Genomic DNA, 121,896 nt, shown 5'->3' with positions numbered 1-121,896 from the left:
GGACTCTGCACTTTCATTGCCGAAGATGTGGGTTCAATCCCTGGTCAGGGAACTGAGGTCCCACAAACCTTGCAAAGTGGTAAAAAAAAAAAAAAGACTGAGAAAGAATATATATATACTCTTCGTTGTGGTGCGTGTGGGTTTCTTATTTCGGTGGCTTGGCTTCTCTTGTTGCGGAGCACCGGCTCTAGGTGCCTGGGCTTCAGTAGTTGTGGCTCGCTGTCTCTAGAGAGCAGGCTCAGTAGTTGTGGCGCTCAGGCTTAGTTCTCCGCGGCATGTGGGATCTTCTAGGACCAGGGGTCGAACCCGTGTCCCCTGCACTGGCAGGCAGATTCTTAACTACTGCTCCATCAGGGAAGTCCCAAGAATATATATATATCTGAATCACTGTGCTGTCCACCAGAAGCTAACACAATATTGTAAATCAACTATGCTTCAATCAAAAAAAAAAAGAAAAAAGAAAAAAGAAAAAAAGAACCAGCCTAATTTATCACTTTCAGAGGATTATGGGGAATTAATTCACTATTTAGGGAAGTGGTCTCTAAAGGGAAAGAATCAAGCACTCCTACATGAACGTGCCACTAGGTAACCAAATGGAACATAAGGGGAAACATCTGCAAGGGAAGAATTTTAGCTAATAAACAAGGAAGAAATTCGAGGAGGAGGACATCGCTATTTTGCATTCACCACCAAGTTAGTTCTCAATGGCTGCTGGCCTCATGCAAGGAGAGACAAAGAGTGTGATCCTGATGGTGAAGGGACGAACAGCACCCAAAATCGGGCCAAAGGCATCAAACCCTAGTCTAATCCCAGTTCTGGAAACAACTGCAAATTTGCCTGGAAGATGAAGGACAGAGAACCATGCCAGCGTGCACCACGAGGATGGGATCAGCACCACCCAGACCGTGGGAAACAGCCTGAGTTGTGCAATCGATTTATTGCAAGGCAGGGAAGGGATAGAGGGGAACCCATGAATTAAGAGACTTAAAAGATATATTATTTTTTTTTGCATGTGCAAGACTAAACCACAGTGTCTAGAGATTCAAACTTCCATGATAAACTATTCAGAAATGCCAGGCAGTGATTATCACACAAGTCACAACAGTGGTTACTTTGCGGAGCGAGGAGGCACTGTGATTGGGATGCAGCCTGTTGGAGGGGCTTCTGGGGTCGCTGGTGACATGCTCCCCTCCCGCCAACATCATGACTTAGTCAAAGTTCACCATATCTTCCTTTGCATGTGCATTTTCTCCTGTCTGGAGTACCTTTCCTTAAGTGTCATCCCTACAGGCTGTCTCCCCAGATCCTCTACGACAATGATGTGTCCCCTTTTCTCTTCCCATAGACTCCAGCTCCCATCCCTGTTACCCCCTTACCATAAACCATAGCTTGAAAATCTGTCTCCTCCTCTCAGCTTTGAGGCCCAGGATAGCAGGGATTATGTTCCCCTCAAGGACCTGCACAGTGCCTGGAACACCGTAGGTGCTCAATAAATGCTAAATTAATAGGGGAAAAATCTGTAGATTCACTTTTGATCATATTTTCCAAATGGGTTAAAGAGTTCAATGTAATTCAAATCATCCTTTAAACAAATATTTTTAAAAAATTTTATTGAGGTAGTACTTCCCTGGTAGCACAGTGGTTAAGAATCCGCCTGCCAATGCAGGGGACACGGGTTCGAGCCCTGGTTCCGGAAGATCCCACATGCCATGGAGCAACAAAGCCCGTGCGCCACAACTACTGAGCCTGCGCTCTAGAGCCCGCGTGCCGCAACGACTAAAGCCCGCACGCCTAGAGCTTGTGCTCCTCAACAAAAGAAGCCACCGCAGTGAGAAGCCGGCACACCGCAATGAAGAGTAGCCCCCACTCGCCGCAACTAGAGAAAGCTCGCGTGCAGCAACAAAGACCCAACACAGCCAAAAATAAATACTAAATTTATAAAAAACAAAACAACTTATTGAGGTATAGTTGATTTACAATGCTGTTAATTTCTGCTGCACGGCAAAGTGATTCAGATATATATATATATATATATATATATATATATATATATATATATATATTCTTTTTCAGATTCTTTTCCATTATGGTTTATCACAGGATATTGAAATAGTTCCCTGTGCTATATAGTACGACCTTGTTGTTTATCCATTCTATATATAATAGTTTGCATCTGCTAATCCCAAACTCCCAATCCTTCCCTCCCCCACCCCTCCTCCCCCTTGGCAACCACAAGTCTATTCTCTATGTCTGTGAGTCTGTTTCTTCAACAAACATTTATTAAGTATCTACTGTGTGCTTGGGGCACTGGATGAAACAGTGGCCCAAATCAATCAGTTCCCTGTCCTTATGGGGAGACAGATGGCAAACAAAGAAACAAATAAATAATAGATTTTTTTCAGATATTGAAAGTATGTAGATATCAGATTCATAAAACAGAGTGACTGGAAAGATAGTGACTGGAGAAGGTCCACATTAGGCCTTTAGGGGACTGGAACACACAGGTTGAGCCCCCAAAGGTAGGAGAAGGTGGCCAAGTGAACAGGTGTAGGGAAGAACAGTTCAGGAAGATTGAGCAGCATGCGCAAAGGCGCTGCGGTGGGAAAGATCCAGGGTCCAGGTCCCTCACCCAGACACTGGAACAGGAGCGTCAGTCTTTCCAGCTTCCACCCAAGGTATCTTCCAAATACACAAATCCCACCGGGTAACTGTCCTGCTTAGAGTGTTCCCGAGGCTCCCTGTCCCCTGTGGATCATATCCAAGCCCTTTAGCGCTGAGCTGGGCACCACTCGGACAGCTCTCCCCACTACGGACCCGAACGCCCTCAAGGGCAGTCATTCCAGGCCCCACCCTAAGCCACTCCCCACACTCTCAGCGCCGGGACAGTGCGGTCCACCCCGCCTCACCATTGGACAGTTTCGGAGAGCATGGAACGCTGGTTGGCTGACTTGGCCGTCAGTTAGGGTCAAGGCCTTGATAACCGGTCCCCGAGCTTCGAGGGGGCGGGCTCGGGTGCGGCTGCGGCTGCGGCTTCAGGTAAAGCGCCAGCTTTCGGGGCACCGATGGGGTCCTGGGGGGATCAGGGTACGCAGCGGGACGGGGCGCTGCGCTTCTGGCCCCTTTGAGGGCTCAGCGCGCTGCGACGGGGCGGGCGCTGTGTCCTCTGGCTGGGACCCCTCCCACACTGGGAGTCCCGGGTGGGCGGCGAGCAGAGTCGGGGGGCTCTGGATTCTTGAGGTCTCCTACTTCCCGTCCTTCAGGAGCGAAGTGTGGGGGGGTTGTTCGCCCCCTGGCGCCGCAACCGACTTCGGGATGCTTTCACAGAGTCGCTCCTGGACAGCTTGGGGACCCGGGTCCATCCCCTCGCGCTGGACCTGAGTGCGTGTGTGTGTGTGTGTGTGTGTGTGTGTGGCGGGGGGTGATTCGGAAACGGTGTTTGGGGGAGGGACGGATGGCCCCCGGGCCGGCAGACAATGGACAACGGATGGAACCGCCCGGCAGCGTTTCCTGTAGGAAACTGCTCTGTCTCCGTGAGGCCGTCCTGAGGGGACAGGGGGGTGGGGGGTGCTGACCTCAGTACCTCCCTCTCCCCCCATCATCAGCCTCCACTCCCACTTCAGGGGTCTGAGAGTCCCGCCCCAAAGTTAGGGCGTGCCACCACCCAGAGCCTCAGTCCGGGAAGACGCCCCCTCCCCAAGACCGGGATCTGCACTGCCCGCCTCGTACCCCACCCCTCAGGTTTTGTGAGCACAACTCTGAGTCCCAAAATAGTCCCTGGGGCGGGAGTGGGGGCGTGTGGCGTCGGCTCTGACGGCCTAATAAGGGGGTCTCAGGCAGAGGATCCGGATCTAAGCTTGCCAGCCCGGGCAGGGAGCGGAGGAGAGGGGAGGGCAGTTGCACGCCTCCCCTCCGGTGAGGCTGCAGCCCCTGGAGCCGCCACGGTTTGGGCCTGCTCTTCCCATCGGGGACACACGCAGGGGACAGGCAGGAGTGCAGGCTGGGAGGGCCGACCACCTCTGCCTCTTTGCCCCTCCTGGGGAGGGGAGGGCTGTTTATAGAAAGCCGTCTAGTGGAGGGGTCAATGCAGAAACACTGGCAAAGCTTCTGGATTCAAATCCTGTTTCTGCCCATGTCCGACTTTGGCTGGGTCACTTAATCACTGTGTCTCAGTTTCTCCATCTGCACAATGGGGGAAAGAATAACCTACCTCAAAGGGTTTACCTAGGATTTTTTTTTAGGTTAACTCCCATAAATTGCTTAGAATAGAGGCTAGCCCATCGTAAATGGCAAAAGTCATTGGCATATTTTTATTTACCATTCTTGGGGCATCCACCCATTTTTCAGGTCAGTCTCTGGGTCTGGCTGCTCCAGCTGGTTTGGGTCTTAGGAATGACTCACAGCTGTTTTTTTGAATTCCAGGGTCTCAGATTTGGGTGTAACCAGGTCCCTGGAGGGGGGGGCGCTGACCCCACGGAGTCACACAGCCAGCTGTGTGTGAGGCAAGGCCAGACCCCTAAGCCCCAGCCCAGGTTTTTTCCATGACCCAGCTCTTCTCTGGCAGTTTCCTGAAAACAAGTCCTGAGAGGTACTGGCTGTCCTCCGTGTTGCCCTGCTGGCCGGCCCCTTACAGCCAGTGTGAGGGGACGGGAAACAGCTGCTTCAGGACTGGAAGTTCCCCGTCACTCTCCCTCCTTGCGGTGGGTTGGGGGAGGTGTCAGGGACCCAGACTAGACAGAGTGGTGAGTGGGAGGGTTCTTCCAGCTGTGGAGCAGAATGAGTCAGGTAGACCAATGGGTGCTCAGTTGCTGGTGGGTATTAGGCACGCAGGTGGTCATCCGGAGTGCAAGAGACCAGAAGGGGTGACTGGGAAGGTTTTAGCACAGATGGGCAGTAGGTCAGGAAGAGTACAGATCGGGTCTGGCAGGCACCTGCTGGTGGAGGGCTGGGCAGACAAGAGGTCCCCCCCAGAAGATGAAAGCCCAGTCTGAGGGCATTTCCCATAGGCAATTGACTTAACTGCTTTATGCCTTCATTTCCCCCATCTGGAAAACGGGGAAACATCCTACCTTGCAGGGTTATACTTGTGGGGGTGAGGGTTACATTTAGTCAGGCCAGGCATAGAGTAGGCACTCGATACAAGCTGCTTTCCCTTCCCTGAGGGTTTTTCACGTGAGCTCTTCAAAGCCCCATCTTTCCTGCCCTAGGCTCTCTGAATCAAATTTCTGGACTCAATATTTGTCCTTGTTAAATATCACATTATTAGATGTGGCCCAATCTCCCCAGTTTCTTAGAGCCTCCATCACATCACCTGAAGTGTCTCTATCCCTTTAGCCCTAAGCATAGCCACAGCTCTGGGTTTTTTGTTTGTTTGTTTGTTTTTGTAGTTTTGTTTTGTTTTCTTGTTTTTGGCCTCAACACATGGCACGGCTTGTGGGATCTTAGTTCCCTGACCAGGGATTGAACCCGAGCCCTCAGCGGTGAAAGCACCGAATCCTAACCACTGGACGACCAGGGAATTCCCTAGCCACAGCTCTGACAACCTGGGTGCCTGTGGTTCCACTACAATCTCTTACAAGCCAAGGGCAGAGCCCTGTGGCACTCCAGTAGAGACATCCCAGGAAGACTGGTATCCATTGATTTGCATCCTTGGTGCATCTGGCCCACAACTCTCCGTCATTCCTAAAGGATCTCACAAGTGACCCTGGTATAAATTCAGATGTACATGAGCCCTCGAAGGGCTTCCAACCCTCACCTTCAGCAGGTCTGGAATGCACCTCACCCTGTCCCCGCCCCAGCTGCTCTTGTTCTCTCTCTTTTTTTTTTTTTTGCAGTACTCGGGCCTCTCACTGTTGTGGCCTAGCCCGTTGCGGAGCACAGGCTCCGGACGCACAGGCTCAGCAGCCATGGCTCACGGGCCCAGCTGCTTCACGGCATGTGGGACCCTCCCGGCCCGTGGCACGAACCCGTGTCCCCTGCATCGGCAGGCGGACTCTCAACCACTGAGCCACCAGGGAAGCCCTGCTCTTGTTCTCTTGATCATCATCCTCTTTTTTTTTTTTCTGCCACACCATGTGGCATGCAGGATCCTAGTTCTCCAACCAGGGATCGAACCCTTGCCCTTGCCGTGGAAGCATGGATTCCTAACCACTGGACCACCAGGGAGTTCCTCTCTCTTCTCCTTTTGATGCCCTTCCTGCCTCCTCTTACCCAGTAGGCTGAGGCCTGGCACGTGAGGGTCCCCACAGTCATTCATTCCAAACATTTTTTAAATATAAATTCATTTATTTAATTTTTTTATCTTTGGCTGCGTTGGGTCTTCATTGCTGCACGCGGGCTCTCTCTAGTTGCGGTGAGCGGGGGCTACTCTTCGTTGCGGTGCGCGGGCTTCTCATTGCGTTGGCTTCTCTTGTTTCAGAGCACGGGCTCTAGGTGCACAGGCTTCAGCAGTTGTGGCACGAGGGCTCAGTAGTTGTGGCTCATGGGCTCTAGAGCACAGGCTCAGTAGCTGTGGTGCATGGGCTTAATTGCTTCGCGGCATGTGGGATCTTCCTGGACCAGGGCTCGAACCTGTGTCCCCTGCATTGGCAGGCGGATTCTTAACCACTGCGCCACCAGGGAAGTCCCCATTCCAAACTTTCAAGGCCACTTGAGGGAGGAGGGAGGAGAGGGCCTGTGGGGGGGGGGTGTTGGGGTGGTGGTGGAGAGGACCTCTTGGGTCTGTTTACTCACTCAGAGTCCGGACTGACCCCAGAGGCACAGCCAGAGGGACAGGGCCCAGTCCCACTCTCACCCCCTCTGGGGGCTACTCCAGGAAACATGGCCAAGTTTGCCCTGAATCAGAACCTGCCTGGTAAGTGTGCAAAATGGGATTTGCATGTGTACAGATCCACACTTGGCACCCAGAGGCAGACACAGCCCTGCAGCTCCCTCCTTTGCAGAGTGGCCAGAGGGCCCTTTATAAAGGTGGATAATATCAGGGCTTAAAATCTGCCTCTGGTGCCCTGTCACAGGTGGAATAAAACTCCATCTCCTCATGGTGGCCCAGAAGGTTCCCCACGTCTTCTACGCCTCTCCCCACACTCCCTTCCTTCACTCTGCTCTGCATATCCTCGCCTCCACCTGGCTCTTACTCAGGCCCACCGTGGTCATTCCACCCCAGGGCCTCTGCATGGGCTGTTTTCTTTTAGGAACCTCCTGTCTCAGCTGCTTCCTCCCCCTCATTCAGGGCTCAGCTTGTAAGTCCCCTCCTCAGGAAATCTGCCCTGACAGTCAGAGCCCAAGTCTGTCAGTTATTCTCTATTTCATCTTGGAATTATTATTATTGCCCTAAGCACCATTTGGTACGATTGTGTTTATCTGTCTCCTACAAGAGGGCAGGGATGCTTGTCTTGTTCACTGCTATGTCTGCAGCACCTAGAAAAGTGCTTGGTACATAGTAGGTGCTCAATTAACGCGTGAACCCTCGACTTTTGGGGAGCAGAGAGGCGTTTAAGACTTGGGTGTGCAATCCAGGTGTGCAGGGTTTGGTGCAGGTGGAGTCGTGCAGGCGTGTCCTGGGGCAGTGGGGACGCCCTCTCCGGGTCTCTCCAGCTTGACGCCCCTCCACGCCCCTGTCATGCCCACAGACCTGGGCGGCCCTCGCCTGTACCCCAGCGTGACTGGGGGAGCTCGCAGCCCGAGTTCGCCCTACTCGGTGGAGACGCCCTATGGCTTCCACCTGGACCTGGACTTCCTCAAGTACGTGGAGGAGCTGGAGCGCGGCCCCGCCGCCCGCCGCGCCCCGGGCCCCCAGCCCGCGCGCCGCCCCCGCGCGCCACGGGCCGGCCTCGCAGGCGCGCGCAGCCCAGGCGCCTGGACATCCTGCGAGTCCCTGGCCAGTGACGATGGCGGAGCACCGGGCGCTCTCTCCCCGGGCGCGCCGTCGGGGTTGATGCTGCCGCCGCTGTCGCCGCGCGCACCCGTGCGCAATCCGCGCGTCGAGCACACGCTCCTGGAGACCAGCCGGCGGTTGGAGCTAGCGCAGGCGCACGAGTGCGTGCCCAGCCCCGGCCGCGCGATCCCGCGCAGCCCGCGCGGGTCCGGCCGCAGCAGTCCCGCCCCCAACCCGGCCCTGGCCTCGCCCGGCCCCGCGCAACTGCAGCTGGTGCGCGAGCAGATGGCAGCGGCGCTGCGGCGCCTGCGCGAGCTTGAGGAGCAGGCGCGCGCGCTGCCCGAGCTGCAGGAGCAGGTGCGCGCGCTGCGCGCCGAGAAGGCGCGGTTGCTTGCTGGGCGCCGGCAGCCCGAGCCCGACGGGGAGGCCGAGGCGCGCCCGGACAAGCTTGCTCAGCTGCGGCGGCTCACCGAGCGCCTGGCCACCTCTGAGCGCGGCGTTCGCGCCAGGGCCAGCCCCGGGGCTGACGGCCCTGACGGGTCGGCTTCTAGCCTCAGCGAGGGTGCGCTGCAGGTCCTCGACGGGGCGCCCCAGACGCGGGGTACAGGCACCCAGACCGTGCTGGAGACTCAAGAGGCGGGAGCCCAGGCGGTGCCGGAGACCCAGGAGGCCGGCGTGGGGGCAGCCCCCGAGACCCTCGAGGAGGAAGCGTGGGTGACGGAGGCTCTGCTGGGGCTGCCCGCGGCCGCCGAGCGCGAGCTGGAGCTGCTTCGCGCCAGCCTGGAGCATCAGCGCGGGGTGAACGAGCTCCTGCGGGGTCGCCTGTGCGAGCTGGAGGAGGCCCGCGAGGCTGCCGAGGAGGCACAGGCAGCCGAGAAGGCACAGGCAGCGGTGGCGGCCCAGCCCCAGCCGTGCGAGGCTGCCACCCAGACCCCGTGGGGTTGTGCCGAGAGGGCCACGCAGACCGAGCCCGCTGTGGAGGCCCCTGCCCCGACGCAGGAGAACCTGTCCAGACCCACGGATGGGGACAGGGCAGTGGCACCCGCGGGTGAGTCCCCCTCCCCGTCCCTCGCTGAGCCCTGGTTTGCTGGCCACCGAATTCGAACTCAGTGTCTTCATCTTATCTCCGCCAGGCACCCTCAAATCCATTATGAAGAGGAGAGACGGTACACCTGGCGCCCAACCCAGCCCCGGAACCAAGAGCCTGCAGTTTGTTGGGGTCCTCAACGGAGAGTGAGCACTTTCCCCCTCCCCATGGCAGCGTCTTCTGGGACTGGAATGGGGTTTGAATCCCAGCTCTGCCCCTCGCTCGCGGCGTGGTCTTGGCAAGCCTCAGCGTCCTCATCTGTAAGATGGGAACAGCCACTCCCACCTCGCAGGACTCCAGAATGAGCCCCCAGGGGAGGCTCAGCAGATGCCTCCCACCCTGCCCCCAGGTACGAGAGCTCATCCAGCGAGGGCGACAGCGACAGCGAGGATGGCGCTGCCGAGCTCCCGAGGAGCAGTTCGTCGGGCTCAGGAGACGACAGCGGCGGGGGATCCGACTCCGGGACCCATGGCTCTCCCAGCGGCGGGGAAGCCCGGGACCCCGAGCCGGAGGCAGAGCCTCAGCTGGGTGCGCAGGGGAGGTGAGCAGCGCCGCGGACACGGAATAGGAACGGCTGCTCTCTTTCCGGTCTCCCCACTCCCCATCCCAACCCCTCCTTAGCCTCTCCCTGTCTCCGTCTCCCTGGCAGTAGGTGCGAGCTGAGCCCGCGTTTGAGGGAGGCGTGTGCAGCGCTGCAACGGCAGCTGAGCCGACCCCGCGGAGTCGCCCGCGACAGTGTGAGTGCAGGGAGAGGCCTTCGCAGGAGTCATAGGCCCGGCAGGGACCTCCTCTGACGCCTACCTAGAGAAGAGCATCGGGTTCTTTAGAGTTAGGAGGGTTCCAAGTTCCATCACCTCGCGCCAGGGCCCTCCACAGATCCCAAGCTCTCCAAAGGGCTCTTCGCCCCAGGACAGGGCTGATCTTTCCCTGATTTCCCAAAAGGGGTCCGACCCAAGCCCCAGCCCCACTCTCGGACTCCCCAAAGACAAGCGCTCACCGCCTTCCGCCACTTCAGCTTCTTCCACAGGCTCTTCCTCAGAAGGGGAGCATCCCTGCCCCCTCGAGCCGGATACCCACACTAACTGTACTCCCTCCTCGAAAGGGTTGTGGCCCTAGGAGCGACCATCCTCCCCTGCCTGGGTTCCCAGTCCCGCCCCCACACCCTCCCTGCCACCCCGTCCTGGACCCTCGCCGATGTCTTTCCCCCATCCTGGCAGGGCGCGGCGCGCCTAGTGGCCCAGGAGTGGTTTCGAGTGTCGAGCCAGCGGCGCTCTCAAGCGGAGCCCGTGGCCGGGGTGCTGGGCGCGGTGGTGCGCCTGGGACGTGAGCTGCTGGAACACGTGGTGAACCTGACAGATGGCAACGGGAACACAGCCCTGCACTACAGCGTGTCCCATGGGAACCTGGCCATCGCGAGCTTGCTGCTGGATACAGGTCAGCATTGAGGAGGGGTGGGGAGGGCACCAGGGAATAGGGAGCCAGGGAAGGGAGAATCTGGGCAGGTCCTGGCTGGGAGGACCTGGAGAAGGATGCAGAGAAGGGCTGGCCAGGCAGAGGGCACCACTGGCCCTTCTCTGGAGGTTACATGACCCGTTATGGATAGATTGACCGCTCTGAGCTGTGAGCTCCGCCCTGACCTGCCTCTCACTTTGCAGGGGGAGGGTAATCTGGGCTTTGGGATTGGGTAGACCTAAATGTAGAGGAATTACTTCATTTCACCAGCTTTAGCTTCCTCCTTTGTGAAACGGGGGATGCAGTGCCTCCCTCCCTGGGCAATTGTGATAACACACACGTATAACAGCGCCAGGCACGCACGTCAGTCACTGGTCCCCATGCCTTCTGTCCCTGAATCTCCAGCCTTGGCGTTCACCTTGTTTCTGAGCCCCAATATCCATCCACTGCGTCTTCAGCCTCCAGGGGAGGTACTGACTGGTCAGGGCTGTGACTGCCTCCCGGGCTGGGACACTGGGCCTGCAGTCCTCCACCACCAGGTCCTGCATTGGCCCCATCTCACACACATTTCTATCATCTGTCTCAACGTTTCCCCCTCTGGAGCAGAGATACACACATCCAGGTGTTGCTGAGCCCACAGACATATATTGAGAGCCTTCCAGGTACCAGTGCAGTGCCAGGATGGGGGTGGGTCACCCCCATGGGACTCACAGCACAGGGGACAGTGGACAGTAGACAAACTGTCCACCAAGAGCTCTCCTGGGTGTCCTCCTTCCGGTCCAGTATCCTCTGGGGCCTGCCCTGCCTCTCATTCTCGCTGCAGGCTGAGGCACGTCCTGCTGTCCCATCCTGCATGCCACCCCCCTACACACACAGATCCATCCCACTTCTGCAGGTCTTGGTGACTGGGGGGAAGGGCACAGCTGCTCTGGGCTGGACAGGGAGCTGGGGCTTGGGAGGAGGGGACAATGCATGAATTCAAAAGGTATTTCCTGGGACTTCCCCGGCGGCCCAGTGGTTAAGACTCCACACTTCCAATGCAGGGGATGCGGGTTCGATCCCTGGTCAGGGAACTAAGATCCCACATGCTGCGTGGCGCGGCCAAAAAAAAAAAAAAAACAAAGGTATTTCCTGGGCAGCTCCTGTCTTAAAGGGGGCTGAGGACTGGGGTTGTGGAGGGTGGCAAAGCAGTCATCTTGGTTGCAAGGCCCGAGGCTCCTTGGATCCTCTTATTCCCTGCATTTGAACCTCCCCCACCTTCAGCTCCAACTTTCCAGACCTTGCCGTGGGCCTTCTGGTTCTCACATGGGTCAGCCCCTCTGGCCCTCCCTTCCCCCAGGACCCAGAGCCCTCAGTGCACCCTTCATGCAGGGGCTGTTTCCTCTCAGCTCCCTGGAATGAAGGGCCTGGACATGGCCGTGTCCTCCTTGTTCTTCATCTCCACTTCCAGACAGTTTCCCCTTCCTCCTTTAGTCCCATCTTGGAGCCTCTAATTGATCAGACCACTACTCCCTCCGCCCCTTCTGACTTCTCCCTCTCACCTCGTCACTCTTCATTTCTTGAATCTTAGCTCCTGGCTGGTTCTCCTCCTCTCCAGCCTAATCCTCACCAATATCAGTTTCCTGATGGATGATCCCTCCCACTTCCTGGCTTCTCAGTTCCTTTTTTTTTTTTTTCTGGCTATGCCACAAGGCATGTGGGATCTTAGTTCCCTGACCAGGGATCGAACCTGCACCCCCTGCAGTGGAAGCGTGGAGTTTTAACCCCTGGACCACCAGGGAAGTCCCTTCTCAGTTCCTTGACCTACTCCTCTCCCTTCACCCTGACATCAGCCTTACACTTGTAAGGTCACCACAACACCTTGATGTCATCAGTAACTATGCCCCCTCCATAATCTCACTTCCTAGCATTCTCTCCTGAACTCTCACCTTCCAACATCTCAGCTGTCTCCTGTTGCCCAACTCCCACAATCCTTGAACCTCGTGGGACCAGTATCCATTGCTCCCACCACATTTCACTGTTCTGTCCCCTTGCCTCCTGGCCTATCATTAACTACTCCTTTATGTACCCTTTCAAACCCATCCCCATACCCCTCCTTCACCTCACCCTACTTGCCTGGCAGACCCCAGTGGGGCACACAGTAGACCCTCAAGTGTTTGTTGAATGAATGAATAAGCTTTCATGAGCAGGGCCTCTGGGTGTGTGTTGGGGGAGCGGAGATAATTATCAAGTAAACATAATTTCCAATAGGGGTAAGGGCCATGACAAAATAAAACCAGGGGAGGGAATCAAGAAACAAGGTGATCCTTTAGCTTAGCAAGGCCTCAGGGAAGGGAAAGGGAAAATAGGTGGGTCCCCTGGCTAGCTGCAGAGACCCCACTGTGGTTATTTCTCTGAGCCCCCTTCTGCACCCAACACCCTCCACCAGGGTCACAGAAGCTTGTGGATGGAATGGACACCTAGAGAGTATGCCACACAACTAGGGAACGCCCTTAATCCTGACTTAACCCTTTTACTCGCCAGCCGGTTGTCTCAGATCCCCTCTCACTAGGGCACCCTCTCCATGACCCTGATCCACTCCTTTCCCCAAACCTCTCCCACCCATTCATCTCTGCAGACTGTCCCTAGACTTGTGGAGCTTTCAGAATGGTGGGGTACAGGAGCGTTAAACATTCTGGGGAATGAGGTCCAGAAGTAGGTGCGGTGCTGTGAGGAAGAGGGCCAGGATGGTAACAGAACTGACCCCAGAGAAAATGGAGCTGATGTCTGTGTTCAGTTCGGAAGGATGGGCAGCAGTAACCAGGCTGTCAGTTTCCTAGGGCTGCTGTAAAAAAGTGCCACAAAGTACCACAACGTGGGTGGTTGAAAAGAGAAATTCATTTTCTTGCAGTTCTTGCAGTTCAGAAGTCCAAAATCAAGGTGTTGGCAGGGCTGTTTCCTTCTTAAGGGCTCAGAGGGAGAATCTGTTCTGTGCCTTTCTCCAAGCTTCTGGTGGTTGCCAGCAACCTGCAGCTTATGGCAGCTTGTCTTCTCTGCCTTCTGCATCATATAGCTCTTTACCTTTGCTTCTTCCGAGGATACCAGTCATATGGAATTAGGGCCTATCATGATAACCTCATCTTAACTTGATTATGGTTTGCAAAGATCTTACTTCCAATTAAGGCCACATTCATACGTACTGGGTGTTAGGAGTTCAACATATCTTTTGGCAGGGCGATGGTGGGGGGGACACAACTCAATCTGTAACATAGGCTTGGGGGAGAAAGGACAACTCCAGAGGAAGGAACAGAAGTTGATAATAGAGCCTCAGAGGCGGTGGTGAACAACGGCCTGTATTCCAGGTGCAGTGGGGAGACACAGGAGGGCTCTAAATAGATGACGGGGCCAAATTTCTTTTGATCTCTTTCTGGATGCTGCATGGAAACTGGAGCAGACTTGGACACCAGGGGGGCCCGGCTGGCATTTCTCTGGGGGAGCAACAGTGGTGGCTTGATGGGTAGTAAACGTGAAAATAGAAATGTCCATTTATCTCATTCATCGAGCAGCTACTAGGTGGCAGGTATTACTCTAGGTACTGGGGGATACAGCAGCAGACAGAACGAAGCCCCCAACACAGTTTGAAATAGGAAGGTGAGGAAACTCTTCACTGAGATGAGATGCGAGCAGAACCCTGAAGATAAGGGAGGAGCCATGTAGATCTTGGGGGGAGAGCCTTGTAGGCAGAAGGAACAGTAAAATCACACATGACCCTCAGTGACCAACCTGACTGAACAAATGAACCTGAGGCTTGGAGGGAGGCGAGTGGACTAGGGGGTGTTGGCTTCTTGGTGGACTGACCCCTCTTCTCTCTCCCAGGGGTCTGCAAGATTGACCACCAGAATCGAGCTGGCTATTCCGCCCTCATGCTGGCCGCACTCACCTCCGTGGGGCGAGAGGAGGACATGGCCATGGTCCAGAGACTCTTCCGCATGGGCAGTGTTAACGCCAAGGCCAGCCAGGTGCGTAGATATCTCCTCCCTGGCTCGGAGTCCAGGGGTCTTTTCCACTTCCGGAGCCAAATGTCTGTGACCCACCTCTTTCCCCCGGAGCCGACACCAGCCCTGTCCCCTTTCTTTCCCATTCCCCAGACAGGACAGACAGCCCTCATGCTGGCCATCAGCCACGGCCGCCAGGACACAGTAGCGGCCCTGCTGGCATGTGGGGCAGATGTGAACGTGCAGGATGCAGATGGGGCCACAGCGCTGATGTGCGCCAGCGAGTATGGGCGCCTGGACACTGTCCGGTTGCTCCTGGCCCAGCCAGGCTGCGACCCCGCCCTCCTGGACAACGTGAGCCACCATGGGACCGGTGGGGTAGTCACACCTTGGTTCAGGGACCTGACTGTCCCTATCATCCCTCAGGAGGGCACCAGTGCCCTGGCCATTGCCCTGGAGGCTGAGCAGGATGAGGTGGCCGCCCTGCTGCACGCCCACCTGAGCTCAGGCCAGCCCGGTCCCCCGGTGAGTGCAGCCCTAGCCCCAGCCCCAAGAGACAGTTTCCCAGCTGCACAGCTCAAGAATCCCAAGTGAGCCCCAGGAAGGTGGCTTCTCTTCATGCACCCCGGGGGAGTACCAGGGGTGGGGAACCTGCGTCTGAATTCTATATGGCTGGGATTTGATGTTCAACCTGCAGAACACCCAAGGGCTAGACACACCTTCACTTTACAGGTCATGAACCTGAGGCCTCCAGAGGGGACATGCCATAAGGTCAGAGTAGAGCTGTCAGACCTAGGTCAGACCATGTCGTGTCAGTGGACTCCTGTTACTGCCCCCCAGGGAGGCTCACAGCAAAGGAATAAGGGGCCCTTTAGGTCGAGGGGGCAGGGGAGGCGGGTGCAGGCTCCCCACAAGTCAGAGCTTCAGGGTTGGAGACGATGAGTTTGCCCGCAGCAGGCAGGAAGGGCTGGTCTGGGGGCAGAGCACCGAGGGGGAGAGGCTTACGTTCAAAAGGCAAGTGCCGGGCTGTTCTCAGCACTTTCATAATTAAAAATCATCCTGGGAATTCCCTGGCAGACCAGTGGTTAGAACTCCACACTTCCACTGCAGGGGGCACGGGTTCAGTCCCTGGTCAGGGAACTAAGACCCCGCATGCCTCATGGCGCGGCCAAAGAACACAAAACGAAGCAAAACACCAACTCATGCTGTGAGCCTAGCCATCCCACACTCTCCTGTAGAGATGGGGGAAAGGAGCCAGGGAGGCCAAGTGCCTCTTCCAGGTCACATGGGACAGAGGCGGGATTCAAACCCAGGTGCTCTGGCTCTGCTGTAAAAGGTGGGGTTCCTGCTTAGGCAAGGTCAGTGGACAAAGGCAAGAACTCCACTAGGCTAAGCAGCCCTGAGTCTAAGGGGGCTGAAAGCCAGTGTCCTGCCTACAGGAGACTGACAGGAGCCCCCCTCAACCTCTCTCACCAGCTGCCCTCTGACCACCTCACGGCCAAGCCAGGTGAAGGAGGCTGCAGTGATGGTGGAGAGGAGCCCCCACCTCAGTGACTGGCCTGACACACTGGACCTGGATTGGGGGAGAGCTTTCCCTCGCCCACCTCAACCTCGGGGCACAGCAAGGGTCAGGGTCCACAGGGAGGGGCTCTGCTTCAACTCTGCAGGGTGAGGTGGGACCTGAGGCACTCTGGTCCACTCACTCCTCCAACCTTCTTCCTTAATAAAACATTCCTAACTCAGCTTATTTTGTTTTGGAGATACACACAGACACGTGCTTCTCCCTCCTCAAAAAGAAAACGCGTTGTTGGGAAAGACAACCCCTCCGCCCCCCTTCCAGAGTGCAGTGGGTCAGTGCAGACCATCTGGGGGTCCCATGGGAGGGTTTTATAAGATTAGTGGCAACCGAGACAAAACCCCAAGTTTACACAGAATATAAACGCTTTATTAACAGCAGATCATCCTCGTGGGCCAGGTAGTCGACCCAGACACCCAGGACCCTGTAAACAAACCCAAGTATGAGATGCTGACAGGTCCCCCTCAGCAAGTGGCAAACTCCCTCCCCCGTCTTGCCAATCTCAGCAAACCCTTTCTTCACACCCCGCCACCAAGAGGCCCTCATCCGTACGCTTGGCGAAACCTCCCTACCACCAGCCAAAGGTCTAACAGGGACCTACCTACTCTGTTTCCCACTCCAGTTGTGCACTCACCAGTCCCAAGTTCAGCGCAGCCTCCGAGCCTCTCGCTCTGACTCCAATAGGGTGAGCACGTCGCCCTCGCGCACGGGGCCTTTCACGTTTCGGATGATGGAGCGGCTCGTGTCGTCCATGAATTCTACGCGCACCTATGGGGTTGACGGGGGTGGGGGGGTACCGGGAAGAAGTCAAGGTCGGCCACAAACTCGCACCGTGGGATAGACAGCTGATTTGGATTCAGAGCACGTGTCTGCTTAGACACACTTAAAAAGGGGACTGAGCCTAGGAAGTAGGTCTAGGCCGGGAGACGAGCCGGAGAGGGGCCGAAGCGTGGAGAACAAAGCTCTTGAGCGCCAGAAAAAGCCACTGGTGGGGGACAGCTGCCGCTCTGCGCCCGTCGGGGACGGGAGCACAATCGTGAGGCCGTGGAGCTACACAGTTGTCGTTGGGATTGGCTGAGCCAAGAGAACGAGGTATGTCAGGGCTCGAGGAATGAGGTCGACCGAGCCCAGACCCGGTGGGCAAGGCCTCAGCAAAGACTCGGACCCTCCATGAGTTTTCCGAAAAAGGGTACGTATCGGTTCTCAGATACCAGGGCACAGAAGTCATCATCGGAGACTCAAGACCCCAGACCCCCCCCCCAGACCCCGCCTCCTCGTCTCTCCAGCTCACCTGCGTGCACTGTCCCTGCGAACCGGTCCTGCCCAGCACCTTGGTGACCTGCGGTAAAGAAGCTGGGATCAGATCTGGACCACCCGGTTCCCCTACTCCTTCCTCCCTCATCCGGGCCCTCAAACCCGGGCTTCCGCCTCACCCTGGCAAGCTTGATGGGCTGCACACGGCTCGTATCCATGATGGTGGCGCGGCGGCTGTCGGGCGGAGAGGAGTCACGTGTTTCGGAGAGAATATTTATAAGGCGTCCTAGCCCCGCCCACCCCCGCTCTCGCGAGACCATACTCCATGTTCCCAGCAGCCCTCGCGGTAGAGACGTCACCGGCGCCCTTCAGCGCAGGGGAAAGATGGCATCTGCTACTCGTTTCATCCAGCGGCTGCGGAACTGGGCATCCGGGGTGCGCGGGGCGGGAAGGGCTCCACTGGAGAGGGTGGGGCTGTGGGCTCCGTGCGCCCCGGACACGCTCCTGTTACTCACCCCCCTCCTGCACCTCTGGGGCTGAGGCCAGTGGTGCCGAGATTCCCCTAATAAGCCGGGACCCCGCGCTCAGCCCGGAACCTCCAACTCTTGACCCTTCCAGCCCAGGGCACGCCCACCTCCACCCCCAGCCCTTGGCCCTCTCTTGGCTGGGGTCCCACTCAGGCCTGGGATTTACCTAGTCCTTCTTAGCTTTGGATCTTGTGGCCCCGGCCTCCAGCTTTCCTGTTCACCTCCAGGGCCCATATCCTTGTCGCCAAATGCCCATCTCCCGCCTTCCCTTCATTTGTCCAGCCCCGGACTGCCCCACGTTCGCTGGCCTTCTCTTCTGGGGTGCCCTGCGGGCTGACCTCCTTCCTCTCTCTCCCACAGCAAGACTTGCAGGCGAAGCTGCAGCTGCGTTACCAGGAGATCTCCAAGCGGTGAGCAAGCCCCGCTCGCTGCCCGGACTGCAATCCTGTCCTTCCATCAAAAACAAAACCCCTGGTCTTTTAGACCCCTGAAACACTGGGCCGAAATCCTGCCTCTAGCCGCCTAGCTTGCTACGGAGGCAGAGGTTTGCCTTTAATCTTGCTGGACTATGTCGGAGAGTGGTGCTCGTGGAACAACCAGATGGGGCTTGAATTATGAGTGGGAATCCTCAGTGTGATTTGCAGTCCTAAGTGTGGCCCTGCTAGTTAGTGTTATCATCCCCAAGCTACACATGAAAATATTTGAGGCTCGGAGAGACTAAATCATTTGCTTAAAATCACTCAGAAGCCAGCAAGTAACAGCTGGGATTTGAACCCATAAGTGTATTGATTTCAAACTCATTTGAGTCCAAAAATTTCTTGACATTTACAAACCCCTGCTGTGTCCTCAACCCTCTGGGATACCAGTGCGAACAAGAAATATTCTTCTCATTGCTTTCATGGAGTTCATATCCTGGGGAGGAGGGAGAAACATAACATAGTAGGGAAATAAACACAGCAAGTAAAAAACATTGTTCTAGAATGCTCTGAAGACAAAGTGAATAAGCTGGAGGGTGCTTACCTCAGATCAGGTAATCAGGAAAAGGTCTCAGGGATTGACGTTTGAGTCACCTGAAATGCCAAAGGATAGTTATTAAAACATTCCGGGCAGAGGGAGCAGTAAGTGCCAAGGCCGTGTAGCCTGACAGAGCCAGAAGTAGGAAGGAGGCTAGTGTGGCTAAAACACTATGAGAAATGGGGAATAACGATATATGTATGAGTGGCAGGCAAAGGTAAGGCAGCCATGGAGGATTAGCATGAAAAGAAGAACAATAACATTAAAATAACCAAATCTGTGTGAATGCCTGCATGTTGTGACTGATTCCAAATATCAAAAGTTTTAAATTGCTTTTCCATCCAGGGTAGTTGATACAGTTGAGGAAACAGTTTTGTAAAATTTTCAACTTTTTTTTTAAAAGGATAATGGCGCCCCCTAGTGATTCATTTAGGCCTTTCCGTTGGGTGCTGGTTCTTTTTATACTTTGTGTGCTCGTTTTCTGTTGGTCCCTGCCCAACAGAGGGTCATCTCTGCACTCCAGGGGTTAAGCAGATTCTAACTTCAACACAGGATATTGCCTTTATTTATTTTATTTTATTTATTTATTTTTAATTTATTTATTTTTGGCTGCGTTGGGTCTTCATTGCTGTGCGTGGGCTTTCTCTAGTTGCAGCGAGCGGGGGCTACTCTTCGTTGCAGTGCGTGGGCTTCTCATTGCGGTGGCTTCTCTTGTTGCGGAGCATGGGCTCTAGGCGCGCGGGCTTCAGTAGCTGTGGCTCACGGGCTCTAGAGCTCAGGCTCATTAGTTGCAGCGCATGGGCTTCGTTGCTCCGTAGCATGTGGGATCTTCCTGGACCAGGGCTCGAACCCATGTCCCCTGCATTGGCAGGCAGATTCTTAACCACTGTGCCACCGGGAAGTCCTATTTTATTTTTTTTAATTTTTAAAAAATATATTTGTTTGTTTATTTTTGGCTGCATTGGGTCTTCGTTGCTGTGCGCGGGCTTTCTCTAGTTGCGGCGAGCAGGGGCTGCTCTTCATTGCGGTGTGCAGGCTTCTCATTGTGATGGCTTCTCTTGTTGCAGAGCATGGGCTCTAGGCGCTCGGGCTTCAGTAGTTGTGGCACTCAGGCTTCAGTAGTTGTGGCACTCAGGCTCAGTGGTTATGGCACACGGGCTTAGTTGCTCCGCAGCATGTGGGATCCTCCCAGACAAGGGCTCGAACCCGTGTCCCCTGCATGGGTAGGTGGATTCTTAACCATTGCGCTACCAGGGAAGTCCCTAATTTATTTTTTATTTATTAAAAAAAGGTTTTTTGGCCGTGCTGCATGGCTTGGGGGATCTTAGTTCCCTGACCAGGATCAAACCCGGGCCATAGCAGTGAAAGCACCGAATCCTAACCACTGGACTGCCAGGGAATTAGGATACTTACTGCTTTTAATATTAAGTTTTTAAACTTTGTTTTTATCTGTATTTCTTTTTTTCCCCTTGGTACAATGACTGTCACTTGTTTTAAGAAAAACTTGAGTCCTGGCAAAATGATTATCAGTAAAGTTGGTTAAAAAGCCAGATGAGGGACTTCCCTGGTGGTGCAGTAGTTAAGAATCCGCCTACCAATGCAGGGGACACGGGTTCGAGCTCTGTTCCGGGAAGATCCCACATGCCGTGGAGCAACTAAGCCCGTGAGCCACAACTACTGAGCCTGTGCTCTAGAGCCCGCGAGCCACACCTACTGAAGCCCATGCGCCTAGAGCCCGTGCTCCGCAACAAGAGAAGCCCCCGCTTGCCGCAACTAGAAAAAGCCCGTGCACAGCAAACAAGACCCAACGCAGACAAAAAAAAAAAAAAAAAGATGAATGAGAACCCGATCTGTTTATGAGTTTTCTATCTTTTCTGCCCTCCCTCTCTGCAGTGGTTTCCAGGGAAGCTCATCTTTTTTTTTTTTTTTTTTTTTGCGGTATGCGGGCCTCTCACTGTTGTGGCCTCTCCCGTTGCGGAGCACAGGCTCCGGATGCGCAGGCCCAGCGGCCATGGCTCACGGGCCCAGCCGCTCCGCGGCATATGGGATCCTCCCAGACCGGGGCACGAACCCGTATCCCCTGCATCGGCAGGCGGACTCTCAACCACTGCGCCACCAGGGAGGCCCGGGAAGCTCATCTTTTGTTAGCGATTTTGTTCGTTTGTTTTCTGTTAGCGTCTTTTGTTAGCAAGGTTAGTGATTACTTTTCAGGCCTCTAACTTTGTATATTGACCCCAGGGTTTAGTCAAGAGAGGACAGAGCTCTGTTCACTCCCCCTCTGGTGGCAGTGACCATGAGGTGGCAGCAGAGACCTCACAGGACAAAATGCTCTGAGTAATAAGGCTCCATCCCAGTAGAGTTCTTCAGAGAGTTCCTGAGAGAACTGGAAACTCAGAGGTTCTGCAGCCTGGCCTTTGGGGACAAAGCCCCTCAGAATGAGCCAAGTCTGGGGTTATTTCCCAAGTGTTTGCTGACCATCATTACTTGGTAGGTGATGGGCAGAGCCCCAGCCTCTTCATTTCTCGAGGACCTGCGGTGGAAATGAGGCCAGCTGCCAAGCTCTGGGCCATGGAGAGGTGGGAACAGGCCTCCCTCATGAAAGGGTCCTCCATACCCGCCACTTTTGGGGCAGGTCGGGGACCTGTGGTGGGGCAGACCCAGGCCTGGCCTTCCAGCACCTTCACATCCAATACAGGGGCTCCCACCTGCTTCTGGGCATTGGACCCTCCCCAGGCATATGGCCATGGCAGTGTATCAGGGGATACTCCTGGCCTGCAGCACATCCCAGGGGCTGCCGACCCCAAGCCTCGTGACTGAGATGGTGGGCCCATGTTGCAGCACAGCCACGCAGTGAGAACGACTTGTCATTTTTGTTTCAGTGCCCATGTTCTTTTTCCTCAGAACTCAGCCTCCTCCCAAGCTCCCCGTGGGCCCCAGCCACAAACTCTCCAACAATTACTACTGTACACGTGATGGCCGCCGGGAAGCCACGCCGCCCTCGATCGTCATGTCCTCGCAGAAGGTGCTGGTGTCAGGGAAGCCAGCAGAGAGGTGAGGATGCCTCAACACCCCTCCTGCGACCAGCCCTCTCTCCTGCTTGTGCTTTTCAAGGTCCCAAGTCTGTTGAGCATCAACTGTGGCAGGAAATGTACTGCCGGGGGCTTTTCATCTGAGAGCTCTGAATCCCCAGCTACCCTGGTTGGGTTTCCTGCAAAAAGCAGAGGAAGCTCCAAGGGCCCTTCAAGGGCCTTGGAAGAAGCCCAGGCATTGTTGTTTTTGTAATTTTATATTCTTCTTAAAGAGAGAATTGTATAAACCTCAGGCCCCTCAAAACCCACTTTGGTCCCTGGCCTCAGGCATTGTCTCTTAATTAAACAGGAACAATAATGTTATTTACTTTAGAGAGTTCTACTGGGACAGAATCCCACAGACTGGGTGGCTTATAAACAACAGAAAATTGTTTCTCGTGGTTCTGGAAGCTGGGAAGTCCAAGTTCAAGGTCCCTGCAGATTCAGTGTCTGGCACTTTCTTTGTTTATAGATGGTATCCTTTTTTTTGCCACACCATGCAGTATGTGGGGTCTTAGTTCCCCAACCAGGGATGGAACCCATGCCCCTTGCAGTGGCAGCGCTGAGTCCTAACACTGGACCGCCAGGGAAGTCCCCACAGGTGGTATCTTTTTGCCATGTCTTCACATGTTAGAAGGGGCAAAGGATCTCTAGGGTCTCTTATAAGGGCACTAACCCCATTCATGAGGGCTTTACCTTCATGATCTAGTCACCTCCCAAAGGCTCCACCCCATAACATCATCACGTTGGGGCGTAGGATTTCAACATATGGATTTTGTGGGGGGACATTCTGTCTATAGCAGAGTCATTATGAGGATTAATCCTCATAATTAAAAATCTGTAAGCTCAAGAATGGAGTCAGTGCCATATCTGCCTCCTGATAACTCCATGAGTTAGGCAGTGATGGCCCCTGCTGCAGAAGAAGAAATTGAGTGACAGAGAGGCCAAGTGCCCTGCCTGGGTCACACAGCTGGCAGGTAGTAGAAGCATGATTTCAGAGCAGTTTGCCCAGACCCCCAGTGGTGGTCCTTGGCCCTTCTGCCAGTGTCCTGTCCTGGGGCAGCGGGAGTGGGGTGCGAGTGGGAAGGGGTGCTGGAGGAGGAGCCCAGCTATTCATGCTGGTTCTGGGACCAGGAGCCGAGGTACGCCGACCAGGGGTTCATGCGGGGCTTGGGGCCGAAAAGGGGCTTGTCAGCTCACCCTTTGGGGGACCCCATTGGAGGGCTCTGGGCATTCTGAAACACTGCACTCTGGCCTCCAGATCCATGGTGTCAGCAGATGTGTTCCTGCCGGGGCAGGGGGGTCTCCCTCAGCTTCCTCCACACTGTTCTCTGGAAACCTGGGCCTAACTCAAGTCTGTTTTCATCTTCCAGCTCGGCTGTAGTAGCCACTGAGAAGAAGGCTGTGACGCCAGCTCCTCCCATAAAGAGGTGGGAGTTGTCCAAGGATCAGCCTTACCTGTGACACTGTGCCCCAGGATGCCTGGCTAAGCCCTCAGGGCCACTGGAGTGCTTCCTCTTCCTTGGACTTTGGATTCCCTCTGGGGAGAACGTGACCTAATTTATAAAAAATATATATTGAGCTCTCCAGAATGGCTTCTGTTTTTACTTTTGAAAGGACACACAGGCTTACTTGAACTTCAGGGTGAAGTTGGTGCCGAATCTCTTAATCCCATGAACGCTCCAGGAGCAGGGGAGGATAGTGGTTCTCGAGCTCCAGGGTGACGGTGCTGTCACTGGGTACAGAGATGTCACTGTCCCTTTCTCGAGGGCCTGGCTCTAACTCTGAGAGTGTCAGAGTGGGTTCCAGGACCTCTGGGTGTTTGGGGGCACTGACTATAAAGGACAGTGCGGCGGAACAAAAACGGCTCGCTTCCTCCTCTCCCGAGAGCTCTCCTAGCCATTGCTTGTGCGGACATTCACCAGCAGGCTCCCACTACGGCCCCTGCCTGACCTTGACCACCCTGCCGCTCAGCAGGGACGGCAGAGGACAGTGAGGTGGCTCACAGGGAAGGCTCACCTAGGCCAGTGGGGAAAGGCCTCCCTGAGCCAGAAACGTTTCTGTGTGGGCCTGGGGGACGTGAGGCAGAGTCAGCCCAGGAAAGGAAGGGGCTTCTTTCTGTGGAGGAATAAGCAGGGAGTGAAAGCTGAAAAGGAAATGGCCTTGATTTGGTTGTAGGAGCGAAGGGGAGCCATGCAGTGACCTCAGGTGGGGGAGTGTTGTGGCTGCCCTGTGGAAGAACCCCAAAACCCATCAGTAGGTGAAGATCAGCTGTATGCCAGGAGAGTGTTGAGGCTGGCCCGCCTTTGGAAGCTTGGAGCAAGGCAGGAAAAGAGTCCCAGGAGGAGGTATAAGTGCTCCAAGAGTGGGTGGTACAAATGCTAAATGCTTATGAGAAGAAAAGGCTGGGAAGTCTTCCTGGAGGAGGTGGGATTCTGGTTGGAACAAAGGATGAATTAGATACAGAAAGATCAGGAGAGCTGGGCAGGGTGTGCAGAGGCCACAAGGAGGATAACGCTGGAGGGCTTCTAAAGACCCCAGGCAAGATGTGCCATTGAAAGTTTCTGAATAAAGTTTTATGACCCAGCCCCCTTCTGCCAAGTGAGGTAGCAGTGAAAAGATGGCTGTCAGTGAGGATGCGGGCCCTCACTAGACCCCGAATCTGCTGGCACCAGGGTCTTGGACTTCCCAGTTTCCAGAACCGTGAGAAAATAAATTGTTGTTTACTGTATAAGCCAAAAAAAAGAAAAAAAGTTATGACCCAGACTTGAAGTTTGGCGAGGGAGTGCCGTAAGAAAGAGGTCTGACACCTCTTGAGCACTTCCTCTATGCCAGGTACCGTTCTAAATGCGTTATATCTGTGATCTTGGTTCCTTCCCAGAGCAAGCCTGTGAGGTTATAGCTGTTGTCAAACCCTTTTACCCTCAACAGAAGAACAGGCGTGGAGAGACAAAGAACTCTCAGGCTCATCGAGAGATGGCCCTGAACCTAGCCGCTGATGAGCCTGCACTCAGCCGCTACATATTGTCAGCTGGGTGAATCCACAACTTCTTCAGTTTTTCTCCCTGGACCCCAGATGCCAACCTCACCAAGAAGCCAAGCCTCACAGGTGGTGTGGGACGCTCCCCTCCCCTCCCTTCCCCTCCTGCAGGCAGTCCTATTTGCTGCCCTTTCCAACTGCCTCTGCACCAGTGCACCTTTGCCTCTTACCCCATGTCTCCTGAGCATTGGAGATTATTATGGAAAAAAAAAATGTATATATATACATACACTCCAAATGCAGCTATAATCTCTAACACTTCTGAATAAGCATGCCATCAACCTGCAAACAGAGGTCCTTCTGTGAAAATCTGGCCGCTTTAGTGTTGCTTCACGGGACATTTGCACAGCTGTTACAACGCTGAGGACAGTGACTTGTCTGGGGGGCCTGCTGGCAGTAGCGCTGCTTCTCCTAGGGGCAGAGCTGTAGATAAAACACAGCAGCCAATTGGATAGAAAACCTGCAGACGGTTTGTGTTTTATGTGCCTAGTGAGCGTGAGAAGAGAAAGCCCAGGCTGCTTTCGCCTGTCTTGTTCCCAGAGTAAAGTATAAGACCCGGCTGCCTCTGAGGAGCCTACACGGATTATGAGGTAGTGAGCGTCGGTGAGAACATCCAGGTGCAAGGGACAGAGGACCCAGGATGAAAACCAAGAACCAACATTTCCTTCATTTATTCACCAAATATTTAAAAGCCTGCTATGTGTCAGGCTCAGTTCCAGGCACAGGGGATACAATGAGCAACACAGCATTCCTGTCTTCCTGGGCCTGACATTCTAGTGGGGAATCAGACAATAAACCAAAGTAAGTAAGTCGGGCGCTCGAGAGAAGCAGGAGGAGGGCGTGCCTGAGGGAAGTGGCTGCCATATTAAATAGGATAATTAGGCAGGAGTATTTGGTGCATGTGGAATGTTAAATATTGTAAGTAGACAAGACTTGTCGGTACTAGTTCGTTTGCACCTCCAGAAGTTTCTAATTTCAAATAGGACCAATACCTTTCGATATATCTTGTCACAGGGAAAAGTGGGAAAGAGACTCAAATAGTGGGTCCCCTCGCATTCGGACATTTACGGTACCCATAACGCGGGGCCGCCGCGGGCCCCGCCCCGGGCGTGGGCCCCGCCCCCGGATCTTTGCGCACGCGCGTACGTGGATCAGAGCGAGGCAGGGACTGGTCTGTCTTGGCAGGAGCCGGCGCCAGGCGGGGTTGGCGCGATGAGCGGTTGGATGGCGCGGAGCCGAGCGCAGCGGGCTGCGGCCCTGGGCCTATCGCTGCGGGTCCTGCTCAGCTTCTGGCTGGGCCTGGAGGCCGCCCCGACCTCGATCCCGACCTGGTCCTTGACCCAGACCCCAGGTGAGTGTTCTCCGTGCAGCCCTGGCGCCCTCCAAGCCTGCAGCTTAGCTCCTCCCCTGCCCGCCAACAGCGCCTCACCGTTGGCTGCGCCGCACGTCCGTCCCGGACACTCCCCCCTGCACGTGGCTCTAGGGAACCCAGGCCCTTGAATGAGCCTTCCCCAGTGGGGGAACCCTCCGCCTGGGTTGCTCTGCCTGCCTTTAACTACCCTGCTTCGGCCCTGGTTACACTCTCTCTGCTTTGTCGTGCCCCGCTGTCACCTCTAAGCTGCCCTTCCTCCAACGTGGGGCAGGAAAGTTCTTTACAGGTTCTGCTTGTCCGACTTCCAACCTTACGGAGCTGGTCACCTGGCGCCTCCTGCAGCAGCTGCGGCTTCCATACCCTGGCGCCCGAGCCCGGGCCCATGTGGCCATGTGGTTGCTCGGCGACCGTTTCCCGCCCTCCCAATCTCTGCACCTTCCTTCTCCGGCCTTAGAGAAAAAAAGGTCTTCCCTGTGACCCCAAGCCCTTGGACACGTTTGCCTTGGCCTAAATGATGTTGGTGGCCCTCTCAGAGGTACCCAGAGGCAGCTGGGCAGGTTAGAGTGACCTCTTTGTGCTCACAGGTGCCCCTGACTTTCAGCTGTGACTCAGGTTCACACACCGTCTTATCTGGTTCCCCATCTCACCCCAAAGCCCCTGCCTTTTCAGGCTTAATGTTCCTGGTTCCTTCAAGGATCAGGACTCACATTAACCAAGTACCACACTCTACACACAAACAGTCTCTTCTCTTCAGCACACTGTGGTAGGGACTCCTAGCGTGCCCTTTTTACAGGTGGGGAAACTGAGACTGGGAGGTGCAATCACTGGTTGCTCCAAACCAAAGCCCTATGAAGCCAGGTCCGCTCTGCTCTGCTGCCCACCCATTTTACAGAAGGACACACACTCCAGCAGTCCGGGGAAGGAGGTCAGAGGTTGCTAGGGAGAGTGGCAAGTCCTGGGGAGGAAGTTTTATGCTGCCAGACCCCCATGGGGTCTGTGTGGCCCACAGGTACAGTTGGGCCTGGAGGCCAGCCTGCGGAGGGGCTGGCTGTGGGGAGTGGGGGCTTGGAGGCACAAGCCCTTGTGAGTAAAGGTGGAAGGGGCAAGAGGACCAGGATTGTATGGAGGGGGACTAGGCTGGGGCCAAGCCAGGTATCTGCCACCCTCCCTGCTGCACCCAGGAGGAAACCATAAAGTCTACTCCCTTCCTCTGTCCCTCGGACTCCCGCCTGATGGCCCAGCTTCCAGGCCCTTCTGTGTTCATCCTGCTCTGGGTCCAGGAAGGCTCACATCTCAGCTGGACTCAGCCCAGACCATTGTGTGACCTGTGTCCACTTACCACTAGGCGCTGCCCCGGGTTTACAGTCAAAAGGTCACTGCCCTGACCACCACTAAGTGTCCAGTCTACGCGGGTGCCAGTTCAAGGGCCATTGTTCTAAGTGGGAGGCTGAGCTTCAGGGGTCTCTGAGAGGGGCCTGAGACCCCTCCCAGGAAATAAGCTGAGACGTGAAGTCTGAGGAGGAAATCACGAGGTGCAGAGAGGAGGGAGGAGAGGGCAAACTAGGCCAAGGAACAGCATGGGCAAAAGCCCTGAGGGGGAAAACGGAGCCCAGGCCTCTTGCAGAAGCAGCAACGTGGCCGGGTCAGAGGGAGCTTGATGAAGAGGGGGAAAGTGGGAGGTCCAGGAAGGGTTCAGGGCTGGTCAGGACTTGCGGGCCAAATGGAGGTTGTAGAATTTGGTTGTGAGAGGGTCACGGGACCAAGGGCTGGGTTTCTGGGTTTTTTTGAATCTTTGAATTTTATTTTATTTTTTTATACAGCAGGTTTTTGTTAGTTATCTTTTATACATATTAGTGTATATATGTCAATCCCAATTCATCGCCCCCCCACCGCCACTTTCCCCCCTTGGTGTCCATACGTTTGTTCTCTACATCTGTGTCTCTATTTCTGACCAAGGGCTGGTTTTGAGCAAAGGGGGGCAAGGGTGGGTGACCAAACGGTGTGGCTCTGAGAGGTCTCTGATGTCTGAGTGGAGATGGGGGTGGGGAATCTGGAGAGGTGGTGGCACATTCAGGATGGGGAAAGTGGTCAGATCTGGGAGGAGTTTAGTGGGTGAGTCGACAAGCCACGGTGACTAAGCAGGTCCTCTACCCAAGGCCTCAGTTTCCCCTTTGCTGAGCAGCTGGGACATAATGGGCCCTGCTGACCCTGACAGGTGGGCCTGAGCCAGGTTCAGAGATGGCTCCTCCCCCAGTCTGTTTAACCACGGAACTTGGAGAGACTCCTGGGGAGACCATCTGGCCATTTGGAGCCGGGTAAAGACCCCGGGATCAGTAAGACCTGGGTTCGAACCCCGACTCTGACACTAGCTTGTAGCCTCAGGCCTTACCTCTCCTAAGTGTCTTGTGTAGAATGAGCATGGGAGTAGAATCGGCCCAGTAGGGCTCTTGGTGAGGCTGTGAATTGCTCAGCTCCAAGGCCCACATATAGTGCATCCTTAGCAAAGGGTGACCACCAATGTAGTTCCTGGGACCTGGTCTGTCTCCTGGTGGTCGCAGCCTGTGACACTGTGCTTCCAAAGGAGGGTCCAGACCTCCCAGGCCTCACTTGTGTGCATCTCTCAGGCCCCAGCGCAGCCTCGTGCCCGCCCACCAGCTTCCAGTGCAGGAGTGATGGCCGCTGCGTGCCCCTCACCTGGCGCTGCGACGTTGACCAGGACTGCCTTGATGGCAGTGACGAGGAGGAGTGCAGTGAGTGGCCATGCCCTGGGGGCGGGGCTTTCAAGGGGCGGGGCCACAGGGAAGAGGTGCTTGTGGAAGGGATGTGGCTTTCAGGCAGGGCACTCTGGGGTGGGCGGGGCCTGAAAGGAGGGAGGTCTGGGAGAGGTGGGTTTGCAGGGGGCGGAGTTAGTGGGGTCGGGAAGGAGGGCTTGCAGGGAGGCGAGTCCTTGGAAGGTGGAGCTAACAGAAGCAGGGGGAGGAGCCTTTGGGATGGGTGAAACATATAAGGTCGATTGTTCTCGGAAGGCGGGGCTTGCAGGAGGTTGGGCTGTGGGGAGTGCCTGGGCCCTCTTGGCTGGGTGTTTGGGACCTGACTCACCCTGTACCCCAGGTATTGAGCCGTGTGCCCAGGACGGGCAGTGCAAGCCACCCACTGGCAGCCCCTGCTCTTGTGACAGCATCGATGACTGCCCTGATGGCATCAACAAAAATGTTCTCAACTGCGGGCACCAGCCCTGCCCGGAGGGAGAGCTGCGCTGCCCGCTGGGTGGTTCCTGTATCCCACGCACGTGGCTCTGTGATGGCCACCCGGACTGTTCCGACTCCAGCGATGAGCTTGGCTGTGGTGTGTGCCTGTGGGGGCGGGGAGGGTGGGTCGGTAGACAAGGACGCCTGACACCTTCCAGTGTATGACAAGGCTGGGAGCGTGGACACGTGTGTCTGCCTGTGCCCGTATTCCCGTGGCGGATGCACGAGGGCACTCGGGCAGCAGGGCTCACCAACCTCACTGAATTTGGGGTGGAGGGTGAGCCCTAAGGTCCCCCCTGGGCACCAGAAACATCTGTTCATCCCCCCGTGCCCCAGGTGCCCCCTCCCCAGCTACTGAATTCCTGGACTTATTGCAGGAACCAAGACCCTCCAAGAAGGGAGTGCCACGTCCACGGGGACCCCTGTGACCCTGGAGAGTGTCACTTATCTCAGGAATGCCACAGTTACCTCTGTCGGGGACCGGGACTCAGTTCAGTCTGGAAACCGAAGTACCTATGGGATCATTGCAGCTGCTGGTAAGATAAACAGGTCCTCCCACCCCTGGGGCTTGGAGCAGCTGCTCCTGGGAGCCGGCAGGCTGCAGAACCCCCTTTCCAGTGTGTTAGGAGCTTGGTGGGTGTGAGCCTCCTGCCACCCCCTCCCCTCACCCACTCCTGTCTTTCTGTCCCCCACAGTGGTGCTAAGTGTAGGTCTGGCCGCCGCCATCCTCTTCATGTTGTCACGGCTCTGTGCTCAGGGACGCCTGTCCCCGCTGGGGCTGCTGCTGTCTGTGAAGGGGTCTCTGCAGTCAGAGAGGACGGCCTCAGTTCTCTGAGGATGATTTCTTGCTGCCACATCACATGGTCCCGAGTATGGCAGGTATGGGGACCCGCGCGTGGCTGTTGGCACAGCAGCCTCCAGACCTGGGTTCTTCTGGCCACGTGGCGCCAAGTACCTGAGCTCCTGCAGATGTGGTCGTGGAGGCTGGGAGTGTCCAGACCCTCCCCTGGACTCGAGGAGCCTGAATGGGGAACGTGCCACAGCCAGAACTGAGGGGCTGGCCCTAGGTCATTCCCGGGGTGGCCCCCCTGCTCAGATACTACTGTTGCCCCCTCCTGAGGGTGGTGATTAAAGTTACTTCACATCCTCTGCCTGCCTCTGGGCCTCTGTCTCCCTCTGCCTGGGCAGCCTGGGGGCTCTGCTGCAGCCCCTCCTCTGTGGTGGAGCACCCAAGCCCAGAGAGGGTGGGAGTTGGGGACCGTGCCTGTGGCTTCCTGGAATCCAGAGCAGGGGACAGTGGGGCTGGGGGCAGCAGGACAGTTTGCATTCCCCAAATGGAGCAGACCTTGGGCAGTGCCTCCCAGAGTCCTGGGCTGGGGGACCTCCATCCATGATGGCTTCTTCTCTTTGAGATGGAAGCTGGGTGTCCCCAGGTTGGTCTCCACGCTGTTTCCAAATGTAGGTCTTATTATTATGCAACTATGGCAAGGCCAACAGATCAGGAGACGACTGTCACTGAAAAGACGCTTTGTTACTCACCGATCCCAAGAGGAAGGGCATAACAGGCCAAGTGGAGCCACACGGGGAAGCACCAGGGTCCACCAGGAGGTAGAGGGAGAGGGAACAACATGGACAGGAGCTTTTGTTGTGGTTTCCACTGGAAGGAATGGGGGAGGCAGGGTAAACAGGCTTGGAACTGGCTAGATTGAGTAAGTTCCATGGGCTCTGGGGTGTCGGCACTGAGTATCGTGTACATCTCAGCCTATCAATAACAAGGCTTTCAGAGAGCAGCACCTGAGTACACCTGGGTCCCTACTACTTACAGCAAGGCCCTCACAGACATTACCCCAGCTAGAGGCAGCATTGTGGCTAGACCGGCCCTCGTGGCTCTTATCATGATCACAGGACGTACTTCAGGAAAAACCATCAGGGAACTTCGCAGAACAAGATTTGTTACTCCCAGGTTCTGGAGGGTACACAGCAGGCACCCCCTCTGAGGGCCACGCAGCAAGATCATGGGGAGAGAGAGAGGGAGGGAATGCTGACCTGGGTCTCTGCCTTTATTAGGGTCCGGGGATTGGAGTCTCGGATTCACTCTTTATTGAATATAAAGCATAAGAGCTGGAATTAGGGTGCCAAAAGGGAAAGCGGGGTCGTTCAAGGCGTCACTTGTCAAGGTTACCTAGGGTTTCTGAAAAGGGGACCTTCGTAGGCTGGGGTAGCTAATAACCAGGTAGGTTGTGTGGCTAGTAGCTGTGTCATGCAGCTATCTGTGTGTTTGTTCATGCTGGATGTTGACAATCAAAAGCTTAATGTCAGGGACTTCCCTGGCAGTCCAGTGGTTAGGACTCCATGCTTCCCTTGCAGGGGGCGCGGGTTCAATCCCTGGTCGGGGAACTAAGATCCTGCTTAACGTCAGGCACTCACACTACACTGGCCCTGGGGTGATCAGGGCAGGGGCACAGTGGCTCTGGATTGGCTGGTATGCGTAGGAGAGGTACACTCGCTGGAGACTTGTTTGTCATCTCCAGGAACTCGCTAACCCCTCAAGGGACAGTCCCTTCCTTGTCAGTGAGGCCTCAGCTGACAGGGTGTCAAGAATACAGAAACTGGGAATTCCCTGGTGGTCCAGTGGGTAGGACTCTGCGCTTTCACTGCCGAGGGCCTGGGTTCAATCCCTGGTTGGGGAACTAAGATCCTGCGAGCCATGTGGCGTGGCCACAAAAAAAGAATAAAGAAAGTGTAGTTAATGCACACCGTAACTGCTGGGTGATGAGGACAGGACTCTTCTTTGACCTTCATTTTCTTCATCTCCAAATGCGGTGGCCGGGGCCCTGGTAGCCCGGGGGAGCACCCAGGATCCCACACAGGGTCTTGTGGCTTTGACATCCAGCAAGCAGGGAGCTGGTCCCTGATGACAACATGCTGGGAGAAGATAGATCTTCCTGGGGGTGGGAAGGGTGGGAAAGTTCAGCATTGGGGCTCCGCCCCCCCATGGGAGGTTTGTTTGTTTGTTTGTTTGTTTGTTTTGGTTCATGCAGTGTGTCTTGTGGGATCTGGAATTCCCAATGGGGTTTGGAGTCTGGGCCTCAGGAAGCTTGTTAGGGGCCCGAGTTCTCTGTCGGGCAGCCGTGGGGGCTTGGGAGGTGGGCTGCAGCCGGGATTGGGGGACTTTGACGGTGGACCAGAGAGTGCCCAGCTGCCTAGGGTACAAGGCCTTCCCCTGGCGCCCGCTGGATACCTCCCAGCCCCCGAGCTGGGCCGAGGTTTCCTGCTGCAGAACTGGAACCCTGGTGGGCTTCTTCTAGTTGGCAGGAAGGAGTTATGCCAGAGAGTAGAATTTTCTTCTTTTTAGATTTTTTTCCCCCTTCATTTTTGTTCAGGTGTGGACAGCTGCAGTGGGCCAACAGGGCATGTTAGGGGGGTAAGGCCGGTGTCACACGCCACCTGAGCTGAGGTCTAGGGTCTGGATCTTCCTGGGTGTCAGCTGGATTCTCAGTGATCAGTGGCACAAACCACCCTGCACTGACGGGCTCCAAACAACCACCGGCATATTCTCTGTTGTGGTTCCAGGTTGACTGGCCTGGCTGGTGGCTCTTTGTTTCCCCGTGAATGGTGGCTGCTGGCATCTGGGGGCTGGAGTGGCTGGATGTTACCATGTCATTGGATGGTGCCAATGTCATGTCTGGTGCATGGGTGGATGGGGACGCCTCTCCCTCTCTACGTGGCCTCTCTGGATGGCCCTTCCATGTGGGCACCCAAGCAGGATGGCCACATCCCTTTCCTGGTGACTCGGGTTTCCCCAAAGCGCAGAGCCAAAACCCTTCTAATGCTTCTAATGCTCAGGTCCAGAACTGGGCCAGCATTGCTTCTGCTGCTTTCTGCTGATTCAGCAGGGTCTCAGGTCAGCCCAGATGTGTGTCGGGGGCACAGGTGGGGGCCACACAAGGGCACGAACACCAGGGAGGCCTAGTTCATTGGGGCCACCACGGGGGCAGAGGGCACGAGCTGGAAATGGGCAGGCTGGGGTGGGTGACTCCTGCTCACTGGAGCCAGCTGACTGGCTGTGGGCAGGTGGCTTTGCTTTCTCAGGGCCAGCTTTGTCATCTGCACATTGGGGCAGCCACAGGTGCAAACGCCCATCATGCATGAGCAGGCTGGGTTTCAGCTGCCTTTGTTCTCTCAAGCAGGGTCACCCTGTGCTGCCAGCTGCCCATCCCATCCTACAGGCAGCAAGCCCAGTGACTGGCTTCCAGGAAACTCCAGGGAGGGTCCAGGTTGAAAAGGGAGGGAAGTTTGGGGAGCCCACAAGGAGGGGGACATGGTCAAGTGGGCACGGGACTGGGGAAATTCTGATGGGCCTGAGAAGGGAGGAGATGGAGTGGCGGGGATGTGTGTGGGCTGCAGTGGTGAGGATGGGGAGGGGAGATCCAGTGTGTGTGTGTGTGTGTGTGTGTGTGTGTGTGTGTGTGTTTATCCAGCTCTCACCATTTCTCTTTTTTAATTGGAAAACTCACATAACATGAAATTAACCATTAACTGTTTTAAAGCCTACAATGCATTTAGTACACTTGCAGTGTTGTGTAACCCTCACCTCTATGTAGTTGCAAGACATTTTTATCCCCCCAAAAGGAAACCCCTTCCCCGTTAGCGGTCACTCCTCTCCCCTACACCCATCCCGGCAACCACAAAAACCACAGATCCACATTCTGTCTCTCTGGACTTCTGGACATTTTGTATAAATGGAATCATACCATAGGTGGCCTTTGGTGTCTGGCTTCTTTCACTGAGCATCATGTTTGCCAGGTTCTTCCCCCAAAAGTCTCCTTGTGCCCCTTTTTTTTTTACTGCTCCCACCCCTACCGCCACATTACCCAGGCAACCACCAACTGGCTCTGACACTATAGATTAGCTGCATTTCTAGAATCATAGAGTATATACCTTTTTTTTTTTTTTGGTCTGGCAGTTTTTACCTGACACAATTATTTTATGATCTAGACATACCATTGCATGTATGAAAAGTGAGCTCGCTTTTATGGTGGAGCTGTACTCGACTGTACGGCTGTTCCACATCCATTTACCTAATTCCTCTGTTGATGGATATCTAGGTGGTTTCCAGTTTTTTATGATTGCAAATAAAGCTGCTGAGAACATTTATGTGTAAGCGCGTTCATCTGCTTTTAGTTCTTTCGGGTAAAATACCCAGGAGTGGAGTGGTTGCATCATATGGTAGGTGTATATTTAAATTCTAAAGAAATCGTCAACATGTTTTCCGAAGTGGATGTACCCTTACTTTCCTTCCCCCACCCCCAGCAATGTATATATTTTCGTCTCCTTGCAGCCTTGGCATGACCTGATGTGGGCAGTCTTTTTGATTTTAGCCATTCTCACAGGTGTGCGATGGTATTACACTTACTTTATTATTATTATTGAAGTGAAATTCACATAACAGAAATGTAATCTTTTTTTTTAAACATCTTTATTGGAGTATAATTGCTTTACAATGGTGTGTTAGTTTCTGCTGTATAATAAAGTGAGTCAGCTATACGTATACATATATCCCTATATCCCCTCCCTCGTGCATCTCCCTCCCACCCTCCCTATCCCACCCCTCTAGGTGATCACAAGGCACCGAGCTGATCTCCGTGTGCTATGCGGCTGCTTCCCACTAGCTATCTGGTAGTGTTTATATGGCCATGCCAGTCTCTCACTTCGTCCCGGAAACGCAATCATTTTATTTATTTATTTTTATTTTATTTCTTTATTTTCTTGGCCGCACTGGGCGGCTTGTGGGATCTTAGTTCCCCAACCAGTGATTGAACCCGTGCCCCTGCAGTGGAAGGGCAGAGTCCTAACCACTAGACCACCAGGGAATTTCCCGAAATGTAATCATTTTAAAGTGAACAATCCAGCAGCATTTAGCACATTCATAATATAGTACATCACCTGTAGCTAGTAGTACATGAACCTTTTCCTGAGCTTGTTTGCACCTGGTAAAAGATCTAGTTGGGACTTTGGGATCGCATCGCATTTGTAGGTTAATTTTTGCAGGAGGACAAACATTCATTGAGCACCTACCGGGCGCCAGGCATTGTTACAGGTACCTGGAGACTTGGCCTTGAACAGAACAAAGCCCCATCCCCCATGACGTGGAGGTTGGGGGGAGGGGACAGAGGATCAACCAACAAACCCGTACATGATGTCAGACGGTTCTGTTCTGGGGACTAAATGCCAGAGTAGGAGGGATGGACATGCCAGGTTGGGGGAAAGAAGTGTCACTATTTTTATATTAGATGGTCAAGAGAGGCCTCTCGAATACGGAGACCCTTGAGTAGAGCCCTGAAGGAAGTAAGAGGATGGGTGAGTTGTGCAGGTGTATAGGTGAAGAACATTCTCGGAAGTGGGAACAGCCCGTACAAAGGCCCTGAGACAGCAATAGGTTCCAGAAACAGTAGGTCTGCAGGGAGTGAGGGTGGTGGTGGTCATAAGATTTGATGGCAGAGAATGTGGGGTGGGGGGTGGGAGGCACAGAGGGTATGTAGTGAGATGGGGAGCCTTTGGGAGGTTTTGAGCAGAGGTGACCATTCTCTGATTTAGTTTTTTTTTTTTTAATTGAAGTACAGTTGATTTATAATTGATTTAGATTTTAAAGGGTGTTTTGGCAATAAGACGATCCCTCTGTTTTTATTTTTTTTAATTGAAATATGGTTGGTTTACAGTGTTTCAGGTGTACAACAAAGTGATTTAGTAATATATATATATTTCTTCAGATTCTTTTTTAAAATATATTTATTTATTTATTTTGGGCTGCGTTGGGTCTTCGTTGCCTAGTTGCAGTGAGCGGGCGCTACTCTTTGTTGCAGTGTGCAGGCTTCTTATTGCAGTGGCTTGAGGAGCATGGGCTCTAGCCGCATGGACTTCAGTAGTTGTGGCACGCAGGCCCGGTAGTTGTGGCTCTTGGGCTTTAGAGCACAGGCTCAGTAGTTGTGGCACACGGACTTAGTTGCTCTGCGGCATGTGGGATCTTCCTGGACCAGGGATCGAACCTGTGTCCCCTGCATGACAGACAGATTCTTAACCACTGCGCCACCAGGGAAGTCCCCAGATTCTTTTCCATTATAGGTCAGTACAAGATATTGAATACATTTCCCTGTGCTCTACAGTAGGTCCTTGTTGTTTAAGAAGATCCCTCTTGGGAGTTCCCTGGTGGCCTAGTGGTTAGGATTTCAGGCTTTCACTGCTGGGCCCGAGTTCAATCTTGAAAGCTTCTGGCTTAAGTTAGACTATGCTTTTTGGTTTTGATTTTTACCAAAGTGGTTTAGTAACAACAACGTGTAGGTCCAGTTTGTTCTGAAACAACACTTATGTTAATTTGTATTATTACTGATTCATTCTCCCTCAAAAAAAAAAAAGCTAGGGAAAAAAAGGATCTTTCTGATACTTTCTTCTGTCTTGTCACAGTCTGAAGTTTCTACTTTTATGCAGTTCTTTGCGTTAGATTATGAAAGATTCTTCATTTATTCAGGAGATACTTGTTGTACATAGATGTTTGTAGTGGTCCAATCCTAACAGCCAAAAGGTGGAACCAACCCATATGTCCATCAGCAGATGATGAGTAAACAAAATGTGGTAGGACCATAACATGAGCTGTAATTGATCCATAAAAGGAATATAGTTCTGACACACGCTACAACGTGGACGAATCTTGAAAACATTATGCTAAGTCAAAGAAGCTAAGAGCAAAACGTTACATAGTGTATGATTCCATTTATATGAAATATCCAGAACAGGTAAGTTCATAGAGACATAAAGGAGATTAGTGGTTGCATAGGGCTGGGGGATAGCGGGGAGAAAGGGGGTGATAGCTAAAAGGATATGGGGTTTCTTTTTGTGGTCATGCAAATGCTCTCAGATTGACTCTGGTGATGGCTTCACATTATCTGTGAATATACTAAAAAGCATTGAATTGTACATTTTAAGTGGGTAAATTTTATGATATGTGTGTACATTTTTATGGGTACTGAATTTTGTCCCCTCCAGATTTATATGTCAAAGCCCTAATCATCGATACCTCAAAAAGTGACTATAGTAGGAGACAGGGCCTTTAGAGAGGTGATTAAATTGAAACAAAGCCATTTGGGTGGGCCCTGATCCAATCTGACTGGTGTCCTTATAAGCAGGGGAAATTTGCGCACTCTGACACCAGGGATGCAGGCCCAAAGGCCAGACCATATGAGGACTCAGGGCAAGCCAAGGAGAGAGGCCTCAAAAGAAACCAGCCCTGCGGACACCTTGATCTTGGACTTCCAGGCTGCAGAACTGTGAGGAAAAAAAGTTTCTGTTGTTTAAGCCCCCTCCTGCCCGCTCCCCCCATTCTGTATTATTTTGGTAGGGCAACCTTAACCGACTAAAACGTGTATTATATCTCACGTTTAAAAAGACATTTGTTTGGGGCTTCTCTGGTGGTGCAGTGGTTGAGAGTCCACCTGCCGATGCACGGGACACGGGTTCGTGCCTCGGTCCGGGAAGATCCCACATGCCGCAGAGCGGCTGGGCCCGTGAGCCATGGCTGCTGAGCCTGCGCGTCTGGAGCCTGTGCTTCACAACGGGAGAGGCCACAACAGTGAGAGGCCCGCGTACTGCAAAAAAAAAAAAAAAAAAAAAAAAGACGTTTGTTTGTAAAATAGATACCTAGTGGGAAGCAGCTGCATGACACAGGGAGATCAGCTCGGTGAATTGCGACCACCTAGAGGGGTGGGATAAGGAGGGTGGGAGGGAGACGCAAGAGGGAGGGGATGTGTGGATATACGTATGCATATAGCTGATTCACTTTGTTATACAGCAGGAACTAACACAACATTTTCAAGCAATTATACTCCAACAAAGATGTTAAAAAAAAAAAAAGACATTTGTTGGGGAATTCCCTGGTGGTCCAGTGGTTAGGACTCTGCCCCTCCACTGCAGAGGGCCCAGGTTCCATCCTTGGTGGGGGAACTAAGATCCCAAAAGCAGGGCACGTGGGAAAAAGAAATTGTGGAATAGTGCTAGGTATTAGGCACTGTTCTAGGCACTCAGGATATAGCAATAAATAAAAAAGGGTCCCCCAAAGTGGGGGCTGTGTTTCTGATTATAGTGTGGGGGGGACTGTCTACGGTGGGAAGCCACAGAGATGGGAGCCTGAGGGTGGCTAAAGAGAGGAGGCGACCACCCTGGTCCAGGGAGGGCATGATGGGGCTGGCTCGGGGTAGGGCCGTGCAGGTGGTGAGAAGTGGTCGGATGCTTTATCTGTTTCGAAGGAAAAGCCAACGGAGCTGCAGGATTGGGTGGCGCATCCGATGTGGCCGTGAGAAAGAGGAAGCAAGCGCGCCTCCCAGGTATCCGGGCTGAGCTGCGGAAGGATGGAGCCAACCGTGATGGGGAGGACGGTGGGGGCCGGGCGAGGGTGGGGGGGACCCCTGGGAGCTAAGTTTGGACCTGCGAGGCCCCCACGTGGAGAGACCGGGAAGGCGCCTTGCCCTACTGTCTGGGTTGGAGAGATGAATTTCAGAGTTGTCCCAGTGGGTGGCCGTGGTTTGGAAAGGAGGGAGTGTCGCTGATATCTAGAGGTTTCTGGGGGATGAGGAAGAATCAGGAAAGAAGGAGCGAGCATAGAGGTGCCAAGAGAAACCAGGAGAGTTCAGAACAGAGCGAATCAAGCAAAAGTCCGCCATCCCGTCACAGGCTGCGATGCGTTAGGTAAAACCGGACGTAGAGGGAGACCGTGGGGTTTAATAACGTGGAGGTCATTGGTGACGACGGCAAAAACAGTTCCACCGGTTGAAGATAAAATGGGAAGGAGAAAGGGTGTATGGATGACTTTTTCTACAGTTTTGCTTGGGGGGGGTGTTGGGCGGAGGCAGAGACTTAGGGCAGAGGCCAGACGGGGAGGGTGCTCAGAGAGTCTTTTTTTCCCTTTAAAGTGGAAGATGCCCATGAGAATGGCTATAATTAGAGAGAGAAAGAGAGAAAAAAAGCAAAAACAGAAAATAAGTGATGGCGAGGGTGCAGTGAAATTGGAACCCTCGTACATTGCTGGTGGGAATGTAAAATGATGTAGCCGCTGTGGAAAAGAGTTTGGCGCTTCCTCAAAAGTTAAACACAGAATTACCATATGGCCCAGAATTCCACTCCTAGGAATGTACCCGAAAGAACTGAAAGCAGGTATTCAGACAAATACTTGTACATGCATGTTCATAGCAGTGTTATTCACACTACCCCAGACCTAGGAAAAGCCCACGTGTCTATCCATGGATGAATGGTACACAAAATGTGGTCCAACCAGACAATGGAATATTATCCAGTCATAAGAACGAAGGAATTTCTGACACACACTACAACGTGGTTGAGCCTTGAATACATATGCCAAGTGAAAGAAGCCAGACACAAAAAGTCAGAGCGTATGAGTCCCTTTAGTGTGTGAAATGTCCAGAATAGATAAATCCATAGAGACAGAAAGTAGATCAATGGTTGCCAGGGGCTGGGGGAGCAGGCAAATGGGAAGCAACAGCTTAATGAGTAAGTGGTGATGAAAAAAACTAAAAAGAAAAAACTTTATATTTTGGATCAGTTTTAGGTTCACAGAAAAATGAAGAGGAAGGTACAGAGACTTCCCCTATATTCCCTGCCCGCATACATGCATAGCCTCCCTCATTATAAATGTAACATCCCCCACCAGAGCGGTACCTTCGTTAAAACTGATGAACCTACAATGACGTCATTATCACCCGAAGTCCATAGTTTACCTTCAAGTCCACTCTTGTTGTACGTTCTATGGGTTTGGACAAATGTATAATGACATGTATCTGCCATTATAGTATCATACAGAGCATTTTCACTGCCCTAAAAATCCTCTATGCTCTGCATCTTTATCCCTCCCTCCCCTCTGATCTCTGGAAACCACTGATCTTTTTACCCTCTCCATATGTTTGCTTTTTCCAGAATGTCATAGCAATGGAATCATGCAGTATGGAGTCTTTTCAGATTGGCTTCTTTCTTTTCTTTTTTTAATATTTATTATTTATCTATTTGTTTGTTTTGGCTACAGACTTCTTAGTTGCAGCATGCAGACTCTTAGGTGCAGCATGCGGGATCTAGTTCACTGAGCAGGGATTGAACCTGGGCCCCCTTCATTGGGACCACAGAATCTTAACCACTGGACCACGAGGGAAGTCCCAGATTGGCTTCTTTCACTTAGTCATGTGCATTTAAGGTTCCTCCATGTCTTTTCATGGCTTGATAGCTTGTTTCTTTTTAGCAGTGAATAACATTCCATCGTTTGGATGTACCACAGTTTGTCCACTCACCTGCTGAATGACATCTTGGTTGCTTCCAAGTTTTGGCAATTATGAATAAGGCTACTATAAACATCCATATACAGGTTTTCGTGTGGACATGTTTTCAACCCCTTTGGGTAAGGACCAAGGAGTGCTATTGCTGGATCATATGGTGAGAGTATGTTTGTTTATTTATTTATTTATTTTGCGGTACATGGGCCTCTCACTGTTGTGGCCTCTCCTGTCGCGGAGCACAGGCTCCGGACGCACAGGCTTAGCGGCCATGACTCACGAGCCCAGCCGCTCCGTGGCATGTGGGATCCTCCGGGACCGGGGCACGAACCCGTGTCCCCTGCATTGGCAGGCGGACTGTCAACCACTGCACCACCAGGGAAGCCCTGTTTAGTTTTTTAAGAAGCCGCCAAACTGCCTTCCAGAGTGGCTGGACCGTTTTGCATTCCCACCAGCAACGAACAAGAGTTCCTGTTGCTCCACATCCTGGCCAGCAATTGGTGTCATCGGTTTTCTCGGTTTTGGCCATTCTCATGGGTGTGTACTGGTTTCTCACGGTTGTTTTAATTTGCAGTTCCCCAATGATATATGTGGAGCCTTTTTTCATGTGCTTATTTGCACTATGAACATGTTTTGGAACTAGATATTAGCAGTGGTTGCGCAGCTTTATGAATGTACTAAATGCACTGAAGTTTTATTTTTTAAAGGTACTTATTTACTTATTTACTTGGCTGCGTCAGGTGTTAGTTGCAGCACGTGGGATCTTTGTTGCGGCATCTGGGATCTTTCTTTGCAGTGTGTGGCCTCCTCTCTAGTTGTGGCGTGCAGGCTCCAGAGTGTGCGGGCTCAGTAGTTGCAGCGCACGGGCTCTCTAGTTGTGGCGCTCTAGAGCATGCAGGTTCAGTTGCCTCACGACACGTGGGATCTTAGTTCCCCGACCAGGGATCAAACCTGCATCCCCTGCATTGGAAGGTGGATTCGTAACCACATTTATGTTATGTCGATTTCATCTCAATAATAAAACAAAACAAAAAGGTGGAAAATGAATCAGCATATTTGTATGTCTGTGGGTGTAATCTAGTTCAGAGGGAGGACTGTTCAGGTGGCTCCTTAAATAGGCAGGTAGGGTGGGAGCTGGTGGAGGTGGCCTAGGTTTGCCTGGGATCAGGGCAAATTGTTTACTTACAGCAGCAGGAAGGAGAGCTGGGCAGGGGTGTGGATCTGGATGCAGGTCTGCAGGTTGGAAGGGGGTGGTGGCTTTGGAAGTTATTTTTCTCCTGCTGGTTTCTATTGTCTCAGTGATACTGTCTGTTCTGACAAAATTGTTGGTAAACAGGAGAATGATGTCAGTATAAGGAGGAAATAGCAGTGGATTCTGAGCATGTTTTTCCAGCCCCTTGACGAACACAGGAAACCAACAATAGGTGGCGCTGTCTCCCTGCGCTGGTTGCTGATCCAGCCATGGGTTTTCTTTTTTTTTTTTAACTATTAAAAAAAAATAAATTTATGTATTTATTTATTTATTTTTGGTTGGGTCTTTGTTGCTGCACACGGGCTTTCTCTAGTTGCGACGAGCAGGGGCTACTCTTCGTTGCGGTGCGCGGGCTTCTCATTGCGGTGGCTTCTCTTGCTGCGGAGCATGGGCTCTAGGCGCGAGGGCTTCAGTAGTTGTGGCGCACGGGCTCAGTAGTTGTGGCTCCCAGGATCTAGAGCGCAGGCTCGGTAGTTGTGGCGCATGGGCTTAGTTGCTCCGCGGCACGTGGGATCTTCCCGGACCAGGGCTCGAACCCGTGTCCCCTGCACTGGCAGGCGGATTCTTGGCCACTGCGCCACTGGGGAAGTCCCAAGGGTTTCTTTCCTTTTGACCACGTGCTTATTTTGGCTTATTTTGCTCTTCTTCCCAGCCTTTATGCATTCGCTTTTGCCTCGACCCTTCCTCACTCTCTTTTCCATTAAGCAACCTTCTCCTTCTCCTTTGTATGTTTTTAATTGTAAAATATACATAACACAAAATTTACCATTTTGACCATTTTTAAGTGCACAATTCAGTGGTATTAAGTACATTCATCTCGTGCAACCATCACCATCAACCATCTTCCGAACTCCTTTCATCTTGCAAAACTGAAACTCTGTCCCCATTAAGCTCTAGCTCCCCACCTCCCTCCCCCAGCCCCTGGCACCCCTCATTCTATGTTCTGTCTCTATGGATTTGACTACTCTGGGGACCTCACATAAATGGAGTCATACAGTATTTGTCATTTTGTGACTGGCTTCTTTCATTCAGCATAATGTCCTCAGGTTTCATCCATGTTGTAGCACATGTCAGAATTTCTGAATTTTTTAAAAAGGCGAATTTCTATATTTCTTGATGCTTATTAGAAATGTAACAGTTAAAATTGTAACTCTTAAACCCCGCCTATGTCAGAAGCAAGTCCATCTGCTGACAGAGATCAGTTACCTTGGTTTTCTGAGGCTGACTCATCTATGCTCTTCTGGCCAAATTGTCCTTGGTTATGATGTAATTTTCTCCCAACACTGCGAGATTTGAGTAGGAGTATTTTTTTTTAATTTTTATTGAAGTATAACATTGATTTACAATGTGTTAGTTTCACACTTGCTGTACAGCAAAATGATTCATATATATATATATATTTCCCCTTCTTAACTGTAAGTTTGTTTTCTATGTCTGTGAGTCTATTTCTGTTTTATAAATAAATTCAGTTGTATCTTTTTATTTTTGGTTGGCATGTGGAGCTTCCCATGACCAGGGATCAAACCTGTGTCCCCTGCAGTGGAAGCGTGGGGTCTTAACCATTGGACCACCAGAGAAGTCCTGTATCATTTTTTTAGATTCCACATATATGTGATATCGTATGATATTTGTCTTTGTCTGACGTACTTCACTTAGTGTGATAATCCCTACATCCATCCATGTTGCTGCAAACGGCATTATTTCATTCTTTTTTATGGCTGAGTAATATTCCATTGCATATATGTACCACATCTTCCTTATCCATTCATCTGTTGATGGACATTTAGGTTGCTTCCATGTCTTGTGGGTAGCAGTATTTTATTTAGGATTTTTGCTTCTATGGTCATCATTGAAAATTGGTCAGAATTGTCCTATCTTGTTCCATATTCTTATCTGTTTTTGTTTTCACTGAGATGAAATTCACATCAACAAAATTAACCTTTTGAAAGCAAACAATTCAGGGGCATTTAGTGCACTCACAATGTTGTGTACTCACAACCACCACCTCTGTCTAGTTCCAAAACATTTCCATGGTCCCAAAAGGAAACCCGGTACTCAAACATACGTTCCCATTCCTTCTCCTCCCCCTCTGCCTGGTAACCACCAATCTGCTTTCTGTCTCTGTAGATTTACCTATTCTGGATATTTCATATAAACAGAATCATATAATATGTAACCTTTTATGTCTGGCTTCTTCTTTCACTTAGCATAATGTTTTTGAGGTTCATCCATGTTGTAGCCCTATCTGGTTTTGGTTTGTAGCCTATATCATCCTCTTAAGAGAAGTTGGGTATTCTGCCCTACCCCCAACCTTTTTTTTTTTTAATTCTTGGTATCAATCTGAATAAGATGGGAATTATCCGCTACTTGTAATGGTGATAAAACTTGATTGTAAAATCCTCTAGGTTTTGTGTGTTAGGTAGAGGGAGTTTTTTTCCCCCATTATTTCCAGCTCATTAACATTTATGGGTCTAGTCAAGTTTTCTGATTCTTCTTGGTACAATTTTTGCATTTTATATTTCCCCATAAATGAATTCATTTCATCTTGATTTTCAAATTTATCAGCCTATAGTTCATATAGTTTTTTTTAATTGTCTTCACCCATTTTGCCTGCCCCATGCCCTGCCCTTCCTCTGGCACCCACCAATCTGTTCTTTCTATCTATGAGTTTGGTTTTTTTTAGATTCCACATGTAAGTGAGATCATACAATATTTGTCTTTCTCTGTCTGACTTACCTCACTTAGCATAATGCCCTTAAGGTCCATCCATGTTGTTGTAAATGGCAGGATTTCCTTTTTATGGCTGAGTAATATTCCATTGTATATATACCACATCTTCTTCTTTTTTAAAATTAATTTATTTGGTTGCTCTGGGTCTTAGTTGCAGCAGGCAGGATCCTTAGTTGTGGCTTGCGGGCTCCTTAGTTGTGGCACATGGGCTCCTTAGTTGTGGCATGCAAACTCTTAGTTGCGGCATACATGTGGGATCTAGTTCTCTGACCAGGGATCTAACCCGGGCCCACTGCATTGGGAGTGCAGTCTTAACCACTGCACCACCAGGGAAGTCCCCTATACCACGTCTTCTTTATCCATTCATCTGTCAGTGGACATTTAGATTGTTTCTATATCTTGGCTATCGTAAATAATGCTGCTGTGAACATGAGAGGTGCCTATATCTTTTCAAGATAGTGATTTTGTTTCCTTCAGATAAAAACCCAGAACTGGAATTGCTGGATCATATGGTAGTCATACTTTTAATTTTTGGGGGAACCTCTGTACTGTTTTCCATAGTAGCTGCAGCAATTTACATTCCCACCAACTACGGTTCCGTTTTCTCTACATCCTCACCGACACTTGTTATCTCTTGTCTTTCTGACGTATAGTTGTTCTTAACCTTCCCATATATATTTTTAAAACTCTCCTCATTTCCTCCTTGCTCATTCTCTTCAGGAGTTTATCTTATTAATGTTCCCAAGGAGCCAGAGTTTGGTTTTATTCTTGCCATTTTTGTTCCTTTACCCTCTGTTTTGTTGATTTCTTTAATCTGTGTTACTTCCTTACTTTCTTGTGTCATTGGGTTTTCTCTATTGTGCATTTCCTAGGACTTCCCTGGCAGTCCAGTGTTAAGACTCTGCGCTCTCAATGCAGGGGGTACTGGTTCGATCCCTGGTTGGGGAACTAAGATCTCGCATGCCGCACGAACTGGCCAAAAAAAAAAAAAAATTCTATTGTGCACTTCCTGATCTGGCTCCAGGTCACCTCTCCTGCTGAGTGCAGCCTCCCTCCGTGGGACTGCCTGGCTGGGTGCCTGTTGTCTGGTCAGTAGGTCCTGGCCAGGCTGATGGACTCTCAGTCCTGGATTGTGAATCTAGGGTCTGCACAGGTGAGGCCAGGTTTTGCAGGGCCAGCTGGTGGGGAAGGGCTGGGGGCTTGAAGACAAAGGCAATGGATGTTGCATCCCATAATTGAAGAGGAGGTGGGGGCAATCTGAGAAGGCTTCCTAGAGGAGTAACCTTGCCTCGGTTGGGAGATTGGGTGGGTGTGGGTCTTGAATGGCGAACTTTCAGCACCTCGGAGAAGGCTCGTGGGCCCTCCATATAGGCTCCCAATAAAGATGCGCACAAACTTTCTACATAGAATAAAACATATCCTCTATAGAGGAAGCACACAAACACACACGTGATAATATGCATAAGCCCACAGAACACATGAGGACACACAGGACAGCATGCCTAAGTCACTAGAATGTGGAGAAAAACATATGAAGACACATGCTGGGGAACAAACATGAGCACTTGCAGGATGTAACCAGCGTGGGCCTCAGGGAATGGAAATTACCAAAATTCCTGTGTCAGACTGAGGGACTAGTGGTCTAAGAGCACCTGGCACTAGATGGACAGGACACCTTCAGGTCAGGTAAGATCCAGGAGTGCTGTATCAGAGGTGGGTGAACAGAGAAAAGACCAGATGCCCTAACCTTGTTTCTCTCTGGGAGGGTGGCTGGAATTTCACATCATGTTTCAGGAAGCAGAGGTGCTCACCGCCTTGGTCGAGGTGGGTGAGGCTGAAGGTGCTGAGGGTGTCTGCATGTCTTAGAGAAAGGGGGAGCCCACTGGCACAGGAAGGAGAACTGGGGGGGGACAGCACTAGAAGGAGTATTCCTTGTGAGGAGACACAGGACTGTCTGGATCTGTGAGAAGCCCTGGATCCCTGTTCACCAGCTTGTCCTAGGGGGGTCCAGGCTGGTCCTTCCCCTCTGTTCCAGTAGCTGCAACACTACTTCCATGCTTCCGTTTCCCCTTGGATGTACCTGGGTTCCTCTTAGTGATCTGAGGGCTTTGAGCTTCCATTGGAGGCTCTCAGAGACCTCAGCTCCACCCAGCAGGCTCCACACAGCCCTGGCCTCCACTGATGAGCCAAAACCTCTCCTGGGACACAGGTGGCCAGATCGAGTCCCCTGGTGGGACATTGCGTATTCACCTAGGATGTGACAAGAGTGTGTGTCCGAAGAGGGTTGACTTCTGTTGATCAGGATGCAAACTCACACAAGACGTAGAGCCTGAGGAATTGTTTCAGATTAAATGAAACTGAAGAGACATTTGATGAGACAAATTATAACTAAATGCACCATGTGACCCTGGGTTGCATCCTATACAGCATATGAGTGGGACAATGGAAAAATCTGATGGTCTGCAAATTGGATAATAGTATTGTAACAGTGCTAACTTTCCTTCTTTGGTAACTCTGCTGTAGTTATGTAAGGAAATTTCCTTTTTTTCAGGAAACACACACTAACTGTTTAGGGGTAAAGGAGCATCATGTCTGTAAGTTACTCTCTCAGAAAAAAGTATGTGTGTATGTGTATATATATATATATATATATATGAATGGGACGGGAGGAGCAGGAGAGCAGGAGGAGGAGGAGGAGGAGATGATGGAGGAGATGGAGATGATGATGATGGAGATGGAGATGATGGAGAGGGAGATAGTGGAGATGATGGGGATAATGGAGATGTGGTGAGATGTTAACCTTAGAGAAATTTGAATGAAGAGTATGTGGGACTTTTTCTTTTTTTAATTGGGGTATAGTTGTTTTACAATGTTGTGTTAGTTTCTACTGTACAGCGAAGAGAAGTAGAGTTCCCTGTGCTATACAGCAGGTTCTCATTAGTTATCTATTTTATACATATTAGTGTATATATGTCAATCCCAATCTCCCAGTTCATCCCATCCACCCCTCCCCGCTGGGACTTTTTTTAATTTTATCATCACAACTTGTCTGTGTCTGAAATTATTTCAAAATAAAAAGTAAAAACAATTAAACAAAAACAGGTAAAGTTGCACAGAGCCTATATGTCCAACCCAGAGCTCTGGGAGCTGATGCCTGGGTACTGGACAGTGGAGAGGGCTTAAGGAATATGAAGACTTTTTAAGGGGAGAACATGAGAGATCTTGTTTGTCTGAAAATGTCATTATTGCACCCTTATTCTAACGTGGTAATTCAGCTGGGTATGGAATTTTCAGTTCTGAGATATTTATCCTGTGGGCTCTGAGGATTCGCTTCTATTGTCAGGCGTCTGTGGTACAGATTAAAAATTGTGCTCTCCAACTGCTCATCTCCTGTAGAAAAGCTGTCTTTTTCCTCTGGTGGATTTGGGGTTTTGTTCTTTATCCTTAATGGCTTGGAACTTCATTTCAGTAAGTTTCATTGTGGAATTTTTAAGGAATTCACTTCGTTTGGCTCACAGTGGGCTCTTTCAATCTGGGGGCTCATGAATTTCTTCAGTTTTGGGAATGTTCCAGCCTTCCTTCCTTCCTTTCTTTCAAATAATCCTTTCTATTTCAGTTTCTTAATTCTTTTTACTACTTTTAGACAGATGTTGGTCTGTAGGGATCTATATTCCATGTGGTTTAAAGAAGAAGAAGAGAATTTCTTCTTTATGCTGCTTTGAGAGAGAAGTTCTCTCTTTATTCTGCTTTGAGAGAGATACTCCTTAGCTATCTTCCATCCTGGAAGATAAAATTCTTATTTTTCCTCTACTTTTTTTTTTTTTTTTTTTTTTTTTTTTTGCAGTACGCAGGCCTCTCACTGTTGTGGCCTCTCCCGTTGTGGAGCACAGGCTCCGGACGCACAGGCTCAGCGGCCATGGCTCACGGGCCTAGCCGCTCTGCGGCATGTGGGATCTTCCCGGACCGGGGCACGAACCCGTGTCCCCTGCATTGGCAGGCGGACTCTCAACCACTGCGCCACCAGGGAAGCCCAGTAGCTCACTTCTTTTTAGCACTGAATAATATTCCATTCCACAGTTTATTTACCCATTCACCTACTGAAGAGCGTCTTGGTTGTTTCCAAGTTTTGAAAATTATGAATGAAGCTGCTATTGACATTTCTGTGCAGGTTTTTGTGTAGATATAAGTTTTCAACTACTCTGGGTAGATACCAGGGAGTGCAATTGCTGGATCATTTGGTAAGAGTGTGTTTAGCTTTGTAAGAACTAAAGTGGCTGGACCACTTTGCATTCCCACCAGCAATGAACAAGAGTTCTGTTGCTCCAGATCCTCGCCAGTATCTGATGTTGTCATTGTTCCAGATTTTGGGGCATTCTAATAGGTGTGTAGTGGTATCTCATTGTTTTTTGTTTTTTGTTTTTCTTCCAGTTTTATTGAGAAATAATTGACATACAGTACTGTATAAGTTTAAGGTGTACAGCATGATTTGACTTCCATACATCATGAAATGATTATCACAGTAAGTTTAGTGAACATCCATCATCACATATAGATAAAAAATTAAGGAAAGGGCCTCCCTGGTGGCGCAGTGGTTGAGAGTCTGCCTCCCGATACAGGGGACACGGGTTCGTGCCCCGGTCCGGGAAGATCCCACATGCCGCAGAGCGGCTATGCCTGTGAGCCATGGCTGCTGAGCCTGCGCGTCCGGAGCCTGTGCTCCGCAATGGGAGAGGCCACAGCAGTGAGAGGCCCGCGTACCACAAAAAAAAAAAAAAAAAAATTAAGGAAAGAGAAACTTTTTTTTCTTATAATAAGAATGCTTAGGATTTACTCAACAACTTTCATGTATAACATACAGCGGTGTTAATTATATTTATCATGTTGTATATTACATCCCTAGTACTTATTTATCATAACTGAAAGTCCATTGTTTTAATTTGCATTTATTTCTTTGATGACATATGTGTTCTCATATGCGTATTTGCCATCTGTATATCTTATTTAGTGAGGTGTCTGGTAAGATTTTTGGATCATTCTCTAATTGGGTTGTTTGTTTTCTTATTGTTGTTTAAGAGTTTTTTGTGTATTTTAGATAACAGTCCTTTATCAGGTATGTCTAATGCATTTTTTTTTCTTTTTTGGCCTCACCGCGCAGCTTGTGGGATCTTAGTTCCCTGACTAGGGATCGAACCTGCACCCTTGGCAGTGAAAGCGCAGAGTCCTAACCACTGGACCACCAGGGAATTCCCACATCATCTCTTGATAGTGTCTCTCACAGAGCAGAAATTTTTAGTTTCAGTGAAGTCTAGCTTATCAATCCTTTCTTGCATGGATCATGCCTTTGGTGCTATGTCAAAAAGTCATCACCAAACCCAAGGTCGTTTAGATTTTCTCTTATGTTATCTTCTAGGAGTTTTATAATAAACTCTTGTATTTTACATTTAGGTCTGTGATCCATTTTGGGTTAATTTGTGAACTGTGCAAGGTCTGTGTTTGGATTCATTTTTTACCTGTGGATGTTTAGTTTTTCCAGCACCATTTGTTGAAAAGGCTCTCTTTGCTCCATTGTATTGCCTTTGCTCCTTTGCCAAAGATCAGTTAACTATATTTATGTAGGTATGTATCCGGGCTGTCTCTTCTGTTCCACTGATCTATTATTTTGTCTCTTCTTTCACCAACACTATCCTGTCTTGATTATTGTACATTCATAGAAAATCATGAAGTCGGGTAGTGTCAGTCCTCCAACTTCTTTTTTTAATTAATTTTTATTGGAGTATAGTTGATTTACAATGTTGTGTTAGTTTCTACTGTACAGCAAAGTGAATCAGTTATACATATACATATATCCACTTTTTTTTAGATTCCATTCCTATATAGATCATTACAGAGTATTGAGTAGAGTTCCCTGTGCTATACAGTAGGTTCTTATTGGTTATCTATTTTATATATAGTAGTGTGTATATGGCAATCCCAATCTCCCAACTTATCTCTCCCCCACTTCCCCCTTGGTAACCATAAGTTTGTTTTCTACATCTGTGACTCTATTTCTAGTCCTCCAATTTTGTTCTCCTTCAATATTGTGCTGACTAGTCTGGGTCTTTTGCCTCTCCATTTAACTTGAGACTCACAGTGTTAATATACACAAAATAAGTTGCTGGGGTTTTGATTGGAATTGCATTGGATCTATAGACCATATTGGGAAGAACTGACATCTTGACAATATTGAGTCTTTCTATCCCATGAACATGGAATATTTTTCCGTTTATTTAGTTCTTTGATTTCTTTCATCAGATTCTGAAGTTTTCCTCATATAGAACTTGTCCATATTTTGTTAGATTTATACCAAAGTATTTAATTTTGGGGGGTTCTAATGTAAATAGCATTATGTTTTTTGTTTGTTTTATTTTGTTGGGGGGTGAAGTAGAAAAGAATAGCTTTATTGCTTTGCCAGGCAAAGGGGGCTAATGCCCTCAAAACTGTGTGTCCCCACATTATGTTTTTCATTTCAAATTCCACTTTTGAATTGCTGGTACATAGGAAAGTGATTGACTTTTGAATATTAACCTGGTATCCTGCAATGTTGCTATAATGGCTTATCAGTTCCAGGAGGGTTTTTTGTTGTTGTTGATTATTTTAAATTTTCTACATAGATGATCATATCATCTATGAACAAAGACAGCTTAATTTCTTTCTCCTTAATCTGTGTCCCTTCTATTTCCTTTCCTTGTCTTATTGCATTAGCTGAAACTTCCAGTATGATGTTGAAAGGCAGAGGGGATGTGCTTGCCTTGTTCCTTCCTCATCTTAGTGGGAAAGCTTTGAGTTTCTCCCCAGTAAGTATGATGCTAGCTGTAGTTTTTGTTTGTGTGTTTGTTTTGTTTTGTTTTGTTAGATATGTGTTTTTTTTGTTTAATAAATTTATTTATTTATTTTTGGCTGCGTTGGGTCTTCATTGCTGCACACAGGCTTTCTCTAGTTGTGGTGAGCAGGGGCTACTCTTCATTGCGGTGCGTGGGCTTCTCATTGAGGTGGCTTCTCTTGTTGCAGAGCACGGGCTCTAGGCGGGTGGGCTTCAGTAGTTGTGGCACGCGGGCTCAGTAGTTGTGGCTTGCAGGCTCTAGAGCACAGGCTCAGTAGTTGTGGCGCACGGGCTTAGTTGCTCCGTGGCATGTGGGATCTTCCCGGACCAGGACTCAAACCCATGTCCCCTGCATTGGCAGGTGGATTCTTAACCACTGCGCCAGCAGGGAAGCCCCTCTATTTTTATTTCTTTAAAAATTTTTTTACTTATATTGGAGTATATTTGATTTACAGTGTTGTGTTAGTTTCAGGGGTACAACAAAGTGATTCAGTTATACATATATTCAATACATATATCTATTTTCAAATTCTTTTTGTACTATTTTATAGGTTTAGGTATTCTGGACATTTCATATAAAAGCAGTCATAAAATGTGTGACCTTTTAGATTCCATTCCTATATAGATCATTACAGAGTATTGAGTAGAGTTCCCTGTGCTATACAGTAGGTTCTTATTGGTTATCTATTTTATATATAGTAGTGTGTATATGGCAATCCCAATCTCCCAACTTATCTCTCCCCCACTTCCCCCTTGGTAACCATAAGTTTGCTTTCACTTAGCATAATGTTCCTGAGGTTCATCCACGTTGTAGCATGTATCAGTATTTCCTTTTATGGTTGAATAATATTCTGTTTTGGGATATATCACATTTTGTTTATCCATTCACTTATCGATGGACATTTGTGTTGTTTTGATCTTTTGGCTATTGTGAACAGTGCTGCTATGAACAATCATATACAAGTATTTGTTTGGGTCCCTGTTTTCAAGCCTTTGGGTATATACCTAGGAGTAGAATTGCTAGGTCAGATGATAAATCTGTTTAACTTTCTGACGAACTACCAAACGATGTTCCACGGTAATTAACCATTTTACATTCCAACCAACAACATACAAGAATTGTTCTAATTTTTCCACAACCTCACCAACAGTGATTATTTTATATTTTGCTATATTTATGGTTATGGGTGTGAAGTGGTATCTTGTGGTTTTGATTTAGATTTCCTTAAGACACCTTTTCATGTGCTTATTGGCTGTATATCTGCTTTGGAGGAATGTCAATTGAAGTCCTTTGCCCATCTTTAAAATTTTTTGCTGTTGTTGAGTTTTAAGTGTTTATATATTCTGAGTGCTAGACCCTTTTCAGATATATGGTTTGCAAATAGTGTCTCCCATTCTACTGCATGTATTTTTGCATATCCCTTTTAAGTTGTACTTATTTATTTATTTATTTTAAATTTACTTCATTTATTTATTTTTGGCTGTGTTGGGTCTTCGTTGCCGCACGGGCTTTCTCTAGTTGCGGCGAGCGGGGGCTACTCTTCATTGTGGTGCGCGGGCTTCTCATTGCTTTGGCTTCTCTTGTTGTGGAGCACAGGCTCTAGGCGCATGGGCTTCAGTAGTTTTGGCACGTGGGCTCAGTAGTTGTGGCTCGCGGGCTCTAGAGCGCAGGCTCAGTAGTTGTGGTGCACGGGCTTAGTTGCTGCGCGGCATGTGGGATCTTCCCAGACCAGGGATTGAACCCGTGTCCCCTGCATTGGCAGGCGGATTCCCAACTACTGCGCCACGAAGGAAGGCCCTTAAGTTGTATTTATTAACAATAAAATGAGTATCTGTCACTATACCTCACAACCTCAAAAGTTAGAACAGTGACAGTTATTTGTATCTACCTGAGTGCTTTCCCCTCCCCAAATGAAAGGTAACTTTGATAAGTTCTGAATTTTGTGTTTATGTTTTCTATTTGTTAAAGAAATAATTATTCTAGATAGATGTGTATGCCTAAACAATACATCATCTTGTTTGAGTTGCTTTTGAACTTCATAGAACGGTCAACAATTTGACATGATGGTGAGTGATTTTCCAAAATGATTGTACCAATTTACACCACCCCCTCCCCAGTAATATATGTGAGGTTATTGATTCCCATCTTCTCCAATACTTGCTTTGGCCAATTTATTATTTTTTAAAAATTATTATTATTGGGCTTCCCTGGTGGCGCAGTGGTTGAGAGTCCGCCTGCCGATGCAGGGGACACGGGTTCGTGCCCCGGTCCGGGAGGATCCCACATGCTGAGGAGCGGCTGGGCCCGTGAGCCATGGCAACTGAGCCTGCGCGTCTGGAGCCTGTGCTCCGCAACGGGAGAGGCCACAGCAGTGAGAGGCCCGCGTACCAAAAAAAAAAAAAAAAAAAAAATATTATTTTTTGGCCGCCCCATGTGGCATGCGGGGTTCCTCGACCAGCGATCAAACCCATGCCCCCTGCAGTGGAAGCGTGGAGTCCTAACCAGTGGACCTCCAGGGAATTCCCTGGCCAGTTTATTTTTGCCAGTTGAATGGGCTTAAAATGGTGTCTCACCATCTTACTTTGCATTTTCCTGATTATCACTGAGATTTGAGTATGTCTTTATACGTTTATTGGCCATAAGTATCTTCTCTTCTGTAAGTGTCCATTGTGGTTTTTGCTCCTATTTTATTTTTAGGTCGGTTGTCCTTCTACTGAGCTGTAGGTGTACTAGGAAGGTCTAGACGTATTTTTAGGGATAAAGAGAAAAGGGTGGTGGTGGTGGGAGGGGCGTGTTCCAGGACAGAGGCGTTTTCCCTGCAAATCTCACCGACAGAGAATGCTGTCACTGTGTATTTTTGCCGGGGATAGCCAGGGAGAATTGACATTTCATTGTAGGTTTAATTTGCGCTGCGCTCAGATGGAGTGAGGCTGAGCATCTTTTTATCTGCTTCCAAGCCATTTGCATCTCTCCCCTGTGGACCACCTGCTCATCTTTTCATCCCTCGCTCCTCCTCCTAGGATCTACTTCTCCCTCACTTCACATTTCTGTCTGAGAAGCCCTTCACACCTCGGTATTCTTTTCCTCTTCTTTTCCCGTTTCTCTCTCTTCTCTCCTCTCCCTTTCTTCCCTCCAGGTCTCACCATCTTCTGACATCACATCCTCCAAGCTCCTAGTCTGCTCTCTCCCCTCTCATCTCCGGTGTCTCTCCAATGCCACCTTTTCTTCCACCTCCCCCACTGTCCCTTCTCTTTTCCTGTTTGTTTCCTACTTCCCATGACATCTCAGCTCTTCTAATTGTTCCCTCCTCTCTCATCTTTCCAGTCCCTCTTTCCAGTGATTCTAACACCTGCCTGTTTTTAAAACATTTTTATTTTATTGAAGTAGTTGATTTACAATGTCGTGTTAATTTCTGTTGTACAGCAAAGTGATTCAGTTATACATACATATACATTCATTTTCATATTCTTTTCCATTATGGTTTATCACAGGATACTGAATATAGTTTCCTGTGCTACACAGTAGGACCTTGTTGTTTACCCATTCTATATATAATAGCTTGCACCTGCCAATCCCAAACTCCTAATTTATCCCTCCCCCCACCTTTGGTAACGATAGGTTTGTTTTTCTATGTCTGTGGTCTCTTACTGTTTTGTACGTAAGTTCATTTCTATCCTTGTTTTTAGATTCTACATGTAAGTGATATTGTATGGTATTTGTCTTCTTCTTAGTTACTTCACTTCGTATGATGACCTCTAGGTCCATCCACGTGGCTGCAAATGGCATTATTCCTTCTTTTTTATGGCTGAGTAACATTCCATTGTGTATATGTACCACATCTTTATCCATTCATCTGTTGATGGACATTTAGGTTGTTTCCACGTCTTGGCTATTGTGAATAGTGCTATGAACATAGGGGTGCATGTATCTTTTTGAATTATAGTTTTGTCCAGATATATGCCCAGGAGTGGGATTGCTGGATCATATGTAACACCTTCCTCTCCCTCCATCCTTGTTTCTCAGTGGAGACACAGCAGGGACCTTTCTCCTCTCTGCCATCTCTCCCCACTCCCATCCTCTCCTCTTTGTTGAGAAGCACAGAAGGTGAGATCCGTCCCCCCACCCTTTCTCTCCTTTCTCTGACTCCTGTCTCTGGTGTTCCCCTGAAGGCAGCACATTCTGGCCCTGCATGGGACCTTGTGGCAGTGATTTCTGGGGTGTGTGTGAGGGGCGGGCACCCTCCTGCAGAGCTCCTGAGGAGACAGTGAAGTCACCCGGCTGAACCCTTGGGAAGCCTGCAGGAAGTTGCCCTCCCACAAAGTCCTATTTCACTGTCTCCAGGGAGGTCCTGGGGACCTTGAGGACGGGGATCTGCCAGGCTTGAGCAGGGGCTGCAGGAACAGGTGTGAGTCTCCCCTTCGCCCTTCTGTTTGGACCTGTGTGACTTTGGGTAAAGGACTCCACCTGTCTGAGCCCAGCACCTGCTCATCTGTACGCAAGGTCTGTGAGTAGCTGACGAAAGGCTGCCCTGGGGTGGAAGGAGGTAGCTTGGCTGAGGCTCTGGCTGGGAGTCAGGGACTCACCCAAGGGGGTCCGCATGCGCTGCTCACTGTCTGGGTCCCCTGGGGGTGGGCATGTGTCTTGGGGTGGCAGTGAGTGACCCATTGGTGAGGTATGTAATTCCTGGTTGCCTTGGGGCCTCTGGGGATGGATGAGGAGCTGTGACAGCGACACAAGCTCTCAGGCAGAGAAGTTGGCTCCGGTCAAGTTTTATTGGACCCCCTTTCAGCCTGGGGCTCTTCACAGTTGCCAGGCTGCCTGCACCCCTCTCTCCCCCGGCCGCAGCTCTGTCCATTTGCCTGGGGGAAGGAGGGAGGGTGGGCAGAAGGAAGGGGCTGGAGACAGATCATCAGCCCCTGGGGTGGGGCCCTCCCTGTCTCCACAGAATCGGCCCAAGGGTGCCCAGTCTAGCCGCCCCACGAATCCGAGCTGCCGGGCACTGGGGCAGCCCCTTGTAGTCAGTCCTCGGCTGGCTACGTGGCTGGCGTGTGCCCATTGGCCATCCGCCTGGCTGCCCGGCTCCGAGGGCCATCAGTGGGGGCTGCTCCAGGCCGGTGAGCCGCCCTGTTCTTCAGCTGCGGGTACTCCTGGGCTGCCTCCCCATCACTGGAGTCTGACTCTTCCACGTCGCTGCGAACATCCTTCTCCATCTGGGGAACAGGGAGGAGGGAGGAGGCGCGGGGCAGGGCTGGGCTGGGCTGGGGGCTCCAGGGAGGCACAAGCTAGCCAACCCTTGCCCGGCCCTACCTGGTCTTTCTTTTTCTTTCTTTCTTTTCTTAAAATTATTTTATATGTATTTACTTATTTAATATTTATTTATTTTATTTATAAAAAGTTTTGGGCCATGTGCACGGCATGTGGGATCTTAGTTCCCTGACCAGGGATCGAACCCACACCCCCTGCATTGACAAGGTGGAGCCTTACCCACTGGACCGCCTACCTGGCCTTTCTTTATGAAGCTGTAGATCATGCGAAGGATGAGGCAAGACCAGAACACGTGCAGCAGCTGTAGCACCATGAGAAGCACGTTGAAGAAGTAGTAGCCGAAGAAGGGGCCCGAGTTGGCAATGGACTCGTAGTATGTGGTATAGAGGATCCTACGGTGGGTGAGCAGGAGGGAGAGGGGCAGGGGTTCACCGGCTGCTGTTGCCCCCAGTCCTAGGAATCTCTAACTTGCATGACCTTCCCTGTTCCAGAACCTTCTATAGCTCCCCATTACCCACCCCCAAAGAATGATACCTGTGCCCTTCAGCTGGGCATTTAAGTACCCACCCCCCCTCACCTGGTTATATTCAAAGAATGAACAAGCTGGACAACTGGCTGGTTGTGACTGTAAACCCCAAGGGGGTGCTTAGTGTCCCAGCAGCTCTCCTGGGTGGTCCTTTCACACCTTCTCAGATCCCTCCCCCTTCCCTCCCACTACCACCTTCACCCAGATCAGCTGTAGGGTCATCAGTGACCTGCCTTGATCAGACAGCAGGCACCCAGCTGGCCCTCCCTCCTCCTGATGTTCTTTCCCCACGTGCCTTCGGGGACCCACACTCCCATGTCCCCACTTCATGGCTTCTCCCTCTCCATCTCCTCTGCAGGCTCCCCCGACCTGCAAACAGCAGGGGGCCCCAGGACTGGGCCTCTCTGTCCACCCCTGGTCTTCGGTGACCCTGTCCAGTCTCGTGACTGCAAACACTGGACATGGACGTCTCTCCCAGAACCCCAGGCTGGTGTTGACTGCTTCCTCCACACTTTTCGGTGGTGGTGCCTGAGGGGCGTGTTGCAGGCCCCTCAAACCCAGCACAGCCAGAGCTAAGCTCCTGATCCTCAAGCAGTAACTCTGAGCCCGTTGCCATCTCATGACCCTTGAGTCATCCCTGAGTCCACCCACTTCTCTCGACTGCATTGGTCGAGCCCCAACATTGCCCACCCGGACCAGTGCTGTCGCCTCCGCCCTGGTCCCCCAGCTCTTGCTCCAACCTCTTACCAGCTATTCCCCCGGGAGCCACCAGAGGGAGCCTGTGAGTACTCGAGTCAGGTCCCACCCATCCTCTGCTCAGAACCCTGCAGGGCTCGCCACCTGGCTTGGGATAAAAGCCCAACTTCTCCCCAAGGCCTGTAAGAGCTTGCATACTCTCTTCCGTCAGCTCTGTGCTCTCCCCTCCTCCCTCTCTCCCTCTTGCTCACTCTGGTCCTGCCACACGGGCCTTCTCTCTGTTCCTCTCTGTTCCTCCGACATGCTGGGCACGGTCCTGCCTCAGGGCCTTTGCACGTGCTCTTCCCCCTGTGATCAGTAGTTTTCTCCCTCACCTCCCTCCAGTCTCTATATGAACGCTGTCAGTGAGGCCTTCTCCGACCACCCTATTTCCAGCTATCCACACAGTTCCTGTGACCTTCCCAACTTTTTTTCTCTTTAGCATGAGCACTGCCTCACATATTCTATAGTCTACTTGTTTGCTTTATTATATTTCCCCATCTGCCAGTGTCAGCTCCAGGTGAGCAGGGACCTTCACGTTGTTCCCTCTGCTTGTTGCAACAGGCTCATCAAATTGCCAGGCAAAGACTTTAGCCCAACCCATGTTCCAGGCACACGGCAGGGGATGATGACTAAGCCCAGTTTTCCGTTTCTCCTACCTCTGGGCCTTTGCATATGCTGTGCCCTGTGCCAGGAACACCCTTCCTTGCTCCTCCTGGAAACCTCCCAGCCAACACCCCAGCTATCTGGATCGGGAAACCGAGGAACGGAGGGTGAGGCGGGCTTGGATCTCCGCCGCCCCACCGCCCCCCACCTCCCCAAGCCCCAGCGGGAGGGCTGACTCACTGGGTGGGGAAGAGCACGAGGCGAGTGTAGAAGAAGACCAGCGAGAAGATGATGAAGAGAGCGTCGCACACGCGCCGCCAGTGCGTGTAGTTGAACAACTTACAGGCCTGGAGGGGACAGCAGAGAGAAATGCACCTGGGGGTGGGGCAGCGGCGGCAGCACGCGGGAAGGGCGGGGCCTCCCCCCAGGGAAAAGGTGCCTCGGCCTGGGCCTGGTGAATTGGGGCGGGTCTTATCTCTAGGAATTGCCTAGAAAGGTAGAAAGTGCGGGGTCTGCGGATGGCGGGGGTGGGGCCTCACCTCCCAGGAAGACTGACAGGGGGTGGGCCTCAACACCAGGGGTACCTGGGAGGGCGGGGGGGCGGGGGGGTGGGAGGGGTCGGGCTGCGCCAGGCGCACCTCCAGCAGGTAGTCGGAGGAGTCGTGCAATAGCAGCACCAGAGAGCCGATGCGCAGCAGATTCGTGCTGTAGGAGAAGACGATCAGGGCGATGGTCACAAAGTGATGTGCCACCTGCTCCTTGAAATCCTGCGGGAGACGGAGGGTCACAGCCGGGATGAGGCTGGGGGGCTGGAGGGGCCCCACCCCGCAGGGCTGGGAGCAGGCCCTCCCAGGGGGTTGCTTGGCATGTGGACCCTATGCCTCCTGCCTGAGACACCAAGGGTCTCGGGGTGTGGGGTGAGGCCACCCCTCTCCTCCTGGAACTGGGTCATGACCGCCCCAGGCCAGACTCTTGGCCTGGCCTCACCTTGCGCTTGGTGTCGAAGGGCAGTGTGATCAGCAGAGAGACGTAGAAACTCAGCTCCAGGAGATACCAGTGGTACAGGGCCGGCTTCAGGGGCTGTGGCAGGGAGTGCAAGGTTAGCTGTGGGGAGTGGAGATTCCCACGGGACATGGGGCGTGGGGTAGGGCCCTCCCCATTTGCTCAAACCCATGACACATGAATCCCAATGAGTGAGGAAGGCATGAGCTCCCCATCCTTAGAGGTAATGAAGGGCAGTGGTCTTGTGGCAGCTCCTGCTCCCAGTATGTCCTGACTCCTGGCCCCTCTCCATTCCACACGGGAGCCAAAAAATAGAGTGGGATTCAGGGGGGGAATGATGGTGTGATGTCCAGCTTTGGCGCTCTTGCCTGTGGCCACAGGAACTCTGACTGCCCTGACCCTCCCACTAGCCTCCAGACACCACCCCTCCCACTCACCTGCTGTGGGTAACCGTCCCAGCACATTACCGGCGTCCACAGCCACGATTCCTGCAGGGACACGGGAGTCTGAAGTTGTCCAGAGGTTAGAACCCAGCCCCCCCAACCCCCAGCCCCCGGCCTGGGGCCTCCTCAGGCCTCCTTGGCCCTTGACGTGCTGCTGTCACTCAGGCCGGCTGTCTCCTGCCTGGTTGCAACTCTGCTCTCACTGTAGACCAGGGGCTGATTCAGAATCCCCAGCCCTGACGCAGAGTAGGTCCTCTCAATAGGCACCCATCGAGTGAACATTGACCACCACCTGGCCTCACTCCCTCCACCCTCCCTCTCTGTGCCTTAGCACATGTTTGCCCCTCTGCCCGAACCCCACACACCCCTCCCCAATCCAATCCAGGCCCAGCGCGTACTAGGTGCTTGAGGGATAGGGCAGGTGAGCTGTCAGGTACACTCACGTGGTAAAGAACCGAGATTCCACCGATGAAGGAGCACAGATAGAAGGCGAACCTCCAGCTGCAGGCGGGGAGGGAGCCCCTGAGGCAGCTGCCAAAGGACCAGACCCCCTGCTGCACCCCAGACTCCCCCTTCCCGGCCCCACCCTGGGCTTACCTGGCCTCACAGAACTTCTTGGTCAGGCAGGGCCGGTCCTGGTTCCGGCGTCTCCGGAACCAGTGTTGGGTCTGTCGCAGTGTGAGCCCACACTGGGTCGCCAGGAGGCTCATCTGGGGCTGGGGAGGGAGTGATGGGGGCCAGGGTCACAGAGGTGGCCTCCTGCCCCCGTCCCAGGACAGGCGGGACCCAGCTCTGCCCCCCCTCCCCTAGAGCCCCAGGCCTCGCCTGTGGGGTGCTCTGCCTTTGGAGATGGGGGAGTAGGGGGTTTCACAGGGTGGGGGTCCCCCCAAAAAGAGGCCTTATAAAAACCCAGCCCTGCTCACAGACAGGCTGATGGGAACTGGGATTCAAGGGGCTGGGGGTGGGGACAGCCTCCCACAGAGGTTTTCTTGCACCCCCTCTAGAACCTCCCCCAGGGGACCCAGGCAGGCCAATGGGGAGGGAGGAGGGGGTCAGGGATCTCACCTCTGTGGGTCTCTGCCCTTCCATAAGGAAGTGTTTCTCCAGCGTGGCATTGGGCTTCACCGGCCTTCTGGTCTGGTTCCGCACACCCAGCCACCGACTCAGGGGCAGGCCAATGAATCTGGGTGTAGGGGAGACACAGCTTGTCAGTCCAGGTGGGGAAACGGGGGCTCAATGGGCCGCATTTTAGGACCCTGGAGGTGGTAGCCTGGCTGTTGCATTGTGCCCAACCTAAGAGAGGAAGCTGGATTGGTCTTCAGGATGGGGGATGAACAACAACTTTGGTGGTACCCAGGCACCTTCACTCCATCCCAAACCAGGGATGAGAGTCCCCTCGATGCCTGTCTCATGATGGCCTGGGTCCTGATCTGCCCCGCTACCAGGCTGGGGGCCCCCCCCGCATGGGCAGAAGCAGGTCTGCTCCTTCTCAGGCCTCCCTCCACCCAGCATCCCCCCCTCCCTTGTGCACACTTGGAGGAGCCGGGACCCTGGTGAGTCAATTACCACATTACCCACAGGGGGGCCCCCAAGACCAGGGGTCGGGACCAAATTGCATGTCCACCATCCTAATATCACCTTTCATTGGGGGAAACTGAGGCTCAGAGCAGCCCAGCAAGGAAATTATTCCAGACTCAATCGTGTTGGGGGGCAGGCGGGGGTGGGAATGGGACATGACAGCCATTTACTGAACGCTTAGGATCTGCCAAGCATGTGTCCAAGTCCACCTCGTGTGCTGGCTCACTTAACGCTAGTATTGTCCCCATTGTCCTGATGGGCAAACTGAGGCTCAGAGAGGCCAGAAACACGCTCAAGGTGACACAGCAAGTGAATGGCAAACCCAGGATTCATTTTCCCTTAACAGGGAAAACCTCTGCCTTTGTTTGACCCCAGAAAAGCTACTTCCAACCCCATTGCCCTTTAGAAAGGCAAGGGATGCCTTTGGGAGGAGTTAACACTGCCACCTCAGCTGGAGCCACTGGCTAAATAGGTGGGAAAATAGACCCAGCCTTCAAGGCCTGGCTGAATTGGGCCTCCCAGAATCCCTGAGGCAAAGCCTCGATCCTCGCTGAACTACCTGCTGTGTGACCTCAGGCAGGTCATTTGACCTCTCTGTGCCTCCATTTCCGCTTCTGTAAAATGGGGATAATAACAGTACAACCTCACTGGGTGAGGGCTGAGTTAAGACACACAAACTGCTTAGAGCAATGGGTGGCACAGAGGAAGAACCCGAAGAGTATCTAGTAAATACAGTGTCAGTGGACATGCCCTGGATTCCCCATGTCCAGCCTGTGTCCTGGGAGCCCAGACCCTAGGAAGCTCCTCATGAGTGGGAGAGACAAAGCAAAGTGTAGAATGCTCGCACATCCCTGTGGTCAAAGAGTGGGACACAGGGAAGGACCCGAAGTGAGGGCCAGAGGGGGTTAAGGGCTTTGTGGGGAGAGGGGCAGGGCAGGCTTCCCTGGAACCCAGCCTTGAAGGAACTGCAGGGGAGTGAGTGCAAAGGCCAGGGGGTCGCAAAGAAGGTGGGGGACCTGAAACAACATGTGAGATGTGGAGGAAGGGGAGGGGGAGGGGCCCTCAGGCATGGAGGGGGAAGCTGGGGGAAGGGGGGGCAGGCCTGGTGGGGGTAGGCCATGGGGGCAAGGCAGGTCTGGGAGCTGTAACCGCAGCATTAGTCATGTAGAAAAGGGTGGGACCACCTAGGTCAGAGGGAAGGGACCCAAGAGATGGACAGCCAGAGAAGGAGAAGGAACTCCAGTTTGGGGCAGCGTTTGGGTCACATGAGAAATGACTAAAAATCCATGGGGTCTGGCAACCAGGAGGGCACTGGGAACCTGGGCAGGCAGCATATACTCGGGGGCCGGCTGCCAGGCTCCAGGAGGCTGGGGGTGAGTGGAGGGGGCCCCCAAAGGGGGGCTGGAGTGCCTATGCCCCTTCCTTTGGCTAGAAAGGGGAGCAGGAGAAAAAGGCGGTAAGGGAGAGGGCAGGAGGTGGGGATGGGGGAGAGGTGCCCATACAGGACAGAGGGAGGAGGGAGTGGGCAGGAGTTTCTTTGCTTACTCACTGGCCTCTGCAGACCCATCCTAGGTCAGCAAAGCAGGCACATCCCCTCCAGGGCCCCCACTTGTTTTCTGAAGATGCTGGCACACCCAGACCTGAGCTGCAGCCAGCATTCCAGGCATCAGAGACTATCGGAGCGGGGGTGGTGGCAGCTGGGGGCAGGATGGAGCCCAAAAAAGCACTCTGACTCAAAGCCAGGCTCCGTCCGGGGACACATGAGGATGAAATCACACAGATGGGAGAGCACAGGGCGGGTGCTGCGCACACACGAGCGATGACAGGCTCAACCTGCCAGGGCACAGCGGACACTCACCTCTCGAAGGCGAAGCGCACAGCCACCAGGGCCAGAGCCAGGGGCAGGGCCATCAGCATGTCCTGGGGGTGGGCGTAGACCAGGCCATCGCGGTCCTCCAGTACAGCCCACGAGTTGTTGGGTGGTAGCCAGAACCTCTCCTGCCATAGCCACTCATTCAGGCTGGACCACATACTGTGGACACACGGTCCAGTTAATGGAGAACTTGGCACACAGGACGGGTAGTGGGAGGGCCCAGCACCTCGCCCTCACACCCCCCAGTGCCTAGCAACCTGAAGTTTATTAGAGCCAGTGTTAAGGACAGACTTGGGCTGGGTGTCCTCAGGCAAATGACCTGACCTCTCTGAATCTCAAGTTCATCTGTAAAATAGGGACAGTAATACCCACCTCTCAGCCCAGCCTGATACGGCACACAAACTGCTTAGCCCAGTGCTTATTGACCCTTAAATACAGCTCATGACAGTAGTTATTATTCTGTACTCTACAGACATGAGAACAGCGGCCAGAATCAAGGGAGTGGCTGATCGGGGTCACGAACTTGAGTTCTCAAAATGTCTGGGAAGGTCTTCTGCCACTGTGGGAAGATGCCTCTGATACAGCCCAAAGATGAAGGATTTAAGGAAATCCACGATTCTCTCCCTGGCCAACCATCCACACATGGACTCCCCTTGAGGTGTGAATGTCGGCTATCTCGCTCGCCATCCCAAGAGCCCGGCTGCAGCTTGGCAAGAGAGCCTACTGCGTGATCGAGCTTGCTGCCAGATAATGAAGCAGTGGTCGAGGTGGGCCAACTTTCCACCAAGAGCTTCTGGGGAGCTGCAGTGGGGCCCAGCTGTCCTGATGAGCCCAAATAGCTTCTCCTGTTCCCAAGATTTAAGACTAAGTGCCCTAACCCCACACTGGTCCCCACTTGCAAAGTTTGTTCATTCATTTGTTTGTCTGTCCATCCATCCATCCATTCACCCACCCACCCATAGTCCATCTACTCATCTGTTCATCAATCCACCTATTCATCTGTTCATCCATTCAGCCATATCGTCTGCTTGCCCACCTGTACACCTACCCAACCAGCCAGCCAGCCAGCCAGCCATCTATCCATCCACCCACCTACCTGTCCATCTTCCCATCCATCCATCCGCCTATCCATACATCCATCTACCCACCTGTCTGTCTACCTGTCTGTCCATCCATCCATCCACCCACCCACTGTCCATCTACTCATCCATCCATCCACCTATTCATCTGTTCATCCATCCAGCCATCTGCCTGCCTACCTGCACATCTATGCGTACAGCCATCTGTCCATCCATCTGTTCATCCACCCACCCATCCACTCATCCATCCATCCATCCACAAGATATTCTCTGAGCGGCTTGTACATGCCAGCCTGGGGCTGGATGTTGGGGACGCAAGCAGGGAACAAAGCAGACACATTCCTGTCACCATGAAGCTCACAGCCCAGCAGGGGGAGGCAACCAATACACAAGTAAACAGATTCATAAATAAATAACACAGTGTGATGGGTCTGGTAGAAAATAAACAGGGTGGTGCGATTTATCAAGGAAGGTCTGAGCTAGGTCTCAGCTCATACACCATCTGAGCTGAGACCTAGAGATGAGGAGGGCCTGGGTTTGTGCAGAAGAAGGTAGTGGTGCTGCGAAGGGGGCTGGGAGGGGCCTTCCAGAGAAATGAGCAGCAGGTACAAAGGCCCTGAGGCAGGACTGAGTAAAACTGAGTGTTGGAGAACCAGTAAGGATTCCTGTGTGTCTGGAGCAGAGTGAGCAAGGGGAGAGCGGGAGGAGGGGAGGGCAGGGAGGGGACGGGGCAGGTCATGCAGGGCCTGTGGAATTTGGATGACTTCCTCCAACATTTTGTGATGAAAAATTTCAAACCTACAGAAAAGGTGAATTTACAGTGAACATCTATATACCCACCACCAGACTCTCCCATTCACGTTTTGGTCTATTGCTTCATCACACATCTGCCCATGTATCCATCCATCCCTCTATCCACCCACCAGTGCATTTCTCGGTGCATTTCAAAATAAGCAGCTCGGGTTGGGGGAGGGATAAATTAGGAGCTTGGGATTAAAATATACACACTATTATATATAAAATAGATAATCAACAAGGACCTACTGTATAGCACAGGGAACTATACTCAGTATCTTGTAATAACCTATAATGGAAAAGAATCTAAAAAGTAAATATATATATGTGTATACGTATATGTATAACTGAATCACTTTGCTGTACACCTGAAACTAACACAACATTGTACATCAACTATATTTCAAGAAAAAATTTTTAAGAAGCAGCAGACATCAAGTCACATCACCCCTAAATATTTTCAGCGTGCAGATCATTAACTAGAGTTCGATATTGACTTACGTGTTTTTTTTTTCTTTCAAGGTAAAATTTACTAGAGCAAAATGCACTCATGTTAACTGTACAGTTGCTGAGTTTTGACAAATACACGCACCTGTGTAAACCAACCTCTGGCCACAAACACTCCCATCCCTCCACAAGGTTCTCTCTTGGGCCCTTTCCCAGCCAGCCTCCATCTCTACTGTCCAAAGGTAACGTCTGCTCCGGTTTTTTTTCCATCAGGGATTACTTTTGTCTGTTCCAGAACTTTATATAAATGGAATCACAGACCCTGTCTTTGTGTCTAGCTTCTTTCACTTGTGTAATATTTTCAAGATTCATCCCTATTGTTCCAAGATCAGTAGCTTCCTTCTTTTTTTTTTTAAAAAAATATTTATTTATTTATTTGGCTGCGCCAGGTCTTAGTTGCGGCATGTGGGCTTCTCTCTAGTTGTGGCGTGTGGGCTCTAGAGCGCACACACTGGGGCTCAGTAGTTGTGGCGTGCGGGCTTAGTTGCCCTGCAGCATGTGGGATCTTAGTTCCCCGACTAGGGATTGAAGCCGTGACCCCTGCATTGGAAGGTGGTTTCTTAACCACTGGACCACCAGGAAAGTCCCGAGCTTCTTTTTTTCTTATTCCCGAATCTCTGACACCAAATGAATATACCACGATTGGTTATCATTTGCTTGTTGATGGGTATTTGGGATGCATTCAGCGTTGGGGAATTATGAACAAAGCTGTTCAGAGCATTCACATCCAAGTCTTGTGTGAACAGAAGTTTTCCTGTCTCCTGGGTCCATCCGGAGGAGTGGAATTGCTGGGTCATTCTGCATGTTTTCCTTCATAAGCAACTGCCAAACTGTGTTCTGGGGTGGCTGTACCATTTTACACTCCATTTCGTGCAGTCTGGGAGTTCTATGGCCCGTGTTTTTATTGTAGGTAAGATGGCAAGCAGGGGAGGGGGGGTGTTGGTTGCCATACAGGAAGTGGCCTTGGAGGCCAGAAGGGGGGCCAACCCAGATAATCCAGGATCGTTCCCCCCATCTCAAGGTCAGCCGATTAGCAACCTTAATTCCATCTGCAATCTCACCTTCCCTTTGCCACGTTAGGTAGCGTATCCCCAGGTTCCAGGATTAGGATGTGGACATCATTAAGGGGGCATTATTATAGAGAAAATTCACTGAGTTGTGCATCTATGTTGTGGGCTCTTTCTCTGTGCAGATTCAAATGTTTGCCTTGGGGCTTCCCTGGTGGTGCAGTGGTTGAGAATCTGCCCGCTAATGCAGGGGACACGGGTTCGAGCCCTGGTCTGGGACGATCCCACATGCCGCGGAGCAACTAGGCCCGTGAACCACAACTACTGAGCCTGCACATCTGGAGCCTGTGCTCCGCAACAAGAGAGGCCGCGATAGTGAGAGGCCTGCGCACCGCGATGAAGAGTGGCCCCCGCTTGCCACAACTAGAGAAAGCCCTCGCACAGAAACGAAGACCCAACACAGCAAAAATAAATTAATTAATAAACTCCTACCCCTCAAAAAAAAAAAAAAGTTTGCCTTGAAAAAGTCTATGATTCTGCTAAAATATGACACAAATGAACTCATCTATGAAACAGACTCACAGACATAGAGAACAGGCTTGTGGTTGCCAAGGGGAGGCTGGGTGGGGGAGAGATGGAGTGGGAGTTTGGGGTTACCAGATACAAACTATTACATATAGAATGGATAAACAACAAGGTGCTACTGTATAGCACAGGGAACTATATTCAATGTTCAGTGATAAACCATAATGGAAGAGAATATGAAAAAGAATGTGTGTGTATATATATATAACTGAATCACTTTGCTGTACAGCAGAAATTGACACAACATTGTAAAGCAACTATACTTCAATAAAATACCTTTCAAAAAAAAGTCGATGATTCTGATTTCAATTCCAACAGGTGGGTTTTTTTCCCCCACACCACCTGACACCAGCTGTGTATCCTACAATTCAACTCAACTCTGACACCATCTACCTGGAGATACACCGGTTGAGGGCTCAGTCCCACAAGGCTGTACCCATCCCACTTCAGACGCCAAGCACAAGTCCAGATTGTCACCTGTGCTTCTGACCAACTGGACATAGATGGAGGTCCCCACGAGCCCTCCTTGGTTCAATTAATTTTCTACAGCAGCTCACAGGACACAAACAGTTTACTTCCTAGATGACCGATTTATTATAAAAGGATATATAACTCAGGAATAGCCAGATGGAAAGAATCATAGGGCAAGGTATCGGGGAAGGGGGCGGAGCTTCCACGCACTCCCCAGATGCACCAGTCCCCGCACATCTCTTGTTCATCAACCTGGAAGCTTTCCGAATCCCCATCCTTAAGGGTTTTTATGGCGGCTTCATAACATAGTCGTAGTAATTAAATCCATGGCCACTGGAGGTCCAGGGGTGGGAATGAAAGTTCCAACCCTTTCATCAAGAGGTTGGTTCCCCTGGCAACCAGTCCCAGCCTTAGGTGACCTGAGTGGGGGGGCTTTCCAAAAGTCACCTCATTAACATAACAAAAGGCACCTTTACTCCTCTTATCATTTAGGAAATTCTCAGGGTTTTAAACCCTCTGTGCCAGGAACCGAGGAAGGCCAAATATCTACTTCTCATTATAGATCACAATATCACAAGTCAAATACAGAAAAAGAAAAATTCTCAGAGTCTGAGGAACTGGGTGAACCAGGATGGTGAATGGATTTGGGGGCAGGAGGTGGGTTTGGTGTTAGACAAGACAAGTTGGGGGAAGGTGAACTGTCAGTCATCGTGTGCCTAATGTTTAAATCCACGGAGATGTGTCATGAAAAAATATTGCCTGCTGTGTCAGTAAGCAAAGGATGTTGCAGCCAACAAGCCACCACATTACAGCTGCTGTCCCCCCTCCCCCCATGGTGAGTTCTGAGGGAACTCAGGATGGAAACAGCATGCCTGCCATCTAGCTACACCCACCCCCGACAGTGCACCCCAAGGAGACTCAGGAAGAGAAAGCACAGATTGCTGGCCCAGATAGCTGAGGTGCATATCAAAGAAATGAATTCAGTAAGCCCAGATTCTTGCATCTTCCCAAACAGAGAGAATTCCTTAACTTGAGCTATCTGGTTTTCTTTTAATTAACAGTAATCGTTTGATGTTCTGACTACCTGGTCTTTGTTGCAAAAACCCCTGTATTTATCCGGGCTCCTCCCTTACCTCTCTGGAGCAGTTCCTTAGAGCTACCTGAGAGGCTGTTTCCTGGGCTTGAAGTCCTCAGAATGTCTGCAGAACAAAACATAATTCTCAACTTTTCGGTTGTGCATTTTTTTTCCATCGACAGTGGATTTGGGGGCAGGAGATGGGTTTGGTGACAAGAAGCTCCTCCAGGGTTGGGGCAGGGGATGGATGGAATCCCCCAGGGAAGGGGTGTAGATGAGGGACCAGCCCACAGACCATGCCTTATGGTGTCCAGGTTCAGGCATCATTGAAGTGATTAGTAGTAGCCGCCACCACTGGACACTCCAGCGTGGGGGGGGACACCAAAAGGCAGCAGGCTGACAAGTGGGCAAAAGTGTCAAACAAACAAACAAACAAAGGAACAAAGGGTGTCGCTCACTATCCAGTTATAAAAAGGGTTAAACTGCAACCGGCAGGCAGTGCACCTTGAGGGGGATTCAGGATGGGAAAAAAAAATACGATGAGGCGTTTTGTGCTTTGGATCAAAGGGTCCCTGGATAGTTCAGACGCACAGCAGGAAGAATTTCAATGACCTCAGATTCGTGTATCTTCCCATACACAGACAAGCACGAACGTCATTAACTTGAGATATCTGTTCTTTGTGATTGGCAGTCATCCTTTCCCAAGATGTATGCTTGATTGCATGCATTTCCTAGCCAAAAAAATTCATATATATTCTGGCTACTCCCCTACCTCTTTGGAGCTGTTTACTCAGAGCTACTGAGTGGCCTTCTTCAGGGCTATAGTCCTCAGTAAAGACCCAACAATACGTAAACTCACACCTCTCCTGTTGTGCATTTTTCTTTAACACAGGTGTCTGGGGACTTCCCTGGTGGTCCAGTGGTAAAGAATCCGCCTTCCAATGCAGGGGATGCGGGTTTGATCCCTGGTCAGGGAACTAAGATTCCCACATGCCACGGGGCAACTAAGCCCGTGTGCCACAACTACTGAGCTTGGGCGCCTCAACGAGAGAGCCCACGTGCCACAAACTACAAAGCCCACGCGCTCTGGAGCCCACACGCCACAACTAGAGAGAAACCCGTGCGCCACAAGAGCCCTTGGGCCGCAATGAAAAGATCCCACGTGCCTCAACGAAGGTCCCGTGTGCCGCAACTAAGACCTGACACAGCCAAAAAAAAATAAAGAAAAAAAAAGATTATATCATCTGTAAATAGATAGTTTAAAAAAATGTTTAGGGCTTCCCCGGTGGCGCAGTGGTTGAGAGTCTGCCTGCCAATGCAGGGGACGCGGGTTCGTGCCCCGGTCTGAGAAGATCCCACGTGCCACAGAGTGGCTGGGCCCGTGAGCCATGGCCGCTGAGCCTGCGCGTCCGGAGCCTGTGCTCCGCGGCGGGAGAGGTCACAATGGTGAGATGCCCGTGTACCGCAAAAAAAAAAAAAAAAAAAAAATTAAAAAAAAAAAAGACAGGCATGTGACAGTGGCTAGTTTAGACCCACAAGGCTCAGGAGGCCCAGACAGAATAGACAGGTGGACAGGTGGATGGGGGAACTTCTGCCCAGGTTGTTGAGCTCTCTAAAAAGAGATAAATTAGGAGTTTGGGATTAACATATACACACTACTATGTATAACATGATAAACAACAAGGACCTACTGTATAGCACAGGGAACTATACTCAGTATCTTGTAATAACCTATAATGGAAAAGAATCTGAAAAAAAATACACACACACACACACACACACACATAACTGAATCACTGTGCTGTACGCCTGAAACTAACACAACATTGTAAATTAACTATATTTCAATTTTTTTAAAATGGTTTAAAAAAAAAAGAAACCAACTTCACTAACAGGCAAATTTCGCTTGATCCCATGCACCCACTGGGGCATAACTGCACACACCCAGCCCGGAATTCCTGGCCTCACTCTCCACAGCCTCCTAGCAGGAGCCACACCCACCACAGGGCATCTATAGACTTCTCCTGAGGGGTCCTCCCACCCATCTGAAGACCCCCAGCCAGCTAGAGATATCAGTGGGCAGTGCAGATGCCCAGTGCAGATATAAGTGGGCTGGGCATCCTGGGAAGGCCCCCAGCCAGCTAGAGCTGGAGCCAGAACCCAGGGGTCCAAGCCCCCAGCCACATGTTCACCCCCCACCCAAGATCGGGTCCACCACAGCCATGGTGCTAGCATGTCATGATGAGCTTTGGGGACAAGTGAGAACACACAAGAGCAATGGCATCTCGTAACCCCAGGCCTCTGCCCACGTCCCCAGCCTCAAAGCCCACGATTCACTGTTTGATACGCTCTGATACAATCACACACACTGTATGATTTCACACACCTCAGCCTTTACAAATGCTGTCCTCTGCCTAGAATGCCCATCTAATATTTATTGTCCCATGCTGGGTGCTGAGGACATAAAATGGTGGGGAAAGCTGGCAAGGTCTCAGCCCTCGTGTCTCTCTGGCAAACTCTTATGCATCCTTCAAAACCCTGTTCAGTTGCCACTTCCTCCTGGAGGCACCTCCTGATTGTCCCTACTTCAGATCCGGTTAAAGCACCCTCTGCCAGTTCTGCCTCATTCACTGTGACATTGGAAGCTGGCCAGGCAGTCTTTTTGGTGGGGTGGGGCAGGGGGCTGGAAAAGGAAGGAAGCATGACCAGCCTCAAGCCCCAGTCCCCTCAGCTGAAGCAGGCATCGCCCTTTCTGGTCCCCAAGTCAGAAAGGGAAACAGAATGCACTTTCCAAACCTGCAAGCCTTCCAAGGGGGCTTCAGACTGACACACCCTAACCGCAGAGGTCTTAGCCTTGGACCTCCTACCCTTTCTCTAACCTGTGTCTGTCTGTTTGCCCACCCCCTTTAGCCTCTTGATAAAGAAGAGACTCTGAGGTTTGAGAAGTCACCCATGTCCATGCATTGTGGTCGAGCAGGCCAGTGAGCCTGCATGTGGAACACGTGGGCAGGGTCTGGCACACAGAAGGGGCTCAGGTACGGCTGTAACCAGGCATCCATGGCCAGCAAGGTTCAAACTTCTCTTCCACGCCTGCCCCTGACAGATGCCCTCCTCCCGACGGGCAGGCGGGAACGAGGGTCAGGGAGGCACTCCTCCCCAACTTTCGTTTTTTCCTCTCTTGGACCCCGGCTCCTCTGCTCATTCCCTGTGACACTCTGTCTCCTTGGGCCTCAGCTGCCCCATCTGAAAAATGGGTACAGCCAGACCCTCTGCTTTACTGAACCGTTGTGGGGGCTCAGGAAGCTGAGCAGTTTGTAAATGCTCCATGCTGCTGTTGCAATGGATTTGATTCCTGCAATTTACCCACCATTGACCTTGTCATTGACCTTGTCACTCATGTTTCTGTTCCCTCATCTGTAAAATGGGAATAACAATGCTCCCTGCCCCCACACAGAGGGGATTGGGAATAATGCCTGGGGTGGAGTGAGCACTAAGTAAAACACAGTTACTATTAGCAGTAGAGAGGACGGGGCGATGGGGAGCAGTCTGGAAAGGAGGGTGCTGGTCTGCGCAGGTTCTGAGTGGTTCTTCCTGGACACACACCCCACCGCCCCTCCCCCAACGCCCACCCCGGCCTCTGCAGCCTTTCCTTAAAGAGGTAGCAAATGAATGAGCCTGCGCTGGCTCACCCTGGGCTGCTAAGGGGTCATTTGGAGAATCGCCAACTGGGTGGCCGGTGTAGCCTGAGGCTTCATCCTCCTCACCGCACCCTGCCCCCTCTCCCCAGCCTGGTCTCCCTGCCCAGCTGCTTCTTGAAGGCACTTTGGTCCCACTCCCAGCCCTGCCCCTGCCACCTGGGAGCCAGACTCTGATAATCCTTCTTAGTGGCTAAAAATATCCCCAGATTGGGGGAGAGAGAGAGAGAGAGCAGGGCTTTGTGCTGACACGTGGAGGGGGGGATGAGCACAGGATCCCTGTCGCTCCCCTGAACCCCCAAAGGCCCCAGCACTGCCCAGCACATGTGCACAAAGACTGGTTTTATTTTAAATCTAGCTGGAAATGTAGGACTTGCCCGGGTTGTGAAAAAGGAAATCAATTCATACTCCAGATGTCTGGGTTGCCCAGGGAAGAACAGACACACACATACACACTCATGCGGCCCCTGCAGCCTCGCCTGCTGCCCGGGGTCACCTGACTCCTTCGGCTGGAGGCCCAGGCAGGGAACACATGATGGGCTAAGTGGGGGTTATTTGTAGATAACCACAGCCGCCCCTGCACTGGGCGCTGGCTCCTCCACTCTGGCCTCTCTGAACAGGGTCCCTGCGGGGTGCTAATGACCAGAGATGCAGCCAGCCCAGGAGAAACCACCTTCAAGGACCCTGAGGAGGGCCCCAAGTCCAGGGCTCTGCCTTGCCTCAGCCCCTCATATTTAGACACACTCCTGCCCTCTACACTCTGGCCCTGTTAGTATCCCCGCCTCCCCCGCACTAGCTCAATTTACTGTAATGGCTGCTTGGTGGGATTCCAATTCACCAAGCTCATTCCTGCCCCAGGGCCTTTGCACGTGCTGTGTCCAACCCACCAAGCTCATTCCTGCTTCAGGGCCTTTGCAATGTGCTGTCCTCCCACACAACCTCTGTCTCATCATTCACATCTCAGTTCAGTATTACCTCCTCAGGAAGTCTTCTCAGATCACTACCAAAGAAGCCACCATATTATACCATCTTCTTACCCTATTTTGTTGCTTCAGCCCCCTCACCTCACTTGATCTGTTTTCTTATTCATTTGTTTGTCTGCCTCATCCCAAGACATAAGCCTCATGAAGGCAAGAATGTTGTTTAGTCACTGCTGTACCCTCAGGGCCCAGGACGATGGTTAAGTACCAACTAAATGTTTGCTAAGTGGATGAAAAAGCAGGTAGAACAGACACATGGACAGGTGGGTGGATGGGAGGACTCTGGCTCAGGTGGTCAAACTTTCTAGAAAAAGAAACCACCTGCTTTATTGGGCAAGGTTAGCTTGATCCCCATGGTGTAAGTCCACTGCCTCCTTGTTTCAGAACTGGGAAGCCAGAGGCTCAAAGCAAGCAGCAGCTGCATGCAGCCAACAAGGGAGTGAGTCAGAGCTAGAAGCTCTCCACGGTGGGGAGGGAGTTGCTCTGCCCACCAGTGAGCTCAGGGCTCACAGGCCTGTCTCTGCCTATCAAGGTTTCCCAAGGAACAAAGTCCTACACCACCACCACACCCCTAAGCTGTCCCAGAGCCTTTTCAGGGCCCCAGAGGCTCACACGATTGAATTTTGCTTTCTTAACATCTATACCACCCCCCAACCCTGTCCCGGGCAGACTAAGGGGTCTGGGTGAGCCAGGCCATGTCCCCCAGAATCTGCAGCCCACTGGCCACCCCTCCTCACCACAGCCTGCACCGCCACCCCTTGGTGATGCAGCCCCCATACCGCCCCCCAATAAAGCAACCAACAGTGGGGCCATGAGGGTTGCTTTGCAGCTGCCTGGGGGCTGACAGTGGGGTCCCCAATCTCCTGGAATCTGCTCCCTCCCTCCTATAACTCCTGCACTATCCCACACCTAGGTGCTAGGATTCCCAAGAGCATCCGCCAGCAGTCCAGGCCTTTACATAGGTGGTGCCTTTTTCCGGAAGTGCCCACACCCCCTTCACTGGGCCAGTTAAGACCTGGGTCAGATTCAATTCCCTCCTTAAGAGGCCCTTTCTACCCTTCCCACCCTAAGGAAGCAGAGCCCCCTCCCTAGCCCTGCCCCCACCCCACCCTAGGTCTTTCTTCAAAGCTTCTGTTCAGCCCTGGCTGGCCCCAGGGAGCTTAGAGAACTGAGTCTCTCCCACTACCAGACAGGGAGGGTCAGACCAGGAAGAGATCTCTGGGGTCCCCAGCATCACCTAGTTTGGGTGTGTGTTGGGGATTCGGTCAGGGAGGTCTCAAGAAGGACTGAGGGAAGAGAGGGAAGCAGGTCTCTGGAAGTTTGGGGAGGGAAATGAGCAGGCCCAGCCCCAGAGGCAAGCCGGGGCGAAGCAGCAGGATCTGATAGGTTACCTGCACGGGGACTGGGAGGGATAAAGCATACAGATGGGAGTGTAAGGGGAGCTTGGGCTATTACAGTTGAAAACAAAAACAAAAACAACACGACTTTATTGAACGACATGCAAAAACCATGCATGTCTAAAGTGTGTGATTCAATGCATTTGACATATGTATCTACTGGTGGAAATCATCACCTCAGTCAAGATAATGAACATATATATCCATCACTCCCCCATATTTCCTTATGTCCCTCTGGAGGTCCTCCCTCTCTCCCTTCCAGTGAGAACTGGAAGCAACCTGGATGTCCAATGCTGGGGAACAGAAACCTCAGGATTCCATACTATGAAATATTACATAAGCGTTCAAAAGAAGGAGAAGATACAATACAGATAAATCTGGAGGACATGATGCTCAGTGAAATAAACCAGTCTCAAAAAGACAGATACTGTCTGATTCCACTTATAGGGGGTCCCTAGAGGAGTCAAATTTATAGAGACAGGAAGTAGAATGATGGGTGCCAGAGGCTGGGGGAGGGGGTGGGGAGTTAAGTGTTTAATGGGGACAGAGTTTCTGTTTGGGGAATATGAAAAAGTTGTGGAGAATGGTTACACCACAATGTGACTATACTTAACAATACTGAACTGTGCACTTAAAAATGGTCCAGATGATAAACTTTTTGTTATATGTGTTTTACCACAATTAAAAATTTTTTTCAATTAAGAAAATATCAAATTGGGACGAGGGGAGGAGGAAAAGCTCTATGCTCACGGACTTGGGAGGATCACTGAGTGGAAAAAAATGAAAGCAAAATGCAGACAGATACTAATGAAAAACCACCAAAAGAGTTCTGTCTTTGGTAATAGCGGAGTTAGCTGCATCAGACCGGCCTTCTCAGATAACAATGATAAACTCTGGACTACATACTAAAAAACTACCTGAAAGCTCTGGTGTTGCCATGTCCTATATGGTATCCATTAGCCACATGTGGCCATTTAAATTTGAATTAATTAAAATTAAATACAATTTAAAATTCTGTTCTTCAGTTGTATCAGCAACATTTCTACACTCAATAGTCACATGTGGCTTGTGGCTACCATATTGGGCACATACTGGTGTCGATATGGAACATTTCCATCACTGCAGAAAATTCTACTGGGCAGTACTGCTCTAGAGAGTGACCAAAGATAGGTTGAAGTTGGAGGGGAGTCTATACCTGCAATAAGGGAACAGCACGGGACGAGTTTCCCATTTTTCACTGTTATTTACCAGAAATAGAAACTAGATTGAAAAATGAGAAGACAGAGCCCAAAGAGACCACAACAGTTCAACAATGGAGTAGAACATGCAGGAAAGGAAAAAGCCAAAAAAAAAAAAAAGAGTCCAAATTCTATCCAAAAATGCTGTGCAAGTCTCTTGCTGACCCTTAAACCATGTGCAAGGCAGACTCCAACCAACCCGGCTAAAGCTAAAAGAAAAGATAACACCTGCCTCTCCCTACAGGAAAACAGACTTTGGAACTTGAGTCCACACAGTTTAATTGCCTATGAAAAAAAAAAAAAAGAATCAATGTTCTTCAGAGGACCACAACAGAATCCAGAGTGCCTACAATTTATCTTTCACAACGTCCAGCATACAATCCAATCCAAAATTACTTGACATGTGAAGAAACAGGAAAACATGACCCACACTCAAGAAAGAAGGAGATTAATGGGGACTGACCTTGAGGTGACCCAGATGTTGGAATGAGCAGATAAGGACTTTGAAGCAGCTATTATAAATATACTCAAGGATGTGAAGAAAAAGTACCTCCTAATGAATGAACAAATAAGAAACCTCAGAGAACAGACGCCCTCCGGCGACCTACACGCAGAGGCGGGGCCAAATCCAAAGCTGAGACCCAGGAGCTGTGAGAACAAAGAGAAAGGGAAACCTCTCCCAGCAGCCTCAGAAGCAGCGGATTAAAGCTCCACAATCAACTTGATGTACCCTGCATCTGTGGAATACATGAATGGACAACAAATCATCCCAAATTGAGGAGCCAGGAGTCAGTGCTCTGCCTCTGAGGTGGGAGAGCCAACTTCAGGACACTGGTCCACAAGAGACCTCCCAGCTCCACATAATATCAAACGGCAGAAATCTTCCAGAGATCTCCATCTCAACACCAGCACCCAGCTTCACTCAACGACCAGCAAGCTACAGTGCTGGACACCCTGTGCCAAACAACTAGCAAGACAGGAACACAACGCCACCATTAGCAGAGAGGTGGCCTAAAATCATAAAAAGTCCGCAGACACCCCAAAACACACCACCAGACATGGACCTGCCCACCAGAAAGACAAGACCCAGCCTCATCCACCAGAACACAGGCACTAGTCCCCTCCACCAGGAAGCCTACACAACCCACTAAACCAACCTTAGCCACTGGGGACAGACACCAAAAACAACGGGAACTACGAACCTGCAGCCTGCAAAAAGGAGACCCCAAACACAGTAACATAAGCAAAATGAGAAGACAGAAAAACACACAGCAGGAGAAGGAGCAAGAGAAAAACCCACCAGACCTAACAAATGAAGAGGTAATAGGCAGTCTACCTGAAAAAGAATTCAGAATAATGATAGTAAAGATGATCCAAGATTCTATTTCCAAGATCCAAAATCTTGGAAATAGAATAGACAAAATGCAAGAAACAATTAACAAGGACCTAGAAGAACTAAAGATGAATCAAGCATCGATTAAAAACACAATAAATGAAATAAAAAATACTCTAGATGGGATCAATAGCAGAATAACTGAGGCAGAAGAACGGATAAGTGAGGTGGAAGATAAAATAGTGGAAATAACTGCTGCAGAACAAAATAAAGAAAAAAGAATGAAAAGAACAGAGGACAGTCTCAGAGACCTCTGGGACAACATTAAACGCACCAACATTCAAATTATAGGGGTTCCAGAAGAAGAAGAGAAAAAGAAAGGGACTGAGAAAATATTTGAAGAGATTATAGTTGAAAACTTCCCTAATATGGGAAAGGAAATAGTTAATCAAGTCCAGGAGGCACAGAGAGTCCCATACAGAATAAATCCAAGGAGAAATACACCAAGACACATATTAATCAAACTGTCAAAAATTAAACACAAAGAAATCATATGAAAAGCAGCAAGGCAAAAACAACAAATAACACACAAGGGAATCCCCATCAGGATAACAGCTGATCTCTCAGCAGAAACTCTACAAGCCAGAAGGGAGTGGCAGGACATAATTAAAGTGATGAAGGAGAAAAACCTGCAACCAAGATTACTCTACCCAGCAAGGATCTCATTCAGATTTGATGGAGAAATTAAAACGTTTACAGACAAGCAAAAGCTGAGAGAGTTCAGCACCACCAAACCAGCTTTACAACAAATGCTAAAGGAACGTCTCTAGGCAAGAAACACAACAGAAGGAAAAGACCTACAATAACGAACTCAAAACAATTAAGAAAATGGGAATAGGAACATACATATCAATAATTACCTTAAATGTAAATGGACTAAATGCTCCCACCAAAAGACACAGATTGGCTGAATGGATACAAAAACAAGACCCATATATATATGCTGTCTACAAGAGACCCACTTCAGACCTAGAGACACATACAGACTGAAAGTAAGGGGATGGAAAAAGATATTCCATGCAAATGGAAACCAAAAGAAAGCTGGAGTAGCAATTCTCATATCAGACAAAATAGACTTTAAAATAAAGACTATTACAAGAGACAAAGAAGGACACTACATAATGATCAAGGGATTGATCCAAGAAGAAGGTATAACAATTGTAAATATTTATGCACCAAACATAGGAGCACCTCAATACATAAGGCAAATACTAACAGCCATAAAAGGAGAAATCGACAGTAACACAATCATAGTAGGGGACTTTAACACCCCACTTTCACCAATGGACAGATCATCCAAAATGAAAATAAATAAGGAAACACAAGCTTTAAATGATACATTAAACAAGATGGACTTAATTGATATTTATAGGACATTCCATCCAAAAACAACAAAATACACATTTTTCTCAAGTGCTCATGGAACATTCTCCAGGATAGATCATATCTTGGGTCACAAATCAAGCCTTGGTAAATTTAAGAAAATTGAAATTGTATCAAGTATCTTTTCCGACCACAATGTTATGAGACTAGATATCAATTACAGGAAAAGAGCTGTAAAAAATACAAACACATGGAGGCTAAACAATACACTACTTAATAACGAAGTGATCACTGAAGAAATCAAAGAGGAAATTAAAAAATACCTAGAAACAAATGACAATGGAGACACGACGACCCAAAACCTATGGGATGCAGCAAAAGCAGTTCTAAGAGGGAAGTTTATAGCAATACAATCCCACCTTAAGAAACAGGAAACATCTCGAATAAACAACCTAACCTTGCACCTAAAGCAATTAGAGAAAGAAGAACAAAAACATCCCAAAGTTAGCAGAAGGAAAGAAATCATAAAAATCAGATCAGAAATAAATGAAAAAGAAATGAAGGAAACGATAGCAAAGATCAATAAAACTAAAAGCTGGTTCTTTGAGAAGATAAACAAAATTGATAAACCATTAGCCAGACTCATCAAGAAAAAAAGGGAGAAGACTCAAATCAGTAGAATTAGAAATGAAAAAGGAGAAGTAACAACTGACACTGCAGAAATACAAAAGATCATGAGAGATTACTACAAGCAACTCTATGCCAATAAAATGGACAACCTGGAAGAAATGGACAAATTCTTAGAAATGCACAACCTGCCAAGACTGAATCAGGAAGAAATAGAAAATATAAACAGACAAATCACAAGCACTGAAATTGAAACTGTGATAAAAAATCTTCCAACAAACAAAAGCCCAGGACCAGATGGCTTCACAGGCAAATTCTATCAAGCATTTAGAGAAGAGCTAACACCTATCCTTCTCAAACTCTTCCAAAATATAGCAGAAGGAGGTACAGTCCCAAACTCATTCTACGAGGCCACCATCACCTTGATACCAAAACCAGACAAGGATGTCACAAAGAAAGAAAACTACAGGCCAATATCACTGATGAACATAGATGCAAAAATCCTCAACAAAATACTAGCAAACAGAATCCAACAACACATTAAAAGGATCATACACCATGATCAAGTGGGGTTTATTCCAGGAATGCAAGGATTCTTCAATATACGCAAATCAATCAACGTGATACACCATATTAACAAATTGAAGGAGAAAAACCATATGATCATCTCAATAGATGCAGAGAAAGCTTTCGACAAAATTCAACACCCATTTATGATAAAAACCCTGCAGAAAGTAGGCATAGAGGGAACTTTCCTCAACATAATAAAGGCCATGTATGACAAACCCACAGCCAGCATCGTCCTCAATGGTGAAAAACTGAAACCATTTCCACTAAGATCAGGAACAAGACAAGGTTGCCCACTCTCACCACTCTTATTCAACCTAGTTTTGGAAGTTTTAGCCACAGCAATCAGAGAAGAAAAGGAAATAAAAGGAATCCACATCGGAAAAGAAGAAGTAAAGCTGTCACTGTTTGCAGATGACATGATACTATACATAGAGAATCCTAAAGATGCTACCAGAAAACTACTAGAGCTAATCAATGAATTTGGTAAAGTTGCAGGATACAAAATTAATGCACAGAAATCTCTGGCATTCCTATATACTAATGATGAAAAATCTGAAAGTGAAATCAAGGAAACACTCCCATTTACCATTGCAACAAAAAGAATAATATATCTAGGAATAAACCTACCTAAGGAAACAAAAGACCTGTATGCAGAAAATTATAAGACACTGATGAAAGAAATTAAAGATGATACAAATAGATGGAGAGACGTACCATGTTCTTGGATTGGAAGAATCAACATTGTGAAAATGACTCTACTACCCAAAGCAATCTACAGATTCAATGCAATCCCTATCAAACTACCACTGGCATTTTTCACAGAACTAGAACAAAAAATTTCACAATTTGTATGGAAACACAAAAGACCCCGAATAGCCAAAGCAATCTTGAGAATGAAAAATGGAGCTGGAGGAATCAGGCTCCCTGACTTCAGACTATACTACAAAGCTACAGTAATCAAGACAGTATGGTACTGGCACAAAAACAGAAAGATAGATCAATGGAACAGGATAGAAAGCCCAGAGATAAACCCACAGACATATGGTCACCTTACCTTTGATAAAGGAGGCAGGAATGTACAGTGGAGAAAGGACAGTCTCTTCAATAAGTGGTGCTGGGAAAACTGGACAGGGACATGTAGAAGTATGAGATTAGATCACTCCCTAACACCATACACAAAAATAAGCTCAAAATGGATTAAAGACCTAAATGTAAGGCCAGACACTATCAAACTCTTAGAGGAAAACATAGGCAGAACACTCTATGACATAAATCACAGCAAGATCCTTTTTGACCCACCTCCTAGAGAAATGGAAATAAAGACAAAAATAAACACATGGGACCTAATGAAACTTCAAAGCTTTTGCACAGCAAAGGAAACCGTAAACAAGACCAAAAGACAACCCTCAGAATGGGAGAAAATATTTGCAAATGAAGCAACTGACAAAGGATTAATCTCCAAAATTTATAAGCAGCTCATGCAGCTCAATAACAAAAAAACAAACAACCCAATCCAAAAATGGGCAGAAGACCTAAATAGACATTTCTCCACAGAAGATATACAGACTGCCAACAAACACATGAAAGGATGCTCAACATCTTTACTCATTAGAGAAATGCAAATCAAAACTACAATGAGATATCATCTCACACCAGTCAGAATGGCCATCATCAAAAAATCTAGAAACAATAAATGCTGGAGAGGGTGTGGAAAAAAGGGAACACTCTTGCACTGCTGGTGGGAATGTGAATTGGTACAGCCACTATGGAGAACGGTATGGAGGTTCCTTAAAAAACTACAAATAGAACTACCATGTGACCCAGCAATCCCACTACTGGGCATATACCCTGAGAAAACCATAATTCAAAAAGAGACATGTACCAAAATGTTCATAGCAGCCCTATTTACAATAGCCCGGAGATGGAAACAACCTAAGTGTCCATCATCGGATGAATGGGTAAAGAAGATGTGGCACATATATACAATGGAATATTACTCAGCCATAAAAAGAAACGAAATTGAGCTATTTGTAATGAGGTGGATGGACCTAGAGCCTGTCATACAGAGTGAAGTAAGTCAGAAAGAGAAAGACAAATACTGTATGCTGACACATATATATGGAATTTAAGAAAAAAAATGTCATGAAGAACATAGGGGTAAGACAGGAATAAAGACACAGACCTACTAGAGAATGGACTTGAGGATATGGGGAGGGGGAAGGGTAAGCTGTGACAAAGTGAGAGAGAGGCATGGACACATATACACTACCAAACGTAAGGTAGATAGCTAGCGGGAGGCAGCCGCATAGCACAGGGAGATCAGCTCGGTGCTTTGTGACCGCCTGGAGGGGTGGGATAGGGAGGGTGGGAGGGAGGCGCAAAAGGGAGGGGATATGGGAACATATGTATATGTATAACTGATTAAATTTGTTATAAAGAAAAAAAAAAGAAAAAAAAAAAAGAAACCTCAGCAGGGAAGCAGAAATTATAAAAATGCACCAAATAGGGATTCTAAAACTGAAAAATACAGTATTTGAAGTAAAAAATTCACTGTGGACTCAGCCATGAAAAAGAATGAAATTTTGCCATTTGCAACAACATGGATGGACTTGGAGGGTATTATGCTTAGTGAAGTAAGTCAGACAAAGACAAATGCTGTATGATATCACTTATATGTGAAATCTAAAAAACAAAATAAGCTAGTGAATATAACACAAAAGAAACAAACTCACAGATACAGAGAACAAACTAGTGGTTACCTGTGGGAAGAGGGAAGGGGAGAGGGGCAAGACAGGGGTAGGGGATTAATAGGTACAAACTACTATATATAAAATAAATAAGCTACAAGGATGTATTGTACAACACAGGGAACATAGCCAATATTTTATAATAAGAATAAATGGAGGGCCTCCCTGGTGGCGCGGTGGTTGAGAGTCCGCCTGCCGATGCAGGGGATACGGGTTCGTGCCCCGGTCCAGGAGGATCCCATATGCCGCGGAGCGGCTGGGCCCGTGAGCCATGGCCGCTGAGCCTGCGCGTCTGGAGCCTGTGCTCCGCAACGGGAGAGGCCACAGCAGTGAGAGGCCCGCGTACCGCAAAAAAAAAAAAAGAATAAATGGAGTATAACCTTTAAAAATTGTGAATCACTATGTTGTACACCTTAAATGTACAATATTGTACATCAACTATACCTTAAAAAATAAATAAATAAAATGCAATACACATGGTGCAAGGGAAAAAAAAGAAGAAAGCGTTATTTATCCAGAGAAAAAGCAAAAAAAAATTTTTCCCACTGTGGGGTTGATAGCTGATTGGGGATTGTAGAAGACAGAGCTAACTAGTTTGGAGAGAGATAATAGAAAATAACGAACAGAAGAAGAGAGAAGAAAAAAATAAAGATTAAATAAAAATGTGTATCTGGAAATGGACAGTGGTGGCTGCACAAGGTTGTGAACGTACTTAATGCTACTGAGTCATGCAGTTAAAAATGGTAAATGTTGGGCTTCCCTGGTGGCGCAGTGGTTGAGAGTCCGCCTGCCGATGCAGGGGACATGGGTTCATGCCCCGATCCCGGAAGATCCCACATGCCGCGGAGCGGCTGGGCCCGCGAGCCATGGCCGCGCAGCCTGTGTGTCCGGAGCCTGTGCTCCGCAGCGGGAGAGGCCACAGCAGTGAGAGGCCCGCGTACAGCAAAAAAAAAAAAAAAAATGGTAAATGTTTAGGCTATGTGTATTTTATCACAATTTAAAAAAATGTACAGAGTCTCAGTGACCTTGGGACAATATCAAAAGATCCAACAAGTAATTGGTGTGCTCTGAGGATATGGTCCACACTCAGTAGAGTTATTCTATCAGGAGGGTGAGGGAGGGCAGTGCTGGTGAGCTTGTTTTGTGATGCTCTGATTTTTACAAGAAGTATGTTTCAGGGTGACGAATTTTTTAAAAAACTGTAAAATACACGTAACAAAAATTTACCATCCTAACCTTTTTTAAGTGTACAGTTCCGTGGCATTAGGTATAGTCATTGTTGGGCAACCAACCCCACCATCCATCTCCAGAACTCTCTTCATCTTGCAAAACTGAAACTCTGACCCCATTAAACACTAACCCCGCTTCCCCCTCTCCCAGCCCCTAGCTCCCATCATCCTACTTTCTGTCTCTACAGACTTGACTCTAGGGACCTCCTATGAGTGGAATCAAACAGTATTTCCCTTCTGTGTCTGGTTTACCTCACCGAGCATCATATCCTCATGGCTCATCCATGGTGTAGCAGGTGTCAGAATCTCCTTCCTTTTTAAGGCTGAACAACATTCCAGTGTGTGGATATATTAAGGGTGACTTTTTTTTTTTTTTTTGCGTTGGGTCTTTGTTGCTGCGCTCGGGCTTTCTCTAGTTGTGGCAAGCAGGGCCTACTCTTCGTTGCGGTGCGTGGGCTTCTCATTGCGGTGGCTTCTCTTGTTGCAGAGTATGGGCTCTAGGCGCGCGGGCTTCAGTGGTTGTGGCACACGGGCTCAGTGGTTGTGGCTCGCGGGCTCTCGAACGTAGGCTCAGTAGTTGTGCCGCACGGGCTTAGCTGCTCCGCGGCATGTGTGATCTTCCCGGACCAGGGCTCGAACCCGTGTCCCCTGCATTGGCAGGAGGATTCTTAACCACTGTGCCACCAGGGAAGCCCAAGGGTGACTTTTTAAATAGAAAACTATATTTGTACAAGAAAAAAGAAAAGGTTTCCAATGAAGGGGTGGTTGATGAGAGGAAATAAGGGTTCAGAGGGGGCACTTCTGGCTGGCAAGCAGCCCCCCATTCCCGGCTCACCATTTATGAAACTAATTCCCAGTCAAGGTCAGCCCCCAAGATGCTGCTGCTACCCACCTTCCAGGATGGAGGGAACTGTGGGCTGCAGGCTGTACTCTGATGGCATCCCACCTCTGCCCAAACTGGTCTAACACCTGCCCTACTTCTCCCACCAGCTGGCTGCTGGGCCCCTCTGTTGCCCCTAGATGACAGCATTCATGGAGGTGGTTTCAGGTAGAATGAAGTAGGAGCAAAAGCCAAACTGCTTCCTGGGACAGCAGGCCTTGTTCACACCCATAGCAGCGATTGCTCAACACACCGGTGTTGGTGCCAGCCCAGGTATTGCCAAAGACGCTAGCTCCAGGAAGGCCCCATGCCAACTGCCCCAAGCGCCCACCTCCCTGCACTCCAAGGGAGATGCAGTTACTGCCCCCATGGCACGGATGAACTGACTTATCATCCCAGGGTCACACAGTTGGTAAATGGCCAGGCTGCACGTGAACTTAGCTCAATACCACCCAGCGTTCTAGATGGACACAGGCTCAAGGAACCTAAGTCCAGCAGCGGCAGCCTACGCATTCTTGGAAAACAGGACCTGCTGCCTTTATGACTGTGCTTCTCCCCATCTCTGCTTCACTACTTTGGACTTTGCCTGGGTCACCGGTGACCGCCCCCTGGCCCAGGCCAATCCCAGTGGTCAATTCTCTGTCCATGGATTCCTGACCTCCTAGTAGTATATCTGCCCCCCTGTCTGTCTCTCCTAACAACCGTGGCATCCTGCCTAACCTAATTCAAGTTGTGTTTCTTCTCCTTTGGCCCTAAATGATGCCAGTCCTGCACCCTCGCATACCAGCTTTTCTCCCTGGGAAATCTCACCCACCCGGAAGCCACAATCAGTGTGCCTGTGCTTTGGTTTTCCAGATTCCTGCAGTTGCCAGGTTTCTCCCCCATGCCAAACCGGCTAACCCAACACTGCCTAGCTATGCTTCGCCCAGATATATCACACTCAAGTTATCCTCCACCCTGAGCATGCTTCTTGGCTAAGATTCCACCATGCACCCAGTCTTTGGGGACAGGAATCTGGAGTCATCCCAATCCCACCTAACCACCCCCATCACCCTGGATACTCAGCTACTCACCAGGTCCCACAATTGCATCCATCTCCCCCATAACAATCAAGCGAGTCCCTTCTCTGCTCAATTCCCACTGACGAGGCCCCGTCTCTCATCTCAATCACTGTGGCCACCTCTGCCCTGGTCTCTCTGCCTCCGGGTTTTGCCCAGGCTGCCTCCCTCCATCCACATCTCCTTCTCCGAAAGAGAAAGCCAGCGTTAGAGAGGGCGTGGAGAAAAGGGAACCCTCCTACACTGTTGGTGGGAATGTGAATTGGTGCAGCCACAATGGAGAACAGGTAGGGAGGTTCCTCAAAAAACTAAAAATAGAGTTGCCATATGATCCAGCAATCCCACTCCTGGGCATATATCTGGACAAAACTATAATTCAAAAAGATGGGCTTCCCTGGTGGCGCAGTGGTTGGGAGTCCACCTGCTGATGCAGGGGATGCAGGTTCGTGCCCTGGGTTCTTCCCGGGTCCGGGAAGATCCCATATGCTGCAGAGCGGCTGGGCCCGTGAGCGGTGGCCGCTGAGCCTGCGCATCCGGAGCTTGTGCTCCGCGGCGGGAGAGGCCACAACGGTCAGGGGCCCGCATACTGCAAAAAAAAAAAAAAAAAAAAAAGATACATGCACCCCTATGTTCATAGCAGCACTATTCACAAGAGCCAAGACATGGAAGCAACCTAAGTGTCCATCGACAGATGAATGGATAAAGAAGATGCCTTGCATATATACAATGGAATATTACTCAGCCATAAAAAAGAATGAAACATTGCCATTTGCAGCAACATGGATGGCCCTTAGGTTATCACACTAAGTGAAGTAAGTCAAAGACAAATATTTTATATCACTTATGTGTGGAATCTAAAAAAAATGATACAGATGAACTTATTTACAAAACAGAAACAGACACACACATAGAAAACAAATTTAGTTACCAAAGGGGGAAGAGGTGGGGGGAGGTATAAATTAGGAGTTTGAACTTAGCAGATACAAACTACTATATATAAACAACAAAGACCTACTGTATAGCACAGGAAACTATATTCAATATCTTGCAATAAACTATAATGGAAAAAAAAAAAGAGAAAGAGAAAGCCAGCTTCTCAGCATCATGTGCAGACAGTGGCCATAAAGCAAACACGAGGAAAATAAGATGACATTCGGTCCTGGCTGGTACTGAACTCTGGAGAGCCTACCAGCCCAGGTCTGAGCCCTCCTTGTTCAAGGGAAAGTTGACAAGTGCCTGTCACCTGAGCCTTAAAGACACAGGGGCAGTAATAGGACCCTTGGGCCTCGATGTCCCCAAAAGGGGGTGATTCTCCTGTGAACAACCCCGGCACGTGGGCTGTCCTTGGGATTTCAGATTAGCAAAGTTCTGCCCCAAGAAGTCCCTAGTGGCTGGCGTCTGGGAGGTGATGGGGGCTGGGAAGCATGGCTGGGTAGGGGTGTCTTCAGGGGGTGGGGCTAGAGCATGTTGGGGTGGGCAGCCTGATCTGGGAACTGGCTTGGGCAGGAATTTGGGGACACACAGCCCAGGGGTGGGACAGGACCAGAAGATCTTCTTTTTGGGCAAATTCTGCATGGGGGACTCGGAGAAGGCATCATTTGAGAAGGAAGAGGGGTGAAGATGGATGGGGAGAGGGCGTGGCCTCAAGAGTCGGGAGCCCCAGTACCCCCTGACTTGACATGCAGCTGAACAGGGGCCTGCAGACCTGTCAGGGTCCCAGAGGACAGAGGCTAACTGTGAACTTCAGAGTAAGCCAGGCTGGGAGGATCTGCTCCTGGGGGGTGGCCTCAGGCTAGCAGCGCCTTCACTGAAGGAGTTATCACCCCAGTGCCTGCCTGCCCACCTAGGTAGGGCGGGGAGCCAAGCAGGGCATGTGTGAGATGGCTCATCAGGGGTGGCGCAGGGAAGGGTCCCCAGGGGGAGTCTGTCCGTGGGCCCTTTAAGAACCAGGGGTGTAAAAAAAAAAAAGAACCGGGGGTTTGTGTAACTGGGGACTAAGCACTTCCTCTTTCCCATCCATCCCTCTCTCAGCAACCCCACAGAGGCTCACTCTACAAGCCTGTCCCTCCCCCACCCTGGAGAGGGGGCCCGCATTGGGGGGCACCCCTCCCTCTGCGCCTGGCACTCATCACCAAGGTCTTTGTGATCTGGCCCTGCCCACGCCCCCTCTACCCTGCTGACCTCCTGCAGCTACCAGACTCCCCGGTTCTCAGCCTAGTGTCCATGGCCTGATTCCCAGGGTCTGTTCATATCTCAGAAACATCGCTGTAATGCAGTACCCAGATGCCTAATTTTTTTTTTTTTTGGCCATGCTGCTCAGCTTGCAGGATTGAAGTTCCCCGACCAGGGATCGAACCCAGGCCCTCAGGAGTGAAAGTGTGGAGTCCCAACCACCGGACCGGCAGGGAACTCCCAATGCAATAGCTTTTGTCTAGGCTATTTCCTCCACCTGGATCACTATTCACCTTCCCCTAACCTTTCAAGTAAGCAGCTTGCCTGTCACTGCTTCCAGGAAGTCTTCCAGGACTGCCAGGCTGGGTCGGAGAGCCTGTGGTCCCTCTGTTTGGCCCAGGTTATTCTGCATTGTAACTGCCCAGGGATGTGTCTGTCTCCCCAGTGGAGAGAGGGATCTGGAGGGGAGGCAATCAACAAATTCCACTTCCTGTGGGTGTCCACCACCAGCTCCAACTCAGGCCTCAAGCTCAAAAATTACCTCCTCAGAGGAGCCAAGTTAAATCAGCATGGGCAAGGCAATGGAGAATGTCTAGGCAAAATACAAACAAATGCTGGTAACATTTACAAAGGGGAGTGATCAGAGAATATTTCAGTAATCAGAGAGAGACAGCTAGCCTCTGTTTCTCTGTAAAGAACTACTCTGAATGAAAGCCATGGCTGCAGTGATGGTTTCTCAATATTCTGTGACCAGTCTCTAGGTAATATATGAGCAAGGCTTGTATGCAAATGCCTCATGCCCTTTTTATTTTTTAAATAAATTTATTTATTTTATTTATTTGTTTTTGGCTGCATTGGGTCTTCGTTGCTGCGCGCAGGCTTTCTCTAGCTGCAGCGAACGAGTGCTGCTCTTTGTTGTGGTGCGCGGGCTTCTCATTGTGGTGGCTTCTCTTGTTGCGGAGCACAGGCTCTAGGCGTGTGGGCTTCAGTAGTCGTGGCTCACAGGCTCTGTAGTTGTGGCTCGTGGGCTCTAGAGTGCAGGCTCAGTAGCTGTGGCGCATGGGCTTAGTTGCTCCGCGGCATGTGGGATCTTCCCGGACCAGGGCTCGAACCCATGTCCCCTGCACTGGTCACCACTGTGCCACCAGGGAAGCCGTCTCGTGTCCTTTTTAGACTTCCCAAGGTCCGAAGGCATGACTTTTCAGCGAATTCCAAAATTTCAGTTGGTTCATCTCAGAGTCCTGGCTGAATGCTGTCATAGGTTGAAACAGGTTGAAACAGGCAAGCACCTGCAGCCTATTTGGCTAGCAGAAGTCACCACAAGCATCTGCCTAATTTTATCAACTCAAGCACCGAGACTTTCATGCTGTACCCCTGGAAAAGATCCTGAAAATCCTTAACCCTCAGAGTCAACTTCACCGAAGCTAGGACCCACAACTCAGGTTTGCTCCCTGGGCTCTTCATACAGGCTCTGAGGTCAAATAAAGGCATCCTATTCCATAAACTGCAACATGTGTCTGGAGTCACATGAATTTGGTTGTGTAAAAAAGGTGACCGTTTCAGAATTCAGAGTCACTACTTTGCCAGTGAGAAGAACAAAGTTAGAGGAAGCAGACACCTCAGGACAGCCTGACACCTCCTCCAAGAACTGCCTTAAAATCTGCGGCCCAGGGACTTGCCTGGTGGCGCAGTGGTTAAGAATCTGCCTGCCCCTGCAGTGGACATGGGTTCGAGCCCTGGTCCGGGAAGATCCCACAGGCCGCGGAGCAACTAAGCCCGCGAGCCACAACTACTGAGCCCACGTGCCACAGCTACTGAAGCCCGTGTGCTTAGAGCCCGTGCTCCACAACAAGAGAAGCCACCGCAAGGAGAAACCCACGCACGGCAACAAAGAGTAGGCCCCACTCGCCGCAACTAGAGAAAGCCTGCGCGCAGCAACGAAGACCCAAGTAACCAAAAATAAATAATTTATTTTAAAAAAAAAGAGATGAGGGAGGAGGCCGTGGGGATAGAGCATTCTAACAAGCGGGAACAGCCTGTGCAAAGGCCTTGAGGCAGGACCAAGCCTAGTTGATTCAAGGCATAGAAGACGAGGCCCCTGGGGCTGGAACTGAGCGGGGAGTGAAGAGAGGTGAGGGCAGGGAGGCGACAACCTTATATTTAGACCTGCCGTAGCCAACAGCTCAGACGGAGAAATGACACCCAGAGGCTGACATTTCCAGAGCTTGTCCTGCTTGCTCTCCCCTCCTGTCACTGCCCTTGTCCGCTGCCATCTCCCGATAGGTTAGCCTTGATCCAGCTGTGGCCCCATCACTCCTGCCAGGATCACGGTCAAAGCTGAGCCAAGAGGACTTCCCTGGCGGTCCAGTGGTTAAGACTCCGCCCTCCCAAAGCAGGGGGCACGGGTTTGATCCCTGGTTGGGGAACTAAGATCCCGCATGCTGTGGGCAGCGCAGCCTAAGAAGAAAAAAAGTGCTGAGCCAGGGCCAAAGGGAGGTGCCCTTAGGTGCACCCATCCCCAATTTGGAGGGGGTTGGGGAATGGTCCTGGCCACAGTGTCTGGGCTCAACAGAACCACTGATCTAGGTGCCGACACCCAAGTGTCCGAATCCCCTCTGTGAAGCCTTTGAAACTGGAGGGGTTTGGTGCATACCTGGATGAGTTGGGGGGTGGGGGTGGGAAGGTTGAGCAGGCCCAGGTGACCAGGTCCTTGTCCACGGGGGTGGGGGGTGGGATGGGGAGGGATGCTGAGTCTTTTCTCCTACACCTGGAAAGGGAGTGACAGCAGGCTGGTGGAGGGGCCATCCTCAAAACACACCTGTTCTGGTTTTTGCTGCTCATCTTTGAGGCCCAGCCAGGCCCCTGCCTACCATCTCCGGTCACCTCCCTGAGAACATCCTGCCCCAACACCCAGCTCTGGGCTCTGCACCTCCTCCACCTCCCTGGCCCCCTTCTCTGTCTCCATCAGCACCCTCTCCCTGGCTACTTCCTTCCATTCCCTCCAGCCCCCCCAGGGAGCCTCCCAGGTCAGCTGAGCCCCCCACCACGTGCAGGGGGAAGGGGAGAAGCTTTGCCCACCAGGAAAGGGCTGGCCTTCTCTTCCTTCCTCCTGCCAGCCTCCTCCGCCTTCAGGGTGCACTGACCACACCACACAGGCGACAACACACCAAAGCAACACCCCTGCAAACCGCGCAGCAGGGGGGCCCAACAACCTTGCACCCCTCAAGCAAAGGCCCGACCAGGGTCTGCAATTGTTGGATTGAGGGGCCCTGAGGACCCTCAGTCTCTTCATCCGCCCCTCTCCCCACTCTCCCCCTGGCTCACTCTGCTCCAGCCACAGTGGCCTCTCGGCTATACCTACAACATGCCAGGCCGGGTCGTGCCTCAGGACATTTGCACATGCTAGTCCCTCTGCCTGAAATGCTCTTTCTCCAGATGTCCAGCTGGCTGGCTCCTTCTCATCCTTCAGGTTTCTTCCCTCTCCCGGCTGCCCCCCTCCCAGAACGTCGGCTCCATCCATGAGGTGGGGGGGGTGGGCAGCAGGGAAGCTTCATTTTGTTCACTGCTAGTCCCCAGTGCCTCCCAGCATAGGTGCTTCAGAAGTACGTGCTGAATGAATCAATGACAGGGTGGGGGGGAGCTGGGGTCAAGCACAGGGTAGTGGGGGGGATCTTCAGGGGCTCGCTGGCAGGGGCCTGACCCCTCCTTGGATACAGTCATGGGGCCCTGAAGCAAAATATGGTTTGGGGAGCCTAGGAGGAAGCGGGGAGAGAGATGAGATACTGCTGGTTCAGTGTGGAGAACTGGTGTGACAGGATCATGTTAACAAAGGTACAAAGGCCAGACAGACGGAGAAAGGCCTCCTCTATGTCAATCTGGTCAGAGCCAGGCTGGGTCTGAGGGGCCGATTCAAGGATAGCAAAAAGAAGCCCAGTCTGAATGGCTTGGGCATTGGGGAAGGAACGGCAACCAAATAAGGGAGTAAGACCCCTGCCATGGGGAGAAATCATTCAAGCAGGGGATTCAGAGACATGGCTGAGACTGACCTCATCTTCCACTTTGAAGCCCTTGCTCCCTCGGCTTCTGGTTTGCCACCCACTCCTGGTTTCTTTCCTTCCACCCTCTCTCCAATCCATCCCACCAGGGTGGGGATGTCTCCCAAGCTCTAGGCTCCCCCCCACACCTGGTCTCCACCTGGGTGTCTAGTGGCATCACAATTTCCAGATGCTGGGAAATAGACTGCTGACTTGCACCTGAACCTGCTGCCCCATCAGTGGCTACTCCATCCCCACCCCATCCTCAACTTCAAGTCTATCCAGGATCCACCCACTTCTCTCATCCACACCTCCACCTGGTCCAGCCTCATCAGGGTCTGGACCAGTGCAGTCACTCCCATGCTGATTTCCTGGCTCCTGCCTGCAGCCCCTCCCATGTACGCTGTGGTGCTTCCCCTCCACATCTTTGTTCACTGGTCTCTCTGCCCGTGAACTCTTAAAAATCCTTAGTAACCTGGCAGATGGTCACCTCCTACGAGAAAGCTTCCCCCACCCTTCCAGAGGCTGAATCAGGTCACTTCTCTGGGCTCCCCCTGCTTCCACCCGGGCATCCCCTCTGCTTTCCCAGGTGCTTATTACCAGCCGGATACCTCTCAGGTAATGATTGCTGTTATTCCCATGTTATAGGTAAAGAAATTGAACCAGGAGGTGAAGTCACTAGCCTGAGAGCACTACATTCAAACTAGCAGGACAAGGTCAGAGGCCGCTTCCAGACAGCCGGAAAGGGAAAGCCTGTGGTACCCAGATAAGAGAGGAGTGTGCCCCCTGGTGCCTGCCTTCCTGTGGGCATCCCAGGGGTGGTGGGAGGAGTGAGCCCTAGCCAGCTCCCCGCGGCCGACTACACTCATCCCAGCGGCTCCTGTGCCCAGTGACCACTTCACACCAGGCGCTGGGCCAACTGAACACTTTACACGCCTAACTCATTCAGTCTGCAGACTGTGGGTTCTGGAGGTGGACGCCCTTATACCTTCCTCCCATTTCTCAGAGCAGGAAATAGAGGCTCACCGGGCCCAGAACTCCCGGCCCAGAACTCCCACCGGTGCTGCAGCCCTCCTCCATCCCCTGAGGCAGAGGCGTAAGGCTGCCCCTGGGATTGGCCAAGCCCTTTCCTATTTCATAGCCGAGACTTCCATTGATCAGAACAACACTTCCAGATACAGGTACTATTGACCCATTTTATCGATGGGCAAACTGAAGTCCAGAAAACTTTCTCTGGGGCCCCAAGGCCAATTCAACGACCAAGGCTCCCAGCTGGGAGTAGGTGAGCTGGGAGGGCAGGCAAGGAAGGTCCCAACTGCCTCCTCCCTGCAGCCTGGCTGGGCCTACAGGGACCCAGCTGCGCTGAGTGAGGCTCCGGGCACTCCCACCACTGTCAAGTTTATTCACAGCAGCTCCTTCTGGAAGGGGGCTGAGTTGAGGCTAGGGACTTGGGGTGGGGTGGGGGGACTTCAAAGACAAACCTACCCTCCAGAATTTCTTTTTCAGGTGGCCCCAAACAACAGATCCAGGTTGCCCCCTTGCACTCAGTCACCTTGGACTTAGGCCTGGGTTCAGAGTCAGGTCCTCAGGCACCTTCCCCCTCAGGTGGGATCTCACAGGTTTTGGAAATCGGACTCAGTCACAACAGCTTCACAACCTCAGATCTGTTTCTCCCTCAGTTTTCCTATCCTTCCACACTCCCAGCTGCCGGTGCCAGAAATCTCTTCCGTGCACTTTCCTTCCTGCCCCACTTCTGAGCAGGCAGGGAATGCAGGCAATGTTCTTCTGACAAAAAGAACCCAAATTCACCCACTTTCCATCCCCCCCTTCCTGTCGGGTCCAAACCAGCGGCCTCCTCCAGGGTCTCCTCCGGTCTCTTTTGGCCACAGCAGCTGCTGGCTCTTCTTAAGACACAAGTGGACCCGGTCACTCACTTTGTTCTAAGCCTACGTGGTCACCACAGACTTGAGAACGGAATCCACATCCGCCTCGTTATCTTCGTGGCCCGGGGGCCAACCTCTTCTCACCTCGGATCCCCAGCTCACTGCACTTCAGCCACGCTGGCCTCTTTTCCGCTCAGCAAACACACCAGTCTGGGCCCTGCCTCAGAATCTTTTGCTGTTTTCTGGGCCTAAAAACTCCTCTCTGGCTGGTCCCCTCAGGCCCGGATGACACCTTCTCCGAGAATGCCTCCCCGACCCTAACCCATCTCCCAGATGTGTTGTCTTCCCCGCACTTAGCATGGCTGGAATGATCTGTGTCTGTTTCCGCGGGTCCCAGCCGTCCACGCGGCCGGGCTGCGGGCTCCGAGGCCAGGGCCCCGGCTGCATCCCCAGACCTGGCACGTCGGTGGCACCCCTTAGGTATGGATTCTCTGGTGACGGACCGACACCCCCCGTCGCGGTCCTCGCGTTCACGCATCCGGATTCCCCCGCGTCACCGTGCTAGGCTCGTCCCCACTCCGGCCCGACCGTTACGCAGCCGCGTCCTCGGGCGCTCGCGGCGCCCGGGCCCTCGGGGGAGCTGGGCTCTATTGGGGAGGCGGCCTGGGACCAGATGGGAAGCCCCGAGAGGCCGGCCCGGGCGAGTTGATGGGGGACTGCATGCGTCTGGGGGCCGCCGCGGGCGCCATGGCCTTGGAGGCGGGGCCGGAGCTCTCCGCGAGAGCGGCGTTCCGGTCCGCGTTCGGGGCGCGGGGGGTTCGCTTACCTGGGGGCTCAGGCGGCCGGGCGCACCGGGGGCCGGCGGCGGGGCGGGAGAGAGCGCGCCTGGCGCAGATGCAGAGGAGAAGGACACGCGTATTGCCCGCACCACGCAACCGGACTCTGCTCCGGGCACCGCCTCGGCCGGGGGCGAGGAAGCAGGCTTTAGGGGAGCGCGGGGCGGGATCGGGGGCGGGGCCTGGAGGGCGGGGCCTGGGCGGGGACCGGTTGAGCCCAGCGGGGCGCGGGGTCCTAGCGGAGCTCGGCCCCTTCCGTGCGACTAGGCCGCTTCCTGGACCCCCTCCCTGCACCACAGGCCCCGCCTCCAGCCCCGCCTCCCCCCTCCCCCGAGGCGCGCCTTGGAGGAATCCAGCCGCAGGTTTCTTGTCTGTGCTTTATCTCTTGCCTTTGAACCTAGCACCATCCGCTGAGCGCTCAGTCAGCCCCGGTTTCTCTTCCGTTCACTGCAAGTCCTCCCCAGCCCCCTCCCGGGTCCCCTCTTCTGGCGCGGCTCTGATCCAACCGCGCATCTGCCAACACACCACGGACGCCCTGATCCGCCCGAGCGCACCGCTGGGCGTTGTGGCGGAGGCCTGGACTCCGCCCCAGGCCTCAGAGGCCACCCCCGGTGCCCCAAGTCTGGGGACCTGTCCCAGCTTTCAGGTCAAGCTGGTCCAATTCGTGGTTCATGGGTCCAACCTCAGAGTTGGGAACCCAAGGAACCACCCTGGGAGTTGGGAGGCGTGGAGGGCAGCTGGGCAAAGGGTGCGGTTCGGTGTGGGGGCAGGGGTCAGGCTGCAGAGCTGGGAAGATAAGGCTGGGAGATAGGCCGGAGTGGGGGGTGGCGAAGCCCTAGGCTCCCTCTGGTCGGGGGGAACAGAAGGTGATTCCAGCGCACAAGGGCGGGGAGTCTGGGCGATCCATGAATGCAGGACAATCCCGCATCAGGCAGAGGTGGTCTATGAGCACCTGAGCAGCACCTAAGGGACTCGTGGTCCAGCTGTCGCCAGTTGAAGGGAAGGGGGTTCCAGAGCCGCTGGCCAACCCCACGTCGTCTGGGCAAGTGGCTTCACCTTTGGACAATGTCTCTCCCTGAAGAGAGATTCTCACCAGGGCAAGGTGGGGGCAGCCCGGGCTTTTTTTGGCTAGGCAAGTTGCTTCACATCTCTTGAGATTTGATTTCCACACATAGAAAGGGGGAGGGCAGCAGAGACCTCTGCTGCAAGTGTGGATGAAGCTGTCCGTCTTGATCCAGTTTCCCAGTGTTTGCACTTGCTGTTCCCTCTGCTGGGCTGTTCTTTCTCTTTTCAGATGTGTGCGTCCTTCTCCCTCAGCTCTCAGCCTGGCCCTCAGAACCCCTCTGTCCGCATTCACCCTTTTATTTTCTTCCCGGCCCTCCAAGAGCTCCTTTGCACATAGGGAAAAGGCAAATGATAAAGCCTCTTTTCTCAGCGTTGTGACTAGGACTGTGGTATACGGTGCCTTGCACCTGGGGGTGCTCAGAACATGGCCTCCATTTGGATTAATAGTGACACCAGAGACATGGTGGAATGGGGTGGTCCAGACCCCAGAGGAGAAGCAGGAGATTCCTGGAGATGTGGAGGGGAGGCCCTCAATAGAGGATCTGGGTGAGCCGGGGTCAGGGAGAGATTTCAGGTGGGAGGTACTGCATGGGCAAAGGTGGGGAGGCTGGAGGAAGGGCTCAGCCTGGCAGGAAGAGATGCAGGCTGAACCTTCTGCAGATGGGCTGCTTCTTGGCTACTCCATGCCCTTCTGGCCCCACCCCCCAGCCCACTCCATCTGTGAGCATGGAGTGTTCAGGGCAGGCTTCCAGGAGGAGGTGACATCTGTAACCTGAGAGGTGAGTGGGTGGGGGATTTAGTTGAGTTAGGGTCCAACGGTGAGTGATGAGAGGACAGTAGGGCAGGACCAGTCACTAAAGGCCCTCCAGGGTTCTCTGGGGAGAGGCACAATCAGATTTAAAATGAGATGGCAGCAGGAGTGGCTGGGTTCTGGTCTGGGAGTTGCAGACAGGAGTGAAGGGAGGAACTCTGGATTTAGTGGTAAAATCGCCAGGGTTTGTGGGAATCAGAGGAGCCAGGGCCTGGTTGGGGGGAGTGGGGAGATGGAGCCATTTCTAAGCTGGTGAGTCCAATGTAGGGTGTCTGGGTGGTGGGAAGGGGGACCCTAGGGAGGCGGGGGGGAGCCCCTTGCGTCCTCCTCCCCTCCACACCTTCATACCCTCTGTGCTTGAGTGCGGAACAGGAAAGTAAGACTGGGGAGGCTGATAAGCCCTGATCCAGGTAATAAGCTGAGGGCTTCTTTGTCCCTTCTGCACCCCCTAGTCAGATGGCTGGTCCCAAGCACATTGGCCTTTTCCAGACCCCAGGGCCATCATGGCCAGGACTGGAGGCTGGACCCTGGACCTTGGACGATGGGCCCTGTGCTAGGTGGAATAATGATGCCCACACATCCTAACCCCTGGAACCTGTGACTATGTGACCTTCCAAGGCAAAAGGCACTTTGCATGTGTGATTAAGTTAAGGATCTGGAGATGGGGGGGATTATCCAATGTCATCACAAGGGTCTTTATAAGAGAGAGGGAGGAGAGTCAGAGAAAGACAGATTGGAAGATGCTATACTGTTGATTTTGAACATGGATGATGGACCACGAGCCAATGGATGCAGGCAGCCTCTAGAAACTGGAAAAGGCCAGGAAACAGATTCTCACCAAGAGCTCCCAGAAGGAATCCAGCCCTGCTGACACCTTGATTTTAGCCCAGTGAGACCCATTTTTGTTCTGACCTCCAGAACTATCAGGTAAACTGTGTATTGTTTTAAGCCACCATGTTGCGATGATTTGTTACTGTAGCAATAAGAGACTCAGACAGAGCCCCAACCTCCCATCCAGAGACCTGCCTGCACTGTCAGACCCCCTCCTATCTTGATGCAGTTTCCAAATCAGCATCCTGAGGACCCATCCAGGTCAGACCCACAACCCCTGCTATGTGTCCCCATCACCCACTCCTTGGGACCCTTTGCCCCCTCTAGTGGTCTCGGGCTGCTGCTCCCCTGTTCTGGTCGGGTAGGGACTGAAGTCCCAGATGTCTCTCTGTCTGTCACTGCCTCTCCGTGCCCTGGAGTGTCCACCTTAGTGACTCTCACTCCAGCCCCTCACACTGGGCAGGTGTCTGCTGTCCCAGGCCTGTGGCTGACTGTCCTCCGTTGCCCAGCCTTTGCCCATCAAGATTCCTGCCCTCAATGAGGGGGCTTCTCTCCCTGAGGAAAGAGGCCCTCAATTCAGGCAGCTCTGAGCCCACATTTGTGCTGTGTGACCTCGGGTACATGACACAGCCTCTCTGAGCCCCGTGGCATCCTCTTCTATGGAATGGAAGATAACCAGGCCAACAGGGGTAGGGGGATCCTACGGGGACCACTCTCTCCGTATTGCCCCCCATTCCAAATGGCTTGAGTCAGGGCTGGGGGATGGGATGGGATGGGGGAGGATGGGGGACAGGAGAGGCCTTTGCACTGGCTATTCCCTCTGCTGAAATACTCTTCCTGTTTGTCCATGTGGCCCTCTTGGTTCTTAATCAAACCCACCCTGTGCCACCTAAAACAGGGCCCAGCATACAGTGGTGCTTCATAAATGTTCATTAAAGGCAGAGAGGATGGAGGGAGGCAAGGCAAGAAGTGGAGTTTGCCCGAGAAAGACTTAGAAAGAGCGCTTGCTGGGTGTGCCTGTCTGGATGTGTCTGGATGTCCATCTAAATCTCTGTGTGTTTCTCTGTGTTTCCTTGTGTATCTGGGAGCGTATGTGTATGTCTGTCTCTGTGCGTCTCTGTGTATTTGTCTGGGTGTGTCTCTAGGTGTGTGTGTCCATCTGTGTGTCAGTCCATCTTTGGGGGTGTCTGTGTGTCCATTGTCTGTCTAGGTTTCGGTGGGTGCCTGTGTACATGCAGCCTTAGCTTCCCCTGCCCAGCAGGTGCTGGATCTCACCCTCTTCCCCGCCAGAACAGCGTCCACCTCCTCTCTAATCCTTCTGCTTCCCCTCTACCCCCACCCCAGCGCCCTCCTGGCTCCATGCCTGTGTCCTCACCTGCCCAGAGTAGGTGCTCAGAGCACCCAGCTTCCCTCTGCCACCAGTCTAGCCCTCTCAGCTCCCGGAGCCCCAGGCTAACCGGTTTGAGTTCCACGTCCAGGTTGATGCCAGGCTCTGTGCTGAGAAGTTTACAGAAATGAACCTATGCAGCCCTGTCTGTGAAGCAAGTGCAGTGAAAATTCCCATTTCACAGATGAGGACTCAAGCCCAGAGGGGTGCAGGAAGCCGCCCAAGGCCACACAGCCGCGGCGGGGAGTTGTCTTGGAAGCCAGCTCGTTCAGATCTCTTATTCTCTGTCAGCTTTCTTTCCCTTTGCTGGGTGGGTGAGGGCACAGAGGACCCTCATCTTCCTTCACTCAGACTCTCCACTCACCCATTCCCCGAGGGCTGCTTCTCTCCTTCCCCCTTCATCTCTGTCCCCGGGGAGGTCAGGGCTGGCCTGGCACGCTGTTGGTGAGACAAGGGAAAGGACCCCCGTACCTGTTGTGTGTGCACCACTCACCACTCACCCTTACCTTCCCGCTCACAGGAAGCCCTGGTTACTGACTCCTGCCTGGCACTCCAACACCCCGAGAGCGTCTGAGAAGCTTGTCATTTCCCCTCATCCTCACCTGCATGCCCGCAAGGTCTGTGCGATTCAGCAAATAAAAACCTCTGAGCCCTGAGGTACTGGGACCAACCACCTGGTGCCTGGACTCAAACCAGGATGGTCCCGAGCAAAACGTGATGGTTGATCATCCTCCTGAGAGGGGAGATGATTTGCCCGCGGTGACAAAGCCAGGACGGGAGCCCTCATGCCGATACCCACCAATCGAAGACACCATCCTCTCTCTTAGATTTGATTAGGAGGAGCTTGGGAGTCCTATTTTATTTTATTTCATTTATTTTTTGTCTGCGCCGCTCGGCTTGTGGGATCCCGAGCAGGGATCGAACTCGGGCCCTCGGCGGTGAGAGCATGGAGCCTTAACCACTGGACCGCCAGGGGATTCCCAGGAGTACTATTTTAAAAGCGTTTTTCAAATAGGAGATGACAATCTCCGATTAAAACGTTTCCCCTTTGGAACAGTAAATATCTACCATTCAAAAGCTGCCCAAGGCTTTCCTATGACAGTCAAATTTCTCCCACCATGTCTGTCTCCCAGGCCCCCAGTGGCTCAATTCATAGGTTCAGCTTCCTGAAAGAGTCTCTGTGTAGAAATGAACATCTTCTTTTCTTTTCTTTCTTTATTTTGAAAGAATAACTTGCACCTTATTCATTCTTTTTTTTTTTTTTTCGGTGCGCGGGCCTCTCACTGCTGTGGCCTCTCCCGTTGTGGAGCACAGGCTCCGGATGCACAGGCCCAGCGGCCATGGCTCACGGGCCCAGCCGCTCAGCGGCATGCGGGATCTTCCCGGACCGGGGCGCGAACGCGTGTCCCCTGCATCGGCAGGCAGACTCTCAACCGCTGCGCCACCAGGGAAGCCCAATTCTTTTTCATCTTGATATTTTAAAATGGATGTTAAAATAGACGTTAACATAAAAGTTACCATTTTAACCACTTTGAGTGCCCAGTTCAGTGGCATTAAGCACATTTACTTTGTTGTACAGCATCCCCACCATCCGTCTCCAGAATTTTTCATCTTCCCAAACTGAAACTCTGTCCCTGTTAAACACTCTCCCCATCCCCCTCCCCCAGCCCCTGGCCCCCACCATCTACTTTCTGTCTCCATGGATGTGACTCCTCTAGGTACCTCCTAGAAGTGGAATCAGACAGTATTTGTCCTTTGGTGTCCGGCTTACTTCACTCAGCATCATGTTCTCAAGGTTCATTCGGGCTGTTCCATTGCATGGATGGACCACATTTTGTTTATCCATCATCTGTTGATGGACACTGGGGTTGCTTCCACCTTTTGGCTGTTGTAAAGTATGCTGCTATGAACATGGGTGTACAACTATCTCATTGAGTTCCTGCTTTCAATTTCAATTTCAATTTCCTTTGGGTATAGACCCAGAAGAGGAATTGCTGGGTCACATGGTAATTCTATGTGAACTTTTTGAGGCACCTGAATCTTGTTTTTTAATTTAATACTTTTAGGAGTGCTTTGATATCAATACATAAAGAAGTCTCTTTTTTGTTGTTGTTGTTTTTGTTTTTGGAAAGGGGGAGTGAGTGTTTTGTTTATTATTATTATGTAACAGCTTTAGAGATATAATTCACATGCTATCCAATTCCTCAATTTATACTCTTCAAGTCAAGGGTTTTTACTGTAGCCACAGAGTTGGGCAGCTATCACCACCATGTTTTTTTTAAGGGAACAAGTCCCCTATCCATGGACAAGAAGTTTGCTTCTAATCTAAGTAACGGTGTAGTGAGTAACCTGGTGCAGAGGTGATGATGAGTCAGGGTGAGTAGATCATCATAAATTCCTACAAGTAGAATTGCTAGTCAGGGCATGTGGGAGGGTAGAATTTTGACAGCTGTTGCCGCAAGGCTCCCACCCTCCACAATGGCAGAACTATCGGACTTTGCTAATCTGAGAGGTTAAAAATCTTGTAGTTCTAATTTGCATTTTTATTATTTGGGGTGAGGCTGAGCATCTTCTCAGTCTTTAAAAGGTGGATCTCTATATTCTTTTCCTGGAAAAAATTTTTTTCTTTATTTTTGTTTTGTTTTAGTTAGAGAGGCTTTAAAACTTATGATAAAATACACCTAGAAACTCTTTTTAATATTAAGGAAATTACTTATTCTCTGATAGGCGCTGTAATATCCACACTCACCCCAGTTTCATTTTTTAAAATTTACTTTATTGAAATATGGTTGATTTACAATGTTGTATTAATTTCTGCTTTATAGCAAAGTGATTCAGTTATACATATATATACATTCTTTTTTATATTCTTTTCCATTATGGTGTATCACAGGATATTGAATATAGTTCCCTGTGCCATACAGTAGGACATTGTTGTTTATTCATTCTCTATGTATTAGTTTGCATCTGCTAACCCCAAAATCCCAATCCATCCCTCCCCACCGCCTTGGAAACCACAAGTCTATTCTCTATGTCTGTGAGTCTGTTTCTGTTCCATAGATAAATTCATTTGAGTCATATTTTAGATTCCACATATAAGTGATATCATATAATATTTGTCTTTCTCTGTCTGACTTACTTCACTTAGTATGAGAATCTCTAGGTCCATCCATGTTGCAGCAAATGGCATTATTTCATTCTCTTTTATGGCTGAGTAGCACTCTATTATAAATATATCTGTACCCCCCCAGTTGTATTTTCGTCTTGTTTATAATGTTTTTTCCCCACAAGTCTATTTGGATTTTAGGAAGTTGGACTTATCCACCTTTTTCTTTTGCGGTTTTTATGTTTAATTTATTTTTCTTAGAAAGGCCTTACAGGGAATTCCCTGCAGTCCAGTGGTTAGGACTCAGCACTTTCACTGCCAAGGACCTGGGTTCAATCCCTGGTCGGGGAACTAAGATCCCACATGCCTTGCAGCACAGCCAAAAAAAAAAGACTTACCTACTCTCAAATTATTGTTTAAAAAAAGTCCCCATGTGTTTTCTTCGTAGTGCTTTTATGATCTGATTTTCCCCATGTAAAACTTTGATCCATCAGCAATTTATGTTTTTTTTAAATTAGTTTCTGCTTTATAACAAAGTGAATCAGTCATACATATACATCTGTTCCCACAGCAATTTATGTTGAGGTGTGGTGTGAAGTAGGGATCCAGGTTTGTGTTCCCAGTTGTCCCAAGAGCACTTGCATCATCCATCTTTTTAGATGCAGTCTTGGGGAGATCCCGAGAGCTGTCACATCTTCAAGGAGGGTAGTTTTGAAATGTGGAGAGACATTAGAATTGTCACAATATGAAAACTGTTTCCTACTAAATTGATAATTTAGGAAATTGGTCCCCACTCAAACCTCCAAGTTTTTTCCCAGAACTGAGCCACACCCATGGAACATGACTTTTTTGGGGGATGGGGTGGGAATCAGTTATTCTCTGGTTGTGGGATATTATAAACATTCCACAAAAACACAATGCTAACACACTGCAAGTTGATTGCAAAATATGACAAATCTTGCAACCTGGTGAGATTCCAATCGGTAGACGGAAGAGGCTGTAGAGAGGGATAAAAAATGCTGACAAGTCATTGACAAAGAAAGACTTGGTGGTCAGTCCAAGACATAATTAAACACGGAGAAGGGGGCCATTGGCAAAGGCAGAATTGGCTGCTCCAGGGAGAATGACTCAAATGCCAAATGAATCAGACCCTGAGACCTGTGTGTGGTTTTCCTGGGGCTGTGGTAACACACTATCATGAACTGGTTGGCTTAAAGATAGAAACATATTCTCTCATAGTTCTGAAAGTTCAAAATCCAAAAATCAAGGGAATTCCCTGGCAGTCCCGTGGTTAGGACTCTGTGCTTCCACTGCAGAGCGGCCAAAACAAACAAACAAAATCAAGGTGTTGGCAGGGACACGCTACCTCCTAAGGCTCTAGGGAAGAATCTTTCCTGCCTCTGCCTAGTTTCTGGTGGCTGCTGGCACTCCTAGGCGTTCCTCGGCTTGCAGCAGCATCGCTCCAGTTTCTGCCTGTCTTCACTTCTCTGTGTGTGTGTTTTGCTGTATCCAAATTTCTCTTATAAGTACACCAGTCATTGGATTTAGGGCCCACTCTATCCCAAGATGACCTCATCGTACCTTGATTACATTTGCAAAGACTCTATCTCCAGGGACTTCCCTGGTGGTGCAGTAGTTAGGACTCTGCGCTCCTGATGCAGGGGGCACAGGTTTGATCCCTGGTCAGGGAACTAGACTTCACATGCATGCCGCAACTAAGAGTTTGCATGCCACAACTAAGGAAGCCACGGGCCGCAACTAAGACGCAGTGCAACCAAATAAATAAATAAATATCTTTTAAAAAGACCCTATTTCCAAATAAGGTCACATTCACAGGTACTGGAGGTTAGGATTTCAACCTATCTTTTGCAGGGGGGGGGGACACAATTTAACTTACCATACCCTCCAAGTGTTTTTTTGTTTTGTTTTCTTTGTGTGTGTGTGTGTGTGTGTGTGTGTGTCTGTCTCCCCCAAAATGACTCTTTCCAGAATGCTATTGGAAGATTACATGTGAATTATTAAATACAAATTCATGGGGGGGAATGCCCCACCCTCCATAAAACACCCAATGAATTTGTTTCAAGAGTTACCTGTAGTTTCAGTTATAACCCACATCTTGTTTACTATAAAGTGAATGAATTCCTTGTCATAATTTGGACTCTGTTTTGAAAGTTATGGCTCGTGCCAATCAACCCTTTTATTTCCTCGCTCTGGGGTTTTGGTGCCAGTGTTAATTGCAGGGGCTTTTCTCTGGGGCCTGTGAGCTGAAGCTAATGAGGAGACCCCTTGGTAATTCCAGGTCAACGTGGTGGGGGGGTGTGGGGGGTGTGTGGGTGAGAACAGGATGTCCAGGATGTGGCTAGGAGGTTGGGATAACCTTCCCAAGGACTGAATGTCCCTCAGCTGAAAGGACAGGTGGGCAGGGATGCAGAGGGCTGGGCAAGGGGGGCTTCCACTGAAAACAAAAGCCCAGTGTGACCCAAGGGGACAGCCTGGGGGAGGCTGTCCACTCAGGCCTGGGGGCCCTGGGGCTCAGGCTTCCTGGAGCCACAGTCAGTTTTCATAGGAGGGCATCATGCTCTAATTAGCAATCTGGAGGGTCACGGGGCTCAGCATGGGCAGTGCACGGAGAGAACAGAGTGAAAGGGGCCTGTTTTCTGAGTTGAGGGTGTCTGGATGCTGGAGGGACTGGGGAAAGGAAAGAGAGAGGGGTGGGAGGGAGTTTGCAGGACAGGCCTTGGCTGTGCACCTAGCACGATGTCCCTCTGTGGCCTGGTAGCCAGCTGGGTGTCCCTGAGTGGGGAGCGCAGGACACCAGCAGGTTGGGAGGGAAGGGGCTGGATTGGACACGGGATGTCCAGGTGTCCGTGGGAGGCATGCACTGGAGATTCCTTGTGTCTGTCTGTGTGTCCCTAGTGTCAGACCAGGGTAGAGCTGTGGAGTGGTAGGAGCCCCGTGGCTGCCTGCCTCTGTGGGCGGGGGCAAGAGGAGGGGGGATGGGCCCCCAAACGGCAGGGACCACCCTCAGCACCCAGGCAAGGGAGGCCGCTGAGCGACTTTGCTGGACAGATGGGGCTGAAGGTCAGCAGCTGAGGGATTAATTCAGACCTTGAGCTTGGCCTCCAGAGCTTGCTGGGGCAGGAGCAGTGAGAGGAAAAAGAGGAGGACTGGGGAGGGGAAAATGGCATTTACTGATTATTTCTCAAATGCAGGGCTTGTCCTCCATTTCTCGTCTATTCAAAATAATAACATTAGCCAGAAACCATCACAGGGAATTTACATGGCAGACATTATTTTATTTTATTTTTTAAAATAAATTTATTTATTTATTTTTGGCTGCGTTGCTGCAGCGCAGGCTTCTCATCGCAGTGGCTTCTCTTGCTGCGGAGCACGGGCTCTAGGCACGCAGGCTCAGTAGTTGTGGCTCGCCGGCTCTAGAGTGCAGGCTCACTAGTTGCGGTGCACGGGCTTAGCTGCTCTGTGGCATGTGGGATCTTCCTGGACCAGGGTTCGAACCCGTGTCTCCTGCATTGGCAGGTGGATTCTTAACCACTGTGCCACCAGGGAAGCCCCAGTCATTATTTTAAATGAATTCATCTGATCCCTCAACAGCCCTGTGAGATGGGTACTCCTATGCTTTTGCAAGTGAGGAACCTGAGGCACAGAGAGGTTAGGGCACTTGCCCAAGGTCACACAGCCTGTGAATGGCTGAGCTGGGGCTGGAACCTGGGTGATGTGCTTCCGCTCTGCTGGCAGTGAGCCTGCCTGGTGTCTGTTCCGGTGAGGCTATGGGCTGAGAGGCAGGGGTAGCAGGAGACAGGCTTGGCTGAGTCCCCCAGGGGTCTGTGGGAGCACTGGTGGTGTGACCTGCTGGTGGGACTGACTTAAATTTCCTCCCTGCAAACTTCCCCACCCAACCCCACTTCTCCTTTTGCTATGCTACAGAGTGGGGGTGGGGAATCCTCCAGAAATGGTGATGGGCGGAGGGAGTTGAGAGCTGGCTGGGCAGAGGAGGGGTGGGGACGGGGGCTGCAGGTAAAGAAGAGGGGCAGGGCTCAAGCTCGGGACCTTTGGGGTCCCTGCTCACCCTTCCCCACTGGGGGAGGGGCAGTCTTTGTTCAAAGCCCAGGATTTCTCAGTTCTTCCCAGTCCAGGAGTGCCCTGGGGTGTCCCAGAGGGTAGGGGTCTCCCTGGAGAAAAAGGTCCTGGGGTGAGCGACCAAGATTTTGTGTAGTACTCAATGCCTTCTCTTGTATTTTACAAATCGTGTGTGTGTGTGTGTGTGTGTGTGTGTGTGTGTGTTGATTAGAAGAAAATCATCTCTGGGGACTTCCTTGGTGGTCCAGTGGTTAGGATTCTGTGTTTCCACTTCAGGAGGCACGGGTTTGATCCCTGGTCAGGGAAGTAGGATCCCGAAAGCCTGGCAAAAAAGCGAGGCCAAAAAACCCAAAACAAACAAACAAACAAAACAAAAATATGGGGTGGTCTTTCCTTTTCACCGAATGCCGCCAATATGGTGTTTCAGGCGCTTCGTGGAGGTTGGCCAGATGGCCTACGTCTCCTTTGGGCCTCATGCCGGGAGGCTGGTCGCGATTGTAGACGTTATTGATCAGAATAGGGCTTTGGTGGATGGACCTTGCATTCAAGTAAGGAGACAGGCTATGCCTTTCAAATGCATGCAGCTCACTGACTTCATCCTCAAGTTCCCACACAGTGCCCGGCAGAAGTATGTCTGAGAAGCCTGCGAGAAGGCAGATATCAGTGCAAAGTGGGCAGCCACAAGGTGGGCCAAGAAGATTGAAGCCAGAGAAAAGAAAGCCAGGATGACAGATTTTGATTGTTATAAAGTCATGAAGGCAAGGAAAATGAGGAACAGACTAATCAAGCTTGAAGTTAAGAAACTTCAAAAGGCAGCTCTCCTGAAGACTTCTCCTAAGAAAGCACTTGCTGCTAAGGAGGCAGCTACGGCAGCTGCTACAAAGGTTCCAGCAAAAAAGATGACCGCTACAGGTAAGAAGGCTCCAGCCCAGAAGGTTCTTGCCCAGAAAGCTGTAGGCTAGAAGGCAGCACCTTCTCCAAAAGCTCAGAAGGGTCAGAAAGCTCCAGCCCAGAAAGCACCTGCTCCAAAGGCATCTGGCAAGAAAGCATGAGAGCATACGAGGCTGTTATAAACAGAATAAATGTTCTTTCTGAAAAAAAAAAAATGAGGGGTGGAATAGGGAGGGTGGGAGGGGGATGCAAGAGGGAGGAGATATGGGGATATATGTATATGTATAGCTGATTCACTCTGTTATAAAGCAGAAACTAACACACCATTGTAAAGCAATTATACTCCAATAAAGATGTTTTTTAAAAAAGACAAAGGAAAAATTAAAAAAAACCCCAAAACCCCCAAAATCATCTCTGATCCAAAAGCCTCCTGACCCCTAGTTATGAGCAGGGGCATCAGAGCTGAACCTTGGAGGGCAAGAGTGTGTCAGGGCAGTCAGGCTGTCAGGCAGAGGACAGTGGGTGCAAAGACTTGGAGGTTTGAAGCAGCATGCTCTGAGATGCTCGTTAATGGTGCTTCTGCAGAGAGGGCAGGTAGATATGAGACTGCAGAAGAAGCAGAGCTGGCGCCAAGAAAGTCCTTAAAGGCTTGGATCTAGCCTTGGGAGCAGTAGGGAGTCATGGAAGGGTTTAAAGCAGGGAGGGACATGGTCTTATAAGTGTGTCCTAGGAACTCCCCTGGCTGCTGTCTGGAGGATGGGCTGGGGAGGAGGGGAGAGATAGGGGCAATCACCCAGTACAAAGTTGATAAGACCTGAATAGGGCAGAGGGGTGGAAGGAAGGAGGGGATTTTTAACTTTTAGAACTTTTTATTCAAATGTAGCACACATGCCAAAAAGAAATGCACAGGCTACAAATGTACGTTGCAAAGTGTTCACAACATGAACATGTTTGTATAGCACCCCGATCAAGGACAGAACATCACCAGCCTTCTGAAGCCCCTGCTGTGTCTTCTTCTGTCACTCCCTCTGCCCGCTGCCCCCCCCACCCCTAGGGTAACCCCTAACTTGACTTTGAATAGCATAGAATCACTGTGCTTGTCATTTGGACTCTTTTTTTTTTGAGGTTGGGTGTCCAATTTTATTTTATTTATTTATTAAAAAAATTTTTATTGGAGTATAGTTGAATTACAATGTTGTGTTAGTTCAGGTGTGTGGCACAGTGAATCAGTTATACATACACATATATCCACTCTTTTTTTAGATTCTTTTCCCATAGAGGCTGGACTTTATGGCTTCTTTCAGGCAGCACTGGGTTGGTGAGTTTTCTCTTCCCTTGTTCTGGGTGATAATTCTTGTTCATTGTTGTAGAGTTTCTCAACCACTACTAACATTTGAGTCTGAATGCTTCTTGGTGTGTCCCATGCATTGTAGGATGTTGAGCAGCATCCCTGGCTTCTACACACGGGATGACTGTAACACGTGCCCCTCCCCCCAAGTTCTGACTACCAAAAATGTCTCTAGATGTGGCCAAATGTCCCATTAGGGGTAAAAATCACCCTGGGTTGAGAATCACTGAGATATAGTATTCCATTTTGTAAAATCATCACAATTTATTGACACATCCTTTTGTTGGGCACTTAGATGGTTTCCAGTTTGGGGTTATTACAAGCAGAGGTGTTAGGAATATTCTCGTAGGTTTTTCAGTGAAGGTAAGTCCACATTTCCTTTGACTTTATTCCTAGAAGCCATAGAGTAGATGTTGATTCAGCTTTGTGGATCCTGCCAAACAGTTTTCCAAAGTGGTTGTGTCGTTTTACTCTCCTACCAGCAGTGTAGAAGCGTCACTTGGTATGGTCTTTCTCATGTTAGCCATTCTAGTAGGTGTCATGACATTTTGGTTTTAACTGGCGTTTCCCTGATGACTCATGATGTCAAGCATCTTTTTATTTATTGGCCATTTGGAGATTACCTTTTGTGAAAGGCCCATTTTTCCTAGGACATTTCTGCCCTTGTTGATTTGTAAGAGCTCTTTATATATGCTGGACATATAGTGACATCAGGGCCATTTTCACTCTAGTCCCTCTGGTCCCTTTGGCCACCTCCATCACACTGATGTGCCTGGCTGCATTGATCATCAGGTTACATTCTACTCTGGATCTACAGTGACATGATCTCTCTGACCACTGTGGGGGAGACACACTTGAAAGACACAAGTACCTAGAATAAAATCACTGCACTCCTAGCAGGGACAACCACTTCCATAATCTGTATTTACTTCCACAGACAGAGATGTATCTGGAAACAACACACGTGTGTCTAATTTATATAAATAGTATCACACTGTACTATCATCACACAACTTATTTTTTGTTTTCACTCAGGAGTATTTTCTTTTAATTTTTAAATAAATAAATAAATAAATAAATAAATAGGCTGCGTTGGGTCTTTGTTGCTGCACGCAGGCTTTCTCTAGTTGTGGTGAGCAGGGGTTACTCTTCGTTTTAGTGCACGGGCTTCTCATTGCAGTGGCTTCTCTTGTTGCAGAGCATGGGCTCTAGGCATGTGGGCTACAGTAGTTGTGGCACGCAGGCTCAGTAGTCATGGAGCATGGGCTTAGTTGCTCTGCAGCAAGTGGGATCTTCCTGGACCAGGGCTCGAACCCATGTCCCCTGCATTGGCAGGTGGATTCTTAACCACTGTGCCACCAGGGAAGTCTCTCAGCAGTATCTTTTTGAGATCCACTTATATAGAGACAGAGATGAGAGGAGATATTTTTCACTTGTGCATAATATTCCATCACAGAACTATTTTCCTTTCCATTTCTCTACTCCCCCACAGATGGACATTCCAGTGGCTTCTAACTTTTCACTCTTATGAACTTCAACAAAGTCCTTATAGCTGGTTCCTTGGTACTTCTCAGAAAGTTATTCCCTTTTAAAACCTACTCTCCACTTTTCCTGCTGCCTCCACAAGAAACGGTTCAATTGATTGGCCACTTGGAGATGACCTTTTGTGAGGGGCCCATTTCCCCCTTGGGGTTTCTGCCTTTTTCTTGTTGATTTGTAGGAGCTCTTTATATATGCTGGACCATGGGTCCTTTGTCAGCTATATTTCTGGGGCAGATATTTTGGAAGAAGTTTTGGGAGGCATTCAGGAGGTAAGGTCAACAGATCTAGGTGACCGATTGGAGGAAGGGAGAGGAAGGAGTAGAGAAAGATGTACCAATTTCTGGCTAAGTGTCAGGGTGACTGAGGGGGTCGTTGCTGAGGTGGAATCATGGGAAGAGCCACAGGTGAATAAGGTGCTGGTAGATCTGAAGAGTCACTAGATTTTGACCTGGGGTCCCATGGACAAAGTGGGGCTCCAAAAGGAAGGGCCCCTGGGTGGGCTGCAGACCTCAGAAATCATTTGCAAGATATGCAGCCTTGTGCATTTTCCTGAGAATCTCTAGCTTGGAGCAGGTACAGACATAACACCTTGATTCAGAGCCCCAAACACAACAGGGCTTTATGGGCCAACTGAGGACAGCTGAGGATGTGGCAACAGAATTTTCTTTATTTGCATTAAAAATTTTTTACTTATTGTAAAGCAGAATTGACTTTTTCCTTTGTTATGTAGCTCTATGCATAATAACATGTGTATAACCATCACCACAGTCAGGATGTAGAACAGTTCCATCACTTGACAAAATTCCCTTGCACTGCTCCCTTTTTTAAAAAGTTAATTAATTAATTAATTAATTTTTGGCTGCATTGGGTCTTTGTTGCTGCACACGGGTTTTCTCTAGTTGTGGCGAGCCAGGGCCACTCTTCATTGCGGTGTGCAGGCTTCTCATTGCAGTGGCTTCTCTTGTTGTGGAGCATGGGCTCTAGGTGCGCAGGCTTCAGTAGTTGTGACTCAAGGGCTCTAGAGGCAGACTCAGTAGTTGTGGCGCACAGGCTCAGTTGCTCTGTGGCATGTGGGATCTTCCCAGACCAGAGCTCGAACCCATGTCCCCTGCATTGGCAGGCAGATTCTTAACCACTGCACCACCAGGGAAGTCCTGCACTGCCCCCTTTGTAACCTCACCCTTCCTCTCTCCCCTGTTTCCCTGGCAACCTCTGATCTGTTCTCTGGCACTAGAGTTTAGTCTTTCTGAGACTGTTGTATAAATGGAATCGCACAGTGTGTAGCTTCTCGAGACTGGTATAAGGGCGACAGGATTTTATTTTATTTTATTTAGACATATTTTATTGAAGCATAATTGATTTACAATGTCATGTTAGTTTCAGGTGTACAGCAAAGAGATTCAGTTATACATATATATACACATATATATTCTTTTTCAGATTCTTTTCCCTTATAGTTTATTACAAGTTACTGAATATGGTTTACAGGATTTTATTTATTTATTTATTTATTTTTGGCTGCGTTGGGTCTTCCTTGCTGCACGGGCTTTCTTTAGTTGCGGTGAGTGGGGGCTACTCTTCATTGCGGTGCGCAAGCTTCTCATTGTGGTGGCTTCTCTTGTTGCAGAGCATGGGCTCTATGCACACGGGCTTCAGTAGTTGTGGCTAATGGGCTCAGTAGCTGTGGCTTATGGGCCTAGTTGCTCCGGGGCATGTGGGATCTTCCTGGACCAGGGCTCGAACCTGTGTCCCCTGCATTGGCAGGTGGATTCTTAACCACTGCGCCACCAGGGAAGCCCCCTAGGATTTTATTCTTTTAATAGACTTTATTTATTAGAGCAATTGTAGGCTCACAGCAAAACTGAGTAGGAAGTACAGGTAGTTCCCATATACTCCCTGCACCCAGCCCCACATGACCAGCCTCCTCCACTATCAACATGGCACTGAAGAAGTGCCTTTGTTACAATCAATGAACCTACATTGACACATCATAACCATCCCAAGTCCCTAGTTGACTTTAGGGTTCACTCTTGGTATTGTTCATTCTATGGGTACAAATGTATAATGACATGCACCCACCATTATGGCATCACACAGAGTAGTTCCACTGTCCTAAAAATCCCCTGCACTCCGCTTATTCATCCCTCCTTATCCCTCAACCTCTGGTAACCACTGATCTTTTCACTCTTTCTATAGTTTTGCCTTTTCCACGTCATAGAGTTAGAATCGTGCAGAATGTAGCCTTTTCAGACTGGCTTCTTTTACATTTAAGGTTCCTCCATGTCTTGTCTTTTTTTTTTCCCCATGGTATGTCTCTTCTTTAATTTTTTCAACAATATTTTGCAGTTTTCAGAATGTAAGTTTTGCACTTCTTTTGTTAAATTTACTCTTAAATATTTTATTTTTTCCATTATATTGTAAATAGAATTAGTTTAAAAATTTCTTTCTCCTATAAATATAATTAATCCTTCCATGTCTTTTCATAGCTTGGTAGTTCATTTCTTTTTCACAATGAACAATATTTCCTTGTCTGGATATACCACGGTTTATTTATCCACTCACCTACTGAAGGACATCTTGGTTGCTTCTACATTTTGGCAATTATGAATAAACCTGCAAACATCCATGTGCAGGTTGTGTGTGGACAGAGCTTTCAACTCACTTGGGTAAATATCAAGGATGGTGACTGTTGGATCATATAGTAAGGGTATGTTTAGTTTTATAAAAACCTGCCAAACCATCTTCCAAAGTGGCTGGACCATTTTGCCTTCCCACCAGCACTGAGTGAGAATTCCTGTTGCTTCACAGGGATTGGGAGGATTATTTTTCTTTTTAGCCATGCTGTTCGGCACATGGGATCTTAGTTCCCCAACCAGGGATCCAACCCGTGCCGCCTTGCAGTGGAAGCACAGAGTCTTAACCACTGGACTGCCAGGAAAGTCCTGGCAATGGGATTTTTAATCACAGAAAAATCTAGAAAAAAATATTGGGTTCCACCTGCATGCATCATTTTTTCTTAGAATATTGTATGAAAACACTTTCCATATTGTTAAAAAAAAATCTGTGTCATTAGAATAATCTTTCCATGTACTTAAAAGCATTAAACACATTTTTAATGACTGCCTAGCTGATTTGATCATGTTATTATATTGCAGTTTACTTAACTGTGCAATGTAAGCTTTGTGCTAAGTGAATATTAAAATAATGCTGCCAGGGGGTGAGGGAGGGATGGATTGGGAGTTTGGGATTAGCATATGCAAACTAATACATAGAGAATGGATAAACAGCAAGAGTCTACTGTATAGCACAGGGAACTACATTCAATATCCTGTGATAAACCGTAATGGAAAAGGATATGAAAAAGAATATATATTTATATATATATCTGAATCACTTTGCTGTATAGCACAAATTAACACAACATTGTAAATCAACTGTACTTCAATAAAATAAATTTTAAAAAAAACGCTACCATGAGTATGGTTATGTGTAAATATTTGCCTACTTCTCGTATTTCTTCAGGATGAATTCTCAGAAGTGGAAATACTGGCTTGAAAAAGACAAACACTTTATGATTCTTGGTTCATGTTGCCAAATGCTCTCCAGAAGACTGTCATTTATACTGAAAGCTGCAAGCCAAAGCAATATTCTGCAAATTTTTTTAAAAAGTCACGGTTTAAACAGAGAAAAAGATGTTGCATTTTTTAACCAGCAATGAGTATCTTTGAGAATTCCCAAAGTTGACTGTCTTTTCCCTGGTGTATCAGCACTGCTGGTTGGCTTGTTTCACCAGGATGCTTGTGATTTCTCTGTTCATCTTCTCCATCTCTTGGTTGGACGATTCATCAAAATCGATTCATATAAGCTCTTTACATTTTATTTTATTTTATTTTTTAATGTTTGGTTATATACTAGATACGTTTTTCTTTTATTTATTTACTTGGCTGTGTTGGGTCTTAGTTGCAGCATGCGGGATCTTCGTTGCAGCATGTGGGATCTTTCGTTGTGGTGCAGTCTCTTCTTTGTGGCATGTGGGCTTCTCTCTAGTTGTGGCGTGCAGGCTCAGTAGTTGTGGCGCACAGGCTCCAGAGCGCACGGGCTCAGTAGTTGCGGCGCGAGGGCTTAGTTGCCCTGCGGCATGTGGGATCTTAGTTCCCCGACCAGGGATCAAACCCGTGTCCCCTGTACTGGAAGGCAAATCCTCTCTTTTCTTTTTTTTATAAATGTATTTATTTATTTAATTTTGGCTGTGTTGGGTCTTCGTTGCTGCACACGGGCTTTCTCTAGTTGCAGTGAGCAGGGGCTACTTTTTGTTGTGGTGCATGGGCTTCTCATTGCAGTGGCTTCTCTTGTTGCGGAGCACAGTCTCCAGGCACGTGCGCTTCAGTAGCTGCGGCACGTGGACTCAGTAGTTGTGGCACACAGGCTTAGTTGCTCTGAGGCATGTGGGATCTTTCCGGACCAGGGATCGAACCTGTGTCCCCTGCATTGGCAGGCACATTCTTAACCACTGTGCCACCAGGGAAGTCCTTGGAAGGCAAATTCTTAGCTACTGGACTAGCTGGGAAGTCCCAAGCTCTTTACATTTTAAAGAGAGATAACCCAGTACATTCCTTCCCCATTTCTCCCACTACTCGTAAGCTTAGAAAGAGATTTGAAATCCATTTACTTTTATTTCCTTATTTTTTTTTTAGTCCCATGAAAATGTGTAGTTCGATTTTTAGATATTTAACTCTTCAGATCACTTTGTATTCATTAGCAATTGGTGTATAACAAATTATCCCAAAACATAGTGGCTGAAAGCAGCAATAAATATTTCTTATCTTTCCAATTTTCTGTGGATCAGGAGTCTGGGAGTTTCCTGATCCAGTTTGGCTTGGAGGGTCTGGCGAGGGGGTTCTCAGGAGGTTGTAGTCAGAGATGTCATCATCTAAAAGCTTGACTGGATTCACTTTGAAGGAGGCTCGCTCATGTGACTGGAGAGTTGGTGCTGGCTGTTGGTGGGAGGCCTCAGCTCCTCACCACCACCTGGGCCTCTCCACAAGGCTGCTTGAACATCCTCACAACATGGCAGCTGGCTTCCACCAGATCAAGCAATCCAAAAGACCAGGGGTGGTCACACGACAGCCTGTAGGTCAAATCTGGCCCACTGCCTGTTTTTATACATGAACTTCCATTATTGGCACAAATGACCGTTTGCTTAAATGTTGTCTATGGCTGCTTTTACAACAGCAAGTCTAGTCGTTGCAACGAAGATTGCACGGCCCTTGGTACACAAAATACTTACTATTTAGCTCTTTACAGAAGAAACCCTGCCAACCCCTACAAAAGACCAAGGCGGAAGCTGCAATGCCATTTATGACCTAGCCATATATGACTGTCCTACAGAATTCCACTGGTCACACAGATCATCCCACCTCTGCTTTAATATGGGGGGAACTTGAATACCAGGAGGTGAGGGTCACAGGGGGCCTATCTTAGAGGCTGACTACCACACCCCTGAAATTTGTTTGCAGTTATTTTTGCAAAGATGCTGGGCTGCCTGCCTGCAATTCATTTTTCCATCTTAATTCCTAAAGAACATTGATTTTGTCTGGGACAACAGTATGCTCAGTTTAAAATGCAAATGTCCTTAGATTCCCTTGGAGCTTGAAGTGGTCATGTGACCCATGTGTGGCCAATGAGATGGAAGTGGACATTGATGGTCAGCTTCTGAAAACCTATTGTTTTCCTTATTAGAAGGGAAAACCCTGACATTTCTACATTTTTTGCACACAATGCTCCTCTTTCTTTCTTTTTTTTTTTAAATTAATTTATTTATTTATTGGCTGTGTTGGGTCTTTGTTGCGGTGCGTGGGCTTCTCATTGTGGTGGCTTCCCTTGTTGCGGAGCACGGACTCCAGGAATGCGGGCTTCAGCAGTTGTGGCTTGCGGGCTCCAGAGCGCAGGCCCAGTAGCTGTGGCACACGGGCTCAGTTGCTCCGTGGCATGTGGGATCTTCCCAGACATGGGATCGAACCTGTGTCCCCTGCATTGGCAGGCGGATTCTTAACCACTGCACCACTAGGGAAGTCCCAATGCTCCTCTTTCTTGCTGTCTGGGATGTAGTCACAATGCCTGGAAGTGTAGCAGCCATCTTGAGACCATGAGGACAAAAGCCACATGGTTAAGGAATGGTGATGCAAAAAGATGGAAAGAGCCTAAGTCCCAGCAGGCATCATGGAGCCTCCCCAACAATTCTAGGCTTTTTAATTCTAGACTTCATGTTACATGAAGAATAGCAAGACTCCTCCTCCTTCCGTTTTTTTGTTTGTTTGTTTGTTTTTTGGTTTTTGCCACACTGAGCGGCTTGTGGGATCCTAGTTCCCCAACTAGGGATCAAACCCAGGCCCCCTGCAGTGGAAGTGCAGAGTCCTAACCACTGGACCACTATGGAATTCTCCCCTCCTTCCCTGTTGTAGTCGCCATTAGGTAGTTTTTTTTTTTGTTTTTTGGTCAAACATAGTCAAACGCAATCCCAAAGTGGTTCTGCTGTAATATGAGGTTAGGGTCTTTTTTTCCCCTCCCCAATAGGTAACGAATTGTCTTATCACCATTTACTGATCTGTGATACCACCTTCATTGTGCAAAAATCACACAGACACAGACACGCATACACAAACCCACACAAGACTTTTTGGTCCATGGATTCTGTCTCCAATATTATCACTAGAACGATGTTGTTTTAATTATTCTGGCTTTATGATGTGTTTTCATATCCACTAAGACCTCCTTCCTCCTCTTCATTTAGCTTCCATTCAATTATCTTCATCCCTTTATTCTTCTCTGTGACCTTTCGAGTTGGTTTGTCAATCCCCCAACCTCTCTTCACAAGATCTTAAATCAGAGTCTGTATTTAAGGACAGCTTTTTCTTTTCTTTCTTTTTCTTTTTTCTTTTTTTTTTTTTTTTTTTGCCATGCTGCATGGTTTGTGGGATCTTAGTTCCCCGACCAGGGATGGAGCATGAAAGCCCAAAGTCCTAACCATGGACCAACAGGGAATTCCCAAGGACAGCTTTTTATGTTTCGTGCAGGTAAACTGTTGCCTTCTATCACCGGTTTTATTCTCTAGATTAGTTATGGGGTCTGCAGTGGATCATGCCAGACCCTGTGCCAAGGGCTACTCACCACTATCTTGTTTAATTTACCCAGTCCTCGATGGAAGTAGGTGCTATGATTTTGCCCATTTTACAGGTGAGGAAACTGAGGCTCAGAAGGGCTCCCTAAGTTGGCCAGTGTTATGAAGCTAGTAAAGGGGCTAAAGACACCATTCAAACTTGGACACCCAACTCCGAGGGCTGTTTTAATTCCTACATGGTCTGGCCTCCTCTTCGGCATGTCAGTATCCCAGAAAGGTACCATTCTCGCCTGGAGTCAACTCAAGGGGTGGCAAACAGCCTCAGGCAGTTACAGGAGGATGCCAAACTCCCAGAGAGAGGAGCCCAAGAGGCTTGCTGCCCCCTTCCCTCCACCCTTACATCTCCGGCTTCCCAGGGAGACTGAGACAGATTGGGCAGTGGCCAACGCCCCCAGACAGCTGCCAAAAGGAATCCAGAACTTTCCTGGGCAGAGGGAAATATCAGATCCCACAGGGCAGGCAGGCACCTGTTATGCGAGGGGGCAATTGCCAGAGTGCCACCCCTGCAGAGGCCCCAGTGTAAGATGGATTCACCCAAGTCTGGACTCCCACTTCCCGTGACCTCTAACCACTAATGTTTCTACAGTCCCCTCATTTCTCTGTCCTTTTTATCCTCACGACAGCTTTGCCCAAGCCCCTGAACAGGAAGCAGTGAACACATTCATTTACTGAATCAACCGATGTTAATTGAGAAGCTATGATGTGCAAGGGACTGTGCCGGTGATGCATCAGTGAACAAGACTGACCAAGTCCCTCCTCAATGAAGTTGACAGTCTGGTGGACCTTGATGGCTCTTTTCTCTCTGAGCATCATGGAGACCAACAGGCCTCCTCTCCCCACTCCCACCCCGCCCCAGAAACTTTTTCCAACAGTGTGTCTGCCACCACCATCGTCTGTCAGTTTGGCCGAGTCTGGATCATCCCATCAATCCATCCATCAGTGGGAACAACTGTCAGGACTTGGGATCCCCCGAGGCTGTGACTGTTGGCAGGTTGGTCGGCTGGCTGCCCGCCAGGTCTGGTTCTATGCCCAGCCAGGGGTCCCCTAAGGAGCAGAGTCCCTGGTATCATCTAGTTCTCAGTCACTTGGTGGCTTTTCAGGGCTGACTCATCCTTGAGGCACTGTGCCCAGGGCCCACGATATTTTCAGGGGCCCATGAAAATGTTTTAAATTTAATTTTTTAAGATCAGAAGAAAAAAATATCATAAATAGGTAGTAATGAATCCAGCCTGGATTGCATTCATTTTTTAAAAATTAAGAAAAAATTTTTAATTTTTATTTATTTTATTTAACAAATTTTTTTTTTTGGCCGTGCCATGCGGCATGCAGGATCTTAGTTCCCTGACCAGGGATCGAACCCGGGTCCTGACAATGAAAGTGCTGAGTCCTAACCACTGGGCCACCAGGGAATTCCCTACATTCATTTTTATACCAGTGCATATATATTTAATGGAGGAAGGGGCCCATGAAAGCAAAAGCGCCTAGGGTCCGTTAATGCAGCCCTGGAGCTCTCCTCCCGGGAAAACCTCAGTCCCACCTGTCACCCACACAAGTGTAGAGATTGGGTCTCATCCTGCCCCTGCTCAAAAGTTCTCCAGCACACTCAGAACAAAAACTTCTGTCCTAGTGACCACGGCCAACAAGGCTCCCATCACCTCCCTGCTACTCGCCCCTTCTCTTTCTCTACTCGAACCTCACTGGCCTCCCTGGTGTTTTTCAGTACACTGAGATCCTTTCTGCCTCAAGGCCTTTGCACGTGCTCTTCCCTCTGCCTGGAATACTGGTTCCTAGTTCTTATCATAGTTGAATGTTTCTCATCCTTCAGGTCTCAGTTCAAAAGTCACCTCCTCCAAGAGGCCCTCCCTGATGCCCCCAACAAAAGCAGCCCCCTCCAGTCATATCACTCTGCTTTTGTGTCTCCGTATCACCGGCTGACATTCTCTTGTTTATGTGTTTACTGTCTTTCCTGATTCCTGTTATCTGTTGCTCAGTAACAAGTCACACCCAAACATTATTCTCTCTCATGGTTTTAGGGGTTGACTGGGCTCAGCAGGCTGGTTCTTTTTTTTTATTATTATTATTATTTATTTTTTTATACAGCAGGTTCTTATTAGTTATCTATTTTATATGTAGTAATGTATATATATCAGTGCGAATCTCCCAATTCATCCCACCAACACCCCCACCCCGCTTTCCCCCGACGGTGTCCATACATTTGTTCTCTATATCTGTGTCTCCATTTCTGCCTTGCAAACCAGTTCATCTGTACCACTTTGCTACATTCCACATATATGGGTTAATATATGATATTTGTTTTTCTCTTTCTGACTTACTTCACTCTGTATGACAGTCTCTTGGTCCATTCACGTCTCTACAAATGACCCAATTTCATTCTCTTTTTATGGCTGAGTAATATTCCGTTGTGTATATGTATGACACCTCCTTCATCCACTTTTCTATCAGTGGGCATTTAGGTTGCTTCCATGACCTGGCTATTGTAAATAGTGCTGCAGTGAACACTGGGGTGCATGTGTCTTTTGGAATTATAGTTTTCTCTGGGTATATGCCCAGTAGTGGGATTGCTGGGTCATATGGTAATACTATTTTTAGTTTTTTAAGGAACCTCTATACTGTTCTCCATAGTGGCTGTATCAATTTACATTCCCATCAACAGTGCAGGAGGGTTCCCTTTTCTCCACACCCTCTCCAGCATTTGTTTGTAGATTTTCTGATGATGCCCATTCTAACTGGTGTGAGGTGATACCTCATTGTAGTTTTTTTTTTTTTTGCGGCACGTGGGCCTCTCACTGTTGTGGCCTCTCCTGTTGCGGAGCACAGGCTCCGGACGCGCAGGCTTAGTGGCCCTGGCTCACGGGCCCAGCCGCTCCACGGCATGTGGGATCTTCCCGGACCGGGGCACGAACCCGTGTCCCCTGCATCGGCAGGCGGACTCTCAACCACTGCGCCACCAGGGAAGCCCCCTTCTAGTGTATTTTTCATTTCAGTTACTGTATTGTTCATCTCTTTGTTTGTACTTTAATTCTTCTAGGTGTTCGTTCTTTAATTCTTCTAGGTCTTTGTTAAACATTTCTGTTATCTTCTCGATCTTTGCCTCCATTCTGTTTTCGAGGTCCTGGATCATCTTCATTATCATTATTCTGAATTCTTTTTCTAGAAGGTTGCCTATCACTACTTCATTTGGTTGTTTTTCTGCAGTTTTTTTTTTTTTTTTTTTCTTTTTGCGGTATGCGGGCCTCTCACTGTTGTGGCCTCTCCCGTTGCGGAGCACAGGCTCCGGATGCGCAGGCCCAGCGGGCATGGCTCACGGGCCCAGCCGCTCCGCGGCATATGGGATCCTCCCAGACCGGGGCACGAACCCGTATCCCCTGCATCGGCAGGCGGACTCTCAACCACTGCGCCACCAGGGAGGCCCTTTCTGCAGTTTTATCTTGTTCCTTCATCTGATACATAGTCCTCTGCTTTTTCATTGTCTGTCTTTCTGTGAATGTGGTTTTTGTTTCACAGGCTGCAGGATTGTAGTTCTTCCTTCTGCTGTCTGCCCTCTGGTGGGTGAGGCTATCTAAGAGGCTTGTGCAAGCTTCCTGATGGGAGGGAATGGTGGTGGGTAGAGCTGGGTGTTGCTCTGGTGGGCAGAGCTCAGTAAAACTTTAATCCTCTTGTCTGCTGATGTGTGGAGTTTTTGTTTGGCCTGAGGTGACCCAGCACTGGCACCTACAGGCTCTTTGGTGGGGCTAATGGCAGACTCCGGGAGGGCTCACGCCGAGGAGTACTTCCCAGAACTTCTGCTGCCAGTGTCCTTGTCCCCACCGTGAGCCACAGCCACCCCCCGCCTCTGCAGGAGACCCTCCAACACTAGCAGGTAGGTCTGGTTCAGTCTCCTATGGGATCACTGCTCCTTCCCCTGGGTCCCGATGTAGTGTGTGCCCTCCAAGAGTGGAGTCTCTGTTTCCCCCGGTCCTGTCAAAGTCCTGCAATCAAATCCCGCTAGCCTTCAAAGTCTGACTCTCTAGGAATTCCTCCTCCCATTGCTGGACCCCCAGGTTGGGAAGCCTGACGTGGGGCTCAGAACCTTCACTCCAGTGGGTGGACTTCTGTGGTATAAGTGTTCTCCAGTTTGTGAGTCACCCACCCAGCGATTATGGGATTTGATTTTATTGTGATTGCGCCCCTCGTACCATTTCATTGTGGCTTCTCCTTTGTCTTTGGATGTGGGGTATCTTTTTTGGTGAGTTCCAGTGTCTTCCTGTAGATGATTGTTCAAGCTGGCTGGTTGTTGCTCAAGGTTTCTCAGTGGGTCACAGGCAGGCTGGGACTGGGGTCACTTCCAGGTTCCTGGCTCTCCTGTCTGGTGATTGATGCTGG

At 50.2% G+C, this 121,896-nt stretch overlaps 6 protein-coding genes across 14 annotated transcripts; 4 read left to right on the top strand and 2 right to left on the bottom strand.

The window, feature by feature from the left end:
* Window positions 1–3,004: 3,004 nt before the first annotated feature.
* On the top strand, window positions 3,005–16,125 carry KANK3 (KN motif and ankyrin repeat domains 3). 7 transcript variants are annotated; one of them, XM_082622768.1, is made up of 11 exons: window positions 3,005–3,036; window positions 6,083–6,210; window positions 6,734–6,850; window positions 7,626–8,918; window positions 9,004–9,103; window positions 9,307–9,498; window positions 9,610–9,694; window positions 10,175–10,391; window positions 14,265–14,737; window positions 14,810–14,908; window positions 15,860–16,125. In XM_082622768.1, exons 3-11 carry the CDS (start codon window positions 6,817–6,819, stop codon window positions 15,935–15,937), a joined length of 2,571 nt encoding a protein of 856 aa, XP_082478894.1. In that variant the 5' UTR covers window positions 3,005–3,036; window positions 6,083–6,210; window positions 6,734–6,816; the 3' UTR covers window positions 15,938–16,125. The 7 variants fall into 7 exon arrangements, with proteins under 7 accessions (XP_082478894.1, XP_082478893.1, XP_082478892.1 ...); XM_082622767.1 differs by having other exon boundaries at window positions 6,083–6,229; XM_082622766.1 differs by having other exon boundaries at window positions 6,083–6,349.
* Window positions 16,126–16,306: 181 nt separating this feature from the next.
* RPS28 (ribosomal protein S28) lies at window positions 16,307–17,481 on the bottom strand. The gene is made up of 4 exons (XM_082622774.1): window positions 17,393–17,481; window positions 17,251–17,298; window positions 16,594–16,727; window positions 16,307–16,383 (listed from the first exon to the last, which is right to left on the bottom strand). Exons 1-3 carry the CDS (start codon window positions 17,429–17,431, stop codon window positions 16,605–16,607), a joined length of 210 nt encoding a protein of 69 aa, XP_082478900.1. The 5' UTR covers window positions 17,432–17,481; the 3' UTR covers window positions 16,307–16,383; window positions 16,594–16,604.
* A 40-nt stretch (window positions 17,482–17,521) lies between these two features.
* NDUFA7 (NADH:ubiquinone oxidoreductase subunit A7) lies at window positions 17,522–23,414 on the top strand. Its single transcript, XM_082622773.1, has 4 exons — window positions 17,522–17,648; window positions 18,101–18,150; window positions 21,656–21,805; window positions 23,196–23,414. Exons 1-4 carry the CDS (start codon window positions 17,598–17,600, stop codon window positions 23,284–23,286), a joined length of 342 nt encoding a protein of 113 aa, XP_082478899.1. The 5' UTR covers window positions 17,522–17,597; the 3' UTR covers window positions 23,287–23,414.
* Window positions 23,415–25,999: 2,585 nt separating this feature from the next.
* Window positions 26,000–65,443, top strand: CD320 (CD320 molecule). 2 transcript variants are annotated; one of them, XM_082620249.1, is made up of 5 exons: window positions 26,000–26,213; window positions 28,859–28,984; window positions 29,346–29,579; window positions 29,860–30,018; window positions 64,149–65,443. In XM_082620249.1, the coding sequence occupies exons 1-5, from the start codon at window positions 26,075–26,077 to the stop codon at window positions 64,253–64,255; spliced, it is 765 nt and encodes a 254-aa protein (XP_082476375.1). In that variant the 5' UTR covers window positions 26,000–26,074; the 3' UTR covers window positions 64,256–65,443. The 2 variants fall into 2 exon arrangements, with proteins under 2 accessions (XP_082476375.1, XP_082476376.1); XM_082620250.1 differs by lacking the exon at window positions 64,149–65,443 and adding an exon at window positions 30,178–30,642 and having other exon boundaries at window positions 26,005–26,213.
* CERS4 (ceramide synthase 4) lies at window positions 54,972–95,511 on the bottom strand. Of its 2 annotated transcripts, XM_082620248.1 has the most exons (12): window positions 95,248–95,511; window positions 69,254–69,319; window positions 63,662–63,835; window positions 61,291–61,408; window positions 60,823–60,941; window positions 60,669–60,726; window positions 60,220–60,270; window positions 59,768–59,860; window positions 59,419–59,547; window positions 59,021–59,127; window positions 57,149–57,305; window positions 54,972–56,858 (listed from the first exon to the last, which is right to left on the bottom strand). In XM_082620248.1, exons 3-12 carry the CDS (start codon window positions 63,832–63,834, stop codon window positions 56,682–56,684), a joined length of 1,182 nt encoding a protein of 393 aa, XP_082476374.1. In that variant the 5' UTR covers window position 63,835; window positions 69,254–69,319; window positions 95,248–95,511; the 3' UTR covers window positions 54,972–56,681. The 2 variants fall into 2 exon arrangements, with proteins under 2 accessions (XP_082476374.1, XP_082476373.1); XM_082620247.1 differs by lacking the exon at window positions 69,254–69,319 and having other exon boundaries at window positions 54,973–56,858; window positions 95,248–95,510.
* Window positions 95,512–106,966: 11,455 nt separating this feature from the next.
* LOC309804364 (large ribosomal subunit protein eL14-like) lies at window positions 106,967–107,655 on the top strand. The gene is given in 2 exon segments (XM_082621721.1): window positions 106,967–107,190; window positions 107,194–107,655. Coding segments are annotated over 2 exon segments (510 nt in total). The 5' UTR covers window positions 106,967–107,004; the 3' UTR covers window positions 107,518–107,655.
* The last annotated feature ends 14,241 nt before the right edge of the window (window positions 107,656–121,896 follow it).

This window comes from Mesoplodon mirus (genome assembly GCF_964341445.2).
Source record: "Mesoplodon mirus genome assembly, chromosome: 5".
NCBI classification, from domain to species: domain Eukaryota; kingdom Metazoa; phylum Chordata; class Mammalia; order Artiodactyla; family Ziphiidae; genus Mesoplodon; species Mesoplodon mirus.
The sequence above is the reverse complement of the archived record's forward strand: the minus strand, read 5'-3'. Positions and strand labels throughout refer to the sequence as shown.

Coding starts and splice junctions, on each gene's coding strand:
- CD320 (XM_082620250.1), top strand. CDS start 26,075: ATGAGCGGTTGGATGGCGCGGAGCCGAGCGCAGCGGGCTGCGGCCCTG. Junction 26,214..28,858: donor GTCCTTGACCCAGACCCCAG/GTGAGTGTTCTC, acceptor TGCATCTCTCAG/GCCCCAGCGCAGCCTCGTGC. Junction 28,985..29,345: donor CAGTGACGAGGAGGAGTGCA/GTGAGTGGCCAT, acceptor CCTGTACCCCAG/GTATTGAGCCGTGTGCCCAG.
- KANK3 (XM_082622768.1), top strand. CDS start 6,817: ATGGCCAAGTTTGCCCTGAATCAGAACCTGCCTG. Junction 14,738..14,809: donor ACCCCGCCCTCCTGGACAAC/GTGAGCCACCAT, acceptor ATCATCCCTCAG/GAGGGCACCAGTGCCCTGGC. Junction 14,909..15,859: donor CAGGCCAGCCCGGTCCCCCG/GTGAGTGCAGCC, acceptor CTCTCTCACCAG/CTGCCCTCTGACCACCTCAC.
- NDUFA7 (XM_082622773.1), top strand. CDS start 17,598: ATGGCATCTGCTACTCGTTTCATCCAGCGGCTGCGGAACTGGGCATCC. Junction 17,649..18,100: donor TGCGGAACTGGGCATCCGGG/GTGCGCGGGGCG, acceptor TCTCTCCCACAG/CAAGACTTGCAGGCGAAGCT. Junction 18,151..21,655: donor TACCAGGAGATCTCCAAGCG/GTGAGCAAGCCC, acceptor CTTTTTCCTCAG/AACTCAGCCTCCTCCCAAGC.
- RPS28 (XM_082622774.1), bottom strand. CDS start 17,431: ATGGATACGAGCCGTGTGCAGCCCATCAAGCTTGCCAGG. Junction 17,299..17,392: donor AGCCCATCAAGCTTGCCAGG/GTGAGGCGGAAG, acceptor TCTTTACCGCAG/GTCACCAAGGTGCTGGGCAG. Junction 16,728..17,250: donor CGCAGGGACAGTGCACGCAG/GTGAGCTGGAGA, acceptor TCAACCCCATAG/GTGCGCGTAGAATTCATGGA.
- CERS4 (XM_082620248.1), bottom strand. CDS start 63,834: ATGTGGTCCAGCCTGAATGAGTGGCTATGGCAGGAGAGGTTCTGGCTA. Junction 61,409..63,661: donor GTGCGCTTCGCCTTCGAGAG/GTGAGTGTCCGC, acceptor CCCTACACCCAG/ATTCATTGGCCTGCCCCTGA. Junction 57,306..59,020: donor CTCGTGCTCTTCCCCACCCA/GTGAGTCAGCCC, acceptor CACCCACCGTAG/GATCCTCTATACCACATACT.